The following is a 141,589-nucleotide window of genomic DNA, read 5'->3' on the forward strand; positions in this document are numbered from 1 at the left end:
TAGCTACCCGTCTGCCGCCATCCACTGTCATTCCCTCATCTGGCGCACAGCTCGGGTGGCAAGCAGACATCATATTTTCCACGTTCCTGTGAGCCCTTCGGATGCAGCAGGGACACGGCTTCCTCATCGTCACCGAACCCCAGGCCTAGAGGACATCCTGGCCTTGGGCAGCGTTCATGAATGAATATTTTTTCTCCCGAGGTCTGATGGAAGAAAGGGCTGAGAAAACCCATCAGTGTCCCCAGCCTCTGGCTCCTTCAGTTACGGCGAGCGTGTGGCTCTCAGCCAGACTGCCTCGAGTCCTCACGGTAAAGGCCTCTCTGCCTCGGCTCCTGTACCCGATCCCACACGCCAGGCTCTCAGCAAGACATGAGAAGCCATGCCAGAAAAATCACATCCGAACAGACAGAGAAAGAATCAGCACCGGGCACAGATGTGACAGAGCTGTTAGAACAATCAGATAGGGCATTGAAAATGACTGCAATTAATATGGAAAAAGCAGGCAACCTGCCAGGCCAACAGGTATCGTCAGCCGCGAGACGGAGATGCGAAGGGAGCATCCAAAGAAGGTGCTAGAAGTCAACCGCGGAACAGAAGGGAAGGGTGTCTCCACGGGCTCAGGCGCTGGCCAGACACCGCGGAGAAAAGCTCCCCGAGCTTGAGGAGGGGCCGGCAGAAACTTTTCAAACTGAAGTCACGGAGGAAAATAAGGACAAAAACAACAAAATGGAAACAAAATCTCCAAGATCCGTGGTATCAAAAGGCAAAACAGTCGTGTAGCTGGAAACACCAGAGAAAGAAGGCGGGGGGTGGGGGGGGGGGTCCAGACCGACCTCCAGCATTGGTGCCGCCCTTGACCTGCACGGCCCTTCATGGCCAGGACTCGCAGGCTGCTTGGATGCTTTCACCTGAACCGCTGAACCCGGACCCCATAGCGCTGGAGGAGGGCGGGGCACATGCCATCGGCTGGGATGCCCGGTGGCTGCAGCAGAAACTCTGTGCATTGAGAGCTTGGCCTGCAGGGGTGGCTGAGTCCTGCACTAACGGAGTTCACTGGGCAGAGTTTCGGCAGCTCAAGAATCCCCAGGAGGCCAGGGAGTAGACAGGAATAAAGGGAGCTGCGCAGGGGGCGCCTGGGGGCTCGGTCGGTTGAGCGTCCGACTTGGGCTCAGGTCATGATCTCGCGGTCTGTGAGCTCGAACCCCACATCGGGCTCTGCTCTGACAGCTCGGAGCCTGGAGCCTGCTTTGGATTCTGTGTCTCCCTCTCTCTGACCCTCCCCTGTTCATGCTCTGTCTCTCTCTCTCTCTCTCAAAAATAAATAAACTTAAAAAAAATGAACCATGCGGCCAGAGATGCCGTCCAAACCATCCCTCCAGTGCAGGGGGCCACTGTTGCCACAGCCGCTGAGAGCCAAACGCCCCACACAGCCCTCAGCTCACCCTGCAGCTCACAGGCTGTGGCCACGGGGGAAGACGTCTCTCCTGCTCCCGCACTGCGGGCACCCTAGGCCACTGTTCCTCACCGGGTGAGCAGGGAAAGGCAATGCTTAGGCTTCATCGAAAGCAGCGTCTGCGGGCCCATGATGGGGTGACGCGCGGGGCTCCACGGAGAGAGAGAGAACGGGTCCTTTTGGGCATCACCCCCAGGTGGCCAGGAAGCAGCTACGGACCTAGGAAAACTGATAACCCGCAGAAAAGGTGAAACAGAAAGTCTCAAACACAAGGGTTGCACTGCCCCCTTCACCAACATTGCTGTGCTTTTTTAAGTTTATTTTTATTTATTTTGAGAGAGAGAGAGAGAGAGAGAGCGCATGCGGGGGGAGGGGCAGAATCCCAAGCAGGCTCCATGCTGTCAGTGCAGAGCCTGGCGCGGGGCTCGAACTCAGGAACCGTGAGATCATGATCTGAGCTGAAATCAAGAGTCGGACTCTTAACCGACTGGGCCACCCAGGCGCCCTGATGCTGCTGCATCTTTAGCCCATCGTTCAAAGAACACAGTCACTCTGGACTGAATGTCTATGTCTCCCCCAAATTCGTAGCTTGATATTCTACCCCTCCTCCGTGTGACAGTATTGGGATGGGGGGCCTTTGGGAGGTGATGCGGTCTCGAGGGCAGAGCACCCTGAATAAGGTCAATGTCCTTGTAAAAGAGGCCCTGGAAGGCTCCCTTGTCCCCCCTTCCACGTGAGGACATAGCAGGAGAAGACCACGTGTATGGATCAGAAAGAGGGACCTCGCTCGGCGCCCAGTATGCCGGCACCTTGACCTTGGACTTCGAGCCCTCGGCACGTGATGAGGAGTAAGTTTGTACCGCGGGGCTCTGCTACAGCAGCCCCAACAGTCTAGGACAGCATCTGGCCTTCGTCGGACCTTCACAGTCGCCCTGGGGACAGATGCTCGCAGGGGAGGACACTGAGGCTCAAGGAGGCTTAGCAAACACCGCCCACGGTTTGCTCAAGGCTGTGACGGGAGCTTTGTTCTCATTTAACTTTCCCTCGCCCTTAAGATGCCAGCTTTCTGGAGCCGTCCGGCTGGGCCGCGTGGACATCGCCACAGAGACTGGGTCTCTGTTCTCCGAGACGTGCTTCCTTGTCTTATTAAACTTTGTTGGCTGTAACATTTTGCACTGAAAGAGCTCTTTCTGCCGAACGCCATCCAGACTCATGCATTATTTACCAGCTAATATCGCAGAAGCGATGTATACAACCCCCTGTCCGCAGCCTCGGAGGCGCCGAGGGCGGCCAGCCCCACTCGTGCGCCACCGTTGGGTCAACCTCTCCACCCCTGGCTCTGCCACCGCACTTGCTCAGAACTCCTTTGGCCGAAATCGAGCGTGACTGGCGGGAGAACAGAGACTCGGTTCATCACCAGCCTGTCTAGTTAAGATGAAGAGAAAAGGGGGCTTTGTGATTTATGTATTAAATCTGCGGGCTTCCTCCGCCCTTCAAAACCTTCCCTCTCCTGGGTCTGTCCCTCTCTGCGTCCGGGGACGGGTAGTCTGATTTGCTCACCGCTCTGTCACATGCTCGGCTCATGCCTACGTCTGGTTTTATCCTCCCTGTTGGTCCTGCACCCTCCACCACCGGGGCTTTTCCACCTCCTAGCCAGCGACACCTTTGACCTCGTGCCTCGCCGTGTCTGCTCTCCATGCGGTCAGGGCGCCCACTGAAGGAGGCCGGCCTCTGCCCGCGGAGAGTGGAGGGCACTCGCATGGGCGGTTTTGACGAGCCGGGCCTGGAGGAACCGAGTGCCCAGTGCCTGTGGATGGCGACCGCAGGAGGCTGGGAGGCCAGCCTGGGAGGAAGCTTGCATTGTACCATTTATGGAAGTAGGGGGTCTGTTTTGCATGAAATACATTAAATATGAACTAAGTTAGGAAGCCCGAGGGTTATGCTATTGAGGATACACCGAGGCTGATGCAAGCGTCTGTGAGAGAGGCTGGGGTCAAGGACAGGTACAGAACTCTGGAGACCAGCAGAGATGAGGGCCCCAAACAGGACTAGAGGAAGGAGAGAGTGGACCCGGTGAGCGACGCACCCCCAGCCTGCGGACGACCCGAGAAGCGGGACAATCCGGGAGCAGAAGGGGGGAGCTTCCCTGGACGGCCAGCTCTTACAGTCACCGAAGCCACTTTTCTCATTTCCAAAATGGAAATCATAATGCCTGCCTTGCCTTCTGGCAGAACTATTACGGACACTCTCCCTGATAAAGGGCAGGGAAATACATCTGCAAAGTTCCGAGGAGGTTGGGAGGCATTATTCACAAAAGACGTTTCCATATGCTTCCCTTAAAGACCCAATTCCCCTTACAACATTTATGGGTTGAATCAATTTACAGGAATACATTTTGCACCTGATTTCAGGAGGGGCCCCGGGCTCCCCGTCCCCGTCCCTCCCCCGATGCTGTTTCGGGCCCTCGGCCTCCATCTGATCCCCCCCTCTGTGCTTTGTCATCATGCCTCACCCACGCGTGGGTGGCTCCCTCCCTCCCTTGTCCTCCAGGATCCCTCTCCCTGCCCTGCTTCCCCGGGATCTCGTCCATTCCTGCCTGTCACCCACCACCTGTGTGCCCAGGGCGTCAGACCCTCCCTTGCTTGGTGTTCCCATCTGCCTCTCCAACACGTGACGCCGTGCAGGGGCCGCTCAGAATGACTAAGGTAGCAGTCATCATATTTTCTCCTCCACTAACTCTGCTTCGGATCTCTCTGAGAACGGCACCCGTCGGTTTCCAGCGGCCCGCCTCCCAGCTTGGAATCGCCTCTGCCTCCTTCTCCTGCTCCCGCAAGACCCGCTGAGGACACATGAGCCCCTCCTTCCCTCGAGCAGCTCTGATTGGGTCCTGGTTCTGCACCTGCTACGGTGCCAGGCTCTGGGGACAGAGCTGGAGACACTGTCCTCGCCCTAGTGGGTGAGCTGGGGCCCCCGTGGATGAGGTCTCTGCCCCCCACTGGGGCAGACTGACTCCGCCGGCATCCACTAGGTGCTAGGCAAACTGTCACAAGTCCTCGTGTGTCCCCTCAGGAGAAAGGGCCGGAAGCCCTGCCCGAGAGGAGCCGGTGTCATCTGAAGGACAGAGGGTGAACACGGAAGTCTGAGCTGTGCCTGCCTTTCCCTGGAGCTCCCCCAGGTCACACCCGAGTCTCTTCTGGAGCCCGGCTGTCCTGGCCACCTGCCCTGTCCCACAGCCCCCGGTGTCCCCGGCCGCTGTGCTGGAAACAAGTCCAGGAGAGACATCCAAGGAGTCAGCACCCCGGATCTCCCCTCGGGCTTCACGGGCTTCGAGACTCTACTCCCCACTCGGGGCCGGCGACACAGCCCCAGCCCTCCCTGCTTTTCCAGAATCTTCCATTCTGCAGCACCCCCCCCCCCGCCAGCCTTCTGGCTCCCCAAAGGTGGGACTCACTTCTCTCTCATGAGCCTCGGGTGGTCCTGCTGCACCCCTGCTTGTGGGGCCCCTGCCCTCCTCCCGGCCCCCGGAGGGTGTTAGCCTTTGAATGCTGCCAGAAGCCTGAGGCCTTCTGGGCAGACATACCTCCTGTGGCCTTCCGCGATCTCCCAGAATTCCCCAGGCCCGGCAAGTTTATGCACCCCTGTGTTGTCACAGCGCTTGAGATACTGTCGGGGCTGATGGTGGGGACGATGGAGGTGGTGCTGACGGGGGTCGTGACAACGGGCAGCGGCTGCTGTGTCTGAAGTTCTGACCTTGCCCGCCCATCTGGAAAGCCCATATGTGAACGTCTGGGAGCCTTCCAGAAGGAGGAAGAGGCACATCAGGGATTAATTGTCACAAATAAGCTAACCTGTCCTCCTCACACAGCGTCTAATCGTCTCGTCGGGGAAGGACTGGGGTGGACAGTTGACTCATTGTGAACCGGTTTTCCATTCTCTCCCTTCCCCAAAAGGGACACACACACAACATGCACACACGCACACGACGTGCACACACAGACACACACACAACACACACACACGCTCCGCCTGCCACCCCCTCCGACCACAGGCAAAGGATAAAGACCCGGAGATCACCGAGCATTTAAGGCAATGCTCCAGGAATTAAGGGAAGTGAGCCCAGGGCCCAGGGGCCGCTCCCCACGTCTGGGGGCTGTGGCAGCCTCTCTGCTTTCTGAGGCCGAAGAGGACGAAAGAGGAGGGATTTCCTTCTAGGAAAAGACGAGTGATCCCCAGGGTCCCTGGGCACGCCTGGCAGAGGCCCCCCCGAAGGCACCGGGCAGTAGGTCCCCCTGAGGGCACCCAGGAGTGGGCAGCGTGGCTCACAATCCCGAACTTGGAGGAGATACAGGCAAGGTCCCTTGTCTCCTGTGCTTCCTATGGCCCGGATCCAATTTGACTGGTGTCCTTATAGAAGAGGAAATTTAAAGGCAGACAAAGAAGGAGAATGTGTGTGAAGGTGAGGACAGCCGTCCAGCAGCCAAGCAGAGAGGCTGAGAACACACCCTCCCTCACAGCCTCAGATGCAGCCAGCCTTGGCCTCCAGGACCGCAGGTGTCTGGGTCAGCCGCCCCGGATGCTGACACACCTGGCCGTGGGGAGGCCCAGAATCCCGCCAAGCACACAGGTGTGCGTGACCTGGAGGGGAGGGCACCCACAGCCCAGGGGACAGCCCATGTCCCGTGCGGAAGGGGAGTCCTCTCTTCCGTCCCTCGGGGGACACCTCTGGGACACATCCCGTGGGCCTCTCACAAGGTCCCGGCTGGGCTGCGGTGGGGACCAGCTGAACCATGCACCCTTGTGTGGGTGATCAGTGTCCCTCACTCCCAGCCACCCCTCTCGTCCCCCAGAATAATATCTCCTGAACCCCTCTGCCTCCACACCACGGTCTTGGGCCTGGTATTCCCGAGCGGTTCTGGCCGGGACGTGCAGACAGTCCCAGAAGGCAGCAGCCCCACCTCGGGATTTTCAAGTCTGCTGAGATAAGGGGACGGGATTTAGGCCAAAGCTGCTATGGAATCACCTTTGTCACGGGGAGTGTGTGGCGGGACGTGACATGTTCCCTCGTGTCCTGATGGCCGCAAGGTGCTCAGGAAATAGGTGCCGGGTGGGGACCCAGGATTTGTGGTCCTGGATGGAGCTTGGCCGCAGCTCCGGGGCTCAGTCTCTGTGCTGAGGACGCGGAAGAGAGTTCCCGCAGGTCCGATGGATGCTGGCCAGAGCTCCCGGGTGCAGGCCGAGAGGCAGGAGGCCGGAAGAGGGGGCTTTCATCCGTTTGGGGTAACTTAGATGTGGGGGGACAGGGTTTGCCGTATCACGTTCTGTAGGCAGACTTGGTCTATTGTTTTACTCCAGGAAGGATTTTAATTTGAATCTTATATTTGCCAGATTCTGCTATGCCCGTCGGGGGCAAGGGAGGAATGTCGGGTTTAATCCCCACATAACACGTCTCACTGACAAGAGCCCACGTGGTGGCCCTATTGCTTGTTTCGAACGGCAACCCTGGACGTTGGCATCTCCGCACAGAATCTCAGGGTCCCCCGGCCGACGGCAGTGATGCCCGGCACGAGGTGCCAGGCAGCTTTCCCGTACGCTTGACATCGAGGCCCCTTTGGACATGAGGGTGTAATCGGCACCCGGGCGCACCCCGGAGGGCGGGCTGGGCTCCAGACCACACGGCGAAGCAAACGTCACGGCGAAGCAAGTCAAATGAATTTGTGGTCTCCCGGTGGCTATGAAAGTCATGTTCACGCTACACTGTTGTCTATTAAGCGTGCAACAGCTTTGGGTCCGAAAAACAATGCACGTACCTTCATTAAAAATACTCCCTTGCGGGGCGCCTGGGTGGCTCAGTCGGTTGGGCGTCCGACTTCAGCTCAGGTCACAATCTCGCGGTCTGTGAGTTCGAGCCCCGCGTCAGGCTCTTTGCTGATGGCTCAGAGCCTGGAGCCTGCTTCCGGTTCTGTGTCTCCCTCTCTCTCTGCCCCTCCCCCGTTCATGCTCTGTCTCTGTCTCAAAAATAAATAAACGTTAAAAACAATAAAAAAAAAATACTCCCTTGCTACACTTCAGCTCGGATCATGATCTCACGGTCCATGAGTTCGAGCCCCACGTCAGGCTCTGTGCTGACAGCTCGGAGCCTGGAGCCTGCTTCGGGTTCTGTGTCTCCCTCTCTCTCTGCCCCTCCCCTGCTAGTTCTCTCTCTCTCTCAAAAATAAATAAACATTAAAAAAAATTTGTTTAAATACCCTCTTGCTAGGGGCGCCTGGGTGGCTCAGCCAGTTAAGGGTCCGACTCTGGATTTCGGCTTAGATCATGACCTCATGGTTCGTGACATCCAGCCCTGCATCGGATCCAAGAGCCTGCTTGGGTTTCTCTCTCTCTCCCTCTCTCTCTCTCTCTATCTCTCTCCCCCTCTCCCTCTCTCTGCCCCTCCCCCACTCAAGCTCCCCCCCCACACACAGATAAATAAATTAACATTAAAAAAAATACTCTCTTGCTAAAAATCGCTAGCCCTCATCTGAGCTTTCAGCCAGTGCTTCTCTCTGCTGGCCGAGGGTCTGCCCGAGGCCGACGGCTGCTGGCTGTTCTGCGTGGCGGCCGCTGAAGCCAGGGCGGCGGTGGCCAGTTTCAAAACAAGACGACAGCGTGAAGTTTGCAACGACAGCGGGCGCTTCCTTTCACGAACTATTTCTCTGGAGCAGGTGACGCTGTCTGACAGCATTTTACCCACAGAACTTCCTTCCCAAGTGGAGACCGTCCTCCAAGCCCTGCCACCGCCTTACCAACTAGGGTTCCGGAATATTCTAAATCCTCTGTTGTCCTTCCAACAATCTCCACGGCATCCTCGCCAGGAGGAGCTTCCATTCCCAGAAAGCACGTTCTCTGCTCCTCCCCGAGCAGCACCTCCTCGCCCGTCAGCTTTATCCTGAGATGACAGCAGTTCAGTCCCGTCTTCAGGCTCCGCTTCTGATCCCGGCCCTCTGGTCCCCACCGCCTCCGCGGGGCTGTCCTCCGCGGCCATCCTGGACCTTCAGTCTGTAAAAGATGCGCTATCTGGGAAGCACAGCTCAGCAAGGGGTGCCTGTGCGCGGAAGGTTACGAGGGCTTCTCCTAAATCCCATATTTGGTTAAACTGAAGTCCTTTTTCTCTTCTGCTGAAAAAGAAGTGCTCACATGAATGCACAGCGGCCAAGGGGCAGCCCCTGGGGCAGAGGCAGACGGAGGCCTGGGGACCCCTGTGCTGATTATCTATCGCAGCAGAACACAGTTTTACAAACGACACACGATCCGTTATCTCGGACCCGGGAAGGCTGGCGGCTGGTCTGCCCAGGGCCTCGCTGGCCCCTCCAGGGAGTCAGCCAGGCTGTGTCTCATCTGGAGCTCGGGCCTCTTTCAAGTTCATGTGCATTGTTGGCACAATCCCGTTCCTTGTGGGGTGGGGCTCCTGTGGCCCCTTGGGGCTATCTGCCTTCCTCTGGGCTGGCAGGACAGGCTCCCTCTGTGCCTACAGTCACGACTTAGGTAGCATGGGACTGACCTCCTCACCATGTGCCATCTGACACGGCCAGATCGGGGGCATGATCACCTGTTCCTGTGTAAATCCCCAGTCATACACAGGGGAGAGGATTATAATTATACAGGGCGAGAACACAGGTGGGAAAGCTGGGAATCCTGCCAGCTGTGCTCCCTCCCCTCCCTCCGGGCTCTCCGGAGTGGGACACAGCCTGGGAGGGTCTACAGGGGACGTGTCCGCTGTCTGCAAACAGGTGGCCCAGGCACAGAGTGGCCTGGTGAGGGTCAAGGTTCCCAGCCTATTCTACTTCCTCTTGGCTTACATGCTGCCCCTCTGTGGCCCTGCATTACGGGACAGTCATTGGCCAGCATCCTCTGAAGGCAGGACATCGGAGACAGAGAGGGGATGGCCTCTAGAATCATTTTGAGAGAGAGAGAGAGCAGGCGAGGAGCAGAGAGGGAGGGAGAAAGAATCCCAAGCAGGCTCTGCGCTGTCAACACAGAGCCCAACACAAGGCTCAAACCCAAAAACACTGAGAAAATGACCTGAGCCGAAACCAAGAGTCGGATGCTGAATCGACTGTGCCCCCCAGGCACCCCTGGCTTCTATCATCTTAAACAAAGACCTCCATCCGGGACCACGGACGGACATTGTGGCCACAGAGGCACAGACTGACGGCCTGACACCTGAGGGTCTTCCCTCCCACCACAGGCGGGGACAGCAAAGGAATTTGTGAGAAAAGACCTCCCTGCTTGGCACAGCCTCTTTCAAAGACCGTTTGCCCACTTCTTGTAAAGTTAAACATAGTCTTAGCATATAATCCAGGAATCATGCCCATAGGTATTTACCCAACTAATTTAAAAACGTATATTCACATAAAAACCTGCATGCAGATGTTTATAGTGTCTTTACTTAGAATTGCCAAAAATAGGAAGGAACTAGGATGTGCTTCAGCGGGTGAACAGATAAGCACACTGTAGCTCGCACACGGCGAAATGCTCCTCCGTGACAAAAAGAGGGGGCCGTCGGGGACGGCAGACACGGGGAGTCCTGACCGCACACGGCTGGGCGAAAGGCGCCAGTCGGAAAGGCTGCACGCCATACAGTCCCATTTATGGGACATTCTGGAAAAGGCAAAACTAGGGAGACGGTAAGCAGGTCGGCGGCTGCCAGGGGCTCGGGAGGGGTGGGGCGGGTGAGCACAGAGGGCCCCCCAGGTAGTGGAGTATCGTGCGTGAGGCTGTGAGACGTGGGTACATGACATCATGCATTTGTCTAAACCCTGGGAGCCCTGAGAGTGAACCTTAATATATGTAAATTTTAAAGACATTTTGAGGTTCAGGGGATCTCAGGATAGAGTGAGAAAATGCGTCCCAACAATCCAACTGTATTACAGATACATGAACCGTGCTCACCGCAGGGGGTGGGGAGAGGTGCTGTCCTGAGTGACTTTGAAGGGAGCGAGTCTGTGACCAGGGGCAGGGGCGCTGCCAGATGTCTGCTCCAGTGGGAACTGGGTCCCCGGGGCCGGGCTGACAAGTCACTGCTGCTGTGCGGAGGCCGGGACCCTCCGTGGTGGACACGGAGGCAGGAGCTGGGCCTCTCACCGTGAGTGGAGGTGACAGGTGAGCAGGACGGGCCGGAGCGGGCCGTGGAGTGCCAGGGACGGTGCGGAGCCCGAGCGCAGGTGAGGTGCCTCTGGGTCACCCAGAAACGGGCGGACGCACACAGAAACGTCCCCAGGTCTGTGTGCCCATCCACAGCGTGTGTCCCTGCCCTGCCGGCTGAGGGCCCAGGGGAGGTGACGTCCGGAGGCACCAGGCACTCCCAGCGCCCAGAGAGGCGGGCGCCTTGGAGAAACGGCCGGTTCCGGGACCAGGACTAGCCCCGGGCACGCAAAGTGAGCGCAGGGCCTCCTGCTGTGTAGGCAAGCAGGAGACGTCCACGCGGAAACATTCGGACGGGGCGAAAGCCCGCTGGAAGAGCGCCCGTGGCCAGGCTGGAAGGACTTCGACCACAAAATAAATAATATTGTATTGGATTATAAAGCAAAGTGCAAAATTAATATCCATGAGGCCGTATGGATAGAAATAAGTTATGGCATACGCAAGAAACTGGGGGAGAGTACACAAAGCTCTGGGCCCGAAAATCCCAGATAATGTGGATACTCTGCCCTCAGGAGGGTGCGTGGGCCCCGCTCTGTAGGTGTGGGCAGCACGCCGTGACGTCCTTCCCAAGAGGACAGTCTGGAAATGGGGAAAGAGCACCCTGACCGTGCAGAAACGCTGTGGCCAACACGACTCAGCCAGATGGCCAAGGCCAGCATCGTCGTGTAAGTCACGTTGATGGCAGGTGCCCTCGATGCGTGTGACGAAAATGGAACTCACCTCGGCGGCCTTCCTCCCCAGATGTGTAACGTCAGTCAAAAAAAGAGGAAAGCATCAGGCACATCGGGAGAGGGGACCGTCTACAAAATCCCGAGCAGCGCTCCTCACAGCTGCCAAGGTCACTGACGACAGGGCCCGTCTGGGGAGCTGTAGCACCCACAGGAGACAGGAGACGAAATGCAGTGTGGTGTCCCCAGGGCGGGGTGGGGGTGGCTCCTGGGGCAGGACAGGACAGAAGACAAAGACCGAGGAATTCTTACTCTGGACTTTTGTTGATGATAATGTCTCCATATCGGTTCCCTATTGTGACAATGTGATACTAATATGTTAACAAAGGGGTAGAGCGGGCGTCGGGTGTGTGGGAGCTCAGCGCTGGCATCACCCCTGTTCTGTAAATCTGTCCATATTGTAAGTTTCATGCTTTAGGTAAACACACGGACACACACGCATTGAGGTGGCATTTCAGTTGGTGATGTCCTGCCTTCCGTGGGAGAATCCCTGGAACCACGTGCCACAGGGACGCCGGAGGCTCCACCGTCTGCTCCGTGTCAGCACCGTCAGGCCTGGGACCCACCGTCTGGGGAAAGCTGGCACGTTTGGGTTGAAAAGCTCCCAGAAGATGGGGCGCCTGGGCGGCTCAGTCCATTGAGCATCTGCCTCTTGATCGCGGCTCAGGTCATGATCTCCCAGTTGGTGAGTTCGACCCCCACATCGGGCTCTGGGCTGAGCCTGGAGTCTGTTTGAGATTCTCTCTCTCCCTCTCTCTCTGCCCCTCCCCACTCGCCCTCTGTCTCTTTCAGAAAGAAATAAATAAACATTAAACAAAGTTCCCAGTTGGTCTCCCCCATTTGGCTCAGTGCGGAGTTCATTCCAGGAGCAGGAATCCATTCCTGTGGGGGCTCCCTGCTCGGGGCACACCCAGGCCCCTCTCCGCCCCCACAGAGGGCCCCCGGACCCCCGCCTCCCGGGGCCGTCACCGGGACAGAAGGACAGGGCGTGTGGGACTGTCCGGCACAGGGTGGTCACAAACATGTGGCTCGTAGGATGATGGTGTCACTTCTGCCCCCGTGTCCCCTCGTGTGAGGGACAGGCAGTGCGTACGCATGACCTCGTCAACACCAGCAGCCCGCGGACTGCGCTTCAGAGAGCCCAGGTGACTTCCTCGTGCTCACACAGGCCGGCGGAGCTGGAGCTGGGGTTGAAAACCCGACAGAAGTTTCTTACACAAGATAGTAAACTCACTAACTTAAAAGGAAAGTACTGTTAAGTTGGACTTCTTTAAAATTCAGCTGGTTGTTAAATTGGTACAGGGCCTCTCTGGGGTCAGGCTCCGTATCTGCGTGTCTTCCCCCAAACTCCAGGCCCGTTATGGACGAGCTGACGGCCACCACGCGGCCGGTGTTGGCCCGAGGAGAGGGGACCGTGGACACAGTCTTCCAACCAGCTCTGCTCTCAACCAGCACCGGGGCCCCAACCTCCCTGGCAGGGGGAGGGGTGGGTAGGCCTCTCACCCCGGCTCCCTCCCTGTGCATTCATTCCTGCCCCCACCAGGACAGGGCGGCCCAGGGAGCCCGAGTCTGATAGGAAAGAGCCCTAGTCTACGGCCATACCACCCTGAACGCGCCCGATCTTGTCTGATCTCGGAAGCTAAGCAGGGTCGGGCCTGGTTAGTACTTGGATGGGAGGAAAGAGCCCTGGACTTGGCTGGGCCGGCTTCTCCCGGACCATCGTCTGGTACCCACGTCCCTCCTGGTTCTTCAGGGGGAGGGGGGGTGTCATCCTCCCTAACGGGAGAGGCCCAGGCATGCCAAACGGCTCCAGGTGAATGCCAAAAGTGAACAAACCCAAGAAGGACAGTGTCAGAAGAAGGATCCTCAGAGAAGAAAGATCCACAACCTTGCCCCTGCCTTCACCCCCTCACAGAGTGGCTCTGGACAGCGAGCAGGGCTGTTCGAATTATCTGGGGTCCCTGACGGCTTAGAGAATCAGGTGAGGTCTATGCACCCTCCTCAGAAAAATGTGCAGACACGGGCACACAACCTTGCTTATGACTGTCACGATCTTTGGGGTTCATGGAGCCCGTGAAGCCATGTTAAAAACCCCAGTCCCCGTGCGTGCCACAATCAGTACAGGGTAAATGACTAAAGAGATAAAATTAGATGTCTACCTCATCGCAAACACAAAAATAAGTTCCAGATGGAGTAAAGACCTATATGTGAAATGCAAAACTGTAAAACGTTTTTAAAAAGCACAAGAGAATGTTTGTATCGCATCTCGGTGGTGACAATACAATAAACACACAAACCAGAAGAAACCAAACGACCCAAGAGGAAAATGGACAGAGGACGAGAACGCCAGTGCGCAACCAGGCAGCTCTCTGGCAAGGAGACCCAAGAGGTCAGTAAGGCACGGCGGGGGCCGGGGGTGGGGTGCTCATCCACACCCAGAATCGGGGAAAAGCAAAATAAAGCCTTAACGATGCACCATTTCACACCCATCACCTGGCAAATGCTGATGCGTCTGATAACACGAAACGTTGGCGAGAACGTGGAGAGAGGGGAACTCTCACCATCGCTAGCGGGCGGTAAATTGTCGGAGCCACTTTGGAGAGCAATTTGGCAGCTCCTGCGGAGGCTGAGGTGGCGCGAGCTCCTGCGAGGACCGCACGGTTCCGCTCTGGGTGGCTCCCTGCCGGCGACGGCGTGCGCTCGCTCACGACGACGCTTGTTCCCAGAGGCTTATTCGTCAGAGCAAAAGTGGCACGCGGAAAGAAGGTCTCTGCCCGGGGAAATGTGTCCATACTGGTTGTTCGCACGACAAGAGGCCCAACGGTGGTTACGAGTGAACTAGATCCGGCCCCATCAGCACAGATCGAACTCCAAGATGCGCTATTGAGTGAAAAGGGAAACAAAGTCATGAAAGGGAAGGTGCGGGACGGCCCCCGCACGTGGGTTTCTGGCGCACGCAGCCATATTCTGTTTCGTGGACGAGCACACTGGCTCCCGGACAGCAGCTCCAGGAGAGAGGAAGGCTCCCCTCCGTGGGTCGGGTGGCCTCTCCTCTGGTCCTTCAGAAACACCGCAAGCAAGCGGGGTGAACTGTTAACACCGGGTCCCCCCGGGAGCCGCCTAAGTGCCTGCTATCTTGTCGCAGGTACTTGGCTACATACGGGAGGTCGCTCACACTTTCATTTTTCTAAAGACAATGTCTCACGGTTGTTTTATTTTAAGCGACAGTAAATGAGCCCTGCCGTGGCCGGGCGGCGTTGCGCCCTGTTCCCGCCGCACCCCACCCCCCCGGTTGGGCTGGGACACAGCGGCACGCGGCAGGCTCCCCGGGCTGGGGCCAGGTCTGCAGGGTGGATGCAGTAGGAGGGGGTGGTCCTGAGGGGAGGCCCCAGGAGCACGGGGCTTCTCACTGCTGGTAAGGGACCTCGTGATGGGGCCCAGTCCCCATCCCCGTGTGCAGCATCCCTCTCCTGGACCAGAACAGGGCTGGCCCAGCAAGCCTACTTCCTATGGGAGACAGCACCCATTTCCTAGGGGACAGAACCACCCAGCCCCCGGTTCCTGTGGGACAGGGCACCCATAAGAGGGTGCTGTGGGGTGGGCAGGGGGGGGGGTCTCTCTGAGGACCCGACAGTGAGCTGAGAACTGAAGAAGAGAAAGATCCAGTCACTTGGGAAAGTAAAATTTTTTAGGCAGAAAGAATCAAAATTACAAAAGTCTCTGAATCGGAAGAGATTGATGACAAGGAAGGCCGGTGTGGCTGGAGCATAATAGGGCAAGAGGGTTTGGAGATGAAGAAGAGGAGACAGACTGAGCCCTGACACTGAGCCCTGACTGGGCCTGAATCCTTCATACACTGAGCCCTGGTCACACCCTGAGCCCCCACCCTGCTCACAGACTGAGCCTTGATCGTCATAACAAAGCAAACTGATTCCTGGTCATAGAGAGAGCCCTGACCTCTGGCCCAACATGCCCCCCATCCCCTGTCGTGGGCTGAGGCTTGATCCCTGGTCACAGACTGAGCCCTCATCTCTGGTCACAGATTCACTCCCGATTCCCGGCCGTGGGCTGAGCCCTGAGCCCTCCGTGCTCTCAGCCCTGCGTTTCCCTGGTTACCAAATGCTGCTTCTTGGGGGAAGATGGGAAGATGGCTGTGGCCGGGTTCTGCAGCAGGAAATCCCCCAGGCTCCCGGGCGCTGGGCAGGGACGGTCCCTGGCCCGGCCTGCACGCTTCCCTTCCGAGCAGGTACGTGAATCACGGAGGACACGTCAGGGCACGCAGCACGAGGCAGCTGCGTCTGTGTGCCTCTGCAAAGCCACCATGTGGTCCGTGATGCGATGCTAATTGCTCTCAGTGGTGCCTGGTGCTTTGTTAAAAAAAAATTTACTGTTGATTTTATTGAAAGGCAAAAATAGCACAGCATATGCTCTGACCATCTTCAGTGCTAACTGGCAGGGTGGATGGGCCCACTTCTCAGGCCCCCTTGAGCACCCAGAGAGTCTCCTGCTTCCGAACACGCTCCCCAGGGGCGCCTGCTGGTGGGAGGGGCGCTCCGCAGGTAGCCGGCCGAGGACTTCACATCCTGTGTTTGCTGGGGACCTGACGGCTCAGGGCAGAAGTGGTCCCCAGAGCCTTCGCCTGGAGCCCCAGAACTTACAGTTTGTCCGCCCGGGGAGGACAGGTGCCGAGCAGTCAGGTGACGGGGCCATGGTGACATCTTGCCATGCTGTTGACGTTCGATGTCCCTGATGGTGCAGATGGGGACAGGGAAGCGGGGCTGTGGCAAATTAAGACACCTGTCCTACCTGTCCCTAGCAGCGAGACATGACTGTGAGGGACAGACGGGGCAGGAGTGTCCAGGAACAACCCAGAAAACCAGCAGGGCAGGATGTCTGAGCTGCCCTCTCCCTCCCTGGCTCTGCCCCCCTCCCCACACCACTGGCTCCAAGCCCATCCCACTGCCCACTCGGCCCGGGATGGATTCTACAGTCTGCTGACCCCGAGCATCCACATGCCCTGCCTGTGGCCACACGACAAGAGGCCAGCAGGTGGCTGTGTCCTGCACCTCACTGCCACACGGCGACAGTTGTCCAGACTCAGGGCCTGAAGGGGTCGCAGGGTCCCATCTCCCTGTGCCTCTGTGTGTGCGTCTCTCTTCGTTTCTCTAGCTCTCTGGCTGTGTCCCCCTGTGTATATAGCTCTCCATTTCCTACCTTTCTTTCCACTCGCCCACGCACCTGCCCACTGGGCAAACACTGTGAGCACCCCCTCGTGCCCACCTAGCACTGTTCCGGGCGGATGAAAGGGAGGGAGCCCTGGCCCCACAGACCTTGCCCTGTGCAGGAGGAAGGCAGAGCCCAGCATGCGTGGCAGGAGAGGGGTCACTTCATCTCTGCGGGCGTCAGATGGCAGGGAGGGAGGGAGGGAGGGATCGAGGTGAGAGCTGGGAGTGACACCGAGCACAGAGAGCCTCCCGGGGGCCCTGGAGAGCAGCGGGTCGCAGATGACGGGCTGGACAGGATGGACCGTGTGCTCTGGAAAGTTGACCCTGGCCACTGTATGAATGGGTCATTTCAGGGACCATTACACAAGGTTGTTTTGACCTCCAGTGCCCCCTGCCGTGCTGTGTGAAGTGGGACAAGTGGCCCAGTGGCCTGAGTCTGAGTGCCCTACTGTCCACAGCAGCATCTGTGAGTCAGGAGGCGGGGGGTGGGGGGCCCAACGCATGCAGACTGCCAGCACGGCCGGCACTGACCACACGGGAGCCACCGTCACCCAGGCCCGGTGGCCACGCTCCGCGCTCAAGTCTGACCTGTAGCCCCACTCCATCACCTTCCATCACCCTCCAGAAGTCCCGTCCCGGGATCTACTGCATCCCCACACCGTGTACCCAGAGGAGCATTTGAAGTGGTGGCCGGCTGTGGACCCTTCCCCAGGGTCCCTTGGCCCTGGGTCCTCCCCTCTCCTGCTGCAGCAAGCCCCCCACGTGCTCAGTCCCCCAGGCTCGGCACCGGTCCCCTGCCATCCACCCTGCCCCTCTCCTGTGCTCCCCAGCGCTTGGGGCCAGAAGCTTCCATGCTGGCAGTGGTCAAGCGTGTTCTTGCTCCTTCCCTAGAACACACCCTGCCCTCCCCCGCTCCCCATCACCGCCTCCCGTCTGGACACAGCTCCAGCCCCTCGGCAGCCTGGCAGGCGCACCCTGGGATCGTGCGCAGGGCTCTGACGTGGGTCTCTGTTTAGTAGAAGGAAGTCCCGGCTTCCAGTTGCCTTTTGGGCCTGCCCCCCGCTCCCCACCCTGCTGTCCAGGACCCTGGTTTGCCATCCCAACTACTGCCCCAGCCCCTCCCTGCCCCCGTCCTCCGGGGCTGCCCAGAGACACAGTGCTAGGGCCGACCTGACCTTCTGACCCTTGTCCGTCTGTCCCACCTCGGGGCCTGTGGAGAGCCTCGCTGCCCAGCTGCTGAGCCGTGCGTGAGGACACCACCCAGCTCGCCCTCCAGCCTTCAGGACTTTGAGAGCGAAGTGCTCCTCCGGGGTGCTCCTCGGCCCCGGGCCCTTGCACATGCCTGTCCTCTGTCAGCACTGCCCTTCCCTTCCTTGTACTGCTGTTGGGCCCCTACACGTTCCCCAGGACGGCCTTCCCAGGGAAGCCCGCCCTCACTCCGACATCCAGCTGTAGGCCGTTCAGCTGTAGGCTGAACTTGTCCAGCTGTAGGCCGTTCCCCACAGGAGGTCACAGCCACTCCATAGCACCTCCACTAGGGGACAAGGAGGAGGAAAGGGCGAGCTCGCCCATTGCCTCTGCCACCACAGTGTCCGCGGCATCGTCAGGATCGGAAATCCTTTACAATTGAAAGGTCAGCCGACTGAACGGAGGCATGGACATGAGCGGAGCAAAGGCCCAGGGGTCTGCAGGGTGAGGGATCGGAGCGGAGTCACTGTGGGGCAGGAGCCACGCCCACGGTAGACAGGTGTGACCTCGCCTGTGACGCACGAGCCGGGGAGGTGGGGCCCGCCGGGCCTCAGGATTCTCTGCTGTAAAATGGAAGCATCGCCCAGCTGCCCGAAACGCAGCCCGACGTGGACGCCAGGACTCTTGCCAACGGCGAACGCCATGTCGTCAGAGTTCCTGGTCCGGTCCAGCCCTCTGCTGCACCCTTTCCACAGCACGATCCCATTGCGGGGTCGGCACACGGACGCTGGGTAAACTCAAAACTACAGAAGCCTTCTGAGGACCTTCATGAGGGGCTCTGGAAAAGTGGGGTGCCTCCAGCCTCTGTTGCAGCTGCTGCAGAGTCCCGAGGGGGGCCGGCCGGAGCCCTGTGCTCTGCGCCCTCCCCTCCTCCTCCGTCCTGGAAGGTGCCACTTCTGACAGGTCCTGACAGCTGAGCCAGGGAGCCAAGCCCGCACAGCGTAATCTGCCGCGTGGCTGTGTGAGGCCGCTCACCCCTCCCCCAGAGCCCGCCTTCCCAGGGACCCCCTCCCCCAGAGCCCACCTTCCCCAGCCCCCCCCAAAACCCCCTCCCCCAGAACCCATCTACCCAGGGACCCCCTCCCCCAGAGCCCGCCTTCCCAGGGACCCCCTCCCCCAGAGCTCGCCTTCCCAGGGACAGAGGCACAGGTGCAGCCATTAAGCACCAGCCCCTGAGGGCCATGTGGCAGGATAATCAGCTGTCACCAAAGGACTGCTCTGCGTCCCAGCCCTGTCAGAGTGACCCACACGCAGCTCTGCCCCACAACCCTGGTGTGGGTGCTCTCCCTGCACACCGGGGACCCCTGGAAATGTGGGGGGTGCTGAGGAGGGAGGGGTTGCCTTTGAAACACAGGATTCCGCAGCCTCGGCAAGGCAGCCCAGGGAACCGCTGCTGGGAGCGGGCTCCGGGGCCAATGAACGCACGCACCGAGCCACGGCCCCGGGAGATCGAGAGGCCCCGTTTAATTGGAAGCACCTGCTCTACCATCTCAGCCCGTGCAGGAGAGGGACGGGGAGCCGGATGCTCGGTGCATCTCAAGCAGCCACTTCTCGGAGCCCCAGCTCTCGGTGCTCCAGAAATGGGTCCCCGCGGAGGACAGGAGTAGGTCGGGAAGCGACGGTGTCTGAGGGCCTCTCAGGCTCCGAAGGGCCCTTCTGTTCATGAAGGGGCGGCGCCCCTGCTGGACGTGGTCCAGGTGATGTGCGGGGCCCCACCCGGCCGCCGGGCCGTGAGTCCCCTGCTCTGTTTCTGCCCAGACAGAAGATGGGGCTTCGGGCCCCGATCCCGGGGCGTGCAGAGACACAGAGCTCCGGCTTCACCATGGACTCGGGTTTCTCCGTCCTGCCCTGGATGGGAGGTGGATTGAGGGCCAGGGCTCAGCCCTTCTCAGACTCGAAGTCACAAAGCTAAGCCGGATGCTCCCAGCCCAGACCCTCCCTGCTGGGATCAGGGACAGGGAACATGCTTCACCTTTCCTCTGACAGTTCGGTGCTCGGAAGACCGGATGTGACCTTCCTGGTGTGGGCGCACCGCGCGAGGGCAGAGCCGTGGCCTCGGTTGGGCGTGCTCCTGCAGCGTGGCACCGTAACCCCCTGAGGGGCTCACGGTACTTATCCTCTCGCTCGCCAGCACCCGGGCTGGTGGCGGGGGCCAGTGGCTCACCCCACAGACTCCTGCAGACAGAGCGTCCCCCGGAGAAAGGACAGTCCTGTAGGCTGAGACCCTGGCCACCACCTGAGGTCAAAGCGAGGTGGCGGACGACCAACTTCTTCCGTGGGGTGAACGGTCCGGCCAGCTGGTCTCCGCAAACCTCCCTACGCCAGATGGCTACGTGCCCGGGGGGGTCTCGGTGCCACCGTGAGCCCAGACAGGCTGCCAGTCCATCCAACTCTGGAAAATGAGTGGACTGAGCCCGGGATGCTGGGGGACACCCATTAGGAAAGAGGGGACATCGTATCCGAGGGAGGAGGTCCACAGCAGGCTGGGCCCACGCGAGCGTGGGTTTGGGCAAGCGTGCAGATCACGTGGCCGGTGCCCCGCTCCGGGGGGTACGTCCACGGGCCCAAGGACCCAGAGCCTGCAGGGTGGGCATTCTTACTCACTAGGTGCCACCAGGAGACGGGAAGCCCTCAGGGTTACGAGGCCAGGGCCAAGCTGACAGAAAGGAAGCTGAGGGTTACACCTCGGGGGAAGCCAGGCAGGGAATCTGGGGACGCTGGGCCGGAAGGAGGTATAATGTACCATCCGTCGTTCACCGAGGCCAGGAAAGACACAGGATGATCACAACTCAAGACCGAGACAAATCCTTGACCCCGGGGAGTTCACAAGACACTTCTGAAGTCCTCGAATCCCCCTGTCTCAAGACAGGCCCAGGTCCAGAGGCTCCAGCTGGGATGGGGTGGGAGCACGGGGCTGGGGCCCTGGCTCGGCAGGTGAATTTGGAACACCGCAGCGACCGCTTCCTTCTCTCCGTGAGACCCCTGGCGGGAAGGCCCCCACCTTCTCCTCTCAGCTCTGTCCAGTGCAGGGCTCCATGGAGCTTGGGTCCTGCCTGCGCGATCTCCAGCAGCCATACGTGACAAGTCTGGGTACGGTGAGGTCTGGCACTGAGGTCTTTATCTCACTCTCCCGGCACAGCCCCAGGCCCAGAGTGCGTGAGGGAACAAATGTGCACATGAGCGAATGCAGGCGTGCGTGAACGCGTGCCTGGAAAGCCCAGAGGTTCGGTGCAGGGCAACCTCTCTAGCTGACCCTTCCCATTCAAGTCCAAGCCTGGAGAATCACTTCATCCACACTTGGGGTAGTTGCCTAATTTTTCTCCCCCCGGCCCCCACCACACGGGCCTACGCCTTACCGGGCAACGTGGAGGGCCATCTGCAGGAAGCCCCGTCCCGGGGCGAGGCTGGAGGGGGAGGGGGTGCCGGCGGGGTGGGGTGCTCCCCCAGCAGAGCGGGAGCCGAGGGCAGGCCCACACGGATGGCTTTGTCAGCCTAAAGGACCACCACCTTGGAGGTCTCGGGAGGGGTCCCGGGAGACGGACTCGGGGGCCCGGAGGGAGGGGGCGTGTCCTGCCCACGTGCCCAGGGGAGGGCAAAGCCCAGGTTCTCCGCGCACCGGTTTTTCGGGGGGGTGGGACTGCTTGCGGGTTTTACGCCCCTCTCTTTATTAACGCCTCGCTCTCCTCCAGATTCTAATCGCCTTCCAGAAAACAGCTGCTATTAGCTTCTCCCCTGAGCCTCCAAATCCCCGGAGCTCAGCAAAATTCCCCTCTGATTGAGGCAGCTGTGCTCGGAGCCGCGCGTCCGCCTTCGGAGCTCATCAAAGCCCCTCAAAGGGGAGATTAGCGGCAGCATCCCATCAGGCACGGCATTGTCGCCATTCAGCGCGCCAGCCGCGCTTGGCCACTGCGGCCTCGCGGAAGACACGGAATTAGAGAGTGCGGGGCTCTTGGAAGCACAGGCTTTCAGAAGCACGGAATCATCAAATCTTCCCCCCAAATCAGCTTAGGGTGTTAGAATTTTAAGGATGCATCCTTTCAGAAGCTCAGACTCTTAGAAGTCACCTCGAATTTTATTCCCATTAAGTTTGGGGTAAAATAAATACATCTAATCTGACACCGTCTATGCAGCCCAGCATCCTGGTTATTAGAAGCCCAGAAACGCGACATCTGTGGGCCACAGAAATCATGCAATCTGGGGACGGGGCGGGGGGGGGGGGGGAGAAAAGACTCTGAAGCACCCCCTCTCCGAGCTCCCCGCAGGCCTGCCCTCCCCTGCCGCTCACTGTGGGAACAGGGCTCACTGTCGCTGCCCAGTCTGCCCCCTCATTACCCAGGGACAGCTGGGGGAGACGCTCCCCATCCACTGTGACTGATGACCCCAGGCTCCACCAGAGTTCCCTGCATGTTCACACCCCAGCCTTCTGCCCCCACCAGTGAATGTTCACACCCCAGCCTCCTGCCCCCACCAGTGAATGTTCACACCCCAGCCTCCTGCCCCATCAGTGAAGGTTCACACCCCAGCCTCCTGCCCCATCATGTGTGTTCACACCCCAGCCTCCTGCCCCCTCAGTGCATGTTCACACCCCAGCCTTCTGCCCCCATCAGTGAATGTTCACACCCCAGCCTCCTGCCCCCACCAGTGAATGTTCACACCCCAGCCTCCTGCCCCCCTGTGTGTATTCACACCCCAGCCTCGTGTCCTACACCATTCATGCTTACACTCCAGCTTCCTTACCCACCCCATGCATGTTCACACCCTATCCTCGACCCCCCCAGTACCAGCAAAACCCTCTCTTTCCCTCCAGCTGATGTCTTGAGATGCCCCACACCCACCTGTGGCCTGTATCCCACCCCCAATCAGATGTGACTCGCTGGGGCCCTTCTCAGTCACTGAAACAAAACAACAGATGGGCTTTGGGAAGTAGTTGCTGTGGCCAGAGGAGAGGGCAGGGGGCCCTTCCCCATGAGGCAGCCCATCCCCGCCGCCTGTGCTCTGGCCTGTCTGGTTCCGGACCACTGGAGCAGCCCCTTGGCTGCCCTGCCTGGCACGCCCCTGCACCCCACCCTCCCTCATGCCCTCGCGGCCCCAGGTCCTCACATGCCATATCTCCACTACTAGTCTTGGCATTCAAGGCTCCCCACCTCATGACTGGAACCTGCCTGTCCGTCTCCTGCACCCTCTTGGGTGCTTCATGTCCCCGGCAGCCAGGCAGCTCTGGACCTCCACCACCCAGCGAGTTTCCTGGCCGTTGGGCCTTTGCACAGTGGCTTCTGCCCCCTGGAATGTCCTTCTCCACCTGGTAGCCTCCCCCCTCACACACCGTATGAAGCGTGACCCCCCCAGCCACACGGTCCCCTCTTGTGGTCTCTCCACCCTCTGTACCCCCACCCGGAGCATCACCACCGAGTTTCTCCCTCTCACTCGGTCAGGAGTTTCCCATCTGCCGGCACTCTCCCTGGCCCCTGTTCCCCAGCAACAATCCCGAGGATCCTGAATGATCAGCTCGCCCTGTGCTGATGAGGACACACTCATGTTCAGAGAGGTGGGGTAACTGAGGCAAGGTCACACAGCCTCTAGGCAAAAATTCAGCTCTGCCCGATTCGAGGAGCCGTTTAAGTCTCTGCCTAAAGAAGGTCTCGTGGCCGGCGACCTCAGCGGGTCCTGCTGAAGAAGGCATCCTCTAGAGATGGGAAGCACACAAAGTGCGGCCCTCAGTTTCCCCATCCGTAGAGTGGGCTGACGTTCTCCCCGCTGGATGGGGCTGACGGAAGCACGTTCTGCAAACCTGTTATCATGGCAGCTGACACGGCACAGGCACGCAGCAAAGCGAGCGCTCCCGGGGCACACGGGCCGGAGGAGGAGCAGGGGGCCTCCCGAGACCCAGCGTTCAGGGCTTCTCCGAACCTCTGTTTCTTCCTCGACTTCGGGAGAAGGGAGGCCGGTAACTTGGCCCCTCTGCCCTCCCAGTCTCCGCACATAACGGAGGCGGCTCTTCTGGCTACCAGGTGTCAGCCATCTTTGCCAAATTAACACCATGTTACGTTTCAAGATCACTGCAGATACAGCGGGGACTCCTGTCATTCCTGTCATTGTTTACCGGGATCTCCCTGCTCCGTTCGCGCCCTGCAAATATGTGCGTTTCTGTTCTTCACAAGAGCCTCGTGAGGGGAACAGCCGGGGGCTCAATCTTCGCAGGGGAGTGGTCGTCTTCAGGAGCGCGGCTCAGGGCAGGGGCCCTGGCGGTGGAGGAGGGCATCCGTTCCCCTCCCGATGGTGACAGCCGGTGCTACCCTGGGGAAGCAGCCCTTCCCAACCCTTGGTCCACGTGGGGGTGTGGGACAGGCTGCGCCCACCCCCAGCTCCAGGAGCCTGCCCAGGACCAGCGTCATCTTTCCCGGACTGGGGATAACGGTAGGTTTCCGTCCCGGGACAGGTCCTAGAAGCACTGGGCGCCTGGGAACCCCTTCTCCTGGAGCCGCCCAGCCTGCTCTCAGAGCGTGGATGACAGACGAACTGAAAGATAGAGATGATAATGTCCTGGGGTGCCCGGGCCTCCCTCTTAGGCCCGAGCCAGTGAAACGGGTTACTGTGTCCTGAGACCAGATGCTCCAAACCCCGTGTTTCCTTCTTGCTGGCTCTGGAGAGGGAGGTCAGGCCCTCCGAGGAGGCTGGGACCCAAGCAGGGGCGGATGTAGAGGCAGGAAGGCAGGGTTACGAGACCAGGGGCCCGGGAGCCCGCGGCCGTGGCTGCCCTGCCTTCCGGGGAGTGTGGGCCGGGCCTTGATCCCCGAGACCCTCTGAGAGGTCCACGCCCCGGGCCAGTGGCCGGCACCTGGCGTCGCAGCATGGTCGCTGGGCCGCAGACGTATCCGGCTGTGCAGGTGGGCGGCCAGCAGCCCCGCTCGGTGCTAATGACAAACAGCTGCTCCTCGGGCGGGTAGCACCTGCCCTCGCACTCGGGGAGGCCTTCGAGCCTGTTCCCTGCCAGCGCCTGCTGCCCGGCATAAAGCCAGTACTGGTGAGCAGAGCGTCACCGGCAGTCGGGCGCCGGGGGTCGGGGGGGCTGTCCTGAGATGAGCCTCTCCTGCCGAGGAAGCGCCCCTGGGGACCGGGGGCTGAGCCAGCTGCAGAGCTCTTCCGGGCCAGCGCTGAGCCGGGCGGGGACCGATCACAGCCCGCACGGGGCCGGGGGGGGACACACCATTCCGAGGCCCGTGGGCAGTGTTAGAAGGGGGTCTTCCTGAGAAATTCGTACTGACGCCGTCCAGGGGTCTCCTGGTGTCCCGATGAGCGCACGCTGCAAAATGACAGCAAGCCAGGACAGGCCATTAATCCGGCCCCGAGGAGCTGGGCTCGTGAAGGGCAGGGGTGTCCCAAAGCGGGGTCTTCATTTACCTACAGAGTCAAGGACGGAGGCAGGTGAGGGGAAGCATGGCCTTGAACACCGGCTCAGCAGACCACGCGGGCTGGAGCTGCAGGATGTCAGGACTGGGCAGAGGACAGGTGGGCCCAAGGCCTGCCTCTCTCCAGGTCCCGGCGCCCCGGCTCGATCTGTACCTCCTTGCCCGGCCCTAGGCTGATCTCCATGCCACCCCCTGCCAGCCCGCCACCTCGGGCAAGCGTCCGGCCCCTGCATGTCGGATCCCACCAGCAGAAAGAGCAGAGGAGAGGAGCCCAGAAGCTGCCAGGCCCTCCCCTCAGCCCTCTGCATGCTGCCCACCCACCCGATGCACAGGCTGCCTGGAAGTCAGTCCGGAAGGTCGGGGTCCCCCTGCTCTGCCCCCAGCTCCAAGGCCGCCCCACCCCCAGCAGCTGTGGCGATGCCAGCCCTCGCCCCACCAGCTCTGCCGAGGGCAAGCAGGTCCAGGAGAGGGAGGCTTGGGTTCTGGCATTTTCCTTCTCATTCTCTTCTTTTGCCTTTCTTACCAGCTTTTAAGAAGGCCCTTTGCTGCAGGGGAAACCAACCTGTTCATAGATCAGACGGGGCGGTCAGGGAAGAAGCACTTTGCACCCAGAGCTGGACACTGAGGATGCCCCCGAGGATGCTGTGAGGGAGCTACTGTGGCCCCACTGCTCAGGGGAGGACACTGACGCCTATGCAGGCTGGGAACCTCGTGGACGGCTCCACTGTCTGTAAGTGGCAGGGGCAGGGTACACATCCGGCCCAAACACCTCTGAAATTCATGCTCTCTGTCCAGGACTGTGGGCCTGGAACTGGGCTGAGACCTTCCCGGAGGCTCGGCCCCACCTTTTGACTACCTCACCCATCCCTTCCGGATCAGCCCCTCAGCCTGGCTGCTCGGGGCTCCAGGAGTCCAGGCCACATGGACCCCTCATGCCTTCACGGAAGCATTTGGTGACGTTGGTGTGGCGGTGATCGTGCTGAGACTTTCCGCTTGAACCCATGAGAAGCCGGTCCTTCCTGACGAAACCTGACAAGCATTTCCACGAGGGTGACGGCCGAGAAAGTGGGCCTGAGAGCAGCCATCTGATGTTCAGTCTGAGGTCAAACTGTAAATATGCCTGGATGACTGACTAGACATATTGAGGAAAGTGAAAATCCAGGAGAAGTAAAGATCCAAGTGTGATAAACAAAACTTGGAAAAGATTAAAGCATAGAAAAGTATTCTATGACCTCACGGTAAAGAACAATTTCTGAAATAAAACAAAAACAGAGACATAGAGGGGAAAGATGATCAATATGGACGTATCCACATATAAAACTCTCCTCTGAAAAGGGACCATAAACACACAGTTGAAAGATAAGTGATTTCCTGACAAAAAACTTCCACAGCGTGTAGCAGATAACAGATCAGTAGCCAGAATACATAAAGAACACCTACAAGTCAGTAAGGAGACAAACAACCCAATGGAAAAACAGACCAAACCTATAAAGGGTTCACAAAAGAGGAAATCACAATCACATATACATATAAATACTTGTTCACTCACATGTGATGGTTAACTCAGCATTAGTTGAAACAGCATTTGCACACTTATCAGGACGGCGAAACCCCAGAAGTCTGACGATTCCAGGGGGAAGGAGCGTGTAAGGTCCAGGAAGGCCTGCCTGTGTCGGCGTGAGCACACGGTAGCACAGTGCTGGAGTCAGCTAGAGGCGTGAGACCCTGAAACTTCTCACCCACGCGTGTGCCCTACAGAAGTCAGGGGTGGGGGACAGCACGACTGTGTTGCGAAGGGCCCAAACCCTGGGCAGGCTCCCTGGGGTGTCTCCCGGCCATTTAGCTCTAAGCAAGCCACGCACCTTCTCTGCCTCTCGGTTTTCTTAGCTGCGAAGTGGACGCTTCCCCTCCGGACTTCACTATGCAGGCTCCACGGGAAGATGTATATAGAAGTACTCGAACAGCACGCACCGCACAACAAGCCTGACGAAGGACAGTTACTTTCGCTGTGAGTCGTAGCAGCAAACGCTAGATGTGCACCAAATGCCCATCTGTGCGGGAAGGAATGTGTGCGTTTGAAGATCTTCACATGATGAAGTGCACAGCAGCCCTTAAAAACGTAAGAAATAGGGCGCCTTGGTGGCTCAGTCGGTTGAGCGTCCGACTTCGGCTCAGGTCAGGATCTCTCAGTTCGTGGGATTCAGCCCCACGTTGGGCTCTGTGCCGACAGCTCGGAGCCTGGAACCTGCTTCAGATTCTGGATCTCCCTCTCTCTCTGCCCCTCCCCCGCTTGTGCCCTGTCTCTCTCTGTCTCTCAAAAATAAATAAACGTAAAAAAAAGAATTTTTTTAAACGTATGCAATAAACCTGAATTCACAACAGGGATGAATCTTAAAGATAAAATGTTGAGGACAAAGAAATTCCGGAACATTACACCATCATCCCAGTTATGGGAATGTTTAAACACAGAAAACAATAGAACATATTGTTTATGGTCCTTGCATGGAGAAAGGTATAAAACGTGGACTGATTTCTCCCCAATTTATGACCGTCAGTTGCTCCCAGGAAGGGACTTTTTTTTCACTTGGGGCAGCTGGTGACTAAATCCTTTCTGGTTCTCTGGGGTTTGTTCTCAACATTTTTCTTTTCCAGCAAAGCCCCTTGCGGTGTCCCATCACGCTCGGAGGCTCCCAGTATCCCCACCCCTGGCCCCCCCCACCACCCCGGCTCCTACACTGCCCACAGCTGCCCTGCTGTGCCCCCTCGGGGTCTCCCTATCTGTTGTGCCCTCTCCCTGGGGGGCTTACCCCCAAAAACCCGTTACCAGTCAGATGTCGGCTCGAAGCCTGCTGTCTCGGCCGGCTCGGGCCGCCCTCACTAAGCACCACACCAGCCGCCCAAACCACGGTATTTATTATCTCCCAGCCTTGGAAGCCGGAAGCCTGAGACCCTGGCGAGGACAGGGCTGGCCCTCCTGAGGCCTCTGTCCTGGCGTGTGGATGGCCGTTCCCTCCCCGTGACCTCAGGAGGCATCTCTGTGCCTGTCTGTGTGCTGGTGTCCCCTTCTTGTGAGGACAGCAGTCACACTGGATCAGGGCCCCGGTGACCTCCTTTACCCTAATCATGACAGTAAAGACCCCCTTCCAGGGCACATTCGGAGCTCCTGGAGGTTAGAATTCTGAGGGGACGCCACGGGGCCCCCACGCCACCTGTGAGCTCGCACACTCTGGGCATCGCGTAGTGGGGGCACTTACCGCCATCGAGCCTCCTTGCCACGGCTCTGTCGAGCCCCCACCCCGGACTCACACCCTGCATGGCTCACAGCGTAAGCAGCATCTACAATGGTACCGACCGCGGCAAGAGACCTCAAACTGGGCTTGCTTGGGATGATTCTCTAATTAATGAGGGAGGGAATGGGTCTCACCCCGTGCCGACCCCGTTCCCTCAACCGGGCACCGGCCCCGCCCTAGTCTACCCAGGCGAATGCGCTCGCTATTAAAAACCAGAGATCAGCTCCAAACCTCAGCGGACTGGACCGTGTGTGAGCAGCACCGGCCGAGCGGCCCTGCAGATGTGTCAGAGAAGGGAGATGGCAGGTCCCCAGCAGGGCCAGACCAGCCACACACACCCTCGACCCCCCTTTTGTCCACGTGGCCTGCCCAGGGAAGGGGCCTCTCCCGACAGGGCGCAGCACCGGCTCGCGTGAGAGAAAAGCGACCACCGTGAAGTCAGATGCAGCCGGGGAGACCAGCCGCCCAGGCATCCGGTCGGCTGCCCGTCGGTTTCCCAGCCCCGTGAGGCCGACCTCCCCGCCCCTCCCCTGCCCCTGACCCTGCGCGTGGGAACAAACCATGCGACGGGGACTCACGGTCACCCATGCCCATGTGCATCTGCACCTCTGGCCTGAGCCCTGGACCCAGGTCCTGCCAGAGAATGGCATCCCATGTGTGCCTGGCTAAACCTCCACCCTCGGGTCCTACTTGAGCCCAAGCGGCTCAGGCCTCCCTCCGCTGCCTTCTGCTGAGAGCCTCCCAAGCTCCCACATGCATCCAGAGGGGCTCCGCCTGGCACCTGGGCTCATGGTCCCCGTAAGGGACACTTAGCAGAACATGAAATGCCCCGAGACACAGCAGAGACGGCAGGGGTCACTACTGGAAGTTGGGGAGGCTGAAAACCAATCAATCAATAAGGATTCCCATCCTCCTACTGCCTGGCCTCTGAGACCCCTGCTGTGCCCATGAATGAACGCTCACACTGGCTCCCAGAAGCAGTTTGAGACAGAGAGGCGTGTGTGTAGGTTGAGGCACTCCAGACAATGCCTGTAAGAGAATAAGAGACACGGGACATGGCAGAGGAGAGGCTGAATGCTGGCATCTTCCATGGAGGCTCAGCTCATCCCACGGGGAGCTCTGGGGCTGAGAGGGACCTGCAGAGTTGGCCCAGACTGGGTCAAGGCTGTCGCACCCGGACCAGATGTTGGACAAGGCCTGCCCCAGGGAGAGGGTGGGCGGGGTGAGCCAGCCCCCTCTGCTGGAAGGCAGGGCCCGCTGAGGGCCCAGCAGTGAGCAATCAGCTGCCTCCGCTCTGTGCGGTGGGGCAGCGGACGGCACAACCCTACATCTAAGACATGATCCTGTTGTCAACAGTACAGCAAAGGGAGCATCTGGGGACGTAAGGCCAGGTGGCCAGACCTCAAGGAGAATCGCCTTGCCTCAGCTGTCAGGCCGTGAAGACACGGGCCCTGGGGAAGCCGAGAATTTGCCCCACGTTCTCTTCTTCCCACCTTTTCCCCTTGGAGGCCACATCCCGACCACCTCTACCTCTCAGTTCCCGGCAAAATCCAGGCCCGTCCAGCCTCAGGGCCCCCACAGTGCGTTCTTCCGTCTGGAACACTCTTCCCTCGCCTCTCTCCCTCCCTAAAGGGCACTTGTTCACGCAGCCTTCCCTGATGCTTCATATGAGTCTAGGCGTCGCTGCTTTGTGTTCCATAAACACGTCCCACCTGCCATTCAAAGAGCCAACTACTGTTTGTTGAGTGACTGCGTGAGTGTAACGACTTCTTCTGTACAATTGTAAAGATCGCCTCAAAAACAAAAGACAGTAGAGCTTCACTTTTAAGTTTTGCTGAACAGAAGAGAGAGTCAACCCATGTGGGTGGAACCGACCAGACATCAGAAATGGCTGGGGATGCCAGAAGGGGCTGATGGGACCAGGCGTCCCTAAGGTGGAGAAGCCGAGGCCTCAGCCCCAGGAAAGTCCGTCTTCTTTGCTTGTTTTTCTCCCACAAGCCCAGCGCAGCCGCCTCAGGCTGCCGCGACGGAGAGAGGTCCTGGAAAGCACCTTTCAGCTCCTCCTTACCCTGTCAGCCTTGAGAGGCGAAGGGGCCACAAATAGCAGGATCCACAGCTCTGGTCAGCACTGCTGTACGACTCTGTGGTCCCGGGGCTCTCTCCGTGGTCAGACAGAGCAGGAGACGTGTGACAAACACCGTCCCCACCATCACCATCCCAGCTGTGAAGGGCCCGTCCTCTGCATCTCTGCACATAAAGAATGCCTTCGGAAAGGCCAACATTATTATCATTTCTAAGTGACACCCACCAACTGTGCGGTCACCCCTCCGAGCCTAATCTGAACTGACAGCTTTTCTGGAAAGAATGCCCAAGTCATCCATCCACAATTTTCCATGAAATATGTTTCATTAAGATACCAGCTGGACAGGCGGGGAGTCAACCATCTCCCTTGTGGAAAGCGGATGGAGGGCAAGCTGGGAAGCAGGTGCCCGGGCCGTGCTCCCAGAGCCGCACCCACGCGCTGAGTGACCTTGGACAAGCCATGCGGCCCCGCTCTGGTTTTGTTTCCTCACCTGTACAAAGAGAATGCGAGATGGACTTAAGCCAGGACGCTGGGCGCTGGGCGGGTAAAGGCATCCAGGGGGAGTCCCCTTGACACCGTGCACATCTCTGGACACAGGCACAGACACCAGCACCAGTGACACTGATGCCTGGCCCCCCGCCAGCACCAGCAGTGACGTGTAACAGGAGCACAGTGATACCAGCAGCTCCCGCAGCCCAACGCCGCCACCACTCACCTACTCAGTGGGGTTTTTTCAGTGACAAGAGCTTCATTAAGTGCTTTAAATAATTAACGCCTTCGTACTCATAATCCTAAGTGATAGACCACGTATCACTGTCCCCACTTTACACACAAGGAGCCCGAGGCACAGAGAGTTTAGGTAACAAGGCCAAGGTTACAGAGCTAAGAGTTACAGGAGCCCAGTCGTGCCCGGGCCACGCAGGGTTGTCCGTCTGCACGATGACCTACTGCTTCCCAGGTTGAGTCCTTCAAACGCACGAGAACAAGAGAGGGTAGAGGCACTGCCTGAGGAAGTCACGGCAGACTGCCTGGTGGAGGGAACACCTCTGCCGAGACTGAGGGAGAGTCGGCATCTGTGGTGGGAGGCAAGGAGGTCTCCCACAAAGTGAACAGAATGAGCAAAGGTGTAGACTGGCATTGCTGTGGGCAACCTCCACCCTCCTCCTCCTCTAGCCATCTTCCTTCATCATCACCACCAACACCATCGCCATTGCCATCACCACCATCACCATTGTCACCATCACCATCATCAACATCATCACCACCAACACCATCGCCATTGCCATCACCATCATCACCATTGTCACCATCACCATCATCAACATCATCACCACCAACACCATCGCCATTGCCATCACCATCATCACCATTGTCACCATCACCATCATCAACATCATCACCACCAACACCATCGCCATTGCCATCACCATCATCACCATTGTCACCATCACCATCATCAACATCATCACCACCAACACCATCGCCATTGCCATCACCATCATCACCATTGTCACCATCACCATCAGCAACATCATCACCACCAACACCATCGCCATTGCCATCACCATCATCACCATTGTCACCATCACCATCATCAACATCATCACCACCAACACCATCGCCATTGCCATCACCATCATCACCATTGTCACCATCACCATCATCAACATCATCACCACCAACACCATCGCCATTGCCATCGCCATCATCACCATTGTCACCATCACCATCATCAACATCATCACCACCAACACCATCGCCATTGCCATCACCATCATCACCATTGTCACCATCACCATCATCAACATCATCACCACCAACACCATCGCCATTGCCATCACCATCATCACCATTGTCACCATCACCATCAGCAACATCATCACCACCAACACCATCGCCATTGCCATCCCACCATCATCTCCATCACCATCACTTTCATTATTATCACCATCATTATCATCCCCATCATCACCACCATCATCCTCACCAACACCCTCATCATCGCCCTCATCATCACCACCACCATTGTCGTCACAGACCTGATCGTCACCACCATCACAAGCACCATCTCCTCATGTTGCCAGATGAGCAGGCCGGTTGCAGGGTATGGGTTTGACGTCTTTCCAGGCAAATTCATTCCTTCTTCACTGAAAGTGCCTAAAAATTCATCACTAAGTAAAATTTGAATCAGAAACCAGCATTATGTCAGATAAAGCTCTTCTTTAAACATCCAGAACAGATTTCATTTTTCCCAAGCCTCCATCAGAAATGGATGTTTATGAGTAGAGTTGGCCACTTCCAATGTCATAATGGAATCGGGGGCTCCCCAATCCCAAAAGTGCAGCCACCAGCTGAGAGCAACAAGTCTGCCTACCAGGGCAGGAAATGGGTAAATATTTCTAATTTTATTCCTCTTCCAAGGACTGGATCAATTATTATCAGCTCCCTAATCCCCTTATCACCATCTCGTGGTTCTGAAAAAACAAAAAAAAACCAAAACGAAACAAAACAAAAACCTGGAAAGAGGGAATCCAAAGGCCCATCAAAATCTCCCCAGTGGGGGAAACACTCGGTCTAGCTCAGTATGATCGTCAGGATCTTAACCAGGGACAAAAGGGGCTGAATCTTGAGCAGATACCCCTCCCCATCAAGTCAGGCTCCGTGGTGATGCCTTTCAGCAACTTCCCACGGACCTGGCCCTGCTGAACTTCCCACCCAGCTGAGGAAGGGCCAGAGCAGGAGATGCCCCCCCTGTGCCTTTGGGAGGGGTCTAAACAAACACACAGTTGCTTGACTTCTTCCAAATGAAATTGAGTTTTATATGTCAGCATTTGGCCAGGAAGGAAAAATAAATGCCATTGAAGGCCAAGAAGTAGGATGGTCTGGACAAGAGAATCATGGTTTCCCTTGGCAGAGAAATGAACCTTCCCTGCACAGCTAAGTGCCACCACCCTCTGTCTAACCACTTGTGGCTTCTTGCAGCAAATGTCCTGGAAGGGACCCCTGATGCCCTGAGGTTCCCTCCACCACACTGGCCTCTCAGCATTTCTTCTCTCCAGGGATGGGGGCCAGGGTCCCGGCCACTGCCTCTCACTGATTTCCATCACCCCGTTTCCCCCATGGGGTTCTGCCCTCAGCCACATGGGCATTTGCCTGGGTCCTCACCCTTCCAGCCCCCTCTGGAGACAGCCACCCCGCCTGTGCTCAGGATGCCACAGAAGGGATCCTGGGGGCGGAAACACAGTATTTGAGCCTATAAGTTTCTGGCTTCAGAACCTTATGTGGAAATCCTAATCTGGCAGCTGCACCGCACAGAGGCCCCAGCAATCTTTCCGCTTGGATCAAGCTAAAAGAAGGTGGTTGCAACTCGAATCACGCCTCCCAGAGCCCAGCCTGATCTCGGTCCCCAGCGCCCCTTCACTCGGTGGTGTGCAGCTGGCCAGCCCTCCTGACCTCCCTCCACGTCCACTGGCAGGGGCCTGGTCAGATGCCCACGCACACTCACCGGACGGTCGCACAGCCTCTCGCCGGCATACGTCTGGCCCCTTCTTCCATGTGTTCACACGGAGCCGGAAGCAGCTTTATAAAACGGAATTCCAATTCTGCCCCTTCTTCTCTGGGCTCAGTCTTCAACATGGCCTGTGATGTCTGCGGCGTCGAGCCCCAGGAGGCCCACCCTCCAACAGCTGAACCAGCTCCCGGAAGGATCCGTGCCCTGGCAGTACAGCCCCCAGGGCCCCCACACTGACCCACAGCAGTGCCCTCTCGTCCTCCCTAGGGGCTGACTGGAGAGCTTCCCCAGGGCCTGGACGGCACCTGCTGGCCCCACCCACCTCCAGGAGCCTCCCCCAAACCTCACCAGGAGCCTGGATGGCACCTGCTGGCCCCACCCACCTCCCCAGAACCTGGACGGCACCTGCTGGCCCCACCCACCTCCAGGAGCCTCCCCCGAACCTCACCAGGAGCCTGGATGGCACCTGCTGGCCCCACCCACCTCCCCAGAACCTGGACGGCACCTGCTGGCCCCACCCACCTCCAGGAGCCTCCCCCGAACCTCACCAGGAGCCTGGATGGCACCTGCTGGCCCCACCCACCTCCCCAGAACCTGGACGGCACCTGTGAGCCCTGCCCACCTCCCCAGCAGCCTCCCTCACCTGCTTCTTTGTTCTCACAGTGGGCATCCAGAGAGCACTAGTGACAGACCCTAGGGGCCGCCGATGCAGGTTTCCTGGTACTCAGCCCTGGGCACTCCCCGCCCCTTGGGTGCAGGCGGGACTTGCTTGAGGCGGTAGGAGGCGGCACGGCAGCCAGCGTGCCTTCTGAGATTGTGCCACATCAGACTGTGAGAGGGCCCCGCCAGCGGGCTCCCCTGCTCTGAAGAAGTGAGTGGCCGTGTTGGGGAGGCCCACGTGGCAAGGGACGGAGGGTGGCCTCTGGCCACAAGGAGCTGAGTCTTGCCAACAGCTGGGTGAACTGGGAAGCAGACCCCCCTCCCCCCGGCCCAGCCTCAGATGAGAACACAGCCCGGCCCAGCTCTCTGGGCTCCAGACCACAGACTCTGTGTCCCTCCAAGCCCCTGATGCCTGCAGTGACCAATGACAAGCGTCTGTCCCGTGCCGTGCGCTGACTACGTCAGGAATTTGGGAACGGAAAGGTCTCTCCATGTAACGGGAAACAAACAGGCAAGCGGACCGCGACGGCTCCTGGGGCCCGCCCGCGACGGAGGGAGTGGGGGGCCTTGGGAGGACGGGGACTCTTGGGACCCTTCCTGAGCGTCAGAATTGGCGTCTCAGTAGAAGTAAGGAGGGGAGCTCAGCAAACGGCGTCCGCCCCCGGCTTGCAGGGAGCTCGCACTGGGGAGAGTGAGTCACAGGGATTTCACGTCCTGGTGCAGCCGCGGACAATCGGTGGGAACTGGGACACCCGTGAGGAATTAGCGCTTCGGGCCACGGGTTGGGAGAGGAGGAGGCGGGAGCAGAGCGTCAGGGGGGCGGGCGGGGGCTTGTCCCGAGGCAGGGATCGCCGGGCACCCCCGCGTGGCAGCCAGGGTCCCCGGAGCACCGTCTCCCAGGCCCCTCCGCTCTGAGCCCTGGGGGTTTGGTGGAGACCCGCCTTCTCTGTGAGTTGAGCGGGCTCACTTCCCCCTCTCCCTGCAGAAATGAAAGGTGTGATGCTTAGGGCTGCAGCGGCGACAGCTTCCAAGCAGCTGACCCAACAGAAGAACACCAGGGAAAGAAACCTAAAGAAGACTTTGGGGACACGGAGGCTGTGACATGCGGCCGGCCCAGGGCCCTGTGGACCTCATGCCATCAGAACCCGGCTGGGCCGGGCCCTGGAGGAACAGCCCCACACCTGCCAGGTGTCCGGTACACCAGCTGAGGCTGATCCCCGGGCCGCTGCCACCTCCCTCCGCCCCTTTGGGCGTTAAGGAGGGACACCGCTACCCCAGGGGACCGTGGAAAGAGAGGAACAACATTTGGGAAAGCACTGCGTGAACACCCTAATTATTTCTAGGTGCCGTGGTAAGAAAGCCATATATTCTGAATAGGCTTTATTTTTTACAGCAGTTTCTGGTTTATGGGACAGGTGTGTAAAGTACAAAATTCGGAAAACGACCTGCGTCTCACTGAGGCTCCGCCCTCCTCCCAGAGTCCCCAGTGTCCCCGAGGGGCCGCGATGGGCAGAAATTGGCAGCGTCTGCTGCAAGTTTGCTGTCGGGGCCGTTGGGCCGCAGACCCCCGTCCACCTGTGAGAAGCTGGGTGACCGCCCTTGGACACCCAACGGAAGGATGGAAGTTTATCCTCTAGGGAAGGTGGAAGTAATCGTGTCTGTCCTGGCCCCATGAGGCCCGGCCAGGAGCAGCGCCAGCCAAGAGTCAGGGCTCGAGCTGGAGTTTGCACGGAGCCTCCCGAGATCCGAGCCCGGGCGGGAACTGGGGAGGCCTCCCCGGGAGCTCGACCAGCCTCGAGCAAAGACCTGAAGTCATGGCCTCAGGGCCCCCCAGGAGGTGGCCAGACTGGACCAGCCCACGTGCAACCCGCAGGCAGGCCAGCCTCATACCACGCACGTCCCCCACTCGGGCTCTGAGCGTCCCTTCCTCATACAGCACCCAGCCCGGGGTCCCCCGACACTGACGGGAGCATCTGCTGTGGGAAGCAGAGCCCGACTCCCGCAGATGAAAACAGCTTGGAAGAAATGGACCGTGCAGGTAGATGAGGGTCTCCCAGAGCGAGGGTTGGGGCCCTCAGAGGCACAGAAGAAACACGAGCAGGAAGCGACAAGAGGAGCCAACCAGGCGAAAAGGCGCTCGGGGAGACAGAAGGCACGACAGCGGAGGTGAAGCCACGTGTCCAGGCCGAGCGGGGGGAGGGAGGGACCTTCTCCAGCAGAGCAGATTCAAAGGAAATAAAGGGCCCATCCTGGAGGACGACTGTCTTAGTAACAGGAAGCAGAGAGAATCGAGACAGCAGAGGGGGGATCCACCCCAGAAATGACTCAATAAATTGTCCCCAGTGGAGGGGCCCTGGGTGGGCTGAACCGGGTCCCCAGAGCCACACGCTGAGTCCCACCCCCAGGGCTGCAGGGTGACTGTGCTCGGAGGTGGGTCTTTGCCGAGGTGGCTGAGGTAAAGGAGGGACCTGGGGGCCCCGATCCAGGCTGACTGGTGTCCCCACAAGAAGGGGAGACCAGGATGCAGACATGTGCTGGAGGGCGACCACGTGAGGACATGGGGCGGGGGTGGGGGGGAGGACACCATCCACAGGCCAGGAAGAGGTCTCAGGAGGACCCACCCTGCCCACTCCTGGGTCTCGGACCCGCAGCCGCCGAGGTCGGAGAAGTAAATCCTGTGGTTAAAGATGGGGGCCTGTGTGCTTTGTTAGGGTGGCCCCAGCTGACCCCCACGGGTTTCCAGGTTCACTGGGCCCTCTGGGAAGTCGGCACCTGGAAGAAAGTCCACCCACAGCAGGGCACGTACACGGAGAGAGAAAGAGAAAGAGAAACCTACCCAGCTCCCAGACGGAGCAAGAAACAACCAGCCAACAAACAGGCTTTGCCCAGAAGACGGGGAATCAAAAGGCCGTCGGTGTTCTGAGCAGGGGGCTGGGGACCGGAAGCCAAGCATGGGAAGCCTGGCTACTCAGGGAGCTCGGTCCGCACCCCAGGAGCCCGGCCAGCCAAGTCACGGACTTAGCGAGGGTGAGCGTCAGCGCTCACCCTCCAACGGCCCAGACACCCCCACACCCTTCCCCGGGGAATCCCTCTGAGCCACGCGGAGCAGCAGGCAAGGCCCCAGGGCTCCCAGGACCAGCAGCAGGACCGGGCAGAGGAGAGCAGACCCCGTGGAGAGGGAAGCACCAGCGTACAGGAAATATTTACCCAACTGCTGGGGATTGGAGGTGGGATTAGCGCTAAGTGTACAGAAAGCTAAGCAAATGACAAAGTAAGACCCTTATCCACTCCCGTGACAGCGCGGCGTTTCACAGAAGAAGAGAAACGAGGTGGCGGCAGGGGGCTCGGTGCGCAGGCGGGTCCACGGTCGGTCGGCGTGCGCTGAAATGGGGACATCCTGGCCCCCGGAGGGCAGGGTCCGGCAGGCACATGGGTGAGTGGCCGACAGAGCCCCAGATGAGAGGAAAACTGGCCAACCTTGTGTGGCCAGTTGGAGACAAGGAGAGAAAATGCCAGGTCATCCGGGAGGCCGTGGGAGTATTGGCCTCTGGGGGCGGGCGGTGGGGAGGGGCAGTGCCGGGCAGGGGTCCCGGGCTGGTCTGGCACAGCCTGCGGGCTGGGGACGTCTGATGGCCTAGCTTGCGTCCTGGAGCTGCCATACCGAGGGATCACACACGATCTACCCTCTCCTGGTTCTGGAGGCCGGAAGTCCCAAATCAAGGTATCGGAGGGCGGGGCTCCCCCAGAGCCTCTGGGGAGTGAGCTTCCGGCCTCTTCCAGCTTTGGGGGCCCAGACCTCCCTGGCTTGTGACTTCGTTGCTCTGTCTCTGCCTCGATCTCCACCTGGGCTCTCATCTCAATGCGTCTCTCCCCTGTGTGCCTCTCATAAGGACACTTGTCATTGGATTCAGGGACTGTCAAGATATTCTCATCTCAAGACCCTTAACCCAATTACATCTGCAAAGACTTTTTTCCCCAAACAAGTTCACGTTCGCTGGTTCTGGGGGTCAGGTGCAAACATCGCTGGAAAGACAACATTTATTCCCCTGTAATAGTCTTGATTTAAAAAAATCAAGACATCTCGCTCAGATTCCCTGCACAGTATCCATTCCTCCTGCTTGAATGCCTCTGGAGACGGGGGGCTCACTGCGTTCCATCACTAGACAGCTTGGCTGGAAGCCTGTCTTCATGATGGGCTACAGCTGCCTCCCTGATGCCTCAGCCTGCCAGCTCCAGGGCCGCCCCTGACCCGCCCCTGGCCCACATGGAGCCCCGGCTCCCCTGCCCTAGGCACACGGCCTGGCCGGGCATCGATGCTCCGTGCGTATCTGGTGAGGCATGCCCCTGAACCCTGAACTTCCGATGGCGAAGCTCAGGCCCGGGTCGCAGTCGCTGTGCACAGGGTCGCACGGCAGACACCGCGGCGTTGACCCGGGGACCGGTCTCTTGCTCCCCCGGCAGCCTGGGGCAGCGGCCCGTCTCCCTGTCTCCGTGGCACCGCGGTCCCACACGCCCACCGGCTGCTCGCCCCGCCAGCGCTCGCTGCGCATCCCACGGGTCCCGGCACCTGCTCACGGGGACGCACCCGTCCCCCTCCTCTGCCGTCACCACAGGGCCCGTTCACCTCACTTCACACGCATCCAGCGCTGGGATGTCTGCGGGAGGGCAGTCCGGCCCTGGGAGCCGTCCACCCTCCTCCACGAGCCTCACACAGCAGTGCCCACGCCCTGAGTCATTCACTCGAAAGCATTTCTGCTGAAATTTCGAACAACCATGCAAACCAGAAGCTGCTCTCACAGAGAGGGCATCTGGGGACCATCAGGCACACCCGTACAAGGCAGCAAGGAGGACCCCCTTGATGGAGGACCCCCCCACACACACCCAGATCCCTCTTCCTGCCCCGATGCTGGGGGAAGAGCCGGGCGCAGTAGGCTTGGAGGCGGTGTGGGCCCGTCCGTGGGGCACAGCAGGCTGCTAGGGCCTGTCACCTGCCCACCCTTCATCCGACTTTCGTCCAACAAGCATCTACCCAGCATCCACCTGTGCAGGAGACGGCAGACGCTGACGAGGTCAGACTGATGCTAGAAGGCCCCCTGGACGCTGTGGCTGCTTGGAGACGGCGCTGGGAGGGGTGAAGAGTGGGGGGCAGAGAGACCAGTGGCCAGCGGTGGAGACACGGGTGGGAGGCCGCACAGCTCTGCCCCCAGGCCTCCCGTCCCCGCATCCTGGCCCCAGCGCTCACCGGCTGTCCCAATGGCTGTGTGGGGAGCCCAGACTGTGACGGGCCCTGTGTGTTTGTAAGTGAGGGCAGGACAGTGAACTTTGGAATATCCACCTGATGGGGGAAAACTCGCAGGGCTGAGTGATGTGGGGGTGAAACCAGCCCAAAGCGCCTGAGGGCGAAGTGGATGGAGCCTCCTCCTAGGGTGTGGAGACCGGATGGTGCACTTGCTGGGCCAGGGCGTCTGGGGGGCCCTGTGGGGAGTCGAGTTCACCGGGTGTCTCTGGGAACCAGCGGGAGCTGGCTGGACAATCACCTCTGCAGCTCGTGGCGGCAGACCCAGAGGAGCCCAGGGCTGACGGAAGCCGCGTGGGGGCCCCCAGGGCGTGAGGGGACCGGGAGCACCTGGGGAGGACCCCCACACGGCTTCCTTCTGCCCGGGAGCGCCTCTGACACACCTCACTCACCCCCACTCAGGGCTTGGGCCACAGCCTCCTCCCCAGCTGGCTTTCGGGCCATCAGACAACCCCTCCTTCTTCCCCACACAGCCCACCTGCCTGGGCACCCGCGCCCCTGCTTCCCTCTCCCCTCCCTGCTCCCTCCCACCCGCTGATCCGTGGACCGTCCTCGTCCTCTGCCCTGTGTCCTTCCTGCGGCACCCAGAGCTCCCTCAGTAAGCCTGACTCAGCCCTACCCCTCCCTGCCCAAACTCTCACAGCCTCCCACCCCTCTTCCGCGGTCCCGAGCCGCCGTGACATCCACAGGACCGCCAGTGGTGCTGGAATGTTCTGGCCCCGCCTGCCCAGCGGGGCAGCCGCCAGCCACATGCGGCTAGTGAGCACTGGCGCAGAAGAAGTGAATTATTTTAAGGTTTTTATTTACTTATTTTTAATTTTTTTTAATGTTTGTTTTTGAGAGAGGGGGGGTATGAGCAGGGGAGGGGCAGGGAGAGGTGGGGAAAGACAGAGGATTTGAACCGGGCTCTGTGCTGACAGCGGACAACCCGACTCGGGGCTTGAACTCCCAAACTGTGAGATCATGACCTGAGCCGAAGTCGGATGCTCAGCTCGCTGAACCACCCAGGCACCCAGGGACGGCTGGAGGCGGCTGTGTGGGCAGCTTGGGGCGGGGCTCCTGTGGCTAAGTGGGAAAGAGGACTCTGCCAGGGAGGAGAGGTGCCAGGGGCGAGGCCACAAAGCCCCGCCCGCCCTGCACCACCCACACGGCAGCCTCCAGCCACGGGTGGCTCTTCACCCTCAAATCTGAATGAATTAAAATTAACTGTCATTCTCTGCGGAGAAAAGCAGGAAGGGGCTGCATGCCTCCACCAGCCGTGTCACTGGCAGGCAGGTCCCCGGAGCTCAGGGCAAGGCATGGCGAGGAGGCCAGAGTCAGAGGGCAGGGAGGGGGGGGGAACCAGTCCTTTGAGGTGGGAGGAACAGCAGATTGGGGAACCTCAGCAGGTGCAGGGTTTGGGTCCTCGGTGCTGGTGACAGAGACTGGGTGGTGGGGCACTCAGCTCCACCCAGACTCAGCCACACGCCCCCGTGGCATCGGTGAGCCACGCCCAGTGAGACTAGAGGACAGTCAGCAAGGAATCGACCGAGCACCCCACTTCTAGTGAGGAAGGGGGCCTGTATGGTTAGAAATAACAGAAGACAGGACAAAGGAAAAATGGATTCTTTGGGATTTATGAAAGTGAAAATGTGCGTCAAAAATAAACCCTAAGATGAAAATCAATGTTCCCTTCCAAGAAATTAAGAAATACGTATCAAAAGCTTTAGATGGGGGCGCCTGGGGGACTCAGTCCATTAAGCATCTGACTCTTGGTTTCAGCTCAGGTCATGATCCCAGGGTCGTGGGACTGAGCCCCGCATCAGGCTCTGTGCTTTGAGTGTGGAGCCTGCTTGGGATATTCTCTCTCTCTCTCTCTCTCCCTCTGCCCCTGTCCCACTTGTGCTCCCTCGCTCTCTGTCAAGATAAAGAAATATTTTTTTAAAACCTTTAGACAAATTTAGTTTCAGACCAATATTTCCTTGTCATTTATCCGTCTGAGACAATAGTTCCCTGAATCGAGGGGAAAAAATAAGCTTTTGACACAAACATGCTCATTATGGCCTTATGTGAAAATATATGAAAATACCGGAAATAATATGAATGCTCACCCAGGGACAATTCCATAAGCAAGACTAATTCTTACAGTAAAAAAGAGGTCAATAAAAAGAATACGTAAGAGCACAGAAAATACGCAGGGAGCACGGACTGAAGACGCAGGCTGGACACACTAATTCCAGTCGTTCCAGAAACAGGAGCCGACAGAAGGAGAAGGCTGGAAGGAGGTTCCCTAAAATTACAACAGAGCGTGTATCCAGCCAGCGGCGTTTCTTCCTACACTTCTGGTTTTCAAACACTTTCAGTGAGTGTATGTGCCGCGAGTCCTGACGACACGTGCCTCCGGACGTGAGGGAATGAGGAAGACAGGTCGATGGTCTTTGCTGGTTCACTCTCCCCACCCCGCAGTCCGGGACTCTGTCATCCGGGTCCCAAGAGGGTCACGGCCTAGGGGTGCCAGGGACTGTGTGGTGTGGGGGACTTCCAGCAGAAAAGGCGTTTGGGGCAGACATGGTGGGGAGGAGGGCATCTCGGTGAAGCCTGACTCGCTCTCAGGGGCCCCTGCGCATCTGAGGTCTTCTCGGAGATGGGGACCCGGCTACTCCCAGGACGGCCCTGAGAGTAACAGCCGTGGCAGGTGACACAAGAGTCCTCTGAGGTCACTCGGGGGACTTCGCCCACCCATCGCTGGGAAGGGGCAGGGGTCTGGGCCCAGATGAGGTGAGGGTGGGGCCACGGAGAGTCAACACCCCATCGAACAGGTGAGTCTCCACCATCCCCTGTTGGGTGGGTGGCCACCTCCCATTGCCAGCGTGGGGGCCCAGGGAGGGGACACAGAACAGGAGGACTGGCCGGGAGGGGAGTGTGGCTCACGGTCAGGAGGCAGCCGGGCTCCGGGCGGAGAGGCTCTGAAATTCTCAGTCCTCACTACACAGCACAGTGTGCCTGACGGGCGGCTCTCCACAGGCTGAATTTCTTTTCTCTTCGTTTTTCTTCCTTTCAACGATCAGCAGTTGAAGAGGCTGGTTTTGAATGAGGAAGAGGAGGCCCATGCTCCCGGCGGTGGGTGTCCAGCAGGGCCCCCGAAACTGTGCAGGAAGACGGTGTCTCCCTGGGTGCAGAGGTGGGACACGGGGAAGGCGACCAGGGAGAGACACGCTCACCAGACGGACAGACGGACTCAACAGCGCCCACAGACAGAGGAGGAGACAGCCAGGCCGGAAGAGGCCTGGGAACAGCATGGGGAGAGGCGGGGAGGGGTGGGCCATCGGGGAAGGGAGGAAGCTCGGGCTGGCCATGGGCTGGGAGGCGGAGCTGAGTCGTCCTCCCCCCCACCCCCCACACCTGGGTGGCTGGATTTGGTGACTGGCCTCTAGGGTCCTCCTGTCTCTCAGTCACTCTCCCGCCACCTGCCCATCACTGCCCACCACCTCGTGAGGACGCTCAAGCAGCTGTAGGGAGAGGCCTCCAGCTGCAGCCACGTGGGGCAGGTCCTGGCCCCGGACAAGCCCTTGGACGGCAGCGGCCCTGGCCGGCTGACCACAGGTGTGTCAGCAGCGAAATAACCTCTGAATCAGGAATCGTCCTGGAACCAAACGCTACGGCAGTGATCCTGAGGCAGAGAGAGAGGTGGACACCTTGGGGACTCCAGGGTCAGGCCCGCGGTTCCAGGAGCCCTGCAACGTCCCACACTGTCCAAGCAGGGATGGACCGTCCAGCCTGACACTTGTTCACACACAGGGAGACTGGGGGCCAGGGGCCGACTCACTCAGGCCGCAGCCCTGGTGCGGCAGAGCAGGGGTAAGACGGAAACCCCACGCCTGTCCCCATCCTCAGCCCTGCCAAGGCTTTGGGGCGGGAAGAACCCTCGCTGAGTCAGGGACTCCTGAGGGATCCCAGCGGCAGATTAGGAAGCCAACAGCCTGGACCGGGGAGCTGGTTTGGTGAGTGGATAAATCCAGTGTGGGCAGCGGGGAGGAAGAGAGGCCCCAAGGTGAGGCTTCACCCCATGTCAGAAGAAGGGCCACCCACCTCCCACATGGGCAGGGACGGTGCCCCAAGAGCTGGGCCTGCCACCAGGACATGGGGCACAAGAGGGGATGTAGCCCGTGCTGGGGACATGCCCTCTATGTGTATCCTCCTGGAGGGGGTAGGAAATGGTGCTCAGAGGAGTTTCCTGCCAGGGCTGCATCCTGGAGGCCCCCCTGGGAGAAGGGGTGAGGTCACAGGGGCTCTGGGGACTCAGGACGAGGCACAGAGAGGGAGTGCTCCCTCGTGGCACCTGTACCAACTGGTCATCCGCCCGCCCCGCCCCCAGGCCCCCACTGCAGTGACCAGACCAGGGAGGTGCTGGGATGCTAGGTCGTTGGCCAAACCACGGGGCAGTCCAGGGGACGGGAGACGAGCACACACCCACAGGGGTACGGTCATCGGGTCCATGCCCGTCTTCAGGAGACTGGTCTGGGCCGCGGGAGCGGACAGGGTCCCTCTCGCTTAGCCTTGAGCCTCGTGCCCAGTGCCCAGGACAGAGCCTGAAGCCCGCCCCGCCTTGGAAAAGTGAGCGTAGCACGAATGAATGAAAGGACGGCTGGGTGGGTGGGTGGATGAATGAGTGATCGAACAGATTTCAAAGTCCGCCCCCTCGGCTGCCCAGCTGTCCCTGCCCCCAGCCTGTTCCCAGCTCTCAGATTTCCAGAACGGAGAACACAAACCTGCCTCTGCCCCCGGCTGTGTGCGGGGCTCGGCGGGGGGCGGGGGGCCACGTGACCCTCTGCTCCTTCCCGAGGCCCAGCCTCTCGGAGGGGCGGGGCTCCCTGCACCGCGGCCCCCCAGAGGCCGCCCCTCCCCCCACCTTATCTACAACTGTTTAAATCAGTAAGTGGATTTGCTCAGGGGGCCGTGCTGGCTGGGCCTGCGATTAATTCCCTGCTTTCTCCGCATCGGGGAGGGGATGCCCTTGAGTTGATGTCACAATTTTCTCTCTCCCCTAATTAAACAGAAAGCGCGGCCCGCGAGGGGTGGCGCCGGGGGCGAGAAAATGAAGAATTAAAGGCTCCTGCCTGCCCAAGTCCGGCGGTTCGGGGCTTTCCAGTTAGTATTTAAAAGCCTCCCCGCGCGTCTGCTGCACAGAGATAGGAGTGGAGGAGGGAACGCGATTTCGCCCGCGCACGCGTGTGGGGGAGGGGGCTCCTCAAAGCCCCGAAGCCCTTGGCTAAACGCGGCTGATCTGCCCCTCCGGCCGGCGTGAACGGGGCACAGTGAGGCTGGGCGACCGGGGAGGGCCCTTCCCGCCAAGCAGAGCCCCTTGGAGGGGGCCTCCTGGGGGCCGTGGCTCCGCATGTGGGGGTCTCCTGCAGCCCTGGGACTGGTTCCTGTTCCCCCGTGTCACGGCTAGAGAAACAGATCCGGCCAAGAGCTGGCCCGCCTCCTTGTCCCCCTGCGGGCCTGGGGTTGAGCGGGGTCTTTGGGTCCCTAGGCTGGACCCCGCTGGCCAGAGTGGCCACACCGCACAGCCTCACCCCGCCCTGGGCTGCTGCCCCCCCCCCCCCCCAGGCACACATCCTCCCTGCACCAGAACGCAGGGCCCACCCCGCCCTCTCGCCCTCACTCGCTCCCTGCCCCTGCTGAGTCTTGTCGCAGAAGCATGCCTCCCCTGAAAGGCTACTGAATACATTTGCCAGTCTCCCGGCCGCGTGTCCCTGGTCCTGCAGGCGTGTTCCGCAAGGACGGGGCCCCTGGCAGCAAACAGGCCGGCTCCAGGAAACAGCTGTCTGAGGGATGAATGAATGCGTGAATTAATCAGTGAGTGAACTCGCTCTCCCAGCCCCGCCCTCTCCTTAGGACTTCCGTTTCCCCTGGCAGGGGCAGGGGCGTTTCAAGGGAAGAGGAGGTGGTGGGGAAGGGGGCGGGGGTCAGGCTGCTTAGGAGGGACGGGCCGGGGCTGGATGGCCAGCGCTGGAGTGGGCGGTGGAGGGCGGGCCCTGCCGTGTGCCAGGCGGCTGGGGGGGCTGCAGGGGCAAGAAAGGCACGGCCTCGAGCCTTCGCCCCACGCCAGGAACATCACCAAAGGCTTGTCCCACAGTCTCTTTTGACCCTGCGTGGCCGGCCGGCCCACTGTGATCATTGTCACTTGGAGGAGGAGACAGGAACCCCGTTTGTCACAGGTCAGCACTTCGTAAGTGGCAAAGCGGGGTCTCGAGCCCAGTGGCCTTCTTCCTTCGCAAGGCGTCCTGGCTGGGGCTGAGGTCAAGCCTGGATCTCCATCCCAAAGCCCCCAGCCCCCCCTTCCGCCTGCCCCGCCCCCACCCTCTGGAAGAAGCCGACAGGGGCAGCCGCCACAGTAACAGTGACCTGAGCCCCGGGGTTTCCCAGGGGGCAGCACGCAGCAGGCCCTGGGGCAGAGCTGCCCAAGTCCCCGCCGGCCGCCCAAATGCCAAACGCTTATTAATCTCACAGCGCGAGGCCCTCTGAAGTTATTACCCTCGCCTCCCTCCGTCTCCTTTGTCTAGGACATAATTGTCTGGGCCTACCTCTCCAATTCTGTAATTAATTGCTTTGGGGAAGGCAGCTCACGGCTTAACTCCTTCCCTTCTGTGTCTCCGACCAAAATCAGGTGGCGGGTGGCCTCACGGCCTCTGCTTGCGCCCCGGCGGGGGTCGGGACCTGAGGCTCGAGGCCCGGCCCCGGCCCCTAGCTGCCAACCTCAGTTGGCCCCACTTCTCAAAAGCAGAGAAAAGCCCCTCCCTGCCAAAATGGTTAATTCATCTGCTCTGCTTAAAGCAACTCCAAATCTCTTGACAAGGATTAGACACATTCGAGCGTATCTGTCACGCTAGTCAGGCCACGGCAGGCCTGCCGGAGAAATGAAGAAATCAGGACGGAAGTACAGGGCAGGGGGCGGGGGTGGGGGGAAGGGCATGGCCTGGCTTGGGGGGCTGGGGGGGCAGGGGTTCTCGGGGCCCTGAGGGAAAGGGATAGCAGCCGCAGCACCCCAGGTTACCAAGGACAGGCCGCCGGCTTTGACGCTCACTCTGTGCCGGGACCGCTCTGAGCCTGCGGGGTCCGACAGAGTCTCCCGGCCCTGCGTGGGGTGCCAGGCACACCCAGGACAGAGAAGGCAGCTGCAGTTTTAAGAAACTGGGATTTGTGGGGCGCCTGGGTGGCGCAGTCGGTTAAGCGTCCGACTTCAACCAGGTCACGATCTCACGGTCTGTGAGTTCGAGCCCCGCGTCGGGCTCTGGGCTGATGGCTCAGAGCCTGGAGCCTGTTTCCGATTCTGTGTCTCCCTCTCTCTCTGCCCCTCGCCCGTTCATGCTCTGTCTCTCTCTGTCCCAAAAATAAATAAATGTTGAAAAAAAAAAATTAAAAAAATAAAAAAAAAGAAACTGGGATTTGCAGCTACGCCGGCTCGTGCAATGCCCAACGGTGGGGCACGCGGTGCCTTTCTCACCGCGTCTTCCCAGCGCTGTTCGTCCCTTGCTTTGCGTTTGCCCTACAATTGCCCATTTGCCCCAAGTCACACAGAACTTGCCCGGGAGCTGGAACGCTTTCGATGTTTTCTAAGATAACTGTGCTGTCCTTTGACCATCACCAGGAACTAGGCTTAGCAAGGATGCTAAGAAACCCCCCCTCTCCCAGTGACAAAACTGAGGCCAGGGGAGCAGTCTACGCTGCCGGGGTTTTGGGGGCGGGGGGGGAGCGGTGGGGTGCGGGCCAGGGCTCCGGCCTCGCTGGAGGGCGATGCCCCAGGGCTGCTCCAGCCTCCACAGCCCAGAGCTGACATGCCCTCCTCTCCCAGGAGTGGGAAGCGAGGCACTGGCCCTGGACGGGGAACCCGAGGGGGTGCCAGGAAACTCCGCAATCAAGATAAATACTATTTTCATGCAGTATGTGAAAAATACCGCACACACAACGGTCCAAGGTGAACAGAATATCAGAAGTTTAAATAAATAAAGATTGGATCCCGTGGAGCTGGGACCAGGGAGAGTCAGTGCAAGAGGCTCGGCAATCCAGATGAACAGTCTTTCGATGCAACATTTTAAAAACAAAAGCTCCCCCTAAGGAACCCCTGGGGGGATAAACATCTACATTGTTAAATGGACACAGGGTCCACCACGCACGCACGCGCACCCTTCACACTAACCCCGGCCCCGGCCGATGCTGTATTGATTTAAAATATTAGTTTGCTCCGCGTGGATATATATGCATTTATTTTCATTCTTTTTTAAACGTAGCATTAAAAGGTCATTTGTCTCGGTCACCGAGTGTTGCAGTCCTCACATTAGCTCCAGCCCTGCACCCACTCCCGCCCTTTCCCCACAGCCCAGCCCAGAGACCGGGACCCGGAGTAGGGACCCAGGGACAGTGATCCTCTAGGTGCCCAGACGGCCTGAGGCCCCTCCCCCTTCCAGGAACCTTGCACCCGCCCCCACCACCCCCGCCCACCTCCCAGAGCACCCAGGACAGAAGCACTCCTGGAGGTGCCATCTTGGAGGGACCAAGGCGGCCTTGGGCAGATGAAGCCCGAAGCCTTGGGTTTTCCTAACACCCCTGCTGACCTGTTACGGCCGAGGCCCCTTGGGCAGGCTGCAGCAGGCGCTGGGCCCAGACACACAGGCTCCGGCCTGGCTGACTTCTCAGGCCTTGGAGAGGACAGTGGCCTGTCAAATGCAGTGGGACAGGGTGCGGGGCTGGCTCGGGAGGCCAGGCGGAAGGCCTACCTGTCCCGAAGGTGTGTGGGGTTCGGGGTGGATGAGATAGAGCAGAGAGGGACGTGTTCTCAGCCCCTCCTCAGGTGACCTTGAACGGCCACTGCCCTGCTCTGACCCTCAGTCTCCTCGCCTGGGCCTCAGGTACCAGTGAGGCAAAGGAGACCCATTCCGTGGGCACTGACCTTGTGTACAGCGGGTCAGCTGTGCAGGGTTTGGATGGCGAGACGCCGGGCAAGTTGCTGGCGGCCTCCACTGCCCTTGTCCACAAAAAGGGGCGAGGACAGCACCTGCTTCCCAGGGTTGTCTCAAAGATTAAATGAAGAGTGCCCGGCACATGGCGAGTGGCCATGAACGGGGCGGTCTGAGGGCTCCTGTCTATGCACTATCTCATCGTCCCGCAGCCTCGCCCTAGACACGAGAGGCCGTCGTAGGCAAACGTGTGCTGGGCTGGACGGCGGACGCCATACGAATGCTATTTTCTCAGTTCCTCATTTCCAAATCTGCAAGCTGGCCCCACCCTCAGTGGCTGGGGTGGGACAAGTGGCCTTGAATAGTGGCCACGTTTTCCCCACTTTCCCCTGAAGCCCAGAGCCCACAAAGCAATCAGTCTTACATCTATCATAAGTTAATAATAAATGAATTTCCTTGATCTTTTTGCTGACACTGAGATCTAACGTGCGGTGTCTGTGGCAATAATACATTGCAACAACAGATAATACCCCGCGTGACAGCTCAGCAGAAAAGCACGCACAGGGGACTCGATGTGCCCCGTGGGCACCTCGGCTGGCTGGGGGCGGGGGTGCATCTCCGTGCTGCCGGCCTGTGGAAATTCTTCCAGCAGGGCCCCGTCTCACATACACCATGGAGAGGGGAGGGCAGGAGAGGGGCCAGGCGTCCAGATCCCGGGGCTCTGAACCTGCCCTGCATTTGACGGTGATGATCCCGGCACACCCTGGCCCCCAGGAGCCCGAGCTGCCCTTTCTGGAAAACACAGGGGTTAAGACAGGTGAGGAATGAGCAAAGGCTGAAGTTGGCATTTGCAGCAGGAGGTCCCTGAACAGCCAATGAAGACCTGTGACCAGGTTTGTCAGCACCTGAGGAGCAGAGGCCGGATAGGCCGTGTGTCCCCATCAGAGCAGAAGCCCGTGGAGGAGCTCTGGCCAGGGCGCTGGGACAGGACTCCTGTGTGCTGGTGTCAGCTGGGGCCCACGCCCCAGCTCCGGCCCTGTGGAGACCCTGGCGGGGCTGAGGAGTGGGACACGGAGGAGGAGACCCTTCAAATGGCCTGGGGTCTGATCAGCCATCTCTTCCACTCCACATCACCAGGAGCCCCCAGACCTCAGAGCACCTGACGGCAGGCTACATGGGGCGGCGGGTGGTCAGCTGGATCGGGCCACACTCAGGGAGCCAACCAACTCACTCTGGGGTCCGCGGGGGCTCCGCCTGGACTGGGTGACGGGACGAGCGGCTCTGGCCCACGTGTCCCTCATTCTCCCGGTGGCCTCCGCCGCTCCCCACCCCCGCCGCCCCCGGCCTCTCCCCCTGACACTGGTGGGCAGGGCAAGAAGCGAGTCCCAACGTGCCAGCCTGTGTCCCTCCTCTGCTGACTGCCCACCGCTCGTGGCCAGCGCAGCCCAGAGCCAGAGGGGAAGGCAGTCCGAGGTCATCCGGCTAAGGCAGTGGCTCCGGGGAGTGCCGGAGGGGATGTGCTGGTACAATGCGGGGTGCAGGTAGGGGATGCACCCGGAAAAGCTGCCAGCAGGTGTCCACCTGCAGCACGGGAGGGTCTTAGAAAGCAGCATCGACTGGGACAAGTCAGCAAGAAGACCTGAAGACAGAAGCCGCCTGAACAGTGGGACATATTTGTGGGGACTCTAGGGCCTGACAAGAGCATCAGAGGTGGCACCCAGGTAAAGACGCGGAGTGGGAACCAGCGGGTTTTGTGTGTGTGGCAGAGCCACGAGGCCCAGCCTATGCAGCCAGCTGCAGTGACAAGAGTGAGGGACCCTCCAGGCGGGGATGCCAGCAGCCAGGCCTGGGCAGCTCCCCTCACCCCTGCTTCCTCCACACCCCTGATATTGGCTTCTTCGGCCTCCGAGACAAAATCCAAGGCCCTCAGTGCCCCCTGCACGTCACCTGAGCTGGCCTTGCTGGCCCCAAGGTGTCCAGTGTCCCCTCCGCCAGGGAATCGCACCGGGGGTCTCTCCATCCAGGAAACACCCTGCCCGGCTCTGTTCCATCCACTTCTATGCCGGGCCCCAGGCAACCGTCACCTTCTCCAGGAAGCACCCCGGGCCGCTGGCTAGAGGTCCGGCCTCCCGGGGATGCCTGGTGCTGGCCTGTCACAGCGGAGGTGGCCCTCGCCTGGCCTCTGTCACTGTCCCCATTCCCACCTCCCTGCATCCCCTCCCAGAGACAGCACCCGCAGCTGGAATGAGATGTTTCTCATGTGCTAGCATTGCCTACTTTTACTGCATTTTTATGTTCCCATAAACAATATGTAATGTTCTTTTGTAGGGTTTTAAACTTTACATAAATAGTGGGTTACGCCGTGCAACGCTTTGCAGCTAGCGTTCGTTCGCGAGACAGCCGCGTGGGGAAGGGTCGTTCTAGCTCAAATCCTCACTGCCCTCCCCCACACCAGGCCTTTCCTGACCAGGGAGCAATCGCGCACCGTCCTCCCGTGGACGGGCGGACGTGTCTGTCTGCACATGTCGTGAGGGATTTTCTGGAAGCAGCACTGCTGGGCACGGGCCACGGGCGGCTTCACCGGCCGCCCTGCTCTCCGCGCGGCGGTGCTGGGGCGCTTCCACGGTGGCAGCTCAGAGACCCCTTGCTCCGTACCCTCGAACGGCTGTGGGCCGGCTCCCAGCCTCTGCCAGCCCACGCGGGTGGAATGGCGTGCCTGCAGAGTAACCGCCGTTCCCGCGATAGTGACACTGAGCTTCCTTTATGTATTTGCCATTTCGTTTCCTCGCTAGCGAGCTATGCAAAAACGACCCATTTTTCCGTAAGGTTTCTCTGTCTTTTTCGTGGAGGTGCTCTCTCTGTCCTAGACACTGATACCCTGTGGGTTATACACACTGAAGCCACGTCCGCCACAGCGAGCAGCGCAGGAGACTTTCAGGGTCCTTTCACGTCTGGCGCCCCCCACGCGGTACCATAGTGTTGAGATTTACCCGTGACGTCGCTCGAGCCGCCCTCTCCCCCGTACCGCTGGACCGCATCCCGTGACACGGGTACCACGCGCCACGACATGATCACCCATGCAGGCATCCGCGGACAGCGGGGCTGTCCCCTGGTTTGGGCTTTTATGAACTTAGTGGCTGTGAGCATTCATGTGCAAGTCTTGGCTTAGACACACGCCTCTCTTCTCCTGGGGAGAATGGCCGGATCATACGGTGGGCGTATGTCTAACTTTTAGGAAACCGTCACACTGCGCTTCCACGGTGGCCCTACCGCTGTACGTCCCCGTCCGCCGCCCATGAGCATTGTCGCCCACATCCTCGCCAACACCTGATGCGATCGTCTTTTCCATTGTTACGTTCAGTGAGTGCGCGTGGGGACGGTTCCTAAAGACAAGTGCTATCGAGCATCCTCCCATACGCTCCCTTGCCTCCGTGTATGTTTAAGTGTCTATTCAAGTCTGCAGCCATGCTTTATTGGGTCGTTTTCTCACTATTGAGCATGGAGAATCCTGCACCTGTTCTGGATAAAAGTCCTTCATCGGGTACATGACGTGCAGGTCGTTTCTTTCAGCCCATGGTTTCTATTGTCAGGCGCTCCACAGTGTCTCTCAGTGAGACGTGTGCAGTCTCGATGGAGTCGAGTTTGTTCGTTTATTTTGTGGTGTTCAGGCTGAGAAATCTTTGCTCGCTGGGAGGTCACAAAGGTTGTTTCCATGTTTTCTCTTAGGAGTTGATGTTTTTCCTTCATATTTAGGCCCATGATCTATTCTGAAATTAATCTTTTTATACAAAGAATAGATTGAGGTTTCTTTTTTCTTTTTGGCATATGGGTGTCTAATTGTCCCAATGCCATTTGTTGGCAAGACCATCCCTTCTGCACGAACTTGCTTGCGCACCCTTGTTGAAGTCATTAGTCCACGTGTGTGTGTGTGTGTGTGTGTGTGTGTGTGTGTGTATGTTCTGCTCCATGGGTGTGTTTGTCTAGCTCCATGCCCATGCATGCTCTCAACCCCTGGGCTTTTATGATAAGCCTTGAAATCAGATAGTGTCCATAATCAGTCTTGCTTTTTGTGAATAGTTCTGGATTCTCTTTAGGTTTTTACATTTTCATAGGAATCTTAGAATCAGTCCACTTTTTTTTTTTTTAACTGCTTAGGTTTTGATTGGGATTGCATTGCATCTACAGACCAAATCTGAGAGAATTAATATCTTAACAGCACTGAATCTTCTGACATGGGGACAGGGTAGGTCACCTCGTTTATTCAGTTCTTTCATTTCCTCCAGCAATGTTTTCTAGTTTGCCAATGTACGGGTATTTCATGTTTTTCACAGATATGTTCCTATGTGTTTCACAACTTTGATGCTATTCCCAGTGTTACATTTAAATTCCATTTCCTACTGATCCTTACTCATACATGGAAATACGATTGTTTTTTGTAGACTGATCTTGTGCCCTGCAGCATTGCTGAACTCAGTTATCGGTCTTAGCACGGTTTTGTGTTGTGTTTTGTAGATACTGTTAGACTCCCCCCCCCCAAAAAAAAAACATGTTTTCTGTGAATAAAGAGTTTTTCTTCCTCCTTTCCAGGCTCCATGACTCTTATTTCTTTACCATGAATTATTGAACTGATGGGAACTTCCACTATAATGTTAAATAGAAGTGAGGAGAATAAATATGATACTGCTCTTAATGTTAGCAAAAAAAAAAATGCTGCCTTTCATCACTAAGAAAAATGTTATGTGCAAGTTTTCACTAGATACCTTTTATCAGGTTGAGGAGTCTACTTCCTTTTTTAAAATTTTTAGTGTTTATTTATTTTTGAAAGACAGAGAGAGAGAGACAGAGAGCAAGCAGGGGAGGGGCAGAGAGAGGGGGAGACACAGAATCCAAAACAGGCTTCAGGCTCTGAACTGTCAGCACAGAGCCCGACATGGGGCTTGAACCCACAAACCGTGAGATCATGACCTGACCTGAAGTTGGATGCTTAACCGACTGAGCCACCCAGGCACCCCGAGTCTACTTCTATCCCTTATTTGCTGACAATTTCTAACCATAAAATGTGTTGGATTTTGTCAAATACTTCTTTTCAGTTAAATACCATTGGGACAATTATGTAATTTTTCTTTTTTCATTTGTTAATGTAATAAATTAAATTAACTGACTTGCAAAGGTTAAATCAACCTTGCATTCCACATGGCCATGGTGTATGATCCTTTTTGTACATCGTTGGATTTGATTTGACACAATTATGTTTAGAACTTACACATCTATATACATAAGAGATATTGGCCTGTGGTTTTGTTTATTTTTTTTATGCAACATCTTTGTCTGGTTTTGACATCAGGGTAATGCTGGCGTCACAGAATGAATTGGGAGGTGACTTAGTCTGCTTGGGTTGCTATAACAAAATACCGCACACTGGGGGACTTATTTCACACAATTCTGGAGGCTGGACATACAGGATCAAGGCACCAACCAATTTAGTATCTGGTAAGGACCCACTTCCTGGTGGGTAGTTGTTGCCCTCTCACTGTGTCCTCATGTGGCAGAAAGGCTCTCTGTAAAAGAGCTGGGTGGGGTCTCTCTTACAAGGGCACTATCCTCATTAATGAGGGATTCACACTCAGGTTCTAACCACTTCCTAAAGGCTTCACCTCCAAAGGCCATCAGGGTGATGGGCATTATACCTTAATATATGAATTTGGAGGGGACACAAATATTCAGTCCATAGCAGAAAGTATTCCCTCCTGTCCGATTTTCTGAAAGAGTTTCTATGGAATTGACATTATTTCTTCCCTAAGTGCTTGGTAGAATTCACCAGTACAGCCATCTGGGGCTATAGTTTCTTTGTGGGAAAGTGCTTAACCAAAAGTTCAATAACAGATATGGGCCTCTTTGGGTTATCTCTTTCTTCTTGAGTGTGTCTTTCCAGGAATCTATCCATTTCATCTAAGTTGTCAACTTTTTTGGTAAAAACTGGTTTGTGATATTCCTTTCACAATCTATGTCATGTCTGTAGGATCTGTAGTGATTCGCCTTTTAGAATCCTCTTGTAATTTGTGGGTGCCTGGGTGACTCAGTCAGTTGAGTGTCCGACTCATGATTTTGGCTCACGGTTCATGGGTTCAAGCCCCAAGTCAGGCTCTGCACTAACAGTGCAGAGCCTGCTTAGGATTCTCTCTCTCTCCCTCTTTCTCTGTCCCTCCCTCACTTACACCACACTCTCTCAACAATAAATTTAAAAAAAAATTTTTTTTTAATGATTCTGGTGTAATTTGTGTCTTATGTCATTTTTTCCTAATAAGTCTGCTTAGAGATTTATAAATGATTTGCCTTCTCCAAGAGCTAGCTTTCGATTTTAGTGATTTTCTATATTGTTTTCGCATTTTCTATTTCATTGCCTTTCATCTGATGTTTTATCATTTCATTTCTCCTGCTAACTTTGCGTTTAATCCACCCTTCTCTTAGGGCAAAAGCCCGAGGCACTGAGTCACTGAGTTCAGACCTTTCTTATGTTCTGGTATAGACAACTATTGCTACAAATTTCCTCTAAGTACTGCTGTGATGACACTGCTAACATTCTGACATGTTACATAGTCATGTCAAATGCTTTCTAAGTTCCCTTTTCCAATTTTTTCACCTATGCATACTTTATAAATGACTAATTTTCCAATATTTTGAGGTATTTCAGATATCTTTCCATTATTTTTTTCAGGTTTAATTCCATGTGGTCAGAAAACCTATTTCATATGACTTAAATCCTTGTAAATGTTTTAATGGCCCAGAATATATTCTAGCTTGTATTTTGTATCACATCCATTTAGAAAAAAAAATTTTTTTTTATTATTATGTCTCCCAATTTCTGTGCTCTTTTCTCCCTTGGGAGACACCCACTGCATGCCTATTAGGCCATCTGAAGTTGTTCCACAGCTCAGTGAGGGTTTTTTCATATTTAAAAACATGATCTCTTCCCTCTCACTTTCATTGCAGATGGTTTCTCTTGCTATGTCTTTAAGCTCACTCACCTTTTCTGCTGCTGTTCAAGTCTGTGTTAATCTCATACAATGCATATTATCCCACACACTGACATTTTCATATTTACAAGTTTGATTTGAGTCCTGTTCTTACACCTTCCATGTTTCTACTGAGGTTTTTTGTTCCCTTTATTAAGATTTATATTTATTAATCCTTTCTCGTTAAATTTTTTAACACATATATATTCATATCATATCTACGAATTCTAACATCTGTGTTCTAGATAGACTTCAATTGATTTTTTTCCTCCTCATGTAGGTTATATTTTCCCACTTTGCTTCATGCTTGGTGGCTTTTTATTGGAAGTCAGACACAGAACGTTTTATTTTTTAGGTGCTATTTTTAGATACTTATAAGTATGTTTCCTCTTTTTTTTTCTGGGATGCAGTTCAGGTACCTAGAAACAGTTAGATATTTTCAGGTCTTGCTTTTAGAACTGTTGGACAGGACGAGAGACGTGTTCAGTGTATGCCCAATCATCCCCACACTTGAGGTAAAGCCCTTCTGTGTGCTCTGCCCAACAAACATCCCATGAGTCACACGGACTTCCAGCCTGGCTGGTGCGAGTGTCAGGCACTATTTCGTCCCATCCAGCCTCAGTGACTTTCCTCACATGTGTGTGCTCATCAGTACCTGGTTGACTGCCCAAGGGAACCTTCCGCCGCCCCCAGCCTTCCCCCCCCCCATGCAGCTTCTCCTCGCTGGCGCTCCTCCTGGGAACTCTCCCCAGGCTCCCTGCCCCCTTAATAAGCTCAGGGAGACTTCCAGGGTCTGCCTGAGTGCCCATCTTCTTGATGTGGCCCAGAGACTCAGGGCTGTAAGCAGGGACAACTCTAGGGCTCTCCTCATTAGTATCTCACATCTCAGAGGCCAGTGTGCTTCATTGCCTGAGGCCCAGTGTAATGAAAGCCACTGTCTCCTATTATTTCTAATTCAGAGCTTGTTTCCCACGGGAGTAAATCCAGTTCCTGTTACTGTGTCTTTGTTGGAAGCAGAAGTCTTCCAGTAGCTTTGAAGACTGGTGACTAATCCTCTGTATTTTTAATCGTGACAATGCGCCATGCACGGGGCATCTTTATTTGTCTGGCTCCGTTTCTCTGAGGGCAATTCTAATCTGAGGACTAGCGTGGCTCTTTATTTCTGGAAAATTCTCAGCCATTATCTCTTCAAACCATGCTTCTCTACTATGGCATCCAGTGGCAGGGCCTCCATTTCTTCCCCAACCCCGCTGACCGCTTGTTCATTTCTGGCTCTGTCTGTGTTGTGCTATCGGTGAGCTCCAGCACAGTGCATCCAACTCATTACTCTTCTCTGTGCTATGTCCCTTCCGAGGTTTACGGCATCATTTCCTATGGCTCTGTTTTTATATCCAGGATTTTTATTTGGTTATACACATCCATTTGATCTGGTTTCTTTCCTGCCTTTCCCCCCATACTTTCTTATTCTTTCTTAATAAGAATTACACCTTCATTAATCTCTTGTAACCTGAACCAGTTTATTTTAAAGTCCTCCTCAGACTGTTCTATGAAATTAATTTTATCTGGAGCGAATTCACATTCCCACTGTTGATATTTTCACTCACTTTTTTTTTTTTTATGGAAGCCAGACTATCACCTTTATTGCTGAGAAAGATTTAGTTGGAGGGTGAAGCTCGCTGCAAGCGCCATGGGGCTGCCCAGCGGGAGGCAGACTTGAGCCCCTGTTGCAGGAAGCGCTGCCCCAGGGGGACAGGCCCCCCTCCACCGCAATTGCAAGGCTGCCGGGGAAGACACACCATAAGGAGGGAGGAAGAGAATGCCCCTAAGGGAAAGGGAAAGGGAAAGGGCATACTCCCTTATTTTTCCTGATTTCCCAGGGCCATTCGGGTCTCCGTATCTGAAGGAAACACCAGGAGTGGGGCAGAAAGGCAGCCCCAAAGTGCAAACCAAACCCATGGCCTCCTGTTCACACCTGGCCCTCCATCGCTGCCCTCTCTCACAAGCCTGACACCGAGAGCATATCCACAAGCCTCCTTCCCACTTCTCCTCAGTCACTGAGCACCCCCCACCCCAATCCTCAATGTCCCCCCCACCTCACTCCCTCTGACTGCCAGGCAGGGATGGCACCCCATCTGTCCTGTCCAGAGCCACTCACTCTGGGTCTCCAGCTGCCTTCACGAACATCCCATTCTTTGCACGCTTTGGGATTTGCTTCGCAGCTCATAGAGAGGAACAGGGTCTTGTTCGTTTTATTTCCCTCTTACTCTCGTTCTTCTTCTCTCATTATTTGAACTTCTGGACAGCTCTGTGCAGGACCACAGAGCCGGGGTCCTGACAGCAGGGGCACCTGTCCCTCAGGTCCCCTTGCAGATGCTGGGGCTGGGCTCCTGGCACAGTCTTTCTCCGCATCGAACTTGCCTCCCTTGGCCCGTCTGTGGCCCCAGGTGGCCACCCCTGGTCTTGTTTTGTTTGTTTGCTGCTGCCTTTTCCAGGTGGGTAGGTGCAGGGAGAGGCAGCCCTGGCTTCAAGCCGAGAAGCTGGCTGGTCCTGCTGTCCCACGGAGACCTTTAGTGCCATTTACCTGTGGGAGCCAAGCATCCAGCCCCCGATGCCCATTTCTGAACCCTGAGCCCAGTGCCCCCGTGGCTTCAGCTCTGTTCACTGTTCTGTTTCTTTTCCTAAAAGGGATTTAACTTACTTCTCTAGCCACTGCCTGGAAGCCAGCACATGAGGCCCGCCATGACCAGCCCCTGCCTGCTTGCAAACCCCACCCTCCCTGCTTCCAAGACCCCCTCCCCGCCAACAGCACTGTACCATCACTCCTCCTGCTTTGCTCCTGCCAGAACCCCTCTTCAGCCCATGTTTTACAACTCCAGTGGGTGTCACCTCCTCCAGGAAGCCCGGGCCGATGTTTCACCTCAGCAGGTCCTGAGTACAGTTGGGCCACTGTGTGCTGGTTTTCTGCCTCCCTTGTGGGGGCTGTGCCTTCTTCACGGCTGGGTCCCTGGCCCCGGCACAGAGTAGATGATTCGTGAGTGACACTGGTGAACAAATGCACACCCATCCGCGTTGCAGGGGCTTTGGGGAGGTCCCCAAGACCCTTCCCAAGGCAGCCTCATTGTCAGACTCCGGGCCGCCTGCACACGCTCCTCACCACCGCAGACTGCACGCACCCCTCGCCATGCCGTCCCAGCATGCTTCCCTTCCTGTGTGTGCTTGTCTTTTCTCCTGGGCGGTGTCGTTCCATGGCGCCCTCTGCCCTCCTGCCCGGATGGCCCGGCAGGCTCCTGGGCAGAGTCCTGGGCAGAGCGGGGACTCAGCTCACCACAGAGAGGGAGGTGTCACCCTGGGAGCGGGAAGGGGCGGGGTTGGCTGATGGAGAGCCAGAAGTCAAGATGGTAAGGTGGGCATAGCACACTCGCGTGTCCTTCCCCCCTTGCTGTATCAGCACACATGCCTGGGCAAACATTCACACACACCAGGGGCGCTCTCCTGCCAGGAACAAGGTGACAGTCCCGTCCTCCAGACCCTCATGAAGTGAAGTAAGTAAAAAGGGGACAGTGACCTTCAGGGAGTGACAGTGACAGGGAGGGGAAGGTAGCCAACATGGGAGGCAGCCAAGGAGGTGGCCTTGGTGCTGAGACCCAGGGGAAGAGCCCCCAAAGCCCAGGGGTCCAAGGAACAGGCTTAGCAGCTGGAGCACAGAGGCAGGTCGAGGACACAAGCAGGAGTCTGGGTGTGAAAAGAACCCATGGGGGCCTGTGACCCACGGTCAGCGTTGTCACACTGGTATACGAGGGCACTGGTGGAGTGAGGGGCACAGAGACCGGCACCGAGGCCGTGATGTCCCCAGTGCAGAACGGGGGAGCCAGGAACTCTGTTCTGGACACTGTGAGGTCCAAAATGTGAGCAGGCCCGGAGGCCGCAGCAGGCGCAGAGGGCCACGGACGTGAATCCGGAGCCTGGGCACAGCGGCCACGTTGAAGCCACAGGAGGCCCCGGTGGACAGGGAGTAGAGACCCTCCTAGGCAAGGACCCTGGCGCCCGAAGACCCTTCCCGCCCAGGCCAGCCCCTCGCCCGCCTCCTGAAATGCAGACTTGGCCTGAGGACAGGGCTGGAGCGCTCAGGCAGGAAGGCCGTCCTGCGCCATTGAGCCGCGTGTCCCTCGGCGCTGCCGCGGACCCCAGGCTGCGGTCTAATTGCCGCCCTCACTGTGATCTCAGAAAAGGCTGCCACCTTCCCGAGATAAAATGAAGGAAGCTTTCTCTCTCCTCCTCTGAATGGCCAGCAGGCAGGAAAGCAGCAATTAGGCATCAAAGCACAGCGTCCCGCGGCTGCCACGCTGGAGAACTCACTCCCTCGCGCAGTCTCCACATCGCTGCTGGAGGCAAGGGTCCTCAGTCAGCTCCCACTCCCCCGCATCTGAGCGAGCCCAGCAGCCGGCCACCCCCCACCACAGAGCACGCAGGGGCTGTGGCTCTGGGTCCTGGGCCAGATCCAGGGACGGGCGGCCCTGAGGAGAGGGGAGGGGGCTCGAGAGACCCTGGGAGGGTAGAAAGACTGTGCCCGGGAGCCTCGGGGAGGCCAGACCCAGATGGCAGGACCCAGGGCCCCTGGAGGAGGCTGGTTCGTATTCCTGAACAGCCACCCCAACGCGGGGAGCAGCCCCAGGAGGCAGCAGACCCGAAAGAGGAGACTGGCGCCCGGGAGCCTCCTGACTCCTGCCCTGGACACGAGGGCCAGCTCGGGGCTGCCTCCTCACGCCGTCAGAGCTGCTGGGCTGGCCTAGCCCTGCAGCCGGTGAACGCCCGGTCCACTGTGTGCAGGGCCACCCGTAAGACAACAAAGCATCCCCCTTGCAGGGGTGGGGTGAGAAGAACTGCTCCAGGGAAACACAGACCCACGCAGGCTGCAGAAACTGGGGCAAGAGTAGAGAAGCAGGTCTGGGCCCCACACCAGCTACAGGACCCAGCCCAGCCATTCGGCCTCTCTGTGCCTCAGTTTGCCCATTTGTGGATGAGGGCCGTTGAAAGCACCTGTCTCCTGGTGCATGTTGGGGGGCGGGGGGCGGCAGGAGCAGTTCTTAGAGCCAGGGCCCAGCCCAGCGCCCACGCGGGGTAAAATCTGGAGGGCTGCCTGTAGGGAGCACCTCAGAAGAGGCTTGGCAGACAGAAAGAGGACCCCTGCTGACCCCAGCAGCCCCCTGACCCCCTTAAGCCCGCAGAGACACCTCCTTAGATCCTGGAGCTCCTGTCTGTCACATACTACTCAACGGGTGGCCCTGAAGTCATTCACTCGTGACCCTGGGACGTCGGGGTGGGGAGGACACCCAGCTGCCTGCAGGGAGTGCTCAGCCCTGAGCACTGCTGAGCAGGGAACCTGGGCACTGGGCTCTGTGCTGGTCTTCTTCCTGTCCCCGGCCTGCACGCAGGAGCCTGTCCCCCACAACTGGCATCACATGCACTTGCCCTGGAGGGAACTTGTCCGTCGCCTCCAGGCCCCCAAGCACCCCTGCTCCCTGCTAGCTGTTGGCCTGGCCTGCCCGAGTCGGACCAGCCGGGTGCCGGCCAGCTTCTGCGAAGTCACCTCACCATTACCACGTGCAGGCTCCTCTCACGTGACCCTCGTCCTCGCTGAGCACCACGCTGGCCCCTTACCACAGTCTCCTGAGATGGGTGCCTCGCCCCCACCCGCGAAGCCGCTTCTATGCCCCACGTCACAGGTGGGGCATGAGTATATGAGCATCTCGTCCACAGAGGCAGGCAGGGGTGGAGTCAGGCTGCAGCCGTTGACATGACGCTGTTCAGGTTCACCGACACAGCTTGTGGAGCCGCTAGGCCGCCCCAGGCATCCCCTGGGGCTCAAGGCAGAGCGCCCGGGCCCTGGGCTTGCCCTTGAGTGCGTTCTATCATGACACCCTATCATGTTCTCACATGCGCTCAGCGCTGTGCACGGGAGCTGAGTGGCCCTGAGCCCTCCTTCAGTCTAACCTCTGCAAGCCTTTCTCATCGTAAAGCGGGGATTGTTAGAACCCCCCCACGGGGCTATTTTGAAAATTACATGAGGTATTGAATGTGTAAAGCACCTAATAATAATATAAATGACGATCACTGCCCCCTTGCTACGACTACCGAGGTCCCAGGTGCTGGGTTAAGTGCTGCGTGCTCAGCCCGAGACTCCTATCAGGACACCCGTAATTACCCACATCTACATGTATGGAGACCGAGCCTCAGAGAGGTTAAGCAAGCTGCCCAGAATCACACAGCAGGGAAAAGCAGAGTTGGGGTTCCAGATTGGTTCTGTGTGGCTCCGGAACTCAAGGCCTGGTATTCAGCCATTCATCTGTCTGCCGGCCGGCACACAGACACATGTTACCGTCAGCCCTGCCTGTTGCCCGGGACCCAGCAGGTGCTGACCAAGAGAGGGGTGGGGGACACGCAGCACAGGGCACAAACACTCTATTCTTCACCCCAAAAGAGCCCCTGTGGGGTCCCAAGGCCACCGGGGGTCTCCACTCCCCCCGACTTTCATCTTGGCACTAGATTGACCCACAAGTCCTGGACTGCCCAGGGGAAAAGCCTGCCCCCTTGCTGACATCTGCGTGTCAAAGCCCAGAGGTGCGCATCAGCATGCATCTCTCAGACACTGGGGTCATAAACACCCCACCCTGCACGGCCCGACCCCACCCCCAGGAAGAGCATTGCCTGGATTAGAACTTTGTTAGTAATGAGATTCTGGAATACTGCCTGAGCTGGGAGAGGTGGAGTCGGGGTGGGGGGTACCGAGAGCAGCTGTGGGCGGGGGCAGTCTCAGGGGACCGGGGCACTAGAAGGTCACACCGGGACAGCTTGCACTTTGCGTGATGAGAAATAGCCGGGCAGTGGATGTGGATGATCCCCTGCTCTCTGGGGGCACTGCCCCCGCCTCCAATGCAAGGGGGATTCGGATCCAATCCCTGCAGGTCTCCCTGGGGCCCTGCCGAGGCCAGACGGGAGAGTGGGCCCGTGGCAGGGGGCGAGGGACAGCGTTTGTGGTGCCACCGAGGGCAGGCCTCCCGGCCGTCTCGTTGCCTGCCATCCACTCCTCCGGCCAGCCCAGCCTAGACACACCACCGCCCCCCGGGTGCTTGGTTGGACTGTGGGAACCAGGACCAGGGACATGCCTCGCTCCGCAGAGTTCCCAAGGCGGGTACTGGGGTTTTCTCTGTGTGGCCCCAGGGTCGGTCCGGGTTGATAAAGGGAGTTGGCCGTGGCATTGCTGCAGTATTTAAGGCTGGAGGTGGTGGTGGGAGCCCTGATGGTGTTAACGGGTGGGGGGTGATATTCTGGCTGGGGTCACGGTGGCCTACAACCACGGGCCGTGGTGACAAAGGAGCTGGTCGTGGCCATGACCACGTAGAACACGCCTGGTCTGTTGAGTCCGGGGCAGAGCCCGGTCACCATAAATGAGAACGACAGGGCACAGGGCGCGTTCATCCCAGACTTATCCCCTGGCGTCTCCTGGATCTGAAGATAAACACTGTTAAAAATAGGAATGAGTCAAGAATTTTCTTTCCCCTCAAGCAGTCTCCTGGACAGATGGCGAAATCTCTCTGATGGATTGGAGGCCCTCGGCTCCTCCCCACCCCTCACAGCCCAGCGAGATCTCTCTCAACATTCCTTCTTTTGTACCGGTTATTTTTAGCGTTCTTGGAAAGATCCGATTCCAGACATAAAGACCGAGTGGCCCCCACTTTACTGTCTTAGTTCTAGACCCGCCATGTTCCACACGGAAGCACTGGCCCCACGTGGCTACTCAAAGTTAAATTTAAAGTAGGGAGAAATGAACAAAACTAAAATTGGTTCCTCCGCCACACGAGCCACAGTTCAAGAGACCAGCGGGCACGTGTGGCCAGCGGCTGCCGGGTCGGACGGCACCGGGAGAGGACGTTCCCCCATCTCGGAAACTCAGAAAGTCCCAGGGACCTCGCCGCGGCAGACGGCCCGCCTCAGCCTCCTCCAGGCCCAGCACGCGCCCTGCCGTGGGTCCAAGGCGTCCACACCCGTCTGCGGTCTCAGTCCTGCCAGGCAGGCCGGAGGGAAGACAGTCTCGCCAGCCTCCCTGGGCCCGCACCCCGGTGGCTAAGCCTCTTCTCCACCGAGCCCCCCGACAAGAAGCCAGGGTCCACTGAGGCCTGACGGCCAGAGGGGCGGGCGTGGCAGCCAAGTCAATTACCCCTTTTGTCTTCACCCCAGCAGACATTGTAAGGGAGGTCACATCAGGCACCAACAGGGAAGAGGGAATATCTTGGGCGAACTTTTGCCCACCTTCAGAGCAAAGCATCTGGGTTTGACTAATTCTAGAGCAGTTGCTCGGGTGTTATTACCCCAAACACGTCCCCCACCGCCGCCGTGTCCCAGGCCGAACCCGTCCCCCATAGCTGCTGTGTCCCAGACCCAATATGTCCCCCACCGCCGCTCTGTCCCAGGCCAAACACGTCCCCATAGCCACTGTGTCCCAGACCCAATATGTCCCCCACCGCTGCTGCGTTCCAGACTCTGTACCAAATGCCAGGGTACAGCAGAGTGACACTGGGCACATGCAAACTCAAAAAAGCTTAGGGGCGGTTCGCTCCCCTCCTGTTTCAAAAGTGAAAAGTGACAGACCCTGGCAGGTGGGCAGACGAGACACACACAGGGCAGCTGTCATCGGCTGCAACGAGGGCTTTGGTCCGGGGGGGCAGCCAGCTTGGCAGCGGGACCGGACCAGGAAGCCAGGGTGCTGCCAGGCCTGTGCCGAGGCGATCTGTGCCCGGCCCTTGGCCCGTCATCGCTGTGACTGAGCAAGCTCCTGCTGGTGCCGGGCCCCAGGCCTCTGAGACACCTCGCACAGCTCACAGACCGATCCCGCATCTCCCCGAGCACCTCCGACGTGCGAATGCTGTTCGTGGTGGACTCACACGCAGCCTCTCCGTCAAGGGCCGGGGCAGCGGATCAGTTACCAACCGCTGTGTAACTTAGCACAAAATGACACGAAATTTTGACACCTGATTCTCTCGCAGTTTCTGTGATCAGGAATAGGTGTGCCTCGGCCGGTGGTTGGCTCTGGGTCTCTCGTGGGCTGCAACCCAGGCGTCCACTGCAGCCGCGGCCACGGGGCCTCAGACTCTCGAGTGGCGTTGGCAGGGTGCAATTGCTCATGAACTTGGACGTGGGCTCCCCCATGGGGCAGCTGACACACGGCGGGTGACTTCGCCACAGACAGCGATCAGGAGAGCAAGACAAGGCGTGAACAGATGAAGTCCTCGTCTTGGTACCCGACACCGGAAGTGCTGGCCCTCTGTTTCCTGTTAGAAACGAGTCACGGGGCCGGTCCACACTCCAGAGCAGAGGACCAGGGAGGACACGAGAACGTGAACACCAGGGCTGGGGGACCTTCAGGGCCGTGCCAGAAGCTGCCTGCCGTAGACATCATCTGTTCTCCTTTTACACTCGGGGAAACGAGGCCCAGAGAGGTCAAGTGCCCTGGCCGTGGCTGCAGAGCCAGTCGCCGCGGGCCTGGGAAAGGAACCCAGGCCAAGGCTCTGCGTCACCTCCAGATATCCGCCAGGCCCTGGTGGCGGCCTGAGCTGTCACTCCTGGAGCACAGATTCCCAGCTTAAAATGAGTTGTGACATCTCTTAGTGCACGCGGGGCCCCGGGCGAAACGGAAAAGATTTCATAAATATGGAAATGGCCGTGTCCCGCTTCCCCGAGGAGGGCAGCTCAGCCCCGCCTCCTCCCACCTCGCCTGACAAGCCCACGCCGTAAGGGGATCAGCAAAGCCTTTTTCGTGAAGCGCGAGTAAGCAGGAGCAGAGCCCATCCAGGAGGGGGTGGCTGTTCCCACCCTTCCCGTCACCAGCCCTCCTCAGTGGAGGGGGGGTCGCGCCAGTGGGGTGAGGGCTCTGGGCCCCTGGGGGTCCACTCGCTGCCCTGGGGCGGACACGCCTTAGCCCTGTGCGCCCTGTCCTGGCCGCGAGGCCTTGGGAGGCACAGCCCGGCCTCCCGAGCAGACAGATGAGGAGGCCGAGGCCTAGGGAGGCGCCACGACGTAGCAAAGGTCAACAGCTTCGCGGCAGAGCGAGATCTAAAGCCACATCTTTGGGCCCCCATCCTCGCTGCTGCCGCTAAGGAGACGTCCTAGCTCAGCAGAAGTGCGCCTGTCTCTGGAAAGCTCTATCCATAGCGACCACAGGCCCTCACACCCCGCCTCCGTTCCCAGTGCCCCGCCCACCCTGCTGTGTCCGTGCAGGATGGGAAGAGAGAAGGGTCGCCTCTGTGTGACCAGCGAGGGTGCAGAGGCGATGCTGGCCGAGTGCCCAGGGCACCACCGTGCAGGGCAAACACCAGAGATGCCCAGACAACACGGGAACATGCGCTCTGCAGGGAAGCCAAAGCCTCTCTCGGACCCTGAATGCATCCTCTTTTCTGCCCCACCCCCCACCTCAAAGCCCCTCCTCGAACGCCCATGCACCTGCAGCCACAGGAGTCCTCTCCTCCCTCCCTCCGTCCGTCCCCGGGGTCTGAGCCACATTTGCTCCTCCCACCCCTGCCCCCAGGGAGGCCCACACAGCTTTTCAACACATCAACGTCCTTGGCCACGTGACCAGTGCCGATGCAAAGGTCCCCTTCCTCCCACGGCCTCGCTGACCCAGGTGGTCACTGTCCGCTGCCCCTCCCCAGCCCTCTGCAGTCAGGCCATGAGCCAACCTATGCTCCAGCCCTTGCCCTGCCTTACTTAGCTGACCGGCTGCCTGTCCCCCACAGACTGTGAGCAGAGCGGGGACAGAGAAGGAAGGACCGACAGTGACGAGCCTTTTCTGCCAGCCAGCGGGCTCGGGCATGCGGTCGTGGATTGCGGACAGGGCTCAGCATTCCTCACAAGGGTGGGTGCCAGAAGGCACAGCAGAGCCCTTGTGAGGGAGGAGGAAGCGCCACAGGTCCCGGGACCCGGCCTCAGGAAGCTGTGTGAGCCCTGGGTGCAGAGAAGGAGCCTCCTCCGGGGAGCCCCCCAGGCCTGCTGCAGCTGTGAGAAGCGGAGCAGAGGACAGCCCTGCCAGGACCGCAAGAGGCTGGAGATCTCGCAGCCTGGGCCCACCTCATTGGTGTCACGCGTTCCTTCAACACGTATTCACTGAGCACCTGCCGTGTGGGAGCTGCTGGGAAGCTGAAGGTGAACAGGACAGATCCCACCAGTGCCCCTGAGAAGCTTCCAGTCTGAAGGAGGGGCCCCAATGCGTAAAGGAACCCATAAGCTGCGGGGCAGAAGGGCAGGGAGCCCACGGGCAGGGATGGGGCGGCGCCGGCTGGAGGGTGACCGGCCCTCACCTCGGGGAGGTGGAATCGGCACAGCAGGTGGTGAGGCCGCGCATCCCAGACCCGGCAAGCCAGAAGCAGTGGGAGACGGGCGAGTCACCAAGGGCAAGCGCTGCCACAGAAGCGCCACGAGGCACAGACAGGCGTTCTGGTGGCACTTGGAAGGGTGGCCCGAGGACAGGCCTCGGCTCATCTCGGCAGCAGGGGGCGGCCCGCAGAGGGGAGGAAGCCCCCCCCCCAAGCTCCGGAAACCCGGCCCCATCTGGGGGGTGGTGCCAGCCCCAACCAGTGGGGCTCGAGAACCCGAGATCAGCTTCCTGGCCCGTGGACAGCCTCGGGGGGCAAATGACACCACCTCCCGGATGCCTTCTCATCCTGCACGACACGGTAACAGCACCTTCCCTGCACTGGAGAAGTGACACCACACGTGCCGAGCCACGGCAGCAGCCCCGCAAGAGGCGCTGAACTAACAGCCACAACCGGTTCCCGGGCGGTCGGAGGACACTCGGCCCCCGCTCCGCACAGGGGCAGCATTTCGAGTTCCCCCAGGCCCAACCGAGCTCCCTAAGCTCCTGGCCTCTCATTGGCTCTCACCGGGTCACATGCCCATCCCTCAACCAATCGCTGCGGCCATGGGAATGTGCTACCGTAATTGGCTGGGGCGGGGATCACATGTCCCAGGAGGGGCCGTGAATCTCCCTTGGATCACGTGGGCCAAGAAGGGGGGAGGGGGTGGGGGGAAGAAAACCAGGAGCAGGTGGGCGCAGGAACGTGATGTCCCACATTGACCAGAGCCCCCGACTAGGTCCGCACCTGCATGGTCCACCTGACTCTCCTGCACACCCCCCCACCCCCTGTCCAGTAGAGCTCCGCCCCCTCCTGGTTCTGTCTGTCCTAGGCCTTTCTTGGAGCGAAAAGGGAGGCATCTAGTTCGAAAGACGGTGCAGCAGAAAGCAGGACGCTCTGGGTGTGATGCCAAAGGGCCAGAGATCTCCTAGCTCAGCCTCGGGTGCGTCTTGTGCGTGGGGGCAGGGAGCCCAGAAAGGCAAAGGAGCCAGCCCGGAGTCAAACGGTTGTTTAGAATCAGAAGGTGGGATTGGATTCTCTCCACTGGCCTGGGGGGAGTCAGAAATCCGCAAAGCAAGCCCGGCTGCCAGGCTGCCAGACCGCAGGCTGCGGGGAGAGCACCCCTGCGTGCAGGGGGCATGCCTGGCGGCCGCCCTCACTTCCCCAGACACCTCTGAGCGTGGAAATGTGCTCACACTGGGACCCTTTTGAATGAAGGTTTGGGAAGCTGGCAGTGCAGGTGGGAGGCAAATGTGTGAGTCATTCCCTGGAAACACACAGAGCCGGGCGCTCGGCTGGAGGAGGAAGCAGAGGGAGAGGGGACGAGGAAGGAAGGGGGGTTGCGGAGGAGAGGGAGAGAATTCCAGCTTGACTGCTCTCAGCTCAGCGTGGCAGCCAGGTGGCCTGGAGGCTGGGGAGGAGCAGGCTGCTTCAAGGTCGCGCTCTAGGGCCCCGAAGCCGGGGCCTGGGCTGGCTGATTTGGACCAGGAAGGGGGAGCTAGCTGGCCTGTGCTCCTAGGTGAATAAAAGACCGAAGAGGAGAGGGAAGGCAGAGCTTGGAAGGGCCTTCGGGGAGCTCGGCTCTGGTCCCACACTGGGCAGGGGTCAGAAGACGAGGTGCACGACACGCCCGGCAGCCTCGTTCTTCCCTTGCTGCAGGTGGACAGACTGGGGCTTCCCGACTCTTGATTGCGATGCCCGGAAATGAGACTCATCTCTGTAGCCTCTTTTGAGGACCTTTGGAAATTCACCGGGTCCTTCCACACGATGAGTCACTTCTGGAACTCCTCCCTGTCCTGGGTGGGTTTGATAGGTGGTTCTGTCTCAGCCTGGGGGCTCCCCGGGGGAGACAGAGAGGCACAGCCTTGTTGGGGAGGCGGGGAACACACAGCCGGCTCCCCATGGGGGTGGGGTCCTCACCCTTGAAATGCAGACTCTGCGGGGTCTAGAGCCCGTGCAAAGCAGAGGTGGCTGCCTGAAAATGCCTGGGCCCTGCTGGGCGGAAAGGGTGTGGGCAGGAACGATGGGCCTGGGGTTGGGGGGCGGAGGCGGCCACTGGGCGAATCGTGACCCTGGGGGCAGAGCCAGGGCCTGAGCTGGGAGACGTCTGGAGCCTCCTCCCCTCCCTTCCGTCCCCCTAGTCACTGTGTGGAGCTCTCACTTCCCCCTGGTCTCTGTGCCCCCAGCCCTCCTCCTCCCTGGGGTTCTCTGAGACGGACCGGGAGCGCTCACTCTGTGTCAGGCTCTGCTCCAGCCAGGGGGTGTCATGACCATTTACCAACGAGGGCCGGAGCATTGAGACACCAAGGGACTGCCCGCAGTCCCACCGCTTGGAGAGAGAGGGCAGGGCTTGGAGCCAGGCCGTCCAGTGCTTGGAGGCCAAGCTGGTCAGCCCGCTCTGGGATTAAACTGTGCAAGCCATGCCCAGGGCCCGCTTCTGGGCTCCGACGCCCAACCTGGACCCTCGGGGCTGGGGGCCCAGCACCGTACCCTCTCTCCTGCCCCGTGGCCCTCCGTGCACATCGGCACTTTCGTCCTCCAGCCTCTGTCCTTGGTGCTTCCTCGACTTGGAACACGCTTTCACCCGTTCAGCAACTCCCGGCCGAAGACCCCACCCAAATGCCCGCACGTTCATCAGGCAGCAAGTATTAATGAGCACCTGGCACATCCATGCCAGGAACGGTCACACCTCCGGGGCACAGAAGCGAATAAAGCGAGGAGTAGAGAGTGTCCCAGCCGCACACAGGGTGGCCAGAGCAAGCACAGCACAGACGGGGTAGGAGGTGGGCAGTGGCCGCATCATGCCAGCTCAGAGGCACATCGTGGGCCTTGCCGTCTCATGAGGGAGTGACTCAATCTGCTTTGTGTTTTCCAAAGATGACCCTGACGATGGCGCAGCCAAGGGACCGGAGGGGTGGAGGATACGGAAGCAGGGGCCGACGGGGAGGGCAGCGCCGAGCCCCCAGCGAGGGACGATGGCGGCCGGGCCTGGGGTGGCAGCAGCTAGGAGGCAGAGATATGGGCACAAGGGAGAGATTCATAGCATAGAATTGGCAGGACTCGGCGGTGGCCGGAGCGGATGGGGAGAGCCGGGGAGAAGGTGCCAGGAAGGACAGCCGCTTGCTGGCCTGAGTGTGGGGCCAGGGAGCTGAGCCCTGGGGATGGGGACGGGCTTGCAACAGTGGCAAGAGCCCCGGGAGCTCCACTCGGAGCATGAGAAGATGGAGGAGGGCTTCTCCAGACGCCGGCGTCTCTTCAGCCCGCCAGGATTGCCAGGCGGAAGGAGATCCCGCCCCGCACCCCCAGCCCTGGAAGCCTGTGTCTCCCACGGTGATCCCTGCTCGTTTCCTTGGATTCAGTTCAGCAACTCGGCAGACGAGCGTTGCTAGGATTTCCTCCAAGCTGGGCACCGACTTGGGCCCTGCCTGAGTCTCGTCCACGCAAACGCGTTCAGCTGGGCCTGAGGCCCCTGAGCGAGGTCCAGCCTCCCAGGCTCCCAGAAGAGACTTCCCCAGACCCGGGGCCACGTGTCTGGGCACTCGAGGACGGGGTGGGTCCTTGGGAAGACCTTTCCTGTGCTGGCAACGGGATGGCCCTTCCTCCGCCCCACTTCTGTGATCTCCCGTTCCCCTCCCCCAGGTACAGCTCACCCCCCACTTCCCCCAGGTGATTAGGAAATCCGACTTCCAAAGCACTCTGGAAACTCCCAATTAGTGTAAAAATAGTCATCAATCTTATTTGTAAGTGCTCTGTGCTTCGGATGAAACGCTTTGGCCGGCTCCGCATCCGTGTGATGTAGCCTTAGCAAGGGCACGTGGTAACCAGGCAGCTTCTCCAAGGTCAAGGCCGAGCGGGAGGCAGGGCTGAACGGGACCCCCCCCCCCCCCCCCGCCGCCGTCTCCCAGGCTGGGGGTTGGCACCTGCTGTCTTGCTCATAAACCCCCTGCAGGTTCCTCGGCCGGGATCAATACGCCGGGGGCTGCGGAAACTCACCCCGCCCTCCTTTTACAGCCTGGGTAATTGGGCACAAGAAGCACAAATAGTCCGTTCAGATGCCGGGAAGTGGAAAATTTTCTAATCTGTCAAGCAAAGTCTCCCTTTCTCCTTTTACATTTTTTCCCCCAACAGGAAAAGACTTTTCATTTGGAATCCTTCCGATGCAGATGTGTGAAGACTCTGGTAGCGACATCTCGGGGACTGAGCATCTTCTATTGATTGGAAAACACACAGCACCAGGGACTTTGCACATCAGAGGGGGGCTCGGAGGCTGGGTGGCAGGAAGCAGCCGCGGGGCCTCAGCGCCCCCTGGGAGCTGGAGACGGTACTGCGCCGGCCCCTGGAAGGAGGCAGCTGGGCTGTGAGCTCAAGGGTGATGATGGGGAGGCCCCCCCCCCCGGGGGGACACCTACCTGCCCGAGGAGACCACGTGAAGGAGGCCGTGCCGCACCTGGCCCTGCCGGTCCATCCCCGGTGGCTCTGGGCAAATCACTTCGCCTCTGCTGTCCAGCTTCCCCACCTGTAAAATTGGGGTGACGTCCAGGGGCACCCCAAGGACCCTTCGAATTAGCTGTGTGACCTTCAGAAAGCCAGGAGACCTGTCAGTGTATTCTCGGCGGGTAGAGCGATTCCCACACAGAGCTGCTCAGAGGAAGCGATCAGATGGTGGACAGATGACTGCAGAGCACAGCCGTCCTCGTGCCCCATCGACGGATGCAGCCAGCCTCGGGTTCCTCCAGGCGTGGCGAGCAGGCAGGAAAACGCAGGATCAAGGACCAAAGGCACGGCTTAGAGCCTGGGCATCAAGGGCAGGAAGGGTGTCACTGGCAGGAGAAAACCCTGCCGCTGCTGCCTCCCGGGACATCCGGTCTGAGCTGCGGGGAACCCTGGTCCCAGGTGTGAGCCCCTGACCTTCCCCTGGACCAGCGTCCCCAGTGCCAGGACAGCTTGCCCACCACCTGACCCGGGTGCCCTCTCCCCACGGTCAGTCCACCTGGGTGGGGTGGGGGAGTCGTCACGGGCCAGGAGAGGAGGCACTGGGTGGCAGGTGCACCGCCAGCGGCTGGAGCTCCTCCCTTACTCTGAGGGAGCATGCTCACGGGGTGGGGGGGAGGGGGAGTCCCCAGACTAGCCCACCCTGGCGGAGGGGCCCGGAACTGCAGGGCTGGGGCTTGTTCTGAGACTGGTTTACAGAGGGGGGGCAGTGGATGGGAAGGACTGGACAGGTGGAGCAGAAGAGAGCGAGAGAGGGGACAGAAGGGTCTCCCTGGGGGCCACCCCCCCCTTCTCAGAGGGTCAGTGCCCGCCCCTCCCCCACATCCATCGTCCATCCCTTCAGTGACCAGAATACAGCACTGGGTGCCGTGGAAAGAACATCCCCGGCCACGGGGCCCCTCGAATCCCCGAATCACCCAGGGGCTTTGGACAAGCTCACTGCTCCCTTTTAGGGCCTCGGTCTTAAGAACTCGGAACGGGGCCAGCAATGTGTTTTCCGTAACGGTGGTGGGGTCACCAGCATCTGCCCGGCTCCACCGTCAGGCAGGGCCACGCCTCACCCTGTCGCCACCGCGGCGTCCGCGAGCTCACTTCCCGCGCCGCCCCGGTGTTCCCGCGAGGGCGGCCACGCCGCAGAGTGACGGAGTCTGAAACAAGATCTCACGGACCGTTCTTCTCACCACGGCTGGTGATGTTTTTCTGCCCGTCTCACAGGAGCTTGAGATGGTCCGACCGTATGAGCTCCTCTGTCCTCCTAAGATGGCCTCTCAGTAGCACCCACAACCGAAGGGCAACCGTGTCGGCACGCTGGGTAAGCAGGGCAGGGTGCAGGCCTCAGCCCGGAGGAGGGAGTGAGGCGGGCTCAGAGCCGGGGACCCCGAGCAGGAGGGAGAAGGCGGGAACCCACACTGCACAGGCGAGGCTACTGTTGCTGGGGCGCCGTCTCCGTGGCCCGGAGGGACGTTCTAGGGCATCGCGGTTTGCCGAGCAGATGGCCTGGCCCCGGCCTGGGCGTATCTGGAAGGAACGGCTGTGTCCTGAGGGCCTCGCAGATGACCATCTCATTGGCGGGGACCCTGGGGATGGGGCGGGTTGGTCTGGGAGGAAGCTGCTCGCATCAGTTTCCAGGCATGGCTGCTTGGGAAGCACTCACCTTCTTGTGCTTGGAACCCCAAGTGGAGACCCCGCGGCCCGAGCACAACCTCCCACTGCCCATCACAGGAGCAGTGACTGGCCAGGGGCTCGGCCCCTCTGGGAGTCCAGCCGAGGGCGGGGAAGGCTGGCCTGGCCCCGGACCCCCCCCCCCCCGCCACAAACAAACAGCAACAACAAAGCGACAAATCGTCTTCTGAAGGAGAGTCTGGGGCCCCGGGAGGTGCTGGGGAGGGAGATGGGGAGTAAAGCCGCCTTCACGTCTCTGCAGTCGCAGGGATTCGGGCCCGAAAAGGCTGTTTTATTGAAAACCATCCATCTGCGTTCTGGGATGAGTTAGGGCACGTCTCTCGTGCAGAATATGCCGGGCTTGGCGAAGTTAAGGTAGCAACTCTGCCCTCTGCCTCCGCAAGGGTGGGGGAGAGGGAAGGGCTTCTTCTTGACCAGAGGCCTTGCTCAGGACCAGGCTGGGGACATGCAGGAGCCTCCCTCTTCCCTGTGCTGGGAGCCACCTGGATCGTGCGGTGGAGCTAAGACCCCTGGGGCTGGGCGAAGGGCCGGCAGCCTGGGTCCTTCATCCAAACATTAAACTGTTTGTGATCTAAGAAGTCCTGGTGACACTCCGTTCCGGGGAGCTTTCATCTCCTCGCTGACACGCAGAGTGAGACAGAGCGCCAGGCTGGCCCGCGGCCACAGGACTGCAGGGGTGGGAGTCGGAGGGCCTGGGGGCATCCACACTGCCCTCCCTCACCTCGCAGACCTCAGACCCGAGACAGGCCTGGAGGGAGCCCCGCCCTGCAGACGCCTAGCAAACCCCCAGCTCGGTCTCCTTTCTGCTCCGCAGGAGAGAAGACAGCCCCCTCCAGAGGGGCAGAGGGGCACCGGGCAGGATCTCAGGGAAGCCGGGTGAGGGCCGGGCCGAGGCCCAGGCGGGGCTGGAGGCTGGCAGTGTCGAGGCGGGAGAGTCCCTGAAGCCTCCCCGCACGCCGCAGGAGCCTTTGAGGGGACACCGGGACAGCTAGCAGCCGGGACCCCTGGAGCCCAGGTGTTTCTCCAAGATCTGGAAGCGGGAGCCCAGCAAGGGGCGTTAATGGCCGTGAACAAGACCGCTGGCTTCCTGGGGTCAATGAGGGGAGCGAAGGAAACGCAGGAGAGCAGTGCAGGCCAGGGCCGTTCACCGGGGCTCCACCCACCCACCCACAACCCCCTCCAGCCCACATGCTGACACCCACACGCAGGGGACCTCCACATGGCGATGGGACCTTGATGGTGGCTTGTGTGACGTTAGTGGCTCAGCACCCCACTCCCCTCCCCCCAGACCTGGACTGCCGTGCGGGAGGCCCCGACTGCTCACTGATGTAGCCACGTCTCAGCACGCACCTGGCCAGGAGGATGCCCAGGGAGCACGCGAGGCCCCACCTCGCTCCCTCCTTCACCTGGTGCTCCGCCAGTCTTTACGGACCCTGCCATGGGCTCCAGACACACGAGACGTGGCTCCCCCCCTCGCCAACCCCGAAAAAGAACAGCGCTTCTCAGAGCAGCGTTTCCAAGCAACGGGGTCATAGCTGCGCCCCCACCTGTACCCATAGGCACGTGCACATATGCGACACAACACGCATGTGCTCGCACACGCACCTGCACACAGCTGCGGGCCGTGATGTGATGCCGGGGACCCTGGACTGACCTCCTGGTTACGGGGACGTGTCACAGGGTCAGTGCGAGGCACGTTTGGACACGTGGATCCGTGGCCAGGCCAGCCTGTCCCCCCTGGGAAGGGTGCTGTTTTGGGGTGGGGACCTGCCCACCGTCGCCCCCCCCAAGGTCGCAAGCTCTCCTGGTTTTCCTGGGGACACCCCATTCCTGTCTGTGGCTCTGGGGGCCCCGTCAGCTGCTCCCAGCCTCCCAGGTCCCTTTGTGAGATGAAGGGAGCTGGAAGGCTCTGCTTTCCAGGGGTCACCCTGTCCTTCTGTCCCTCTGTCCCTCCGTCCTGTTGGACGTTCTGCCACGTTCACCCGGAATCAAAAACTCCTTCGATGGATTGGGGTCCCAAAGGATGAGGGGCATCTTCCCAATGATAACAGGGACCTTTGGGCCTCCTAGAGAGCTGATTCAGGGGGACCCTGCTCCCTGGAGACTGGGAGAGAGAGGGCAGCGAGAGAAGAGTCACCATGGCAACGCTGTAGAGAAACGAGGGCATGTCTTCCCCCCCTCCAAATTAAAGAGCGATTCCCAGGGTCCCTACTGTGTGCCAAGGCCTAGGCCAAGGGTACTCAGAACAGGGGTGGGTTGGGAGGAGACGAGATCCGTCCCCCACCCTGAAAGCCTCCCTGTCTGTAAAACATCACATATGCCTCACGCACAGCAGGCCTGGCCATGGAGCCCTGCATACAGTAGGCGCTCCCTACATGCTCGCTGAATGAAAGAAAAGGTGCGCGTGAGCACGTCAGTGACCACACACAGAGCACCTTCCACTCCTACGTTACCTCACGGGCCACCTGGCCCCCAGGCACCTCCTCACCCGGGGACGCGTCTGCCCCTGGGTCACATGCCACCAGTGCTGAGGACTCCAGAGCAAACACCGAGCAGGGTGGGGGCCAGGAAAAGGCCAGGGTCCGCTTCCAAACACCATGAATTTGAACCGTGTCTATTATACATGAGGCTCATGGGGACTTCAGGAGCTGTCATGTGGGGTCACCAACACAGAGGCAGAGGGACCTCCCAGGCCTTATCGGAGTGCAGCTCCCACTTGAGACCAGCCCCTCCGGGCACAGAGGCAAACCTCCTCCAGGCGGTCGAGGGTCACACGCGGGAAAGCACAGCCGGTGACCTGAGGACGGGTGTGGGAACGCGGTGACTCGGGGTCGTCAGCACACCTGCCCGGAGGACAGAGGATGATAGAGGACAGGGAGAACTTGTCACCTGGAGGACCGCTGGGTGGGCAGTGAGCGGTCCCCACGGGCCTGCTATGTGCCTGGTCCCCCAGGGCAGGGACAGCTCTCCCGGCTCCCCGGCGGGGTCAGACTGTGAGGAATCTGGCTGGCCAGGTGTCCCCGAGGCCTGAGCCCCCGCCCTGAGCCCCTGCAGAAATAGAGCAGTCGTGGCAGGACACAGCATGTGTCACGGCCAACCTTCTGTGGCCAAGCCCGCGCTCGTGAGAACCACTCAGGCCTGAACACTGAGAAGGAGCCACAGAAGGCTGGATCCCCTGTGTGTTCTGGGATGGACAAGTCAGCCCTCTCTGGGGATGAGTGAGCGCCAGGGACGGGGGAGGGGCGTAGCCCCGTTCCAGCCTGTTCCCGGGCCTGGGACCCCCCAGTGGTGGCTGAGCCCACGTACGGCTCCCTCCTTCATTTCCGGGCCCCGTGGCTGCAGACAGCCTAGAGTCAGCCGCTCTGGGCCACACAGTCCCCGCCCAGTGCAGGCCGGGCACCTTCCTCGTCACGGCCAGGACCCTCACCTGTCTCCACAGCACCTTCCTTCTGCCTCTGAGACAGAGCAGCCGGGAGCCCGTCTCGCAGGTGATGAACCAGAGCCCCGGAAGCTGGCTTTTCTGCCCAGAGTCACCTGGCCAGGGAGCAGCAGGTGTCGCCTACCTCGGAGCCAGGAGGAGGAGTGCACACTCCTGTCACTCAGTGAAGTGACACCCGGTGACGCGCAGGCCGGTCACCTTAGCCACGGGTGGGAGTCAGAGCCGGGAGGGGGGGGGGGGGCCGTGAGGACCGCCCTCTGGCCCTTGCTTCCAGGACCAGGATGTGCCCCCTCAGGGCGGGGACGTGTGGGAGGCCACAGAGAAGCCGGGGCCGCGTGTCCTACGCTCTTTCCACGAAGGTGCTGGCCCGCAGTGCGTAGGAGGATGGCGGGCACACGGTTTGCAGGGCCAGGGCCCAAACGTGACCCCCACTGTGTTCCCCGACTGCGGGACCGTGGGACCCGACCTCAGCCTGTTCGAGGCCTCCGCAGAGCGCTCTCGGAGCCCGGTGACCCCCTCTGCATGTTCGCACGGTGGCACACGTCTCTCCCTGGGCACGGGTGTCCCACACGTGATTTCACAAGTTTGTGTGGCTCTTGATTGCCTGTGTCTCTCCCTGAGATGCCGTGTCTATGGCAGTCCCCTACGTGTCCCAACAACATGTCCAGCAGCAGCTGGGACATGAGTTAACTGGTTCTATCCAGCCCCGCTCCTGGGTGAGAGTACAGGGCAAGCAGGTGCCGGGCCCAGGAGCCCGCAGTGCCCTGGGGAATCGAGCCAGAGTGGTGGGTGGGTGTGGGCATGCATGGGGGCGCAGGGGGCGTCTCTGGGGCCTACACACGGACAGGAGGACGGGGCAGCCCTGGAAAGGGAAGGGAGGACGGAACAATGGAGGACTCTAATGCCAAGGAGGAGCCTGAGGCCCACAGCGTGGAGTGTTCAGAGCCGTGAGCCGTGAAGAAGCTGCAGTGAGATCGGTGTTCATCCTGCCCACCCACCACCCACTCACCCACGGGCAGGGCCCACCGCCCCCCTGTGTGGCCCTGAGGCAGGCGTAGGCACCCAGCAGGTCTCTGGCCAACAGGGGGCAGACAGGTGGATGGATGAAGGAAGGGCCATGTGCAGGCCCGGGGGGCAGGAAGACACCCGGCCAGGTGGCAGGGGTGATGCCTCCTGGGGGGACCTTCTAAAGCAAACGGGGCCTGTTCCAGGGAGCGAAGGGAGAAAGGGCCCAGAGGGAGGCACGGTGGGGCAGGGGCCCAGGACGGCCTGGAGAGGAGGGCCTCGGTGTGGCTGGTGTGAACAAGGACGGGAGGCATTGACCTGTGGGTGCCCGGGAGGCCGTCAGCGGGAACAGGACCTGGGCAGGTTAGATTTTGGACTTGACGGGACGGAGATGTGTGGGCGGATGCATCGATGGCCAGGACAACTTACCTGCTCTAGGGGTGAATCAAGAGGGGAGTCAGGACACGGTGGGGGGGTGAACCCCGGCCTGAGGAACACAGACAAGAATGTCGGGGATACCCCCCCCCCCCCGCTCCTGCCAACCGATGTCCCTGCCCTGCATATACGGATCTGGAGCAGGGCTGACCTCCCCTGCGCAGAGGGGAGGCTTCAGGTGCTCCCAGAAGCCAGGCTGGCTCTGGGCCCATCCCAGGACAAGACACTCACAGGGCTGGAAACCAGCATGGCACCAGCCTGGCTGGGACAGGGTCCCGGGGGTCCTCTTGAAGCTGCTGGGTGTGGGGTGATCCAGGCAGTCCAGGGGAAGGAGGCTGAGAGCACGGAGGGGACAACAGTCACCCAGGCCTCCAGGCAATAGAGACCGAGTCTGGGGGGCTACCGTTTGGTTTTAACAAAACACCAGCGACCACGGTTGGCCATCCATCACACACAGTCTTGAACTTGAAATATCTGAGAGGGACGACCCCTTCATTTCACTTTCACAGGGGAAGGAAAGGACCCCAGAGCCTGTGTAACTTGCCCCAGAGGACACAGCTCGAAGTGTCAGAGGCTGCTAGACCCAGCGTCTTCCTGGGTGCATGGTTCCCCCCTTCTCCCCCCCCCCCCGTCATGCTGCCCCCCTGCCGGGGCCTGCGCCCTCCCTCTGGGACAGGAGGTCCTGTCCACCCTCTTCCGCTCTCGCCAAGTGTGTCTGGGGAGTGAGGTGAAGCGGGCACTCTGGGCAGTGATTTCTCGGCTCCCTCCCCAGCCGGTGGACAGGCCTGAGTGTGACCTGGAGGGAGCACCAGGCGGAACCTGTATCTCTGCTCCCACCTTCTCCAAGTTTCCCCTGGGCTGTTTCCATGGAGCATTGAGCCGGGGTCTCATTTAGAGAACGTGGGTGCGCTCCCAGGGCTCCGCGGAGACCTGGGGACATTGGGGGCAGGCAGAGGAGCGCCCAGGCCAGGCGTCAAGAGACACAATCAGGATCTCATTAGCATTTTGATTGCAGCGTTGGCTCCCCGGGCGCCTCGGCCTGGACACACGCGCACACATTCAATCTGGAAGCAAAGATTGAGCCGGGGAGAGGAGTGCAGAAAAGGAGCAAAACAGACTTATTTCAATAATGCTAAAAATAACCGTGTCAATATTCCCTTCTGTTTGGGAGCCGCGGATCATTTTCTAACGCGCCTTCTCAGCCCTCCTCTCCTTGGCTGAAGTGGATCCGGGCTTCCCGCCCCCCTCCCCCCAGACCAGGCTCTCCAGGGCCACTTGTGGGATCCGGGGCGAAGGGCTTCTCCGGGGAAGCTCGGTACACTCGTCTCTACGGGCAGACAGCATCTCGTCCTCTGCCTGCCCCCAGAGAATCCCAGACTCGGGGTACACCTCTCATCTAACGGGTGGGCAAGTTCAGGCCTGGAGAGGGCCAGGAACTGTGTGAGCTCGGGCAGAAGCTGGTGTGTCTACACCTCAGGAGAATCGAGGCAGCATCCCCCGTTATAGGAAGCAGCTACTCACGCGGTGTGACCGACAGCACTGACCCGTCCCCATCCCCGAGGTGGCTCGATTCTGGATCCGGGTGACCCCTGTGTTAGAATGACAAAGCCAAGGCCCAGGTGCCGCTGGTCCCAGGTCCATGGGACAACACCCATCATCCCCCATTCCCAACGAGCTTTTCTGAATGGATGGTGCCCTTGGCCCACCGAGGCATCAGTGCCCAACTGGTCCACCATGTGGGACTGAGGTCCAGTGCCTGACTGAGTCCCCATCTTCTCCCCCACCTGCCTTTCTCTCAGCACTGTTCCCGGAGGGTCTGCACGTTGACCCCAGCTCATAGATGCCCTCTGTAGCTTCTGGTTGGCCCTCATTCGACCCTGGGGCATGGCTCTGCCCCCTCTGATCCCAGCTGGTCATGGTCAGGACTCTCACTGAGGCCCTCCTCATCTCGCCAGTGAGCTGGCCTCACCCCTGGCCGTGCTCCAGGCAGCTCCTCCGGCCTCCCTGATGTGTGATCGGATGGACACCAGCACCTCCTAGACACTGTAAGTGCCCCTGCGTAAGGCCCTCCCCGCCAACCCTGCAAAGAGCTAGGCAGCCCAGGTCAAGAGAGGGTTTGCCCCATCTCTGGGCTAGTGGCTTGGAAACATGGGTTTCTCTTGATGTGGCCCCACCAGTGCCAGCCCACCCCATATTCTCTGCTCACAAGACTCCGGCAGAACATTCGCAGCCTTCCAGGATCACAGCACCCTGTCTTTGACGTTGCCCCAACTTCTGTGGCTCAGCACCCACCAGCTGCTGTCCCCTTGACATCCCTGTTTTCCCACCTGGTGCCTCACTCTGCACCATCCACCTTCTCTCTGGTAGAATGTTCTCCTTCTCTTCCGGCCGGTTTCCTATTCGATCCTTAAGACGCAGCTAAATGCTGCCTCGTCTGCGAGCCTTCCCTTCCCTTCCCTATTCCCAGACAGAGCTGATTCCTCCCGCCTTGAGAGCCAGCAGGTTGCCCAGACCCCCGCCCTGAGCGCGGCTGCACTGCGTTGGAAGGAACAGCCAAGCGTTCCTCGGCGGCCTGCAGGCAAAACGTGTCTGTCCCTCAGTCAGTGTCTGTGACCTTTGGGACGTTGCTCCACCTCTCTGCCTCGGTCGCCGTACCTATAAAATGTGACTTTTAATACTGCCCACATTACGGATCTGTCGTGAGAATTAAGTGAGCTAATGTACGCAGAGGGCTCAGAACGTTACCTGGCAGGTATTATGTGCTCAAGAGATGTCAATTATCATGACTATCAGCAGCAGCATCGTTATCACGACTGTCCTCATTATCACAACTATCGACATCACAAGGTCATCGCTACCGATGCCATCATCATCGTCACCAACAGCAGCCATATCAGTACCATCATCACCACCATCACCATCACCACGACCATCGTCATCATCCCCCATCCCCCCATCACCATCATCATCATCACCACCATCATCCTCACTCTCCCTAGTGGACTTTCAAGCTCATTGTAGGTACAGAACAAGCAGGAGTCATTATTATCTCCCTGAACACATAGCCTGATACACATAGATGCTGTTAAATCTTGTTGGATAATAAAGTGGATGGGCAGGTAGGCAAATGGATGAATGAGCGGATGAAGGGACAGGTAGATGGCTGTATAAACAAGTGAATGGGTATGTGGATGAAGAGGAGTGCGATGGGGGCACTTGGGTGGCTCAGTCGGTGGAGCGTCCGACTTCAGCTCAGGTCATGACTTCACGATTCGTGAATTCGAGCCCCGTGTTGGGCTCTGTGCTGACAGCTCAGAGCCTGGAAACTGCTTCGGATTCTGTGTCTCGCTCTCTCCGACCCTCCCCCGTTCACGCTCTGTCTCTTTCTGTCTCAAAAATAAATAAACATTAAAAAAATTTTTTTTTAAAGAGGAGTGGGATGGATGAATGAGTCAGTGAATGAGTGAGGGAGCTGCTATAAGAAAGAGCAGATGAACAGCTGAGGGGATTCCTCCCACGCTGGCCTCTGCAGATGCTGAACCGCTTAGTAACGGCAGACGTCACAGTGTCCCCACAGAGCCATGACATTAAGATCCGTGAAGGCTATGTTGTCAGTATCCGGGGGGAGACAATCTCTAGAGCCATCAGCAGTGGGAACGAGCCACCCCCAAGTCCCCAGGGTGGTCATCCCTGCTGGGACAATGACACCACCATTCTTAAACCTTCAGAGGTATCCTGCACATTCCAATTCCCTGGGCCGGACAGCTCCCTTTCCAGCCCTCAGTCCCCAGGGGGTCTCGGGGGGCACCCTGGGGGCCAGAACCTGGGCTGGGAGCATCAGCCTTGCCTCCCAGCCTTACCCCTCACGGCCCCACTGCCCTTGCCCTCCCCATGTGACTTCAGCACAACTGTCCTCTGCACCCTTTGCTCCCAGACACTGAGCTCCACAGGGGTCAGCGTCATTCACCCTTGAGCCCTGTGTGCTGAGTCCTTGGCACAAGCAGACTCTCAATCATCGTGTTCACTGCAGCCAAAGGCTGGGTGGCTCAGTAGTCGTGCTAAGGGAAGGGGGGCATGACCAGGACTTGAGTCCCACCTCCTGCCCCCCAGCTCCATAGCCATCACACTCCACATGGGAAGAAGCACCTCCAAAGACCAGAGGGAGCGCTGTCCTGCTCAAGGTGACAGAGCACTGTCTCCTCTGGGCTCACAAGCTGTCAGGGCAACCTGAGGGATGGGGAGAGACACCCTCAGGGAAGAGCCTGGACTGCAGGGACTTTTATCCCCCACGGGGCTTTCCAAACCTCCAGAGCCAGCTCAGTGTTTCGTGTCGCACTTCTCGGACTTTGAGGTCCCGGGTCCCTTCATACTCTTAAAACTTAGGAGCTCAGAAAGCATTTGCTTGTGGAGGTTATATTTATCGATGCTGACAGTATTAAAAATGAAACAGGAGACATTTAAAAATATTAATTTATTATAAAATAAACCCATTACACATTAACATAACTCACAGGTTTTTATGAAAAAATACTTTATTTTCCCAAACAGGTCAAAAAAAAAAAAAAGTGAAAGGCGTGGCATATGGTGCTGACATTGTCACACATCTCTTGTGTCTGGCTCAGTAGAGGCCACAAGTATCGTTTCCACTCCTGCCTTCACCCTGCAGGGGCAGGCTGCTTCCCCTGAAATTGATGAAGATAAACCCAGGATCTTGGGGTCCCCTGGAGAGGACTTGGGGATCCCCACATGCCCTGACCACACTCTGAGAACCAGTGTCTTAGGAAAATCTGATCTCGTGGCTTTCCTGCTTAATAGTCACCAGGAAATCCGCCCACCCTGACCCCCCAAGGCAGGAGGGGGTCCGACAACCCAGGGTCCAAGCCTCACTTGCTGGGTCCCTCTAAGGTTCTTACCTCCACTGAGCCTGTCCCTCGTCTGTGAAGTGGAAACAGGTGTTCCCTCGGGCTTTGTGAAGACTAAATAAAATAACGCATATGGTCTGCTCAGCATCACATGTGACCTACGGGAGGGACGGAGAAAATGGTATGCGGGTGGCACCGGTGACCACGCCTCCCCCCCCCCTTCTCCAGTTCCCCACTCCGGGAGAAGCTCACTCTTTCTCCGTGCAGGCTTCCTAGATTGCCTGAGTCTCCTCCTTCCCTCTTCCTTCCACACTTGCCTGGATGCCTCCTGGAGCCCAACACGCACTTCTAATGTCCCCTCCTTCCTGCCCACCCCACCATACTGCCCCCAATCCCTGTGCTTGTCTTTGTCACCTCAGAACTCAAAAGGGGAAGGACTGTTACATGCACCAGCTTCTTATTGTGGGCACAGTAATGAAGACCCCTGATCTGGGCACAGGCAGTCCTGGGTCGTGTGACCTCATTGTTCATATCTGTCACGTGGGAATAACAGCATGTCCCTGATGGGACCGTAGTGACCATTAGAAATAATCCATTTGCCAGGCACCTGGGTGGCTCAGTCGGTTGGGTGTCTGACTTCGGCTCAGGTTCGTGAGTTCTCACGGTTCACGAGTGCGAGCCCCACATCAGGCTCTGTGCGGACAGCTCGGAGCCCGGAGCCTGCTTCGGATTCTGTGCCCCCTCTCTCTCTGCCCCTCCCCTGCTTGTGCTCTCTCTCTCTCTCTCTCTCTCTCTCTCTCAAAACTGAATAAATATTAAAAGATTAAAAAAAAAAAAAGAAATAATACATTTGCCACTGGGCCAGTGGCCAAGGCAACCAAAGGCCTGCCCTCACCGAGTGAGTCTGATGGGGGAGGCAGACATCAAACCAATAACCAAAGGATGGGCTTTTGGGGTCGACAAGAACCCATGGAACTGCCCCAGGTCAGGAGGACCCCCGAAGGGCCCAGTGGCTGGACGATGGAGACCTGTAGGTGGAGAGGGCCCCAGGGAGGAAGGAGGAGCCAGGCAGATTCCGCAGAAGGACTCAAGAGCCCGGGAAGCCAGACAGGCCGACTGGCCTTCGGGACAGGGGTGGGGGACAGAACTCGAGGACAAGCCCCAACCTGAAGTTGCGGCTGAGCTGGCTGGAGGGGGCACTAGGGTCCGGGAGCCCCTTCTGGAGTCGTGGGGCCCTCCAGGGGAGGGGCGGGGGTGGCCCAGACCGGAGCTGGGCCGGGGCAGGGAGTGTGCCTGCCTGAGGCCTGGGGGCAGCTTGTCCGGACCGTCCTGCCGAGGCCCAGCCCCGCCGCTGAGACTCCGTACGTACGTACTGAGGGAATCTGTTAGCTCCCCTTAGAAAAAGGCGTGACAGCAGTGACAGCCATCGTCACTAAACAGACGTGCGCATTATTTCACCCTGTAGAGGAGGAATCCACATCACTGTGCCGCTGTCCCCTGTGCCGCTGGGGGTCCGCCGCCCACCCAGGCGTGCTCCTCTCTGCTGCCCAGCTGGAACTTGGCTTCCCCGGGCTCCCCCTTTCCTCACAGCCCAGGGCCGGGGTCCCGGCCCCTGCTGCTGTCCTGGCAGTCTCAGGACCATGCCACTCATTTGTTCGTTCGTTCGTTCATTCATTCCCTCATACAAAGTAGGAGTCCAGGACCTACTCTGTCCCGGACCCTGGGCCAGGCAGCAGCTGTGGTCCGATGAGATGACTGAACTCCAGCCCGCACCTGCCAGCCTCCACCCTCCACCTCCTGGCCCTGCCTCCCTCCACCCTCCTGGGCTCGCTCTTGGAGCTCCCCGGAAAGATCCATTATTCTCTCCCACCTACACATTCCTTTAGCCTGCTTTTAACAAATATGTGTTCAACATCTGCTCTACACGGGCTTGGATCCGGGTCAGAGGAAAGCAAGGCAGCCACAGGCTGGCAACGGCCCCTCCCCGGTGCCCCCTGCACGTCCACCTGTGCCACTGCACTGAGTGACACGGGCCTTGCCGTCCACTGTGGGACTGAAGCAACCCAAAGAGAGAATCCTATCTCGGCCAGTGTGTTACCCAGGATTGGCACACAGTAGGTGATCAAGGAAGGGAGGGAAAGGGGGAAGGGGGGGCAAGGGAAGGGAGGAAGGGGGAGGAGAGGGAAGAGGAGGATAGGAAGGGAAGGGGCAGGGAGGAGGGAGGGGGAGGAGGAGAGGAAAAGAAAGGGGAGAGGGAGGAGGAGGGAGCAGGGAGGAAGGAGAGGGAAGAGGGAGGTGAGGGGCAAGGGGAAGGGAAGGGAGGGGGAGCAGGAGGGCAGGGAGGGGTAAGGGGGCAGAGGCAAGGAGAAGGGAGAGGAGGGAGGGAAGGGGGGAAGATAGGGGGGGGAGGACAAGGAGAGGAGAGGTAGGGAGGAGGGAGAGGGAAGGGAGGGTACAGGGAGGAGAGAGGGGGAGGGGAGGGAGGGAGAGAGGAGGGGGGAGGGAGGAAGAAGGGGGAAGGGAGGGAGGAGGAGGACAGGGAGGGGGAGGGGCAGGGAGGAGAGAGGAGGGAGGAGAGAGAAAAGGGGGTGGGGAGTGAGGGGGAGGACAGAGAGGGGAGGTGCAAGGAGGAGGGGCAGGGAGGAGGGAGAGAGAGGGGAGGGGGAGGACAGAGAGGGGAAGGGGCAGGGAAGAGGGAGGGGAGCGAGAAGGGAGGAGGGTGGAGGGAGGAGAGAGGGGAAGGGGAGGGAGGGGAGGACGAGGAGGAGGACACGGAGGGGGAGGGGCAGGGCAGAGGGAGGGGGGAGGGGGAGGACAGGGAGGGGGAGGACAAGGAGGGGAGGGGGAGGGAGGAGGGTAGAGGGAGGAGGGGGAAGAGAGGGGGTGGGGAGTGAGCGGGGGGACAGAGAGGGGAGGTGCAAGGAGGAGGGGCAGGAGGGAGGATGGGAGTCGGCCTGGCCTTCTCTCTGGGCAGTTGCTCTCAGTCTGGGCTCAAACCCCAGGCCACCCCCCACCCCCCCAGGCAGCTCTGTGACCGTGGGCGGCGGCCGTGGGCGGAGCAGCTCGCGGGGGCCAGCACTGCTCCGTCCTCGCCACCCGCGCAGTTCTCGCTGCTGCTTCTGAAAATGTCAACTTCTTATCTCGCCAGAATTTTTCCTGACTTGGAGAATTCAATAAAGCAGCTGAGTAACGCTTAAAATAATAATGAAGCTCTGTGTTTCTGCAACTCCCGGCTGGCTCGGAGGAGCGGGGCTGCCTTTCTGGGCTGATCAATCTTCATTTTCATACTGGGCCAGACAGCTCGGCCGGCCGCAGGCCCCGGGGAGGCGGCAGGCCCCGGGAGGCCCGGGCTCTCAGTGGCAGCCCGCACCAATGGGAGGGAAGGCCTCCGGGGTCCCGCCGAGGTGCCTGGGTACCCCCTCTATGTTGACCCTGCCGCCGGCTACAACCAAGCACCCCGAGCACCCCACGGCCGTCATCCAGGCCCACCCCACTCTTGTCTGAACGCTGCCCGGTGCCTTCCCCTCTGGGAAACTCCTATCCACCCTGCAAAGCCCAGCTCAAGGCCCAGCCAGGCCTCTCCACTGCCTTCAGCCCTTGGAGGGGCCGGGCAGAGCTGTTTTGTACCGCATGGGCCATCTGAGCTGCATAAACGGCCTAGGAGTGGGGAAGTGCTCTTTTTCCCACTCCCAGAGCCAACAACTGAGGACACGGGGCAGGGGCCCTCGGATTTGTTGACTGCCAGCTGCACCTCGAACGTGTGCTGCACGCTGAGCAAACTGAGTGGGGCTTATCCGGAGCACGGGGCCATCGGTGGCAGAGGCCAGGCCGACTGGACTTCCCGCCAGGACCCAGTGATCTCCACAGCCCTGCTCCCTGGCGGGACACTGCACGAGGAGCCTGGGCCCCGCACGGGGCAGCCAAGGCAGAGCAGGTAGGTCCCAGGTAGGTCCCAGTGACACCCTCCCCGCCCTCTGTGCCCTTAGTCAAATTCAGTGACCAGGGGCCTCGTGTTCACGTGTTCAGTGGGGCCAGGGCAGTGTCAGGCATCAGGCCAAAGGCTAAAAGGAGGACTAATTAGTCTGGCCTCCTCCCTCTGCTACCTGGCCTACAGCAGAGGGATCCGTCCCTCCCTGATTCTGTCTTTGGGGATGAGGGCAAGTCTGGGTCAGGAAGGGCCCAGTTAGAAGGGAAGCCGCCAGGCCCAGAGTGGGGCAACGGGCTGAGGGGCCGAGACCCCATCGCCCCCTGGGCCTCTGCAGGCTTGAGCTCCACCCTGGGCAGACCCCACTGACGTACCTTCATCTGGAAAAGGGGAAAAGAGACTTCGGCTGACACCTCCTCAAAGTTGCTTGGCTGTCCGGTGGGGTGATGTTGCTCAAAATCCTCGAAAAGGTAGGGAGGCCATGGGAATGTGGTTTGTACAGCCAAGTCGCTTTGTCTGGGAGGAGAGGCCTAGGCGCAGCAGGCTCTGAGTCAGAAACACGCTCATGGATGAAACAGCACGAGAGAGGCTGATGAAGGTGTTCTTGACCCCGACCCCGAGAGGGGTTTATTCCTTAGAACAAATGTTGGCAAGTGGCCGGGGCCCAACTTCAGCCAAATGCCTGTTTTTGCAAATACCTCCTGTTGGAACGCAATCTTGTGGGTTCTCTTACGTCGTGTCCATGGTGGCTTTCTCCACACAAGAGCAGAGCTGAGGAGCTGGGACAGACACCGTATGGCCCGAAGACCAGAGATACTCACGATCGGGTCAGTTCCAGAATGTCTGCAGACTTATCCCTGCTTCCGAGGGCAATTTGTCTGAGGCCGGGGGACTCGCCGTGAGTCTTCAGGCATCCCCCTCCCAGCAGCCCTCCCGTCCCCCACTCTCCCAGGAGCACAACCCAGACTCAGCCTCAGGTCGGCGGGGGACACTCCTCGAGTAAAGCCAAGAAGAAAGGACCCTGTGATAATGTGGACTGTGAAGGGGGGTGACTGGGCTGGGTCCCGGCCTACAGGGGGAGCGGGAGGTTTCCAGCAGAAACACCGAGTGTTAAGCTGGGTGTGTGCACGGAGCTGGGAGGCCGGACTATCACTCAGCTGCTCATCGCTAAGTGATATTACCAGCAATTACACGGATTGCAGTCATGCACGCGAGTTATCGCTGCCTAATTGGGTCATAATTTTGACAAATGTGTCACTCTGGAGATCCTGACTGCAGACGGATCCCCAACACCCTCCGCGGCAGAATGTGCCCTGCACCCCCCACCCCCGCCATCTCCTCGGCCTTCAGGGGCATGCTCCTCGTAAAGCACTGGGTTTCTCAAACCCATGGGCTCCCTAACCCACCCTACTAGGCACTCTACAGTTTACAGGGCTCATTTACAAATCACCCCCTATTTAATCATAGAACAGGTAGCATCTCCACAGTCACTGAGTCTGACCAAGTGGATACAGACAGGGAAATAGAGGTCTGGAAGGTGCAGTGACCTGCCCGGGGTGCAGCGGGGTAGTGAGGGCAGGGATAAGGGCCCCTCCCACCTGTCCGGCTGCCTGCCCAGCACTGATGCCCGGGTGGCTTACAGCCCCCGCCTTTCTCTCTCAGGAAGGGGCAGGCGACACTGGCCCACTTACTGTGGGGAGTAGAGCTCTCAGGGCTTCTGGGACATGCTGGGCAGTGTAGGGACAGGAGGGACCAGAGTGGTCGTACTCAACCCTTGTGCTGAACAACTATTAGTACTCCCGTTACTATTATTACCAAGTTCTGCACCTCAGAGATGTGCAGATGAGAATTATGTGAGCTAAAAATAAAACAAAGTACAAATAAAGTAGATAAAGTAAAAATAGAAGTAAAATATAGGAAAATAAAAATAAAAGCTAAAAAATAAAGTAAAAGGACCAAAGCATTGGTCCCTCTTTGGGGATTCCGATTTACTTGGTCTGAGATAGGTAAAAACGAAGTTTCTAAACTTTGTCCTCATGATCCAAAGTGAGGGGCTAGGGAGGAGGCCGTGCGCGCCGCTGTCCAGGGTCCTGAAAGGCTGGGCCTCTGCCTCAGTCCCCAAAGGCTGGCCTCCTATCCCAGAGCAGGAAGGGACAGTTTCCACAGGGACATTGGACATGTTGGATTATTCTAATCCTGCAGGAAGTACCAGAAGCCTGGGGCTTTCCAACTCTCTAGAGACAGGTGGGCCCCAGGGCAGGGGCTCTGGAGCCAGGAGTTCCTGGGTTCCAACCTTGACTCCACCACTGGCAAGGTAGAGACTCTCTCTGAACCTCAGTGTCTCCATCTGTAGAATGGGGTGAATTCTCCACACCCTGTGGAAGGCATCAGGAGGGCTCTGTGTCTGAAAAGGCTTACACAGAGCCTAGTTCTCCTCAAACCCCAGTTCCCATCTTGAGCCCCCCAACCCCCTTTTCTATCAAGAGAAATATTGGAGAAGTGGTTCTAAAAATACTTACTAAGTAGCGGGCTGTGTGGGTGGCTGGCTGCCTCCTTCATCGGCATTTAAGGCTGGCACTGCTCCAAGGGCCCAGATGAACTGTCTGGGAAGTGGAGTTGAGAAGAATGATTGTCATGAGACATACACCCCCCCCCCCACCTTGACCGGGAGCTCAGACCCTATTAGAGCACAGCCAGGGGCCGACAGGAGAGGCTGATGGCACCTGGACCCCAAGGCCAGAAACCACAGCCCCCAGCCTGATGACAGCCCCACTCTGTATTGATTTGACACAGGGGTCTGATTGGAGAAATTACCAGTTAATGCCTTGGCAGGGCTACGGCTCCACCAGAGAGAGATTCCCTAGAGACTGAGGCTTGGGGAGGGGCAGAGGGAGGAGGCGTTGAGTGATGGGGCTGCTTTGTGGGGGCTCACCATCAACCGAGGGGATGGCGGAGCCAGAGAGGGCCAGGTGAGGGACCATCCGGCATGAGGGACCGGTACGAAGGCCTGGATCCACCTCCCTGGTCTGGCTCCCGGCCTTCGGAGGCCTACTTGTTCCTTCTGGTCTCCTAACAGACATGGGCTGAGCACCTACTGCGCGCCCCCAGAGGCAAAGCCCACAAAACCCCTGAAGGATCATGAGTGTTCCCGATCCTGGGCAAGCCTGGGAGTATGGGTGGGATAGGGATTGGGGAGGGCTTCCTAGAGCAAGGCAGGCTTGGCTTGAGTCTCCAAGAGACCAGGAGTTAAAGGTTGGAGGGCCAGGGGGAAGGGAGCTCCTGAGAGAGCAGAGCTCTTAGACATGGGGGCAGGGGTGGTGGTGGGTGAGGCATGGCTCCCGCACATGGTTGGGGTGGGGATGGGGGGAGTGAGGGAGGGTGTGGGGCTGACTGGGGAAACGCCAGCTGGCCGACCTGCTCTGGTGACCGAAAAGCCAGTTTCCAGCCATCGCCCACCACCAGCCCATCCCTTCCCCGCCATGAAGGGGGGTGGGGGGCGGGAACCAGTGAGTCCCTGGCCCCCTGCTTGGGCGGAGCGATCCCAAATGCCTGAGAGAATTCCAAGATGCAGGAGAGGTTTCCATCTGGGGCAGCTGGAGGTTGCTGAGTAGGGGGGGTGCCTGGCGAGCCTGCCCCCGGGAGCCGCCGAGAAGTCCCCGGACTTGGCAAGAGCGTGTTCTAAGGTGAGATTTAATGAGAGGACTGGGAAGAATAAATTCTATTACACAATTTTATTTCACAGCCTCTCCTGAGTTGAATTGCCGATGCAGGGCTCGTGGTATAAATAGAAGAGATTCCAGGGCTGGGAGGCCTGGGGACTGCCTCGCCGCCCCCTCATTTTGCGGGTGGGAAATGCCAGCATTTTCTTCTCTGTTGCCTGAGGGGCTTCAGAGGGAGGCAGGGCAGAAGTGCCGTGCCCCTAAGACCAGCAGCTCCGTGCCCGCTGGGGGTGCTGCCTGCCCACCACTGCAGAACACCGCCGCGCAAAAGCCCCCCTCCCCTCCCCTCTGCCTCCCTCCTTCCTCAAACATTACTGAGTCTCTAGGCCCTGCCAGGCAATGAGAGAGAGGGAGGCAGGGAGAGAGGGGGAGAGATTGAGAGAAGCCTGTCCTGGCCTCAGGAGCTCTCTGCAGAAGAAGAAAATGGCACGCCAGCCTGTCCTGGGTGTCACGTGAGGGGGGTGGCACAGAGGCACAGAGCTTGGGGATAGGAGCACCCGGATCTTCCAGCGGTGCAGGGGGAAGCCTCTCCCACAGGAGCCGGACCTGGAGGGCCGAGGGACGTCAAGCAGGGGTTCTAGGCAGTGAAGGGCAGGTCCTTGTCGGGAGAGCAAGAGGGGTCATGGAGGGACCCTGTCATCCTGCCGAGAGCACCAGGGAAGGGGTATGAGTCAGGCAGAGGAGGGAGGAGGTGGGCATTTGAGAGGACGGCCCAAGGTGCCAGGGGAGGACGGACAGGAGGGGCTGATGGGCCAGAGCTGGGCCCCCAAGGGGTGTGAGCCATGCCCCCTGGGGCCCCGGAAGGCTCCGCCCTGGGATCCAGCCAGACCCCACTGCATCCCCAGGCTTTCTGCGGGTTCCCCTTATTTTCCACCTGACCCCACCCAAGACCTGGCTGTGACTGAGTGGGCTCAGGTCCCCCCCCCCCCACAGCACACATGCACCATATTCTTCTGTTGCCAATAAATTATTTTTAACCAGTGGGCCGTTGGATGGGCGGAGACGTCAGGGTAATTCAGAAACAGCCTCAAACTCCAGCTGTTAGGGCAATAAAATCAGAAACGGCCCGTGTTTTGTTGGAAATTTACTTTCTGCGAAACACTTCGGAGGCGGTCGTTTTATTTCTGTGTTCATCTGTGCGGTGACTCCAGCCCCCCTCGGCCGAGGCTCGGAGAGGACGCGCACACCGGGGACGCCCTGCGGCTGAGGTCTGGGGCCGGGCCCGAGCCGCTGCTCTCGGGGGCCGGGCTCCTCTGGGCGATATTTCTTTGGTTTCCAAGCACCAGCCCCCCGCCCTGCCCCCGGAGGTGACCGACAGCCCTACCCGTGGGCAACGAACACCGTGCTGGGGGCCCGGAGGCCTCACTGTGACTCTGGCTCTGCTCACGACCTCGGGCAGGTCACTACCTTAAGTTCAGCAGCCTCCTCCATCAAGGGCAGTCTCTCCGATCCCCAGCTCCCGCAGGGGACTAGACCCAGCCACATGACTCAGCAGCCGCGTGTCCTGTCCTGCACTGGCCTCTCCTTCATGAGCGTCTGGCCCTTGTCTCTCCAGCGAGGCTGCTCTTGCCCTGAAAGCTGTTCCCCACCCCCCCAGCCCCCCACGCCCGCCTGGCGTCACCACCAACAGACGCCTCCTCCCCGGTCTGCGCCAGCGATGGCCGCTGACGGAGCCCCTTCCTCCCTCTGCCTTGGAAAGGGGGTCCCGTCGAAGAATGAACCCCCAGCTGTGACACAGCGGCAACGGCCACGCGTCCGCCTCCTGGGCCAGGAAACGGAATCCAGGTGAGCAGGCGGTGGTGGTAACGTGCAGTGTCCCCGCGGCCGGGTGAGAAGTACGCGCTGTTTCCCCCGCAAGGGGCTGGCGGAATGGACGGTGTGTCTTCTGGGGGGAGGGGAGAGCAGATGCGGGAGCCCCTCATGTCCTCGTGTCGAGGGTAGAGGTAGGCCCGTCACAGGCTCCCTTCTCCAGGCTCCGTTGGGAGACAGACGGGGCTGCTGCTGGCTCCCCAGCACCTGTCAGCCCCTCAGGCGGAGCAGGAAGGCAGGAAGGGGACGCTGGCCCCGGAAGGAACCCCGCTGGACCAGGTGCTCCCATTCAGCCCGGGTCCCTCAGCCCCCACCCCGTCAGCGGGCTGGGGTGGGGGTGGGGGGGGGCGTAAATCCGAGGCCACTACAGAGGCCGCGCTTGAGGGGAAGTGTGGATTATGCTGCAGAAGACGGGGTCATGATGCTGTTTTACAGTGTGTGACTTTACTCCCAGCGCGGGCAGAGAGGCTTCTCCGTCAGCCCGAGGTGTCCCGCCTCCCCTTCCCCCCACCCCTGTGAGTGCTGACACTTCCCCGAAACCAGGCAGATGCCTCCGGCGTTTTCCCAGGCAGGGGAGGGGCCTGCTAAGATGGGGGGCTGTCCCGTGTCCCAAGTTCTCCTTCCCCTGGGGGTCTTGCAGAATGCCAGACCAATGATGCACGGGCCCTTTACCGCCACCTCCCACCCTTCGGTCCGCACCACATCCTACAGCCACGATCGAGGGCACGTGCCGCGTTTGGTCACGTGACTTGGCACCGGTGAAGAAGGGATTTTGCGGTTTGACTTTGAGTTGAGCCCAACGCAGATTATCCCCTGGGTGGGCCAGACCTAATCAGAAGAGTCCCTTAAGAGGGCTTAGACACTCACTGAACTCAGAGACTTCAAGCAACAGAGACGCTCCTGCTGACCCTGAGTCCCACAGCTTCAAGGGAGTGACTTCTCCAACAGTCAGGTGGCCTGGGAGAGGACCCCAAGCCCCAGGAGAGACACGGTCTGGCCAACACAGGGCCTGCAGCCTGGGAAGGCCCCGAACAGAGGAGCCGGGAAGCTGTGCCCAGACTCCTGCCCCAAGACATGCTGAGAGAGCAAGTGCCCCCGTGCACAGCACTTTGTCACACAGCACAGCAGTGACCCCTCTCCCTCCTGGACACGTGGCTAGAGTACATTTCGCGGCCCCCGTGCACTTGGCTGCGGCCACACGGCTGAGGCGGCCCGGTGGGCTGTGCAGGAAGGGAATGTGGCCCCCGCCAGGCCCAGCCCCTCAAACCCCCAGACGTTCCAGGCCCGACCCCGCCTCTCTCCCCGCCTCGGCCCTGCCGCCACATTCACGCACGACCACGTGAAACCTCCATGCACTTGCCAGGCCCTTGGCCGATTGTCTTAGCTTTGCCCCCTGCCCGAGCCCCGCCCCTTCCCCCCCACCCCACTCCCACCTCAGTCTGATGCCCTATCTTCTACCGGCCCCTCAGGATGACTTCCGGATCCTTCCAGAACACCCTAGGCTTCGCTGCTGGGCCCTGGAGAGCCTACAACTTCCCTCACCCCTCTTGGTGACGGTAGCAGGTCCTTAGCATGCCCTCACCTGGGCCCCCTGCGCCGCAGGCCCAAGCCCTGCAGTAGGGGCCTACGTCATCAGCCACGTCACAGCTGGGGACACTGAGGCTCAGGGAGGCTAGTCCTCCCCCTCCAGCCTGGACTCCTCGTTCCCTCCACCCAGCACCTGGCATGACGCTGACATACAGGTGCCCAGTGAGCGCGTATTCAGTGTACAAGTAAATGAGAGCCGCACCTGCTGTCACGGGGAGGAGCGGAGGGCAGGGAGGGTGCTCGGGGCCGAGTTAGACTCCATGGAAGCCCCGCGGACCCCGCCTCCCTGAGCCCACGCACGGCCAGCCTCCTACCAGCAGAAACACGGGAGCACCTTGGAACCTGAAGCCCAGAAAAATGTTTACCTTAAAGTCCGCAAACAACAAAGGGAGGCTTCTGAGGGGCTCAGGGGGCCACCGGGCTTGCTTCTCACCCTGATTCCAGATGCTGAGACGGGGACGGTCAGGGGTCCAGGGGCCCCACGAGGAGAGAAACCACCACGTTCTAGTACGTGCACCGTTGAGGGGAGGGGGTGTGTAGTGAAATGGGAGGTTCCCCTGCCCTGGGTTCAAATCCTGCTGTGAACTCGCCTCGAGCATTCCCCCTTGTCGTGCCGGGACATTCCCATCGGCAAACCAGAGATGAGACACGCTCCCCGGCAGGTGGCCGTGAGGCATGGAAGGATTAATCTCGGCCGTGTCCCTGTTTGGGTGAGAAATGACAAGGCCACCCCACCAAGGGGATTCGAGGTGCCCAGAGCAGACGCTCCCTCTAGTTCCCACACCAGGCGCCCAGAAGCTTGGGTCCCCACATCGCAAACCCTCCGTGAAGCACATCGCCTTTTTATTATCTGCCTACTTTGTGAATATCAAAAGTACACATCTGAGAGCACCGGCTTATGTCCTCAGTTCTCAAAAGATCCCATTCAAGCCGAGCCCACCGCTCAAAGTAGATCTGCCCATCGGAGAGGGTTTCTCTAGAGGTTACAAGGTGTCCTCTAAGAGACGAGGCGTCCGCACAGAGCAGAACAGGCACAGAGCTGGGGGAGACAGGACAGAGCCCGTCCCAGCCAGCAATGTCCCTGAGAGGTGGGGGTTTGGTGATGGCAGGAAGTATGTGGCCCCCTGGGGAAGGCTTGGTCACAACTGAAGGAGGGGATATCCGGGCTCTGTCCCTACTGAGCCAGGTCCCTGTGGCTGCGGCCAGGAGCCCAGCTTCCCCAAGGCCACGGGCCGTGCATGTGCACAGCGTTCCAGTGAGCTGTGGCCCTCAGGTAACTCAGACTCCTCCGGAAGCTGCCACATATGGACTCTTGGGGTGGCCCCGGGCCCTTCTGTCGACCCGTAGAGTCCTTGCACTTGTCAGACAGCTTGCAGACCTGCTCGGCGGTCCCCGGATTCTGAGCAGCAGGTGAAAACCTGTGGGCAAATCGAAGGCGACCGCCACTCAGCCCCAAACACCCACCCAGAGAGCACAAAGGCGAGGGTGACCCTGTCACTTCTCGTCCAAACAGGGACACGATTGATAATTAAGCTGGAACCAGAGGTAGACAGGGGATCTTCGGATGAAATTCCAGATGGAAGACAAGAAAGGCTGAAGCCCGGGGCAAGCTGCTGCGTCATTAACATGAAGCCCAACTGTGCTCTGAGGCTGGTGCCCCGGACACAGCCTGGGCACAAATATTTATCACATTTACGACAGGCACGTATCCCAGCGCGCGTGCCCTTTGCCCATGCCTGGTGAGTCTTCTCCCCGTGGTCCCAAGTGCGTATGGGTTTATGAGGCCCATTCACACCTAGCAGCCGGGCACACCCGCCGCAGAGAGCACCCCTGGGCTGGCGGGGACCCAGACGGCCAGCTGCCAGCAAGACTGACTCTCCCTCTGTTGTCACTTACTGTTCACGGTCAAAGATCCTGGAGTAACCATGCGGTGTGCACTAATATTTGACCACAAACCATTTCTCCCGGGGCTCGCCAGGTGCTTGCAAAACATTTGCCTGTGAAAAGTACTACCATCGGGGCGCCTGTGTGGCTCAGTTGGTTGAGCGCCCGACTCTCGATTTCAGCTCAGGTCACGATCTCACGGTTCGTGGGTTTGAGCCCTGCGTCGGGCTCTGCGGTGGCGGTGGGAGCCTGCTTGGGACTCTCTCTCTCTCTCTCTCTCTCTCTCTCTCCCCTCTCTCTCTCTGCATCTACCCCACTCGTGCTCTCTCTCGAAATAAATAAATAAACTTAAAAAGAAAAAAGTTCTACCATCAAGTACGGGAAGCTTTGGAAAATAACAAAGAATAAAATAAACAAGGCTTTGCCCAGAGCCTCAGCACACAAGCCTCACCACTGCTGGCCTCGGGGGCATTATTTTTAGACGCGCTTTTTTCCAGAGACTTCTTAAATATGGACGTGAAGTCTTCTCACATGGTTGGCATCATATCATGTCATATTGCCCGTTGGGATTCTGTGTTTTGCTCCCCGCAAGCGTCCTCTGTACGTACATTATTTTTAATGGCTGTAATATTCTTTCAACTGGATAAACCACTCTTTACTTAACCATTCCCCATGTTCAGACACTTAGGCTGTTCCAAATTATTTTGCTAAAAATACATATTTTTGTATTTGGGATGACTTCCTCAGGATAGCCTCCTAGAAATTAAATTGTGGGTCAAAGGGAGCATTTGTAGGCATGTGGTGTGCATCACCAGTCGTCTGTCCCCAGGGCCTGCGGGGCTGCGGTCCCCGCTCCCCAGCTGTCTGTCAATTCCACGGCAAACCTTGGACATTACTGTGTTCTAATGTCTGTCCCCTTACTAACAAGAAAGAGTACTTTGTGCCAATGCATGTTTCCTTTATTACCAGTGAGGGAGGGTTTTTTTTCCCCCATGTTTGTTTTCCTAATTATATTCAGGTTCCCTGTGAATTGGGTACCCGTGTATTTTGCCCAATAATCTGTTTGAGGATACTTACCACGTTTTATAGACTCTTTACGCAGGAAAGATATTAACAATTAGGATGCTGTGTTTGCCGAGGGTACTTTTCCACGTTTCAGTTGATTTTGTGTGTGTGTGTTTGCTGGGTGCAGAACTTCCCCATTTTTACGTGACTCAACCTGTCCTTTTTCCTGGTGAATTTGTCAATCATTTCTAATCTTAAATTGCCCTCCCCTTTCACGTTTCAGGGAACGTTCCGTTCCATCCGGCTCTGGATTTACTGATTTGGGATGTGTGTTTGGATACTGTGATCTCAGATCTGGGGGTTATGTGGGAACCTGGACCCAGGGGGCGAGCAGAATGCCCACTTGTGACTCACTGGGAAGAGGCGTGCCCGGGCCCCAGGCCCTTCCTCTCCCCTCGGCCCCCCTCCGGCCCGGGCTGGCGGTGAGGCGATGGGGGCAGTGAGGCACTGGGGCCGGGCCTCCGGGAACTGTTCGTGGCCCCATCGCACGTTCCCAGGGTGCTTGACTGTGGTAACATACACACAGCATAAAATGTACCTTCGTAACCGTTTTTAAAGGTATGGTCGAGTGGTGTCCAATAGGTCCCTAATACCCCATCACCTCCATCACTGCCCTCCGCCTGCAGAACGCTTCTCGTCTCGTGAACCAGAAGCCCCACGCCCATTAAACCCCTGCACGCCGTTAGGGGCCGGCGCCCTGCGGCCCCTCGCGGCTCCACCCCATTCCACTCTCTGCCTGCGTGAACTCCATGACGCTGGGCGACAGCAGTGGGACTGTGCAGTGGGCCCTCTGGGACGGGCTCATCTCACTGAGCAGATGCCCCCCCAGGTCCATCCATGTTGTAGCGGGCATCAGAATTTCCTTCCTTTTAAAGGCTGAGTCATTTTGCATTGTGTGGATGGACCACATTTGCTCATCCAGCCATCTGTCCGTGGACACGTGGACCGCCGCCGTGTCTCCGCTGCTTGTTTGACTTGTTCCCCCCCCCCCCGAACAGACTTTCTTCTCAAGCCATCATTGTTGGTCCTCAACCAAGGGCACCGCCCCCCGCAGGGAGCGTCTGGGGTGGACAGGGACTGAGGTCACGGCTAAACACCCTGCGTGCGCAGCAAAGGTCCTGTGCCCGCCCCCCAACAACAAAGAATCGTCCAGCCCAAAATATTAATAGTGTCAGGGTTAAGAAATCCTGCTTTTTTGAGAGACAGCGAGAGAAAGCACGTGGACAACATGAGTGGGGGAGGGGCAGGGAGAGAGAGAGAAGGAGACAGAGAGTCCCAAGCGGGCTCCACACTGAGCACAGAGCCCCGACGCAGGGCTCGATCCCACAACCCCGGGATCACAACCCTGAGCCGAAATCAAGAGTCCGACACTCAACGAACGGAGCCCCCCGGGCCCCCAAGAAATCCTGCTTGACATCAAGGGCTAGCTTCCTTAGATACAGCAGCTGAAATCAGGATCCAGCAGGGGTGTGTCAGAGCCGCTGGCCGTCCTGTGACGCCCCTTCTCCCCGCTCCTGAACAGAACCTGTAGCCGGGCACGCACGGTGCCCCCTCCCTTGCAGCCGGATGTGGCCCAGTGCCCCCAGCTCTGGGCGGGGGCTGTGAACACAAGCGTCCGCAGGCAGCTTCGGGGGCCGCGGTAAAAGCCAGCCGCCACGCACAGCTTGCCTCTCCCTGCCTGGGTCCCGGACGTGCGACGCCCCTGTGGCGCCACGAAGGGGCTTTGGGAAGGGAGGCCGTGCTCGGTGGGTCGCCAAGACGAATGAGCCGCTTCCTGATGCCGCTGCTATTTTGAGTCCCGGTGACAGCACCGAGTCCAGCTGCAAGTGGGGAAATGGGAAGTGCGCGTGAGGCTTTCTTATAAAATTCCAATGTACAGTCGGAAAGATTAAACACGAGGGGACACGCACACCACCTAGCTTATCACCCGGCGCACAGCAAGCGCCTAATAGTTAAATGTCACCGGCAGCGCTGCCGTGAGCGTTATCGTGTGGTGGGCGCCACGCCACCCGCTCATCCCGTGTCTTAATCCTTGCAGCAACCACGAGGGAGGCGTGTCAGGGTCCCTGTTAGAGATGAGGTGACGGAAGTGTGGAGGTGACCCACGGTGAGCTGAGGTCCCAGGCTCAGGGCAGAGCAGGGCCCCCGTCCCTGCCCGTGTCCACTCCACCTCAGTAGGCACAGGGGCTCCAAATTTTGGAAGCATTTCACAGCCGACTGCTACAGACAAAGTCCCCCGATGGTCTCGCTTCATCCCAAGCCCGGGAGCTTTTTGTTGGAACCCATCAAGGCTGCATCGGCTCCGTCCATCGCCTGTAAATCCCACTGCGCGTCTCCAACCCCGAGAGGCATTTGCTTTCGACACTTGGGTTCCCATAGGGAGCCTGTGGCAAAGCGAGTAGCAGAGCTGGGGCTCCAGTCCAAGTGGATTTTATATCAAAGTCTGTGCACTCAGCCACCAGGCCCAGCTGCCTCCTGAAAAGCGCCAGGGATGACAGCAGGAGACACCGGCCTGGTGCACGTCGCTGGGTAGCAGGATCAGCCACCCGCCGTGCTCTGACTCACTCCTGCTCAGCAGGTAAGGCGACTGCGGCTCAGAGGGGTCAGGGGTCTGCCGAAGGTCGCTCGGCGAGGCCATGTCCGCTCAGAGGGAATAGCAGATCTGCGGTCACCTGCGTCTCCCCGTCCCCGCTTCGGCCTGGACGTTTCTTCAGCCCGCGCCCCCCTCCTCCGATCAACGCGACACGCCAGAGTCCGGCTGGCGGGGCCTCCGTGCAGGCGTGTCCTCCCCTCGCCCACAGGTCCCTTCCCCGGGAATGTCCCTTCCCCGGGAACGTCCCTTCCCCGGGAACGTCCCTCGAGCGTCTGCAGGTGTGCAAGTGCCGTGAGCAGGACAGCACAGCCGACCCTCTGGAATGTTCCTTGCAATGAAAGCAGCCTCCTGGAGAAGCAGGCCCTCGGCCACGCGGTGGGTGACGAGAACGTGAGCGCGGTCCTCGGCGACATGGAGATGGCAGGCACGTGTGCCCTTCGGGAAGAGAGGGAACGCGTTGAGTTGAGAAGGGCATGGAAGGCTTCCTGGAGGAGGTGAGGCTGGGCTCTACGATCCGCACAGGATGGGGGGCTGGGGGGGCTCCGGACAGGAGGCCGAGACGGTCTAAGTCCTGGCTCCCCCAGAGGCAGTCTGACTCCCCGGCTCTGGGCGCCAGGGGCGCGTGCCGAGCAAGGTGGGCCCCATCACCCCTGACGTGCTGCCAGCTCGTGTGGGTAGTTAGGAGCTAAAGAGGGTGTAAAAGTGACTTACGAGCTGAAATCAGGTGTTCGGGCATAAACACGCCAAGGCCCATGATTGATTTGACTGGGTAAATAGCTTTTATAATTGGTATGTTTTTTATTAAATTTTAAAGGCTGCATGTTTATGTGAGCGGGACGCCTGAGCACATTCAGATGGCACGTCTGTGCCAGGATGGGCTGGCCCGGGCTCCTGCTGTCCGGGGGCCTGGGACCCGGGGCCGTGAAGTGTGTCTCTGAGGGCCGGGCCCCTGGACCTTGGAGGCCCAGGGAGGAGAAGGTCCTCTCCCAGGTGACCGTCCGTCAGCGTCCTGGGGCACGAAGCCGTGAGGTTCAGACAGAAGCAAGGGAAGGGGGCTGGTCTGTCCTGCAGGCAGAGGGCCGGGCCCGGTGGGCACCATCCCTGCACCTGCAGAGCCCCGTCCAGGATGGGGACCCAGCGAGGCCACGTGGGTGTCGGGGAGGCTGACACCCAGGCCGCCGGAAACAGTAGGGCTCTCTCTCCGGCACGTGAGACACCCCAGGGCCTGGCACCACCCGTGGGTGCTCATCAGGAAGCATCTGTCCCGGGCCCGGGGGGGCACCCTGACCAGAGGTGGGGAGCCCCCGAGGGTGAGAGTGGAGCCCTGAGTGTGGCTCAGGAGCCAGACTGCATCCAACGGGACCAGTGACTCTGAATGACTGAGCCTCAGTTTCCCCATCTGTAACGGGGTCAGACTCACCCTGCCCACTGCTCAAGGCATCGGGTAACAGGTTCTGCAGTGAACCTGGTCAAGTCCCCAGTCTGAGGCAAGGCTGTCTCCTTCTCAGTCCTGTCTCCTTCAACGTCTACTGCTACGGCTGAGAAGAGGCCCCACAGACCCCATGTGCAAGGGACACAAGCTCCTGCACTGGGACAAGTCTGTTCTTCCAGAATCTCAGAGTGTAGACAAGCTGCCCTAGGCACAGGCCTCCGGGTCTCTGCTGGGGCAGACCATGGCTGCTCAGGGACCAAGGTCAGGGCTCCGTGTGACCAGGGTCGGGGCTCCGCATGTGACCAGGGTCCGGGGTCAGCATGTGACCAGGGTCTGGGCTCAGGATGTGACCAGGATCAGGGGTCAGCATATGACCAGGGTCAGGGCTCAACATGTGACCAAGATCGGGGCTCAGCATATGACTAGGTTCAGAGCCCAACATGTGACCTGGGTCAGGCTTCAGCCTATAATCATGTCAGGATTCACTTTCTTCCATCTGTTCCTTTGCTTCTCTCAGGTCCTTTCCAGGTCCAGGGTCACCAGAGATAGGGCCCCCTCCCCTCCAGAGCAGCTGCGCCTCAGCCGGGCCCACGGGGCTGTGTCCGGGGCAGGGCCACGAGGACAGTTATGGCCTCTATCGTCTGCTCCTGAGCCTGGCTTTCCTCTAAGCCTTGGCAAACTCTCCTAAGCCTGCTCTGAGCCTCTGTCGCTCGCAGGAGATTTGCCGGCCGGGAAGGAGCCTGCAGGCGAACCTCCCCCCTCCCTTGTAACCAGTGCTGGGCTGGCACGGAACAGCCCAGAATGACTTGTCCTTGGGGAGCAGCTCCCAGCCCAGATGGGACAAGGCATTCGCGCCAGGCCAGCTCCCTCACACTTAACATAAATACAGACCTTGTCCCCCCACCCCCATCCCTTGCAGGCAGGCTGGAGGCTGGCAGGGAGGCGGGTCCTGCTCAGGGTGACAGTCCCCAGCTGCCCAGGGCCCAGGGCTCCAGCCTTTGGTGAGCAGGTGCCTTGTCCCCAGGCCTGCAGGCCCCATCTCATTCATCCAGAGCTCCCCAAGGGGGGGTGTCACGTCCCCACACGTGAGGGAAGGAGGCAGGCTCTTCCCAGTGTCACGCAGACCGTGTGAGTCGGAGCTGGGTCCCTGACGCCAGCGTCCGTCTCTCCCAGGGCCTCCTTTCTGTCCCTGGGGTCTGGGCAGAAGTCTGGTGAGGCTGGACCGTGGCTCTCTCTGCCAGGCCTGAGGTCCCCGAGGACAGCACCAGCAGAGGGCTGGAGCTCGGGCCAGGTCTGACCAGTCTAATCCTACCCTGGCTGCAGCGGGCATCCCTTCCTGGTGCCCACCGTGCTGGGCATGGCCATCCCTCCCACTCATTCCGGAGGCCGTATGTCCCACCAGCAGGGGCCAAGCAGCTCTTTCCCTGGACCCCCGCCTTGAGGAGGGACCGTTGGCTCCTGGGACCCCCTCCTGGGGTGTCCTTGGGCATAACAAGTGGCAAGAGATATTGCGTCTTCTGAATTAATGCCACTAATTCAGTTCGTCATTGGCCCCAAGCTGTGTCCCCTCCACATGAAGCCAGCCTCGATGAAGGCAGTGTTCTGAACACAAGGGTGGCCGGGTCACCACCAAGTGGGAAGTGTGGCCCAGGAAGGACGTAGACCCTCTGTCAGGACCTACAGTCAGATGAGAGCAGCCGAGCCCTCGGCCACCTGGGGAGGAAGCAGCTGTCCCACCGGGGCACCAGAAAGACTTCCTGGAGGAGGTGGACCTCCCATGAGGCCTTAGGGATAGCGGCATGGGAAGTGGAGCTGGGCAGGTTGGAGAGAGAGGCACCCTGCCAGGTAAGGGTGTCAGGTCAGGTCAGGCCACCTGGTCTGGACTTGACCCTGAGGCAGCGGAGCCTCTGAAGGTTGCAAGCAGTGGCCGCTTGGTCAGAGGGCGATGCTCCTGAGCCCCACAGAGAGAAGCCTCTGGGGCCCAGAGTGGAGCGACTTCCGTTTGGGATCTTGGGAAAAGGAACAGATGGAGGGAGGGGCCCCGGCAACGGGGGGTGAGCACCCGGCCGCGCTGGCGAACTGATGTCTGGAGATGTGTGGTTGGCCGCGGTCTGTGCCGTAAGGATGCCATCACCGATCAACCGTCCACCGTTGAGCAAGCGGCTGTGGCCTTTACGAAGCCCACGCGAGCACACCGCCCAGAGACAGAGAGGACACGGCCGTCCAACCCAGAGCGGAGGTCCCCGGGGGCCCAGCCTGGGAAGAAAGCCCCGTGGCGAGTGGGGAGGGCCCAACAGTGAGGCGGGAGCCGGCCGGGCACTGGCTGGGGTCAGGGAGTGGGGGGCAGGGAAAGAGGGGTCCCAGCGGGCCGGCTACACCGCATCCCACTCGAGCTGCAGGGCCAGCGGCCAGCGGGGACCTGCTGCCTGTTGTCAGTCAATGGGCATCTTGCGGAGCCGACGGGAGCTAATAGCTGAGGCCCCCCTGCTAATGCCTGCGCAGGATCGATGGACACGAAGCTTCCAGAGATAAGATCACAGCGAAGGATTAAAGTCACAAATGAGCAGACCCTTTCATCCTGTGCCTCCGGGCTGGACAGAGGAGGGGCCCTTCTCTTCTGTTGGGGACCTGTGGTTAAGGGAAGCAGGGGAGAGGGAGGGGGGGGGCAGCGGGGCCTCCCTCAGAGCCCCTGCCCCACAGATTGCAGCGCCGGCCCGTGGCCCCTTCTGCTATTGCGTTGGCCCAGTCTGTGCCGGCCTGGCAGCTGCAGCCACTGCCCTGCCAGTGTCTGTGGCCGTGGCCGGTCAGCTGCAGGGCGGCTCCCCGGCTCCGGACCCCGATCACGGGTTCCCACACCCCCACCTCCCCGACCTGACACCACCTGAAACCCAGCGGCCCCCCCGCCCGCCCCACCACCCGGCCTCACTGCTGGTGCCGTCCTCTCCCCTCCACGGCACAGCCGTCCCCAACGAGCGCCTCGTGGCACTTGGCTTCTCTGAGCCTGAGTTTGTCACCACCTCATCTGCCCGCAGTTCCCGTCGGTGACGGCGACATTCGCAGACATTTCCCGAGGGCCAGCTTCGGGCCAAGGTGGCAGAGGGGTGCCCCACGGAACCGAGTCTGGTTGGGAAGACAGACGGCAGGCAGGGAAATGGCGTTGGGGGCCGGGCTTGCGCAGGGGACGCGGGGGTGTCCGGACCGAAAGGACTCCAACAGGGAAGAGCTTATTTGGGGAGGGGGCTCTCCCGTAACTTCACGTCTGAGTCTTTCCATCTCAGGCTTCTTGCTGTCCCCCTCAGCATCCTTGACGCTAGGTCCGAGGACACTGAGCCGCTCTGGGAGCCCCGCCTGGGTCACAGGCTGCTCGTGGGGAGTGAGGCTGTGTCTGTAGCCAGAGTCACCACTCACCTGGCCCCCGGGGCTCGTGTATCTAAACTCGAAGGATGCTTTTCCTTTTTTCCCCCAGAAAAACAGACCAGCCACACTCAGGAAGGGATCCCTATGGGCTCACCTGGAGAGACCGGGCAGGCTGGGGCTTCATGAAAGACAGCGTGTGCAGGGGGAGGGACAGGGGGCACGGGGAGGGGACACTGCAGACTCAGGGCTGAGTGGCGGGAAGGGACCCCCGAGGAGCATCAGGCTGAGCCCCAAGCGACGGGGGCCTGGGGTTGAAAGCCGTGTCCAGACAGGGTGGCACCTGTTGCTGGCTTGTGGGTCTCAGGCGGGGGGTGGTCATCCTGCTGAGATGCAGGACACGGTGGGCCCTCGCCTGGGACCACTGTGCTCTAGCTGGGCCTTGGGCAGGACCCTTGTTGTGGGCTGAAGTGAACCCTAAGAAGATGCGTCAGGGTCTCGCCCCAGAGCCTCAGAACGGGAGCATATCTGAGAACAGGGTCACTGCCGAGATCAGTAGTTACGACAAGGTCGAGTCGGAGCAGAATGGGCCCTCAGCCCAGGGACTGGTGTCCTTGGAAGAAGAGGGGGACTCACAGACACTCACAAGAGTGGGGCCACGTGAGGGGCCCAGAGGAGAAGGGGGCCGTGCGAGGGCAACGCAGAGCCTGCCGGGGACAGCGGGAGTGGCAGAGGCGGGAAGGACCTTCCCCCAGAGACGCCGAGGGGCACAGCCCCGCCACAGCATGAGGCCAGATTCCGGCCTCCAGGCCGAGAGAGTGAGCGTGGAGAGCCGTCCACATCGTGGTGGTCGAGGCAGTGGAGAAGACCCACACCCCAGCCATCAGTGAAGGGGAAACCCCCCGCACAGGTGCTCAGATCACCTGGGTCTGTCCCCGCACACAGCGCAGGCCAGCTGAACGCAGCCCCAGAGCGCCGTGGGTCTGGCTCCGGGGTCTGGGCCGGCCGGGCAGGGCCACCCGCCTCCAGTGTGCCCCCTCCTGCTCATTTCCACTCGTTCTGCAAGGAGCGCCCCACCACACCTTGGGCGCCGTGGGGAGTCACGTCACTGCCCCCACTGTGAGCGACGCAGTCGGGACCCACACAGGACCTCCCTCGGACAGGAAGCAGGGAGGGCCGCCCGCAATCCAGGCAACGTGACTCTGCCCTCTGACAAGCAGGCTCAGCGGGGGTCTGGGGCAGATACAGAGCAGGTGGCTGTCAGGGTACTGAGCCCCAGCAGGAGGAGGACAGCATCTGGGCCACACAAGCCCAGGGCCACACCCAGACGGGCAGAGACCCAGAGCCCGCAGGAACGCACGGCCCAGGGCCTCCTGGGCTGCCCCAGGTCCCAGAGCCAGTCCTCCCCACGGGGGCCCGCTGCCAGGCTGGAGAAGGCCCCCAGGGGCACCCCTCGAAGGGCAGGGCTCCACCCTGGCTGTTCCCCCCAACCCCTGTCCATTCTTGTCCCCGGGTGTGGCCGCTGGCCCTCGTCCTGGCCCCCCATTTCCTCTCCCCTCCCCCTGCAGCACGCCCCTTCCTCCTCTCTTACCCTGTCTCCGCCCTGCTCACAAACAAGACATCCCTTTGGAAGTAAAGTTAGGAAATTGCAGCAATAGTCCTGTGTCCCCCTCACCGTGGGCACAAGGGTCACATCGCACCACAGAGCACGGGGGAGATCAGGACACTGACCGGGGAACACCTGCAGACCTCGTCCCGTGTCACCGGTGTCGGCACGTGCTCACGTGTGCGTGACAGCAGGTGCGTGTGTCTCCAGGCCTGAGTATGGGCTTGTGTGTAGATGTGAGTGTGTGTGCACGTACGTGTGTGTCTGTGTGCATGCGTGTGCGTGTGCGTGCACACGTACGCCCCTGTGCAGCCGCCGCCACAGCCGGGGGGTGGAGCTGCTGTCCCCACGAGGTGCCCGCGTGCTGCCCCCTCGGAGTGCGCCCACCCCCGCCCCGTCCCTGAGCCCGGGCACCCACCTGTCTGTTCTCCAAATCCATCACCGTGTCTTTTAGGGGAAGCTACATAAACCGAATCACAGGGTTTGTAGCTTTGAGGTGACGTCTTGGGTCACTCAGCCTCCGTCCAAGGTGCCCCGTGAAGCTGTGATGCCTTCCCTTTTGCATACCAGTCCGTGGCCCGGATGTAGGGTGTTTTTTTACATCTTGCTTTTAAAACTCCCGTGGCAGTAACCTTGAAGGCAGACCAAGTGTCCAGGGCGCTGGAGGGAAGGCCATGGACACTCCAGGAAGGGCCGTCTTGCTGGGGGTGAGTGGAGGGAGGCTGGGCGGCCCTGCACACTGGGCGGTGTGGCCCCAACCGCTCCGGGTAAGGGGCCCCGGGGGGGGGGAGCACAGGAGACCAGCCTCGGGGACTCGGAACCGGCATCACCTGTTTCCAGGAAGACCGAACACCTCCGCTGATACTTGCTCCCTGGACTGTGGACCACGAATGAGGGACTTTCACGTGAGCCGGGAGAAGATCCGGCTACGCATGGCTGGCGGGAGCTCAGGGGAAAGGCGGGCACTTGGAGGAGGAGTCACAGGTGAGTGACGAAGGACAGGCAGGCTGGGGGCTCCCCGGGGCTGAGAGGTGCCGGGGTGGGGGGAGAGCCCAGAGGACAGACAGCCACACGGCGGGGGGAGGTGAGCTGCTGAGGGTCCCAAGTTCCCGCTGACAGGCCTCCCCGGGGGAGGGGGGCGGGTGGGCTGAGGGACGACTTCCTTGGGCTGGCATGGTGGTCATCGTGGCGTCCCGTCATATGACTGCCGTGGAGCTGGTGTGACCAGGTGGCTGGCCACGGGAGATGATGCAGACTGAAGTGTGTTCAGGGACACGACAGGGGGAGGGTGGGTGACGCCTCCCAGGAGGCCTGGCTGACGCGGGCTCCGATTCAAGGGGGGCTCTGTGTCTGAAGAGGTCCTTCGGTGGGGAAGCAGCGTCCAGGCTGACCGGCTGGGAGGGGGGAGATTCACAAGCTCTGTCTCAAAGAACCAGAGCCAGCGCCCAGGGCGGGAGCCTGACAATGGCCACCTGCCTCCACTGCTGCCCCCAGGCCCCTCCTTAACTGACCCTCCACAGGAAGGGAGCCCTTTGCTGGCCAGTCCTCTGCTCCGGCGCAGCACCCCCAGTCGGGCTTCTGGGCCTCAGTTTCCCTACCTGTAGAATGGGAGAGAGAGCATCAAGAGGGTCTCTCGAAGATGCCATAGGAAACAGATGGGGCCGAGCCCCACCCTGGATACACACTCAGCCCTGCAGACAGCTTGAGACATGGAGCCCCCAGAGCAGGAGAGAGCAGGTCCCTGGGCTTGTCCGTCCCTCCCTCCACCTGGTGGGGCGGCTGCCCCTCGATGGCCCCTTCCTGCCTCTGTACCTCCAGATGCCACCTTTCCCCTTGGGACACAGCTGGTTGCCCCCAGCACCCCTGGTGGGGGGTGCTGTATAGGTGCAGGTGCTCGGGAAGAGAAACGGACAGCAGAGAAGCAGGCCGGCCACGTCTGTCCCACTCGCCCATCCTGTGGCAATTCCTAAAAAAGAGAAGACGCGAGCCTCCTGCCCCAGCCAGGCCTTCACACCTGCCAGCAAGAGGCCAGGGCTCCAGCCCCGTGTGCGGGTCCCCACGGCTCCCGGCACGGCCGCGCACGGTCCGAGAGCCAAGGGTCCCGGGGACCGACCTCCAGGCACACTCTTGGCATCCAGGTCTGTTTGCTCAACAGAGAGTCTGTCAGACACATTTTCCCTGGTTCCAGCCCCTTTTTGAACCAGATTCATCTGATTTCTCATCTTTATTTTGGCAGGGGAAAAAATGTAATTTCTAATTTAAAATTTAAAAAATCCTCATCCTCATCAAAATGCACTCAGCTCAGATGGTGTTTGGCAAATTATCTCTGTCACTCTCACACACCGGCACGTGGGCCCGCAGTAGGGACAGGCTCCCCACCCCGGACACTCCTTGTCCCCCTGCACCTGCCACGTGACGTGGCACCGGGCCTCCCCGCGGGCTGGGGGCCGCATCTGGTGACTCCGGAGAGCACGGTGAGGACAGACGGGAGAGCTCGCCTCACCTTCCCCTGCCCAGCTTGCTGTGTGACATCCAGCTTGTGAACTCACCTCTCTGGCCTGGGGCTGGTGCTCTGGCACCCAGGTGGCATCGTTGGGAACACGGTGTGACATCATGGGGATCCAGGAGAGGAGCAGGGCAGGCCCTGGAAGGACCCAAGCACAAGCTAAGGAATTAGGCTGATCGCGGTTTTACTGCACACAAACCACAAACGTGCTGTGTGACGTGGGGAAGCCGGGGAACCTCCCTGACCTTCAGTTCCCTCGCCTGTCAAAGGGCTTGCCTCCCAGAGTTATCCCGGGCACGTGAAAGGTGCGATGTCTGGCACAGCTCATTCTGGCCGGTTCTCTAGGGGATCTATAAGCTCTGCAAACGGGAGAGCTGCACGCACTCTGTACTTGGAGCAGAACGAACACTGGTTTAGGTTACTAGAGAAATCCCACCGGGCAAGTGGAGGGCTGACCTCTTCGAATCCTGCACTCGCCAGACAGAGAGGCGGCAGCTAAAGCAGGCCCATCTTGGCTCCCACCATGCCAGCTGCGAGGGGGCGTGGCCGCGAGTCCCCATGGCCACAAGGGAGCTGGCACCTGAGCGACGTTACCCCCTCCTGTCCAATCTGCAGGTGGCAAAACCGAGGCTCAGAGCAGAGAGGGATTGTCCGGGGCCCCAAGGTCTCGGCTACTCAGGGACCCCAGCTGTGAATGGCAGGAACACTCAGACAGTGGGGAGGAGTCACCGGCACTGGAATCCCAGGAGAGTGAGACACCCAGTCCACCAGAAGTGGAGGTGGAGCGTGGCAGGGGGTGCCGGGGACCAGCTGGCAGGGGACACCTCTTCAAGGAGGAGCATTTAGGCTCCAAGAAGCAGCTGGGTCTCATGACTATCACTCTCCCCCTCCACCCCATCTCTCCTCTCCTCCCACTGTCGGCCTCGCTCTCTTGCCACAGAGCAGCCCCCACCTGCTAGGAAATGTAGGGCTGACCGCTCCCAAGATGCACACTTTCAAGTCCAGACAGGGTCCAGAGACTGGCCTTTATTAATAGGAAATCCTAGGGAAGCACTTTGATTGGCCCAGGTAGGGTCATGTGGCTATCTCTGCCCCAATCAGCTGTGGGCAGTGGGCAGGGCCAAGTGGGGACTGGCAGCTCCTCAGCATCCACATGGTCAGGGAGGGGGAAAGGGAGGAGAAAGGGGCTGGGCCAGCAGGTCAAGGCAGTTCTCTGCAGTGTCACAGCCAGATTCCAGCACAGAGCTCACGACCTTCCCTCTCATCCAGGAGCTGCCCCTCAGAGACCCCTGCACTCTCCCCTCCCCTCCTGCACAGCACCAGGCTTGCAGGTAAATCATTATCTTCCTGCTCCCTGCCTCCTCTGCCTACCTTCTTCAGAGCCCATCTCTGGTTTTGCCAGGTGGCTGCCATGATGCTGAGCTCTCCACCCCTCACCCCAACCTCTCCTTGAACCTCTGGGGACCTGGCTTCATAACAAGCAGCTGTGGTTTGCTCTGGTCAGAGCACTGGAAAATCTACCACTTTCCTGCAGAATGGCCTCAACCACTTTTCCTGCTTTCTAAGGGCCAGTGAAAAGTGGGAAACACAATGCCTGCCTCTAGGGTTGTTATGTGGCAGGCAGGCGTGAAGTGCCAGGTGTGGTGGCTGTGGGCATCAGCAGAAGGCAGTGTCCCACCCCTGCATTAGGGGTGCTGTCCATGGAGCTCCCATTCTGAAGTCCCAGGTCCTCCATGCTGGGGGAAGAGCGTCTTGGCCACAGTGGGAGAGTGGGTGGGAGGGACTCAGAGGCTGCAAGGGTGAGGGCACAGCAAACCGGTGAGCTGTGAGCAGAGGCCAGGCCACAAGTGCTGGGTGTCATCAGCTAGCACGGGGGGCAGACAACACTGAGGATCTTTGGCCCAAGAGGCAAAAAGCAGTGAACAAGACGGAAAGCCCCCGACCCGGGAGGCTGGAGCAAGGGATGAGATCAAATTCTGAGTCTCACACGACATCACTGGGGCACCATCGACACCATAATCCAGCAGAAGCCTTTCTGCTCCAGACTCTAACGGTGTTCTAGTGCGTTCCAGGCGGGCAGTATGTCTCTCCACCTGTGATTCTGTCCTAGCCTCTCATAAGGCATGGGGGCTTGCTCTCAAAAGGGCCCAGTTTCAGCCAAGAATGGGCAGGCAGCCGCAGAACAAGGTGATGGAAAGGCAAGCTGCCATCCGATGTCCCCAGTGTCCTCCCACCCTGCTGAACTCTAACTTTACTTCTTCATCCCTTGAGTCAAGCATTGCCCTTACAGAACCCATCATTAAACACACAAATACCCTTGGGATCCCTTTGTTCCCAGAAAAGGCCTGAGGAAATGTCACAACAGAGCCCCTTCTCAGCCTTACACTAAGGTGAGCCTTGGCACGGAACTGACTAAAGACAACCTTCCCCACTGGTTTGCTATGGTGCCTGCCCCTCAACCATCTGGCCCAGGCATTAGGAATCCCTGGGAAAACGAAAATATGCTACTTAGAAGAAACAAACAGCTGTTGAAGCCCTGATCTTTGTCAAGCACCTGACAAATGTTACCTCATTAACTCCTCATAGCCACCATGTGTGACAGGTAGGGAGCTACAGGTCAAAGTCATGGTAATGCTGAGAGTTGGATTTGAATCCAGTTCCTCCTGCCTCTGAAGAAGACTAGCCTTTCTGGGGGGACAAGCCGTTGGTCTCTCAGCAGTACCTTTGGTCAGATTCACCATCAGACAAAGGGATCATGTGGAGGGTGAAGCCAGAGTTGGTGATGTGGAGGGAGAAGGTGGAAGGGACAGCATGGTGGTCAGGGCGCTGTCCACAGAGACAGGTACTGAAGCACCAATTCTTCCATGTCAGGTGGTTGGGTCGCTGTCCACAGAGAGAAGGTACTGAAGCACCAATTCTTCCACATCAGGAGGAGAGGCTTTCGGAGCAGAAAGGAACCCCAACAACCTGCTGGATGGAAAATGAATGTAGAAATCAGACTCATCACATTTGATTCTGGCCCAAAGGTACACACTTCCCACAGGAAAGGTGGATGTCCCACGCTTGCTCAGACCCCTCAATCCCCTTCTTCCCACTGCCCTAATTTCATTTCTGTGTATACTTCACTGACCTCCAAGCCTTTGTTTCTGTCTTTTCAATAATCCTCTATGCACATATGCCTAACGGCCAAAGTCCTACTGCTTTTGGAGTACCAAAGTCACCCAGGAAGGCAGAAGCATGAGATGACCGCCACACTGGGTAAGGGGCTTACCCAGAGCAGCTGAAGCCAGTGAGTCCAGAAGGACTACAAAGGTATCCCTATGGTGGCTGAAGCCATGTGAGCCAGGCTGACATTAGGTTCCAAGAACAACAGTGACTCAGAGATAACAAGAAGCAGGGGGGTGGTGTATGGTGTAAATGGAAGAGCAAAGTCTGTTGGAAGTCATCATGGCACCGGTCACCTTGGTGACCTGTAGGCAGGAGTGTGGAACTCCAGGCTCAAACAAGGGCCTGGTTCCAGGCGAGCATCATCCCCTGATACTCAAGGAGGGTCATGAGCCCTTTATTTCCGTATTTGGCACTATCTATTGTTCACTTACTGTGTGCACTCATGGTGCCACCAATTCCTGACCCACCCACACCTACCACACATTGCTTATGTGGCTTTCATCTCACACCCCTTGGGTCAGAGGTGCAGAAGGTTGGGACTGTGGCTCCAGCCCTCACCACCATGTCCCCACTGCCTGGAACAATGATTAGCACATGGTAATCACTTGACATTGCTGAACAAATTCATTGACTAAATTGGCATTAATTTCTCATGTAAGTGTCAACCAAGAGCTTCGCCATCGAACAGCCAGGTGCAAGGTCTGAACTCCCAGGCCCGGAAGGCCATAGACATGGAGCTGTGATGTAAGGTCTGTGCCTCCACCCCAGCCCTCTGATGAAGATGAGGATTTTCTCCCAGGGTTGTCACAAGACCAGGAAGTGACGGGCTTTCAATTGCTTCACTCAGAGTCAGGAGGTGTCACCTCTTTCCCAGATCATTCTCCAGAGGGGAGCCTCTCATCCCACTGTGGGGAGAACAGTGCCCTGCAGGGCTCAGATGGTCAGAATGCAGGAAGGTGGAACTGAGGTCATCCAGGTCAGGAAGGACACCCAGGGACCCACTGTGGCCAAGACGAGTTGAGTCATTGTAGGAAGAACTGGAGAGTTGATTGAAGTTGAATTATTGGCCAGGATTGGGTTAAAGTCCATAACTGGACTGAGGACAATCGAAATGAATTGAAGGAATTGAATTTCACTGGATTGCAGAAAGAAAATCGGATTGGGCTCAGGGAAGCCAATAGAATGGAATTGAAGGTAAGGTGGCCCAATTTGGTTTGCACTGAGGAGTTGAGTCAGAGGCCTGGGGCTGAGCGGAGAGCAGGGGACTGGAAGAAGTGGAGACAAGTTATGTGAATTGAGTTGAATGACATTTTTGGACACGTGCCTGCAGCTGGCATTAATTTTACCTGCAATGAGGGACCCCCCCCCCCACCAAAGATCCCCCCCAGTTGAAAGCCACTTGTTCTCTGGATCCAGTTGTTTTGAGAGCACGTATAGAGCGGGGCCAGGGCCTCGGACACGAGGCTGAATCAGACCTGGCCCAGCTCCCAGGTGGCATGATGGTACATTGGAGATAGCCTGGCCTGGGAAGGAGCAAAGAGGCCAGGCCAGGAGGGGCCCTCAGGAGGCCTGAGTCTTGAAGGAGAAGGAGGGAGCCCCACAAGGGCATGGTGGAACGTGGTCTGGGGCCAGGCAAGGAGCCACGCCTCATGCCACAGGGGTGAGAGCTGAGAAGGCCATGGGCTTTGGCTCTGTGTCCTCTCTGACGCTCAATTTTCTCATCTGTAAAATGGGGACAGTAGCTTCCTTGGGGAAGGGGTGCAAGAAGATGGGGAAGTCAGGATTTTTTTCCGTGAATAGCCACCTCACCAACCCCCCCCCCCCGCCACCTTGTTGCTGGATCGCTCCTTTTAGTTCCCCCAAAACACTGGGATTTTCAAAGCAACCTTCAGAGGCCTTTGGCCACCTTTTCATCTCCTAGAGGCTGAAGTCAGAGGCAGAATGATCATTTCTGACCCTCGGGGTCTGCCTGCCTTCCAGCCTCCCACTGTTTCCCCCAGGGCATCCTGAGTGCCACCCAACAGACCACCGGCCATGTCTTCTCAGTCCTCCCTGTGTCCCAGCTTTGCGCCATCCTGGAATCATTCCCACCCTCCAGGCAGCCACACAATTGCCTCCTCCAAGAAGGCCTCCAGTGTGCCGAGCCAGGGCTCACGCCACCTTAGAGCCAGGCCATTTTCGTCCCTGAGCCCAGGGCAGCACACAGGGCTCGTACTGTGGGTGACACGGCCCCCCTGCGTCCATATTGGGCTTTCTGCCTGGGGCCCTTCCTCCTGTAGCTTGTTTTCATGTGCAGGCTCGCAAAGACTTTTTTAGACAATCCATCTTGGGATGGCCCCGCCTCCACAGCACGGTCGGAACGGGAATCGCCACGGGGAGCACACGCCACCCCAGGAATAGGAGTGAAGCTGCTTCTGAGCATTTCCGCATGTTTTCTCTGTTATTTTTCTCCAGCTTGTGTCAAGTTCAAGGATTTTTAGTCAATTAGTCTAAGTATACCTCAGCCTTGTTTCCATATTTCTAATAAGCATTTAGTGCACGTGTGTGACGGCATTTGCTCGCCTCCTGCCGATTCCCGCCACGTTGTCTCAGCTCCTGGTGCTGCCTTTCTGTTTCCACTTTGCTGCCAAGGGGAGGGGGCGGTCTGAGGATGGGACGCACTTGGCCCCCTGCGCGCAGGGCCCAATCCGTACGCACAGGAGACGCCAGAAGTGCCGCTGAGGGACTGTACCCGTCCGTGTCCTCAGCTGGTGTCCCAGCTGAGGGGTCAGGGCCTCGTGTGCAAACCCCGGTCTCCCACTGAACCACTCCGAGCCTCTTTCCGTGCCTTTAAAACGGGGAGGATGGTAAGTGCTTCCCGCGGGCGCCGGGCGGCTAAGATAAGATGGTGGGTAAATGGCGCTTGACACAGTGGCACTGAGCGTGCCTTCAGCTCAGCAGGTGCGCCAGTCCTAACAATAATGATGACAATAATGAGTCCAAATATCCATGGACTCATATCACACATTTTTTAAGGTAAAACATATTCCTCAAAGAAAATCTGAAAAAACTCTAGGAAAAGAGAAAGAAAAAGCAGGTGTGCAAATCGTATCACTCCCTACAAATCCCTGCCAAGTGATGGTCGCACACGCCGTGTCCACCCATGAGCTTCCAGCCTGTTTCCCTCATCCCTTCAATAGCCTGAAAAAAACAAAACAAACAAGCAAAAAAAAACAAGAACAAAAAAAAAAAACCCACTACGCTTTACATTGTATGTATCTCTATGTCTTTGCAGATACTCTCATAAGCTCTTTACTTAATAAAGAAATTAAGCCTTTGTCTGTCATATTTACTGCAAATATATTTCCCAGGCCATATTTTTTTTTGCCTTTTTATTTGGTGGTTTAATTTTGACATGCAGAAGATTTTCATTTTCATGCAGTCAAATCTGTCCATATTTTCTCTCCTGATTCCTTGTATTAGTTCTAAACTTAGGAAATCTTCCCTCTCCTGAGGCCTGATGAATATTAAAATCCACTTAGTTCTCGCTTTTCGGGGCCCTGACTTTTTTTTTTTTTAATACACTTAACGTTAATCCCAGTGGAATTCAGTTCTGGAAGAAGGTGGAGGGGTGGGCGGAGGTGCCCGGACCCCCGCCTCCGCCAGCGCTGCCCCTTCCCCACCAGCGCCTCCCCGGCCAGGGGCTGGGTGAGCTGCCAGAGAAGAAATGGGCTAAAATCCTTGAAATGCTCCAAAGCGGGCCCAAGAGAAGATGACCTCGAAAATGGTCCAAAATGCTGCTAATGTGGCACGTGCAGCACGTAACGCCCCCCCCCCCCCCAACCAGGCGACTCCATCTGCCTTGTGCCTCCAACATTTCTCTGGCCTCACCATCCAGCCGCCCCTCCCCCGCGGGCTCCCAGCCCCCGCCCACCCCGCCGTCCTCCCCACGAGCTGTCCAAACAGGGACCTGCCGGGCGCAGCTCCTGGGGCTTTAACACAGGCTTCCTGTTCCCCGTTCACCATCGCCCACCCCGCAGACGAATCAAACGAGGCCCACAGCCACCTCGGAGCGAGTGGTGGCCCGGGCTGCCCACCACCCCATCACGTCCACCGCGCTGGCCAGCCCTAAGCGAGAGCGCCTTTGCTGGCCGAGTGGGGGAGGGGGGAGGGGGGAGGAGCGTGCTGGGCGGGCGGTGAGCCTGGAGGTGCTGCCGCCACCGCCCACCATCCATCCTGTGGGGAGGGGGTGCAGAGGGGGTATGGGGCCCAGAGGACTGGCCTGCGCCCTGTCAGCCTCAGTTTACCTTCCTGTAAGAAGCAGGGCCAGGACTGGGTGCCCGATCTTCTACGACCCTGCAGATCACCCAGCCACGCTTCTCGGGCCCTAAAGTTTCCCGGAGTGTGGTGGGCTCGGCTTCCTGTGTCCTCCCCCTCCCGCTCCCCCTCATCGCCTCTTCCCACATGGGCATAAAAGCCAGAAGGACCAAAGACGGCACTTTGATGGTGGATAGAAAGATGGGCACAGCCGAGTGGGTGAACGCAGGGGGCCGCACCCCGGGAGAAGGGGAGCGAGGGCGGAGGGCCGCCTTGCCTGCTGGGAGCACCTTGGGGAGCATTGCGGATGAGGAGATGCGGCCAGAAGGCGTGCCCACCCGTGGCCTGGGGACATCGGCAGTGCCACCCTACAGGACGCGGCCGAAGCCTCAGACTCCGGTCACCTGCACAGTCAGCAGCCAGAGGCCCTCTGGTGGGAAGACAGAGGGGCCAGGAGAGGAAGGAGCGCGCGCATCACAGCCCTGTCATCTGAACCTCAGGACAGGCCCACGCTGTGCAAACGGGGAAACAGAGTCAGGGGCAGGGGCAGCCAGCCAGGGCAAGGGGGGCAGGGGAGGCTGCGGGAGGGCAGAGGCCGCGGCGGGGCCCAGCCCTGAGGCCCGGCTCCCGGCTTCCCGACTGAGGTCTGGGCACAGAGACAACCTGCGGGAAAGGCCCGTAAATCGCCGGGAGCGGACGGATGGAGGGGGGCGGAGCCACGCCGCCCAGCGGCATTTGGATTCCGGCATGTTTATGGGCTTTGGAGACGCTCGCCAGGTGGAGACGGAGTTCTCAGCCTATTAATTTCCTAGTTAATCACGCAGGACATTTGGTAATTAGAGCACGTGCCTCCCCACTCGCAGGAGCCCAGCCCCGGGCTGGGCGATAATTCACTCACCGCGGTGCAAACAGGTGCCAGGAGGCTCGGCCTGCAGGGCTGGCTGCAGGAGGGGCAGCTCCTTCCCCAGCGAGCCCCCCACCCCCACCCCCAGCACACTGTGTGGGAGCCCAAGGGCCTGTGGCGGGGAGGGGGGGGGGTTGGGGCTTGGTGCCCCCCCCCGCCCTCGGGGCCCCCTGCCCTCGGGGCCGTCCAGCCCGGAGGCTTGAAGGTGACAGCAGTGCCACTCTCTGCGGGACCTCCGCCAGCTCAGTCCTCATCTGTGACGCCGGGAGGCTGCAGGGAGGAGGGAGACAGGCTTCATTAAGGCCTTACTGTCAGTGCTGCCAGCAGTTCCAGGAAGGAAGATGACTCTGAGCCCCGGCACGTGCCACCCGCCACCGCTGGCGAGCACTTACAGCTCGCCAGGCGCCTGCCGCCCCCGGTGCAGGTTGGGCCGGAGCCTGGGCGCCGGCTGGAGGTGTCTGGGATAAGTGCCCCCGTGTGAGCCTCCCGGATCGCGGGGAGCAGTGATGGGGGGCAGTGGGGCGATCGCGGGGAGCAATGATGGGGGGGCAGTGGGGCGGAGGTGGGGGAGCAGTGGGCGTGGCCGGGCTCTCCCACGGACCCATTTGTGCCTGGCCCCTGTGCCCCAGGGTCGTCCACCTCGCCTGAGTTAGAGGACGGGAAGCTCAGAGGCTCAGGGTGGCTGGGAAGTTTGCCCAGGGTACGCTGTCCACAAGGGGGTGCCCCGGAGACCCACAGAGCTCGCTCGGCCTCCCCGGCCACTCCTCCCTCAAACGTCGCCCCCTCGAGAGAGCCGCCAGGCGCCTTCCCCGACTTGTCCACCACAGGGCTTGGTTTGCTTGCTGGGTGGATGTCCAGGGCCCTCAGCAGGCTACAGGGTCTGAGGACAGACTTGTCTTCACTGCTATGTTCCCAGCACCCAGAACAGGGCCTGGCACACAGTAGGTGCTCATAAGCACTATCGACGGAATGAATAGACAGGAGGTTACTGCCCAGGGTTGTTGAGGGATTAAATGGGGTAACACGCGAGAAGGATCGCAGCAAAATTTGCTAAAATGCCCCTCCTCCCTTCCCGCCTCCCCGAGTTCTCTCCTGCCGTCCCCTTGTCCCCACCTTTGTGCGGGAGAACTCAGAGCCAGAGGGAGGCCCAGAGAAGGTGCTCAGGGAGGCTCGGGGCTCAGTCTGGGGAGCCTCCTGCAACACCTGCTGGGCCGCCGTGCATTTTCTGGGGCAGGTTGCCTGTTGCCGAGAGCAGCAGTTATAACAGTAACAAAGCTCCCCCCCCCCCCCCGAGTCCCCGGCTGCCCCCCTGCCGCCAGGCCCAGGCCCGGCAGGCCTCTCCCCTCGCTCCCCACCAAGGCACCCAGCCTGGGTCAGAGGGCCAGACGCAGGGCCCAGGTCGGTGCCCGTGATCTGTAAGCCCTCGGGACTCAGTTTTCCACCTGTGGACTGGGAGGAGCGTGGCTTACCCGATGTGTGTGGCCTCCCAGAGCTTAAGTTCTGTAGATTCATGAACTTCAGCCCCCGAGGCCTGGAGGCCTGCGTCCAAGCGGAGCAGCAGCCATCCCCTGAAGGGAGGCTGAGCCGGGAACGTGGACGAAGAACAGTAAGGAGCAAGAGCTGCTGCTGGGGGGTGGGGGGCGGCTGCTAGTGTGGGGGTGGGGGGCTGCTAATATGGGGCACTGTGTGGGGGGTGGGGGGTACTATGCGTGGGGGACACTGTTGGGAGGTACTGTGCATGGGAGGTACTGTTGGGGGTACTGTGCATGGGGGTACTGTGGGGGTACTGTGCACAGGGGTACTGTGGGGGTAGCGTGCACGGAGGGTACTGTGGGGGGTACTGTGCGCAGGGGGGCACTGTGGGGGAGTACTGTTCACAGAGGTACTGTGGGAGGTACTATGAATGGGGGGCACTGTGCACGGGGGTAATGTGGGGGGGTACTATGCACGGGGGGCACTGTAGGGGAGTACTGTGCACAGGGGTTACTGTGGGGGTACTGTGCATGGGGTACTGTGGGGTACTGTGCACAGGGGTACTGTGGGGGTAGCGTGCATGGGGGTACTGTGGGGGGTACTGTGCATGGGGGTTACTGTGTGTGGGAAGGCACTGTGGGGGGATACTATGCATGGGGGGGCACTGTTGAGGAGTACTGTGCACAGGGGTACTGTGGGGGGTACGATGCACGGGGGTACTGTGGGGGAGTGTTGTGCACGGGGGTACTGTGGGGGTACTGTGCACAGGGGGGCACTGTTGGGGAGTACTGTGCACGGGGGTACTGTGTGTGGGGAGGTACTGTGAGCGGGGGGGGGGAACTGTAGGGGGCGGGAGATGCGACAAAAGCAAAGCCTCGCCTGTCCCCCCACCCCCGAGCTCTCACTGTGGCCTCAGCAGATCCCCCTGAATGATGAAGCCGCACCCCCTCGCTGCCGCCAGACCGAAGCGCTGGCTTCTCTGAACCTGGAATCAAAACCAAGAGTCTCCCGCCCCTACGAGTGAACACGTGTGCATTTCGTCCTCGCGCTCGGGTCGTTTTGTGCAACCGGCAGCCATAGATCGTCCCCACCAGCGCCGGGGCAGCCACGGAGCGCCCTGTCACCAGGGAGCAGTCACGGGGGGCCAACCAGGGCAGCGGGGGCAGAGCCGCCAGGGTCCAGGACAAGTGCTGAGGTCAAGAAGGGCAGGAGGCTGGCGTGAGGGACACGCAGGCACTTAAGCTGAGACCTGAAGAAGGGAGAGAGCAGCGTGGGGAGACACGGAGAGAGACAACAAGTGCAAAGGCCCTGAGGCAGAGAAGAGCCTGGTGGAGGCCTTCTGACCAGACGGGACCACACTAGGCCCGTCCTCCCCGCTGGCCTGACCCAGCCTCCAGACGCCCGCCTCCCGGGGCTCCCGTGCCCTCACAGAGCGAGCTACATGCTTCGGGCCCTGCGGCCACCCCCAGTTTCCCAGATCCCTCTCCCCACCCCCGTGCATTCGGGACACACTGGCCACCCACAGACGTGCCTCTGCCCCAGCCACAAGCCCTCCCCTCTTCATCAGTCTCTCTCATGCTTCAAATCGTCACCCAAGGACCCTTCCTCCAGGAAGCCCCCCTGGCTTTCCTAATCAGATCGGGCACCCTGCCAGAGCCTCAGCGCTCCGTGGGCCGTGCCTCCCGGGAGCGGCCACAGTCACAGTTTTGCGATCATTCATGTGACTTCTGCACGTGTTTCCACACCCTCTCCTGTGGTCGTCAGTGGAATTTCTAGCCCCTCATGCCGTGTTTGGAGTGTGGCGGGCACGGCGCTCGCTGACAGACTGCTGGAAGGTATGGATACTCCCGCGGAGGCGGGAACCTGGTCCCCGGGGCCGGGCTGACCGGCGACGCTGCTGTGCGGAGGCCAGGACCCTCCGTGGTGGACACGGAGGCGGGAGCTGGGCCTCTCACCGTGAGTGGAGGTGACAGGTGAGCAGGACGGGCCGGAGCGGGCCGTGGGGTGCCAGGGACGGTGCGGAGCCCGAGTGCAGGTGAGGTGCCTCTGGGTCACCCAGACACGGGCGGACGCACACAGAAACGTCCCCAGGTCTGTGTGCCCACCCACAGTGTGTGTCCCTGCCCTGCCGGCTGAGGGCCCAGGGGAGGTGACGTCCGGAGGGACCAGGCACTCCCAGCGCCCAGAGAGGCGGGTGCCTTAGAGAAACGGCCGGTTCCGGGACCAGGACTAGCCCGGGACACGCGAAGTGAGCGCGGGGCCTCCTGCTGTGTAGGCAAGCAGGAGACGTCCACGCGGAAACATTCGGACGGGGCGAAAGCCCGCTGGAACAGCGCCCGTGGCCAGGCTGGAAGGACTTCGGCCACAAAAAATTAGCCACGTGGTTATGGATCAAAGCCAAAGAATAAATTAAATATCTCTGAGTCCATATGGACAGACATACATGATCGGCCAGATAATGCATAAACAAGAATGGACAAAGCTCCTGTGACGGAAAATCCCAAACAACAGGGAGGTGTGGACTGCACACGGAGGACAGTTGGACAAGTCTGGGCAAGCGGACGGTCTGCGAAGGGCGGGAGGTGACTTTCACTGGGGGAACCGGACAAACGCTGTCTCCGGCACGCCACCGAGGTCAGGCCGGGCAGTCGTGAGTCGTGTCGGGGCGTACCGTGTGATGAGCCGGCACTCCACCTGCGGGGTCTCCCTCCCGGAAACACACAACCCGCGCGCAATCATGAGAAAACCATCAGACAAATTCCACAAAATACCTGACTTCCTCAAAACCGTCAAAGTCAGCAAAAACAGGGAAAGTCGGAGAAACTGTGGCAACCGAGAGAGAAGCCTAATCATGGAGCAGGAAACATGTATCAGGTAAAACTGAGCAAATGAGGAAAAGGTACAGAATTTAGTTAATAGTAATGTATCCAGACGGACTTGTTAACTGTAGCAAATGTACCACAATCGTTCAAGATTAACGACAGCAGAAAATAGGTGTGAGGAGGGAACGCTGCTGCCTTTGAAAATTTTCTGTAAATCTAACACTATCCTACAATGAAAAGTGTATTTTATTTTTTTATTTTTTTTAATGTTTATTTAGTTCTGATAGAGACAGAGCAGGAGCAGGGGAGGGGCAGAGAGGGAGGGAGACACAGAATCCAAAGCAGCTCCAGGCTCTGAGCCGTCCGCACAGAGCCTGACGCGGGGCTCGGACTCACAAACTGCGAGATCATGACCTGAGCCGAGGTCGGACGCTCAACCGACTGAGCCACCCAGGCGCCCCTGAAAAGTTGATTTTAAAAAACAACCCCAGGGGCGCCTGGGTGGCTCAGTCGGTTGAGCATCAGAGGCTTTGTCTCCCATCGGGATCTCATGGTTTCTGGGATCGAGCCCTGCATGGGGCTCTGTGCTGATGGTGCAGAGCCTGCTTGGGATTCGCTCTCTCCCTCTCTTTCTCTGCCCCTCCCCTGCTTGCTCTCGCTCTCTCTCTCTCCCTCTCTCTCAAAACAAATAAACTTAAAAAAAAAAAAAACGACAGTGAGTTACACCAACAAAGCAAAGCAGAGAAAGTGCTAGTGTCCGTATAAGAGAGGGGGAGGGGGACGCACACGTGACCACAGAGGCAGGAGCCATGAGCTAGGAAACAGCAAGGGACGCCTGAGCCCCCTGGAGCTGGAGGAGCCCGGAAGGGTCCCCCCCAAAGCCTCCAGGGGGAGCGTGGCTCTTGCCCACACCTTGATCTTGGGAGCTAGAAGCCTCCAGAACATGAGACACTAAGTCCCTGCCGCCATAAGCCACCTGTGTGTGGAGTTTGTCATGCCAGCCCCAGGAGACCCACGCAGTGTTCTAACGATCTCGCCATTCGAGGCTCGGAGAAACCAGGGAAGGCGATGCAGCTATATTCCTCGCTCACAGCTAAAGCACCTGCAGCCCAGAGAGGTTAAGACACGTGCCCAACAGCGCTCAGCTCACCTCCCCGTCTGGCTGACCCAGGACGGCAGTGACTCTGGTCTAAGCTCAAGTCTCAGGGAGGTGGTGTTCTTAGGGCCACACCACGCAGGGCTGAGTGTCTGTGCCGAATGAGAGCCCAGCCCAGCCACTGCCCTCGTCTGCTGGGGCTGCCACAGACCAGGTGGCTTAACCAACAAGTTTACTCCTCGCAGCTCTGGAGGCTGGAGGTCCAGGGTCAAGGTGGGAGCATGGTCAGGTCCTGGTGAGGCCCCCCCCTTGCTGGTGTGCAGACGTCTTGCTGTAGCCTCACATTTGGTGGGGGGGGGGGGGGTCTTGGTCTCTTGGTCTCTTCCTCTTCTTATGAGGACACTGGTCTGCGGTGGGGGCCCCACCCCATGACCTCATCTGGCCTGATCACCTCCCCAGGTACCATCTCACTGGGAGTCAAAGTTTCCCAACGGTAGAGGGGGCAGGACACCCAAGCACCCAGTGCATAGCGGCTTCCTGAGCGCTGTGTGGCTTCAGGACAGTCTCTCAGCCTCTCTGGGCCATTTCAGCACTTGTACCACAAGCACGGACTGCACCTTCTGCTTCGTAGAGTTCTTGGAGATGAGCGGTTAGTAACACGCTGATCCACTTGGCGGATTCGGGTGCACTGGGCAGCCCCTCTATCCTGCCTGCAGCCCCAGGAGGGCTCTGGCTGTCTTTGCCTGCTGGAGAAACTACGTCCCATGAAGTGGGTGACTGATCTTCAGGACCCTGAGCTGGTCCCCACTGGCCCACACTCCATCCCCCACCCTGGGCCCCCAGGCTTGGCAGTTCACCCCTTCTTCCCACGGACCCCCTCACGCACAGCCATGACCCCCTCCTCCTCCGCATGTCTGGGGCCAATCAGAAGCCTCCAGGCAGAGATGATCCCACAGCGAGCAGCCTCCCCGGGAAGACAACACCCCATCGCACATGCCACCGTGCGGGCGAACCCCTCCTTCCCACCGCCCCCGGCTGTGTGGCCCTGGGGGGCCGCGGACCTCTCCCAGCCACATCTTTCTTCTTTGAGATGCAGATGACATCACGACTTCCGGAGAGGCCGCCCCCACTCCGTCCACGTCCACGAGGTCTGCCCTGCCCGAACACATCCAACCCGCACCTCGCCTGAGAGAACGTAAGTGGGTAAGTCCTTAGCATAATTTAGCCTCTTTGATGGCGAGTCCAGGGGGCCTTCTGGAAACAAAGCCCCTGCATTCAGCCTCGAGCACAGAAGAATCACTTAAAATGTAAAAATAACACTTTTACAGTTATTAAAGTAATAAGCATTGACTGCAAACAACATACAATAAAAAAGTAAGACAATACTTGAGGGAATGAAGGGAGAGGAAATTGTGGGCACTCTCACCCCCCGGAGCTATTAAAATGTTGGTAAATGGGTTTTAAACTTCGTGTTCTGTATTATTCTCATTCAGAGCGAGAGAACTGGAGAAAGAGAATTTTACAAAGTGGCCCCATTTGGGACGCGGTCTGCCTTTTCGTGCAATAGTGCCCACCACGGGCCCCTTCCACATCAATAAATACGCTCAACGCTGCGACATCTCAGAGCTGCCGAAATCCATTCTGTGGACGCACGGGCCTCCGTTCACCTCCCTTCCGCCCGTGTCCAGTTTGTACCAAACGGCGGCTAATAATTCACACGGCCTACGGCTGGCGGCCGCCCAGTGGTCGCCTCTGCAGGTGTGAGACCGCTTATTTTGTTGAGATACATCCCCAGAGGCTGTGAGCACGTCAGAGTCTCCGGTGCAGGGCAGAATCGTCTTCCAGGAGGCTCCTGTCAAGGGACACCCCTGCCCCCAGAATGTGGAGCCTTGGCCCCCGCCCTCCTCAGCCCCTGCACCTCCGTCAGGCGGGAGAGATGCTTAAAGCAAAAGCATCTCCCTCCTGGTTGCTTGAGGGTCGAATCGGAGACAGGCCTGTATGTCTGCTGGCTGTTTCAGGTCCTTCGTGGTGAGTCGACTAGCTCCTACCTTTGTCCATTTCTTTTTGTTTATTTAACAGATATTTGGGGCTCTCTTATTTTGTGACAGTCAGAGGCACAGGCACAAAGGAAAGCAATCCTGAGGGGTGCCTGGGTGGCTCAGTCAGCTGAGCATCTGACTCTGGATTTCGACTCAGGTCATGATCTCACAGTTCGTGGGTTCAAGCCCTGCGTTGGGCTCTGTGCTGTCAGCACGGAGCCTGCTTGGGATTCTCTCTCTCTCTCTCTCTCTGTCCCTCTCTCTCTGCCCCTCTCAAAATCAATAAACTTAAAAAAAAATGGTTTAAAAAGAAAAGCAAAGCAGTCCCGAGTTGGAACCGCCCTGGAGCTCCCTCTCAGAGAGAAGCAGACAATACGTGCACACACACATGCACACTTGCGTGGACACACAGGCACATGCACACACCCACGCACGCTTGCATGGAAGCACAGGCATGTGCACACATGCATGCACATGCACGGGCACACAGGCGCACACAGACGGGCAACCTGAGTAACTGGAGAGGCTGCACAGAGCCACGAGGGAGCAAACGGAGAATCAAAATGTGTGAGCAGACTGCAGACGGGGACAGGTGTGATTACCCTGTGCACGAAGCCACCAAAAGAATCCACCACCGGCTCAGGAGACATTCACAGGGGTGGAAGGTTTGGGGACAGATGACAGGGCCACTCCATCCTGGGCACTGAGTCCACTTGCAGACACAGCCAGTGAAAGCTAGTTGTAGCTCATGTACCCCCAGGTCTCCTAGCTGACCCCAGGGCACCTCGCACCCCCCCCCCCCAGGGCACCATTTCCTGCTCAGACGCTCGGCCTGGCCCCGGCACGGGCAGACACAGCTGGTAAGAAGTTCTGCGTCAACACAGCACACCCGCCAACCTCTGGAGCTCAGCTCCGAGACGTCGGGAAGCTGCCAAGACCTCCTGAGGGCCAGCTTTCCTCTCTGAAAATGAGAAATGACCCTTCATCGTGGGGGCGGGGGACAGTCCACTGAGCTACCAGCACTCGGCACGGGAGATGGTTGGGATTCTGTTCACGGTGCCTGTGTGCATCTATCACCCCATGAGCACCTCACTGGGGAATCTGCCGCCCCGTGTGCAAAGCAGGGAGACTGAGGCAGAGAGTGTAATCTCCCCGTCAGCACGGCTGAGGACAGACAGTGACGCCGAGCAGTGGAGTATGAGCGGGAATCTGGGTCGGGGTCCGGGCAGTCTGGGTCTGGGTCGGGAATCTGGGTCTGGGTCGGGCAGTCTGAGGTGGGGGCGGAGCTCAGAGAGAGGGGCTCTCCGTGTTCAGGTTGGGGCCGAGGCACTGTGGGATGCCCCCACGGCCCGTTGTCATCATCCCCACACCTCTGTCTCCTGGGGAGACTCCACGAGGTTAATGGCCGAGAACGGATTCTGTGAGGGGACATGTTGGGACAAATGTCAGCCGCTGTTAGTCTCCCTTTCTGCCACCGTGAGCTACTTAGCAATGAAGGGCTCCTTGGAGCATCCGCTGTTGACAAGAGGGGAGAGAGAGGGTGAAGACATAAGTCACCGAGACGGAAGGATTCGGTGCAAAGCTGCCTGTGAAGCAGCTCTCCTCAAGAGTCTCACGATGAAATATTCATGGGCCCCTCTGCCCGGCCTCTCTGGAGGCTTGCAGCTTCCGGGAGCCACAGGTGCAATGGGGTGGCCCTCAACTGCGGGACAAGAGGGACTCTCCCCCTGCCCTTTGCAAGGGGCTCCTGCGTAAGGGACAGCTTCATGGCAGCCTCGTGTGTCCACAAAGACACAGCAGGGCCCAGAAGAGGGGTGATGTGCAGCCAGCAGGCACCTACTGCATGCCAGGTCCTACATGGAGCACTTGACATGTGCCAGTCACTGTGTCCCCACGGTGCCCCAGGATGTGGGCACTCACCCATTCTTGTAAATCGTGGGGCCAGGGCGTGAGTGATCCAAGTCCTTTCCCCATCTGGTCTGGGAGGGGTGGTGGTGGCTGGCCACGTGCCCACTCCCATCATTACACGGGACCCAGGACATGCAGCTGGCAATCCCACCCCTGGCAAGACAAGGACGTCACATGGCCCAAGCAGAAGCCAGACATCTTCCCCGAGATCTCACACATGGACCGAAGAAAGGGGCTTATCTCCTCGAAGCATGGCGTGGAGCTACAGACTCGCCCTCTCATCAGACAGCACGACCCGCTCTTTGGAACAGCTTCGTCCTGAATGTCTGTGAGGGGAGCACTTTGGGGCTCATGACGTACTAAACGTGTGGAGCATTCAACAGGGTAAAATAAATGGAAGGAAGGAGAAGGGGCTGAGGGAAGGGAAACGAGCTGCACACACTGTGGCTGCACAAAGAATGAAGGAAAATTCACGTGGCCGGGGCAGTGATGGGGACTGGAACACAGGATAGCAGGTGGGCAGGGACGTCCAATGATGAGCTCTGGTCAGCCCTACTTTGAACAACTACCAGCTCCCCTCTCTCTCTGCCAGTGCATGCAGATATAGAGGGGGGGCCAGGACAAGACACAGGGCTGAGGGTAAGTGAGGTCCCACTGTGGACAGCACACGAAAAGGATAAAGCCATCTCCTTGCAGCCCACTCAAGGCCTCAATTATCAGTTCCTACTGGTCCAAGTCTTTGGCATCAGATAGACTAGAGCTTAAAACCTGGCTCTACCACTAGTTAGCTGGAGGAGGTCAAGAAACTTAATTAACTTCTCTGAGCTTGAGTTTTTCTCATCTGGAAAAATTAAGACAGTATCTCCTCCCTCATGGTGTTGTGGTAAAAAGGAAATGAAATAATGTAAATGCTCAACAAACATTTGTCATCATTGTTGTATTGTTGTGATGGCAGTGGTGATGACGGCAATGATTATGGTGGTGGTGATGGGGAAGATGATGGTGATGGTGATGGTGATGGTGATGGTGATGGTGATGGTGGTGAAGATTGTGCTGATTTTGACAATGATGGCGTGGGTTATGATGATGATGTTGACAGCGTTGATGTTAATGATGGTGCTGATAATGATGCAAATCCCACTGTCTGTCTAAGACTTCCTGGGTGTGGAGCCCAGTTTGGAGGTTAGGAAGAAGAAGCAAGCAGTGGGTTGCTCTTGTCATTCTGCTCTTGGGTAACATCTCTCAAGGTAACACTGTTCTCTCCCTTGTGACCTTGCAACTCATTTGTATGAGAAGGAGCGCTGTCTGGGAGGGTTCTGAAGATGAGTGCTTTGAGTTAGGCCACGCTGGGCTGAGTCCAGTCGAACTCCTTAGCGATGCAGCAAGCTTCAGGGCGTGCCAGCAAAGTGGGAGCTAGTAGCTGCGCCCACCATTAAAGGCCTCTGGTGCCTAGAGTAGGGGAGAAGCATGAAGCCACTGCTGGAGTCCCCAGGGCTCACAGCCCTCACCTCCTGGGCTAACCTACTCCCCTGAGATGACGGAGCCTGCTACTGCCACCCTGACCCCCTGAGACAAACATAGAAGAGAGGCCCAGCTAAGGTCTGTAGATGAACAGAATGATGAGTGAGTGTGGAAGGACTGGTAAATCAGGAAGACCCTCACCGTCTTGGAGAAGGACTGTGGGTTATCTGAGGACTTGCCCTCACCAGCCAGGTCTCTGGGACCTTTGTGTGAGAAGAGTACCCTGTTTTCTTTGAGTGGGAACAAAGTCCCCAGATCACCCTCATTTCCAGGAGTGCATGTCGCTGTCCTGTCCCTGCCAGGGGTGTGGGCTGCCTCTGTCTCACAAAGTCTCCTCTCTGTGCTCTGTGTCTTGACTTTACTCTCTCTCTAGAAACCTCCCTCAGAATCCAAAAGGGGGATTCTGCTTCCTCAATTCATTATTTGTTGCCTCCTCCACTTTATTCTTGCTCTTCTTTTTTTTAAAAAAATGTGTGTTTGTTTATTTTGAGAGAGAAAGTGCAAGCAGGGGACGGGCAGAGAGAGAGAGGGAATCCCAAGCAGACTCTGGGCTCAGCACAGAGCCAGACATGGGGCTTGATTCCGTGACCATGAAATCATGACCTGAGCTGAAACCAAGAGTCGGATGCTTAACCAACTGAGTGCCCCCCCTCTTCTTGATCTTCTGTTATTGGCCCCCTACCCTGAGTGTCTTTGTCACACCTCTCTTTTCCCCTTCCCTTTCCTGTGACTGAAGTGTCAGAGAAGACCAACTGTCAGTCAGGGTTTTCATCCACATAGGGCAGTAACAAGACCCACATGTTGTCAGCAGGGAGAAGCCTGAATTGTCACCCAGAGAAAGTTCCCCCATCAGATGCCAACAAGAGGCCAAGAGGGGAACCTCATTGACAATAAGGAGGTGGTGCCCCCATCCCATACCATAGAAGTATCAGAAGCCAGCTAAAACCGGGGCACCTGGGTGGTTCAGGTGGTTAAGCATCTGACTTTAGCTCAGCTCATGATCTCACAGTTCATGAGTTCAAGCCCCACATCAGGCTCTGTGCTGACAGCTCAGAGCCTGGATCCCTCTTCAGATTCTGTCTCCCTCTCTCTCTCTGCCCCTTCTCTGCTCTCTCTCTCTCTCTCTCTCTCTCAAACATAAACTAAAACTTAAACAAAATTTAAAGAAGTCAACTAAAACAGATTTAAATAAGACCCAGAGTCTACAACATAATACCCAAACACGTTCAGTTTCAACTAAAAAGAACTCATCATACCAAGAACCAGGAAGATCTCAAAGTGATGATAAAAGAAAATCAGTAGATGCCAACACCCAGACAACAGCAATGTTAGAATCGCCTGACACAGTGTTTAAAGTGGCCATCGTAAGCACGCCAATGACTGGTTATAAACAACTGGTACTAAGTGAAAAAATAAGTGTCAGCAAAGAAATAGAAGATATAATGAAATGAAGTTGAAATTTTAGAACTGAAAAATACAATAACTGAAGTTTCTAAAAACTCTGTAGATGAGCTCAACAGAAGAATGAAAGAGACAGAGGAAATGTCCATGAACTTAAAGATACAACAGTAGAAGTTACTGAATCTGAACAACATAGAGAAAATATACTAAAAAACTAATAGAACCCAGGTACTTGTAAGACTATAACAGAAGATTTCTGTCATCAAACTCCCAGAAGAAGAGAGAAAGAGGGAGCAGCTGAATAATGTACTTAAAGAAATAACAACTGAAAATTCCAAAATTAGACAAGACCTAAACATATAAATTCAAGAAGGTCAGTGAGACCCACATAGGAAAAACCCAAGAAAATCCACACAAAGACACATCATAGTCAAACTTCTGAAAACTAAAAAAAAAAATGTAATGCATTTAATAAATACAATCTTGAAAGCTGCCAGCAAATAATAGTACATCACCCATGGAGGGAAAACAATTAGAATGACAGTGAATTTCTCATCAGAAATCATGGAGGCTGGAAAGAAGTGACAAAACATTTATCTAGTAGTTAAATGGAAGAACTGTCAACCTAGAATTATATGTCCAGCAAGAACATCCTTCAGGAATTAAAGGGAAATCAAAATAGTCTCAGGAGAAGGAAAACTAAGAATTTGTCTTGTGAGTGGACCTATCCTTAGAGATGGCCAATGGTGGTTCTCCAGACAGAAAGGGAACAATAAAAAGAAGAAATTGTGGAGCTTCAGGAAGGAAGGAAGAAGAACACAGAGAATAAAAATAAGCTGAATGCAATACACTTTCCTCCCTTCTCAGTTTCCTAAGGCTGAAGTGAATTGAGATTGAAGCAAATATTATAACACTGTCTGAGGTTCTAACTTCATATACGAAAAATACTTTAAACTACTATATTATAAATAAGAACATAAAGGGAAGTACATTTTCTACACTCTACTTGAACTGATAAATGATGACACCAGTAGACTCTGATAAGTTATGTATGTATAACATAATACCTAGAGCAGCCACTAAAATGGCTATACAAAAAGACATACTCTAAAACACTATAGTGTTTAGTCAAAACAGAAGTCAAAAAAAAAAATACTCTTCGAGTAACCCACAGGTAGTCAGGAAAAATAAAAGAGAGAAGCAAAAAGCAGGAAAAAATACAAACAGAAAACAAAAAATAAAATGGCAGCCCACTGTAAGCCCTAACAAGTCAATAATTATATTATATATAAATGGCCTAAATTTACACCAATTAAAATACAAAGATTGACAAAGTAGATTAAACATAACGGAACTCTATCAGGCCTACAAGAGACTCATTTCAAATATGACATTATAAGCAGATTGAAAGTAAAATAATGAGAAAAGATACAACATGCAAACATTAATCAAAAGAAAGAGGGATACTTATATTAGTGTCAATCCGTCAAGAATACATAGTAATCCTAAATGTATATGAACCAACGTAGCTGCAAAATACATGAAGAAAAAAGTGAGAGAGCTAAAAAGATAAATAGACAAAATAGAAATCCACAATTATGGTTGGAGACCTCAATGCTCCTGTCCCAACAATACAACAACTAGACAGAAAAGTAAACAAGGATACGGAGGAACTTCACAGCACTCTCAAACGACAGAATCTAATCAACAGAACGCTTCACCCAATCACAACATTATGTACACTACAAAGTATTTTCAAGTGCCCACAGGCCATATAAAAGATAGACATATTCTGGGCAATAAAACAAACCTCAACAAATAAAAATAATTGAAATCATAGTGTGTTCGCCAGCACAATGGAATCCAACTGGAAGTCAATATAGCAGCAAGACGACGGAAAACCTCCAAACACCTGGAAACTGCTTAATCCATGCATCAAAGAGGAGGTCTCAAGGGAAATAAAACAGACATTAAACCAAATAAAAATGAAAACACAACATATAAAAATCTGTGGGACACAGCTAAAGCAGTTCTGAAAGGGAATTTTATAGCACTAAATGCATACATTAGAAAAGAGGAAAGGTCTCAAATCAATAATCAAGCTCCCACCTCAAGAACCTAGGAAAAGAAGAGTAAATAAAAAGAAAGCAAGCAGAAGGGACGACATCATAAAAATAAGAGCTAAAGTCAATGAAACTAGAAGCAGAAAACAACAGAGAAAATCAATGAAACAAAAAGCCAGTTCTTTGAAATGATCAATGAAATTGACAAACCTCTAAAATGCTCAATGAAGATCCGCCTCCTCCTTTCTCCCCTCCCACCCCTTCAAGGGTAAGCTGGTCCCTGGGTGGCCCTTCACAGTCTTGAGAGCACCGCTGAGTTCACTGCCTCATTGGACCATCAGGAAAACTCTTGACCGTTGACAAGAGATTGAGTCACATTTTAGTGCTGAGGAAGTTGAAGGGCAGAGAGGAGTATGCTTTGCTCAAGATTGCCCAGTGGTAAGGACTAGGTTGTGCTCAGAACACGGCTGGTTGATCCTTCACCCTTGCACACTTTCCACAGATATTCACGTGTCTGGGGTATGTGTTCCTTCCACAGAGGAGCTTCTTCCTCTGCTCAGGCTATAGCAGGGACAGGATTTGAAACTGGGCAGAGCCCCCGAGTTTGACAAAGGTAGCTTTGAGGATGATAATCAAATGCTTCACTCACCTTTGTCTACTCATGACACACTGGCTGAGCTCCAAAGAGATGGGAGGTTCTGGAGGACCTGTGCACGTGTGACAATCCTCGTAGGCATGGCTGCTACTTGAGTCGAATCCCAGTGCTGTCCTAACTGCATGATCTTATGTAAGACAACTTGACCTCGCTGAACCCCCAAACCCTCGTCTGCACATCAGGAATCATGACAAGCTCTACCTCACAAGCCTGTGATGAGGATAAGGTGGGATAATCTGGACACCGTTTTTAGCCCACCACCTGGCAGGCACTACAATACCCATTAAGTGTCTGTGTTACTGCTGCTGCTGTTTTAATGCTGTTTTTGATGCTGCTGCTGCTGCTGCTGCTGATGTTAAAATTGTTACCGATGATATTGGCCATAATGGTGATGATGAAGATTGATGATGATCGCACTGATGCAGATGATGGTGGTGATGCTGATAATGCTGATGATGATGTCGATGATGATGGTGGTGGTGATGATGATGCTGGTGATGTTGATCATGATGGTGATGGTGATGGTGATGGTGATACTGATGTTTATGATTATATCGTTGATGTCGTTCTTGTACTCTCATGCATTTGCCTGGAGTTTGATGCTACCTCACTCCTGAGCAGCCGTCTGGTGACCTTCAAGCCCATATAATGGTCACTGCCTCTGGGAAGACTTCCCAGACCTCCTCCCAGCCCAGCCCAGGCCAGGTCCCCCTGCCTCCAGGATCCTGAAGCACTTTCCGTAGGCCTGTTTGAAGCACCAATGATGTGAGCACATCAAGTTTGTCAGGTTGTGTTTCCTGCATTAACGAGCCTGAGCTCTGTGAGCACTGGGTGCTGGGGCTCCACGCACTGTGTTCCTTGTGCTGTAGATCCTGAGGGAATCCTTGATGATGGAATCTGTAACTGTGAGACTGAAGGAGGAGGCAGCTGAGTGGATAAGGGGAAGGGATTGACCAAAGTAATACAGAGAGGAGAACCAGAATTCTCTGTTAGAAGTAACAATGATACAGAAGAAATTGCACCAGACTGGGATTCATTCCAGTGATGACTGGAATGAATGACAGTGATCACTTATTAGTTGTGTGGCCTTGGGCCTCAGTTTCTTCATCTGCAATATAGAAATCATGGTAGTTGCCTCACAGAATTAGGATGAGGGCCTGTGAACTTACACAGGACCAGGGAGCTACTCACCAATGGGACTGGCAGGTAGTATGAACCCAGGATGTCTGGATCAAAGCAATTTTGACTTTGCTTGCTGTGTGACCCTGGACAAACCATTCAGCCGCTCTGTACTTTACTGTCCTTATCTGTAAAATGGGAACAATAAGAGTTCCTGCCTCAGAGGTTGTTGTGAGAGTTAATAGGGTGAATATACATAATGCCTTAAAGTGGCGTCTGAGTCATGGTAACTTCTATGAACACGTTCACTGTTGCCATTATTCAGAAACATCTGGCCTTAGGTTTTTCACACACTGAGCACCATGGGGAAATGGAGGCAGAAAGCCACTATGTATGAGCTAAAGCCCTTTCAGTTCTGCCTAGGTTTAGTCTGAAGGGAACGTTCTGACCCAACACTAGGACAACCCTATCTCCACTCACTTGTCTTCTCTCCAGTTCCTCCCAGCTTGTGCATTTCCTTTTGATTAACTGCTTTAATAAAGAGGCATAATGTGTGCTTCACAGCAAACACCCTAAGAAGGGCGGGACAGAATATGCAAACAAAATCTGTTGGAGGAACTTGCTAAGGCAATGGCATCTGCTGTTCCCCCATTCCTTCCCCCGGAGCCCCTAGATGCCCCCTGAGGAGGCTTCAGATCCTACAGCAAGGCCACGATGCAGAAGGTGAACGCCCATGTGCTTCCCCGAGTCTGGGAGAAAATCGTTGCTCTGGGTCCTACTTAAAGTCCAGCCTTCCAGGGAAGCCTGGGTGGCTCAGTCAGTTGAGTGCTCAATTCTTGATTTTGGCTCAGATCATGATCTCAGGGTCATGGGATCAAGCCCTGTGTCAGGCTCTGTGCTGAGTGTGGAACCTGCTTAAGATTCTTTCTCTCTCTCCCTCTGCCCCTCCCTTGCTTGTGTGCGCTCTCTCTCTCGCTCCCTCTCTCTCAAGTAAAAAATAAAAACTGCATCCCTTCTCCCACCTCCCCAGCTCCATCCAAAGACCATTATCTGGGGAGTGGAGAGAGGGGGGATTAGCTAGAGAGTAAATTGCTCTGCAGACACAGTCACTCAGTCAGTCCATGCTCAGGAACCCCCACAAGCTGTTCCCCCAGAGCTGCCTGGGGTGTGGGAAGCTGAGAGTGCACAGCACCCCAGGGACAGGCTCAGCACAGAGGCGAGAAGGACCCCAGGGTGGATGTACATTCTGCTTCCCAGCCTCATTGATGCTGGTCCTGTCCTCCGTAAAGAGCCCTGATCCTGGTCCCAGTCTGAGCCCTTACTCTAGATACATACTGAGCCTTAATCCTGGTTAGCTACTAATCCTTGATCCTGGCCATATGCTAAGTCTTGACTCTAGACAAACACTGAACCCTGACTCTGGTCGCATGCTGAGCCTTGATGTTGGTCCCACTCTGAGCCCTCATCGTGGTCACAGGCTGATCCCTGAACCTGGTCATACTGGGCCCTGATTTTTATCATAGGCTGAGCCCCAACCCAGCTATCTGAAGAACCTGTTCCCGGGGCAGAGTGGCAGGCCATAGATGGTAGGCACAGCTCTTTCCCTGTTGGCATGGGACGCTGAATCCACACGACAGGGCCCAGAGTCACTTCTGACAGGACGCTGTGTCACCAGCTGTGGCTTATGGCTCGTCTGGCCACTGTGTCTCATTGGGCTCGTCTCATCGTGGCTCATCTCATCGTGGCTCATCGTGTGTCTCATCGTGTGTCTCATCATGGCTTCTGGTGTATGTGTGTTTATGGCTCAGCTGGCCACTGCTCTCCCGGGACTCTGAACGGGGGCTGCTGTCTCGGCCCCAGCCTCTCACAGCCAAGCAGGTGTGAAAAGTTCAGGAAAAGCACTCAAAGGAAAGTGCTCTTCTGATGTTGGGCCTGAAATAGCACTCTCTTTCCCCAAGTTAATAACCAGTTGTCTAGATGGTCAGTTCTATTTTAGAAATAAGTGTCTGTTAATGCCGTTCACCTTCCAACATGACTCAAGGTCAGCCCCTCGCCTCTGCTCCTCAGAAGGCTTGGTGTCTGGCGGGGGCCCGGATGAAAGAGCCCTGGGGGTCTTAGGCAGGTCAGCAGCCACGGGGGTCCATCCGGGGGCAAGAGGGAAACAAGCAGCACTGGCAGGACTTGTGGTCAAGTGCACTTCTCCGGGTGTCCCACTGTGGCTCACAGTAATACAGCTGGCAGTAATGATGACTGCACAAACATCAGCCCAGTGCTGAACTGTTTACAAAGCACTGTCACAGACAGGCTCGTTGGATTCTGCTAATAGCGAGGCCCCAGCCAGAGGGAAATGGGACCTCAAACCAAGAACGCACGATCTGTCGAGCCCGGGCAGGGAGTACCCACCTGTGCAGGTCACCGAGGCAGCCAGCCCTGAAACTGACACTGTACTTAGTCCTCTGAGAATGTGTTTGGGTTCACACAGCTGGCGGCACGTCTGGACCAGAGCCTGAATCTAGCCCTGGTCCTGCTGGTTCCTGGGATGAGGACCAGCCTCACAACTTGCAGGGCCCAGGGCAAAATAAAAATACGGGGCCCTTCCTTACAAATAAAGGATTTCAACATGGCAAGAGCAGAGCATTAAACCTAGTGCAGGGCCCTTCCGAGCGGGGAGCGCTGCGTGGCTGCCCAGGAACCCTCCCCCAACCCCCACCACCATGAGGATGGCCTTGCTGGTCACACAAATTCTCCAAGCCCTCAGTTTCCTCATCTGTACAGGGAGTACCTGTGACACCTGCTCTGAGGGTGAGCTGTGTGGGAAACAAAGGAATGGAGGCATGCAGCCGCTTGCCCCAGGTCCCCAGCAGCACCAAGAATGGGCATTAAGGTTGTGAGCACGCACGCACCCCTTCTGCTGGGATGCACTGTGTCTGCTCAGTCACGCACCTGGGCCCTGCCTGCCCAGGGCTGTGGTCTGGAGGGGAAGATATGTATGTAAAGGATGCTCTGTTTCGTCAAACTGAGGGCATTGTTGATTCTAGGACACCGTGATTTTGTGTGGCACTAAGAGAAAACATTGCCAACTAAATTCCGACACAGTGCCTGGTGGCAGTCCCCCATGGCACCAGAGCTGGCCATGCCAGCCTCTCCCGGCTGGCAGCTCCTTTGATCTCTTCTGAGGCAGCTGGCGGTTTCTCCTGCCTTCAGCTTCTGCTTAGCCTGCATTGGGCGGTCCTTTGTCACACATCTTAGTAGAAAACAGAGCAGTTTCCTCTCTCCAGGCACATAAAGCACCTGGCTGCTGCTTTGTAGGAAAATACGGTCATTTCTTTAAAGACGAACATTCGCTTTACTGATATAAAGGGTAACAGCTACAATGTGTGCTCCCCTCTGTGTAAGTGACAGCTCCTGTTCTGTGCAGCCTCCTGGTATAAACTTCTTAAGGTAATTTAAAGTGATAATTAGACTCAACACATCTAATATCTCAACAACACACATGGCTCAGATAAAGGGAAGAACAACATGAACAACTGTGTATCAGTTAGCTATTGCCGTATAACAAACCATCCCCCAAATGAAGCATTGCTTGAAGCAACACAATTAAAGCGATGCCATTGCCTAAAGCAGTAGACTTTATCAACAAGTTCATGAGTCTGCAGGTCAGCACGTGGTTCCTCTGGTCCCAGCAGGGCTCACTCTTGTGTCTGAGGTCAGCCAAGAGCTGAGTGGGCAGCTCCACTGGTCCTGGCTGAACCCATGTGACTGGGAGCAGACTGGCTGTGGCTGGTTTTGGCTGAGTCAATTGCCCCCCCCCACACACACACACACACGTTGTCTCACCTTCCAGCAGGCTAGCTCAGGATGGTCCACACAGCAGTTACAGGGAGAGAATGGAAACTCACAGAGCTTCTCACGGCCAAGCACCAGAGCACACATGGGCCTTTCCTGTGTGTGAGCCAGAGAGAGTCTGTGCACTGCTTCCTAATCTCACACTCAGAGAGGTATGCTAGTAGCTTGAAATTGGCCTGTTGAAAGAGGTAACATCAAGGCAATTGGCAGATGTTACAAATCAGGGGTTTGGGGCATTTTTCAAGGGGGGGGGGTCTCAGTTTATCAGCACCCACTGGCCATGTCCTATTGGCCACACCAAGTTACAAAGCCAACCCCAATTCAAAGGATGAAGAACAACCGAATGACCAGCTTTCCTCAGTTTTCCTGGGATTTCCCCAGTTCTAGCACTGAAAGTCCACGTCCCCAGCACCCTCAGTCCCAGGCAAACCTCGAGGGTTGCTCACCCTCCGAACACACCCCACCTCTTGGTGGGAGAAGCAGCCAAGTGCAAGAAGACAGAGCAAGGAAGAGGTGTGTGCGTCTTTGCGATCAACCCCCCTGAGTCACGGCCAAGTTCGCAAGTGCGCGGGCCGGCACAGCCACAACCTCAGTACCACCCAAACGAGAGCCAGGGTAAGACCCCAGCACCCGAAAGATGTGTCCCAACTTCAGGGGATTTGAACTTTGGAAAAGCATCTTAGAACAGGTGAAATATGGTCACTGAAGTGCTGGGCAACGAGCCTAGGATGGGGTGTAAGCGGGGAGCAGGAAGCCATCAATCCGCTGGGCGGGGCAGGACGGCTTCCGGAGGACACCTCCAGCCGCGCTCTGAGGATCCGCACACTCACTCTGACTCCCAGAACAAACAGCCGCGGCCTCTTTTCCCTCCCGGGGCCAAGTACACAGCTGAAGCGGCCCTTTTAAGTCCAGCGGGCTGGGGCTGTGCTCAGCGTGGGGGGTCAGGGTAGCAAGATGTGGGGCCTCTCGGACTCGGGCACCCCTGGGGGGTAACAGGGCCAGAGGTGACTAAGTATTGGGGCTTAAAAGGCTGCTGTGGGCTGCAGGCTGGGATAAAAGAGTGAGGAGGGCTGAGGCAGGTGGAGGGAGGGGCCGCAGCTGAGGAGGCCGCGAGGCAAACAGCAGGGCAACTTGCGCTGCCCATAAGGCAGTGTTCCAGTGGAATGCGACGGTCTGGATGAATGACAAATCAAGGTCCAGGCTGCGCTCTCAACCAGGGAGATTCCGCCCCCCTGGGACGCTTGGCAATGGTGGGGGACGTTTTGGAGAAGGAGAGTGCCATTGGCATCCCGTGGGTGGAGGCCAGGGATGCTGCTGAATGTCCTACAGAGCAGGGGACCAGGACGACCCCCACAGCAGAGGATTGCCCTCCCCAAGCATCATCCGCGGTGCAGAGGGTGAGAACCCCAAGGGGGGGACAGCACTGCAGGCGTGGGGAGAGAGAGTGCGCAGGCCCTGCACGGGGAAGGCTCACGCCCCTCAGGTAGCCTTGCCTGTGTGCTGGCCCCACCCCACCTCCGCTCTCTGTTCCGGGAGGTGCAGAACGGCCCCCTCCTGCCGGGGCAGCCCAGAGCCCAGGCTCCGTGGCCCAGGAGGACGGTTCCAGAACCCCAGAGAGCCGGCGGAGCCCGTGCTGCCTCTGCAAGAAGCTGTTTGCTATTCTATCCCTGGCCCCCAACACAGCTGGCTCCAGGCCCCGGAACGCAGAGAGGGGCTAACCTAATTGCACTAATGGTTTGTAATCAGACGTAATGGGGTGTTTGTACACACGAGTGAGCTGAGCTGCAGGTGTGGAAGGCAATCCCCATGGGGCTCCCAGAGGCTCATCTTGCCTGCCAGCTGAGAGGCCGGGGGTCCCCCCCCCAAGCAACGCTGCCCCCGTAAACGGTTCAAACCTCCCTTGGGCCTTCCACACTGCACGAGAAGGCCAGGTGTCCACAGAGCACTACAGCAGACTCCGGGATTCCTCGGTTCGCCCAGCCCTGTCTGCCATTGACTCCCAGGCCCTCGGGTTGGTGCCTCGGAAAAAGCAAAGTATGCTAGAGCCTGTAGACCTGGGCCCTGCCACCCCCAGTCACCAGCTCCTATGAACACAGTGAGGGCCTGGGGGCGTCCCTGTCCCCAAGATGCTCACGGTCTGGGGGACACGGGGCTCTGGGACCACCAGACAACGTCACGGTCGTTATCGTTGGTGCCGTCACCAGCCCTTACTAAGCAGTCACCGTTCCAGACACTATGCCATCACTTAATATCCACGGCAGCCCCATGTGGATCCCCCTTTGACAGCTCGGGAAGGTTCCTGTGGCCACACAGCTACTATGTGGTGCAAGCTGCAGTCTGACGCACAGACTGTGCTTTGGGGACCGTGACTAGTTTTGCTGAGGCCGGTGAGGGTCCAAAGAGGCTTGAAGAGGAGCTTTTGATTGGTCGGGGCTCTGCAGGATGTGTAGGAGTTGCCAAGCTGATGATAGAGAAGATATTGCCTTTATAAGGCATGAGATGGGCCTTGTATCTCGCAGGGCTGGGGATAAATACTGAGTTCTAAATAGCGAGGAAGGGAAAGCTTGACAGAAGAGGCTAGAAAGATAAGTCAGGGGCCAGGCTGGGGAGCCGTGACAGTTAGTAGCAACTTCCTGTTAGGGAGAGATAGCGCTCAAGGCTTGGGTGAGAAAGATCACTCACTGGGAAGGCTGGATGCAAAAGGCCAGACGTATCTGACTCAGGGGAGCAGAGAGAAGACACAGGTTCGAAGCCCAGCTCTGCCACTAACAGGCTGGGTGACCCTGAGCAGTGTTCTTACCCTTCCTGAGCCAGTCACAGGGTTGATGGGAGGCTTAACGGTAAGACCCTTGAAGCAGCTAGGGCAGCGTCTGGTGTAGGGACAGGCGCAACACGTGTTGTCCCGGCTGGACCCCCAAGCCTTGGAGAACAGCTAGAGGGCAGGGCACAAGGCAGCCCATCTGCTGACCTTACACTTCAGGGGTCCGTCCTGGTTTTCGGGGTCCACGTCTCCGGTGGGGAAGGGAAAGCCTTTGGGGTTTCGTCCCAAACATCATCAGAACTCCACTGAGTCACGAGGCCGAGCTCCTGCGGGTGGTGCCGATGGCAGGATTGATCCCCCCTGGCGATATCACCTGGTTTGCCCCTCCTGGCCCTCGTTCTACTAAGCAGCGCTCGGAGGAGCAAGCCCAGCTTTAGGGGTCCTTGCAGGAGCGTCCAGGAGGAGGAACGTGTCCCTCTCCCTGCCTGTCTCGCCTCCTCCCTGGGGGTGTCCCAGCCACAGACCGAGCCACCCAGCCAGAGCCCAGGCACCGCCTGGCCTTGTCCCCTTCCCTCGTCACTTCTGCCAGGGACTGAACCGTGCCTTCCAGAGGAGGTATGAGAGACCAACTTGCTTACGTGACACTTTGGAAATAGGGTCATTGCAGATCTAATTAGTTGGGATTAGTTCCTTCTGAATTGGGGTGGTCCTTAATCCAGTGGGACTGGCACGCTTATAAAGCCAGCAGAACAGACCCAGAGACAGAAGCACAGGGAGAAGACAGCCAGGTGACAAAGTGACAACAGAGGCAGGGACGGAGAGCTGCACCCACAAGCCAAGAACACCAAGGACACCGGGAGACACCAGAAGTTGGAGGAGGCAGGAGGGAGCCTCTGGAGGGACCACAGCCCTGCCCCCACCTTGATTTCGGACTCCAGCCTCCAGACCGCGTGGCAATACGTTTCTGTGGTTAAAACCACCTGGCGTGTGGTACTTGGCGTGGTGGCCGATACAAACTCCTGCAGTGAGGTTGTCTTGGCCCCCCACTGCCTCCTGGCCCCCCACGGCCCCCTGCTGCGGCCACCATGTCCGCCGCCCGTCTCTCTCCCATCTCGGCCTCAGGAGCTCGCCACCCACCACGCTCACTCGACAGACGGAGAAAGTGGCAGAATCCAAATTTGAACCTGGGTCGCAGGCGCTGAGAAGCGTGCCCTCCCCCCGCTCAGTGAGGCCAGGTGCCCGGAGGCGCCCGGACCTTTGCGGGGCTGCAATCTGAGCAGGGAGACAGAGGCCCCCACCGACTATATCCCAAAGAAAAGCAAAGCACAGACTCTATTTCTAGCTGTATTTTCAGGATGGAGGTAGCAGGCTGTGGAAACACAGAGGAGGGGATGGTCTGCCACCTCCAGCCTCGTGGGTGAGCCGGTCCCCAGCAGAACCTGGGTTCTCAGTGGCACACGAGTCCAGCACCCCAGCTGCTCTGCCTTCCCAGCCTTGCCAGGAGACAGTTGAAGAGCTGTACCTGCAGGTCCCCAGCTCTCCTGCTGTGCCGTGGACCCCGCCCCGGCCTGAGACCTGCCCCTTCCTCCCTCCCCGCCTCCACGAGGACCCCTGTGCATCCTTCACCACCTCTCAAGCCTTCCTGCCTCTGGCACCTTCCTTGCCTCTCGCGGGGATGCTCAGGACTCCCT

The 141,589-nt window shown here is 58.3% G+C and overlaps 1 long non-coding RNA gene across 1 annotated transcript; it reads right to left on the reverse strand.

The window, feature by feature from the left end:
- Positions 1–13,543: 13,543 nt before the first annotated feature.
- LOC147571790 (uncharacterized) lies at positions 13,544–15,593 on the reverse strand. Its single transcript, XR_015246955.1, has 2 exons — positions 15,478–15,593; positions 13,544–14,241 (listed from the first exon to the last, which is right to left on the reverse strand). It is a non-coding gene; the product is annotated as an uncharacterized LOC147571790 (long non-coding RNA).
- Positions 15,594–141,589: the final 125,996 nt, after the last annotated feature.

The sequence above is a fragment of the Puma concolor genome, chromosome F2, assembly GCF_028749965.1.
Source record: "Puma concolor isolate L17-30 chromosome F2, mPumCon1.1.hap2, whole genome shotgun sequence".
Lineage (NCBI taxonomy): Eukaryota > Metazoa > Chordata > Mammalia > Carnivora > Felidae > Puma > Puma concolor.